The 126,552-nt window shown below is 57.0% G+C and overlaps 1 protein-coding gene across 2 annotated transcripts; it reads left to right on the top strand.

Moving 5' to 3' along the window:
• Positions 1-11,932: 11,932 nt before the first annotated feature.
• Positions 11,933-125,679, top strand: BCR (BCR activator of RhoGEF and GTPase). Of its 2 annotated transcripts, XM_069497424.1 has the most exons (23): positions 11,933-13,299; positions 72,564-72,745; positions 78,708-78,812; positions 79,069-79,254; positions 83,285-83,392; positions 86,950-87,010; positions 88,262-88,314; positions 90,059-90,199; positions 98,305-98,426; positions 99,396-99,564; positions 101,459-101,578; positions 102,380-102,455; positions 104,068-104,172; positions 104,877-104,951; positions 105,939-106,036; positions 108,066-108,197; positions 119,083-119,142; positions 120,195-120,304; positions 121,568-121,707; positions 122,763-122,897; positions 123,645-123,750; positions 124,265-124,427; positions 124,813-125,679. In XM_069497424.1, the coding sequence occupies exons 1-23, from the start codon at positions 12,015-12,017 to the stop codon at positions 124,900-124,902; spliced, it is 3,822 nt and encodes a 1,273-aa protein (XP_069353525.1). In that variant the 5' UTR covers positions 11,933-12,014; the 3' UTR covers positions 124,903-125,679. The 2 variants fall into 2 exon arrangements, with proteins under 2 accessions (XP_069353525.1, XP_069353526.1); XM_069497425.1 differs by lacking the exon at positions 108,066-108,197.
• The last annotated feature ends 873 nt before the right edge of the window (positions 125,680-126,552 follow it).

Raw genomic sequence — 126,552 nt, 5'->3', positions numbered from 1 at the left:
CTGGCGCTGTCCACAGCTCCCTCCCTTGCCCCTTCAGGCCCCAGGACATTGGGGGTGGCGGGGTATGTGGTCCTGCTGTGACCAGCCCTGAGCTCAAACCGCGCTGTCTGGTGTAGGCCCACCTCCATGCACGGTCCGGTCCTTTATGGAACTCTCCTGGTGCCAGCCGCCGAGATACACCAGCTGGTCCCTGCAGGACCCAACTGGCACAGCCACGACCTCTCTGATTTCGTTCTTTGATCTGCGAGGACAGGAAACTAAGCCCTCCAGGGACATGCAAGGGCTGCATTGTCACTCCGCCCTAAGTTGATGTAGCATCTTCTCTGTGGGAATCGCTTCAGTGTGGCTCACACCCCCTCACTTTGATACGAGGAGTCAACAGAGACATTCCTCCATCCTCAACAATGGCAGGAAATTTCTGGGGCAGAAATATTCAGGGAGAGAGTTGGGCAGAGTGTTCTGGTGCTGTGGGCCCAGGAAAGCAGATCCCTGCAGCTAGGACGCAGCGAGTGATCACGTCCAAGTGCTTCAGAAACATCTTTTCACTCTTCCCTGTTTCCCCCCGGGCCCCTGCCCTGCTCTCTGTCCGTCTGTTTATAATTCATTTGTCTTTCTCTCCTGCTGGGCACACCTTGAAGCAGGTCCTTTCCCATCAATTCCTGGCCCCACCAAGCACCCCACAGGGCCCTGTGCCCCAGCCTTCACCCCTGGTCACAGTGGAGTCTCTGCAGGAGCCAGGCCCTCTGCCTGGCCTGCCCTGCCCCTCTTCCGAGCCCAACAGCTGGGACACCCCTACTCTGGGAGGCCTTTGTGGGCACCCCCATGACTCTCACAGCACTTGTCACCCTGCGTGTGATTGACCATGTCTGGCTTTGTGTCCCACCAATCTGTGGGACCCCAAAGACCAGGTTGGTGGCCTTGTCACCTCTGCTATCCCCCCAGCACCTCCAGGAGGAAAGGCCCACAGCAGGGGCTCAGTAGACATCTCAGGGAGGCAGGAAGTTTGCTCGAGCAAGACGTGCTCCCAGCAGACACATAGCACTGTGACCCAAGATGCCCACCGCCTGGGGAGCAACCCTGCTCCTCGCTCTCCTCAGTGGCCGGAGACAGTTGGGCCTCGTCACTCACTCTCAGACTCCGGAAGTCCTGTCTGACCCCAAGACCCTCACAGGGCATCAGCCAGGGAAGGCTGTTTGAGGCCCATGTTCTGGTCTTAGGAGGAGCTCGGCAGGAGCCAGCAACAGAAAATTCCAGGGCAAAGCTGGGCAGGTCTGCGGAAGGAGCCTCATGCCCGGTAGGGACGTTCTGCACACAGGAACGGATTAGACTTGGGATGTAGAGGGCAGGGTGGGTGTTTGGTTATTTACTGCTGCATAACAAACCACCCCAAAGCTTTGTTTCCTAAAGTAACAACCATTTATCATTTCTCATGAGTCTGTGATTTGACTGTTCTGCTCCATGGTTAGTGGCCGGGGCGGTGGGATGACGGTCCCAGGACCTAAAATGGCCTCACTCATGTGACTGGCGGTTGGTGCTGGCCTCAGCCTGGGTGCTTGGCAGGGCCTCGCCATACGGCAGCTCTGGCTTCCTCACAGCATGGTGGCTGGTTTCCAAGCAGGGATGTTCCAAAAGATAAGCCCCAGTATGTAAGTGCTTGTCTGGCCTCTATTTGCATCACACTTGCTGCAATGGGACATTTTGGCCAAACGTCCCATTGGCCAAAGCTCAGAGTCAGTGTGGGAGGGGACTTCATAAGAGGGTGAGTAGCTGGAGGCCTGATGCTTTGGGGACCAATGTAGGGAACTACTTCTCCCCTTTGTCCAGATGCAAGGGGAGGGCTTTCTTGCCACGGAAGAGCTCCTTGCTCTGACCTTTGCCCATGAACTCACCGCGGAGGCGCTTCCTCAGGGAAGCCTGCTTTGGCCTCTCCAGCTGGGTAAGGTCACCCTTTAGCCTCATCCTGGTCACCCTTGAGGCATCACTGAAGTTACCATTCTCCCCTTACTGGTGGCTGTGGTGGCCCGTTCCACCACCGTGTCCCCAGCACCAGCCCACCAAGTAAGCATCCAAACGAATGAGCGACTAGTCACATGGTGCCGCCTCATGTGACATTGCTGACAACTGGTACTTTACACTTCGGTTCTCTGGGGGAAGAGGCCAGGGCTAGGCCCACCCTTGACCCCTGACCCCAGCGAGCACCACCATCAGCTCGAACCCACTTTCGGTGGAAATTCTGGCCCAGCATCCCCAAAAACAGAGGTCACCCAGGAGTGGGGTGCAGTAGCAAGAACCCCCACTCACAGGGCACTCACTCTGCCAGGCCTGTGTGCAGCGAAGTGCCCGAGGGGAAGCTCATTTAATCACAGCTGCCCTGTCCCCGCAAACAGGTAAGGAGACCCAGGTGCAGAGAGCTGAAAAGACAGGACACATGTAGGCACCTTGTCCTCTGCCCCCACCCCTGCTTGGCCTCTGACCCCAGTGGGAACCCTGCTCCAGGTGGCCCCGCCTCTGGGGCTCTGTGTTTCTCGGTCATGTGGTCCCAGTCCCCTGCCGCCCAGGATTGTACCCCGAAAAGCAGCTTATTTGCATGGCCCCAACCACACCCAGCCCTCCTCAGTGTCCCCCAGCGGAGCCCTCCCCATCACAGCCTGCTCTCCACACCTGCACGGTGAGTCCCCCCAGCCCCACTGCTGCAGGCTCCACAGAGACCAGAGCAGGGCACACTCAGCCTCCTTCGACCTCGTGCCCTGGGTGCCCCGGCCCGGGCCTCCTCCCAGCCCTGCTGCTGGGCTCTGCAGTGGAGGGGTGGACCCCAGGATCCATTTCAGCCTGGCGGATGGGATGGGGACCCCTCCCAGATGAGCATCACTCTCTGGAAGGATGTGGGACATCTTAAGCCAGGAGCTAACGTTACCTACGATCTAGGTAACTGAACATAACAATAGACAGAAGATCAGTTAAATTCACATGTTCAGGCTGGGCACAGTGGCTCACACCTATAATCCTAGCACGCTGGGAGGCCAAGGTGGGAGGATCGCTTGAGGTCAGGAGTTCGAGACCAGCCTGAGCAAGAGCAAGACCCTGTCTCTACTAAAAATAGAAAAATTAGCCAGGTGTCGTGGTGAGTGCCTGTAGTCCCAGCTACTTGGGAGACTGAGACAGGAGGATCAGTTGAGCCCAGGAGTTGGAGGTTGTAATGAGCTATGATGATGCCATGGTACTCCAGCCCGGGTGACAGAGCCAGACCCTGTCAAAAAATAAATAAATAAATTCACAGGTTCATTCCTTCACTAATTCTTACTCCTTCATGCATTCAGGCTTCCCAGAGCCCCCTTCCCAGCCTGGGCCTCTGCCTTCTCCCATGTCTTCCTCCCACAGCCCACAGGGCAGGTGCCGACGTGTCTAGGCAAAGGGTGCAAACCCTGGGGCCCCGCGGGCAGGGCTGGAATGGGAGGCAGTTCCCTCCAACTCTGGTCCTCCGAGCCGCTGAAGTCACTGGCAGGTAGACAAGGAATTCAGAGCCTATAGGGGACTTCAGAGGGGACATGGCAATCCAGGGGGCCCAGGCAGGGACAAAAGAAGGCATGGGGGAAGTGGCTTTCGGAAGAAACACTCAGCTCAGAGGGGGCCCCTCCTCTCCGGCGGGAGAACTCCTGGAGACTGGGTGGCTTCGGGCACTGCTTGAGATGAGACACCCTCCCAGCAGCTCCCAGGCTCCTCTGCCATCTGCTGTGGCCTCCCAATGTCACCTTCCATATGTCAGGCCTTCCCCTGAGGGAATGTGATGGGCAGCCGGGATGTGTGGCTGTCACACAACTCCTTCCGGGCAGTGCAGAGCCTTCCTGGCCTCCTCCCCCTCATCCAGTGCCTCCCCGGCATTCAAGGCCACCAGACGCCTTTCTGAGCTTGCGCCCCAGGTGGGAGCATGAGCAGAAACAGGCGCTGGGCTCCTGCCCCCAGGCTGCTCTCGGCAGGCTCACCCCTGTCTTCTAGGACACATGGAGGGTGGTCGGAGGCAAAGCAGGCCTGGGCTCCTTCTTTCCCTGCAGGTGGGTGGCACCCCGGGCCTGAGGGTGCTCTGGACCTCTGAGCACTGGAAGCTGCAGCCTGGACCGTCTCCCTGGCCATCCTTCAGGAACAAGCTCATCTTGTCCAGCCCCTTCACTCTCTGGGAAGGCTGGAAACAGCAGCCAGGAGACCCCTCCGGGATTCCCTGGCTGCAAGGACCCCATCAATAATTGATTGTGCAGAAGGCGGGTGGCCCCAGGCCTGGGAGGAAAGGCCCACACACCTCTCGCTCAGAACCGTGGCCAGAGGTTCCAGCGAGGACAGGTCTCTCACTCGGCAAAGCTGACCCCCAGAGACCCCTAGGCCCCACTCTGGGCTGGGGGCAGGGCTGGAGGACAGCTGTATTGATGCCCTAATTTTCTGATCTTGCCCCCAGCTCCCTGCAGCTGACAGATGACAGGCGACAGATGACAGATGACGGATGGGGGTCACGTGGCCACATCCTGCTTGAAGGGAGTCCTCATCCAGCCTCCAGCCTCCCAAGCGGGTGGGGATGGGGGTGCCCCTCCGTCTGCACAGCACCACGACTGACGGTCCTGCCGGATGGTGCGACATTCAAGACACCGATTTGGGAACTGGGCAGGCTGGGCCCCCACTTACTGCTGTGTGACTGGGTGTGTCACTGCCCCTCTCTGAGCCCCTCTCCTGCTTCTTGCTGGGGCGATGGCATGGCTGTGAGAGTGGGAAGAAGCCACACCTGTGGCCCCCAGACCTGGGCTGGGCACCTGGCGAGAGCTGGGTGGGGGGGACCTCTGAAGACTGTGGGACCCTCATGGCAGGGCCACTGTGCCCACCTGGACAGTGCCTTTGAGTGAATTAGAAAAGGGAACCCATACAGTTCTTCAGAAAGTGGAACGCAGAATTGCCCTATGACCCAGAAATTCCATTCATTGCATTCCGAGGTATAGTTCCAAAAGAATTGACGACAGGGACTCAACAAGTACATTGTTTTACTTAGTCTGGCTGCTAAAACAAAGTATCATCGTCTAGGGTGTGTGTGTGTGTGTGTGTGTGTGTGTGTGTGTCTGTCTGTTGAGACAGGGGCTTGTTCTGTCACCCAGGCTGGACTGTAGTGGTGCGATCATAGCTCACTGTAACCTTGAGAACTCCTGGCTCAAGTGATCCTCCCCCCTCAGCCTCCCCAGTAGCTGGGACCACAGGCGTGTGCCACCACACCTGGCTAAGTTTTAATTTTTTTTTTGCAGAGATGGAGGTCTCACTTTGTTTCCCAGGCTGGTCTTGAACTCCTGGCCTCAAGCAGTCCTCCTGCCTCAGCCTCCCAAAGTGCTGAGATTATAGGTGTGAGACACTGTTTTTGTTTTTTAATATAACAGCTTTATTGAGATAGAATTCAAACACTATACAATTTCAAAGGCACAATTGAATAGATTTTAGTATATTCACAAGTTTGTACCACCATCCCCACTATCTAGTTCTAGAACATTTCACAACCCCCCCAAAGAAATTCCATACGCATTAGCCGTAACTAACTCCTCAATCACCCCTCCCCGTTGCCCCAGGCAACCGCCACCTCCTTTCTGTCTCCGTGGATTATTGGCCTCTTCTGCACATTTCAGATAAATGGAATCAGACCATCTTTGGCCTCTTGTGACTGTTTCTTTCACTTAACATAATGTTTTCCAGGTTCGTCCACATTGTAGCATCTATCATCAGTACAATACTTTATTTCTATTAAAAAAAATTCTGAAACAGACTTTATTTTTTTTAGAACAGTTTTAGCTTTATAGGAAGATTGAGTGGAAAGTACAGAAGTTCCCATTCCCCCTTCCCCCACACATGCACAGCCTCCCCCACTACCAACCTCCCACACCAGAGGGGTTACAGTGGATGAACCCACACAGACTTGTCGTCATCACCCCAAGTCCACAGCTTGCATTAGGGTTCAGGCTTGGTGTTGCACATCCTATGGGTTTGGACGAACGTCTGATGACATGTATCCACCATCGCAGGATCACACGGAATAGTTTCACTGTCCCCCCACATCCTCTGTGCTCTGCCTCTCCACCCCTCCCTTCTCCCTTATCCCTGGGAACATTTTCTAAAGTGTCATATAGTTGGAGTCACCCAGTAGGAAGCCTTTCACACAGCCTTCTCTCACTTAGTAATATGAATTTAAGGTTCTTCCATGTCTTCTCATGTCTTGATAGCTCATTTTTTTTTTGTTATTTTTTTTTTTCTCTTGAGACAGAGTCTCACTCTGTTGCCGAGGCTAGAGTGCCACGGTGTCAGCCTAGCTCACAGCAACCTCAAACTCCTGGGCTCAAGTGATCCTCTTGCCTCAGCCTCCCCCGAGTAGCTGGGACTACAGGCGTGCACCACCATGCCCAGCTAATTTTTTTCTATATATATTTTCAGTTGTCCAGATAATATATTTCTATTTTTAGTAGAGACGGGATCTCGCTCTTGCTCAGGCTGGTCTTGAACTCCTGACCTCAAGCTATCCTCCTGCCTCGGCCTCCCAGAGTGCTAGGATTACACGCATGAGCCACTGTGCCCAGCCAATAGCTCATTTTTTCTTTTTTGGCACTGATTAATATTCCATTGTCTGGGTGTCCCACAGTTTCTCTCTCTTCATCCCTTTATATGACAGAATAATGTTCTGTTCTATGGATACACCACATTCTATTTATCCTTTCATCTGTTGATGGACATTGAGGTTGTTTCCATCTCTGGGGTTCTGAGGCATCAGAAGTTCTGGTTCTCTCCAGCAGAGGGGTCCCAGCCCCTCCCTCCAGTACAGGACAAGGGCAGCCTTGAGCGGGGTTTGCTGGAACCATACCCTGGGCTCTGGGAACCCCCCGGGCTGCTGCTGAAGGGGTGTGTGTGTGTTTTTGGTTTTTAAATAAATTTATGGAGCCTAAAAACCACAGTCAGAAAATGTGGGAAATTGAGGGGGAACATCACCCCAAAAAATCCCACTTCCCTGTCGTATTTTACTTTTGAGATTGAAAAGCATAACATCTACTGGGGGAGATGGAAATGTTTGTTATCTAATTGTGATGATGGTTCCAAAGTGTACACAGATGTCAAAACTCATCACATTGCACCCTTTAAATATACGCAGTCTATTGCACTTCAATTATACCTCAATAAAGTTGTAAAAAATAAAAAAATAACCAGTTATCGGGTTTTGTTTTTTTTTTTTTTTGAGACAGAGTCTCACTCTGTTGCCCGGGCTAGAGTGCCATGGTGTCAGCCTAGCTCACAGCAACCTCAAACTCCTGGGCTCAAGCAATCCTACTGCCTCAGTCTCCCGAGTAACTGGGACTACAGGCATGCGCCACCATGCCCAGCTAATTTTTCTATATATATATTTTTAGCTGTCCATATGATTTCTTTCTATTTTTTAGTAGAGACGGGGTCTCGCTCTTGCTCAGGCTGGTCTCAAACTCCTGAGTTCAAACGATCCACCCGCCTCGGCCTCCCAAGTGCTAGGATTACAGGCGTGAGCCACCGCGCCCAGCCTATCAGGTTTTTTTAATTACAAAAGATAGACACTTTCATTATGCAAAATTAAGAAAAGCATAATGATGAATAAACGTCGCCCACTGCTCGGAGACAACTATGGAGCCCCTGGTGACGTGCCCTCCACCTGCTGCACCCGGGTCAGCCTCGGGGCCATCCAGCCGCCAGCTTCTGTGGCCAAACTCCAGGGCCCACCTGACGCCAGATCCAGCCAGTGGGCACAGCAGTGTCAGCTCAGGGCTCTGCCCTCCTCACTATGTCCCCTCAGACTCCTGGGTCCCTGTTACCTCCCTGGCCAGTCCCTTCCCAGTCTCCCTGCCTCTACCTCTCTCCTAGCCCAGCCTCTGTCCTTTCCCCACCAGCCTCCAGCAGGCAGCGGAAGAGTCTCCAGCCCTGTGGCTACAAACACCAGCCATTCACTGGCGACACTTCAGTTTCTCTCTGCGGTCTTGATTGCTCCTCAGTGCAGCAGACTCACCCCTGGCCACCTGACCCCTCCCTATGGATGAGCCATGGGCACCTGAAGCCTCATGTGGGCACTCCTGCTTGTCCACGGCAGTCAGCAACCCACGGTCAGCCCTCCCTCATTCCCTACTCTCTTTCCATCTCCAAACCCCTCGAGCTCTACTTCCAGAATGGTCCTGGAATCCAACCCCTTCTCTCGGCTGCCTTGCTTCTACCTTACTCTGGGTCACCAACACCCACTGCCTGGACAGCTGTCACAGCCCCCAAATGCTCCCCTGCTCCGGCCTCTCAGCCCCCACAGATCCCAGCGAGGCACCCACCGCCTCCTGCACTGCCCAGTATAGCAGCTACCATGGCTATGTACATTCATTAAAATTAAATTCAACTAAAATTCACTTCTTCAGTTGCCCCAGCCACATGTTAGGTGCTTGGTAATCTCATGGGGCAGCTCGTGGCCGCCGTATTGGTCAGTGCAATTACATGCCCACGATACTAGAAAGTTCTATCTGACAGTGTAGACTTTGGCTTTTCCATGCATTTAGAGTAAAACCCAAGCTTCTTATAGGCCTACAGGGCCCTGCCTTACCTCTGATCTCACTTCCTGCCACCCACACTGTTCCTCAAACACACCTACAACTTTGAAGTCTCCTTGTCCTCTGTCTACCTTCCTTATCCTCAGGACCAGCTCAGGTGTCACCCCAGCCCCCACCCCCAGCATGGCACACACACCTCTGCCGTGGCCGGGCTCTGACTGCCTTATCGTTTCCTCCCCCACACACGTGTCTCTCTCCCCGGGCTGCGCACTCTCTGGGCCACACACACCTGGCTCCTCGTTCCACCAGTGCTGGCTGAGCACCCTGCTCTGGCACCTGGCAGCACCTGGGAGACATGAGGGAACCAGACAAACAGGTCTGTGTCTTTGCATAGGTTAGATGTAGCTGGGACAGACACCACCCGGGGGATTACAGAGTGTGATGTGTGTCTAGACCCCGTGTCCCTCCTCACTCCTCAGGTGCGGGGAGGTGGATGATAAGACAGCTCTGTGGGAGTGGACCAGAGGCCAGCGTGGGAGCACTTTCAGGGGAGTGTCGAGGATGGAGGAGTGTCCTTGGGGAAGCCACTATCTGGATGTGTCCTTGTGCCCAACAACAAGCCGTTTGTTATGCTAAGAGAACAGAGCCTGCAAACCCAAACTAAACAGCTTCAGAGTTTCTGAAGAGTTTGCTTACAGATAAAATATTGAAGGCAAGGCTGAGTTGGGTCTGTGAACCAGAGAAAGGGACGTCTCACTGACAGATGCAGCACCCCCTCCAAAGAGCCCCCCTTTCCGGGCATTTGATGGTATTATGGGCCCTGATAAGCTCCCAATCCCACCCTGGAAACTAAGGGGCCCAGTCAGCAAGGGAAAAAAGCAGTTTGTGCTTTTAGGATTCTTTCTGCTGGTGGCCAGGGACCGTGGTGCTGGAGGCCTGGGCAGGTTGCTGGGAGAAGGCAGCTAATATTGACCATGACCCTGTGAGGTCAGGATTTGTTATGCCCATTTTATTCTTATTTATTTATTTACCTTTGGGACAGGGCCTTGCTCTGTCCTCTAGGCTAGAGTGCAGTGGTGTGATCAGAGCTCACTGCAGCCTCGAACTCCAAGGCTCAAGTGAGCCTCTCGAGTCACTGGGACTACAAGTGCCACAACACTCGGCTAATTTTTCTACTTTTTGTAGAGATGGGGTCTCACTCTTGCTCAGGCTGGTCTCGAACTCCTGAGCTCAAGCAATCCTCCTGCTGCCTTGCCCTCCTGAAGTGCTAGGATTACAGGCGTGAGCCACCCTGCCCAGCCTATTATACCCATTTTAAAGAAAAAGCCACTTTAGATGAGACTTCTGCTCGGAATCACACTGCTGGGAATCCAGTCCCTTTCTGGCCCACCGTCCCAGAGTCGGTACCATCTGTATCTCAGTTTCCGCGCCCGCAGAATGGGCTATTTACAGCCTGCCTGGCAGAGAAGAGATCTGCGGAGGGAGACAAGACGGCAGGAGGTTGGAGAGGCCTGCAGAGGGCGGCAGTGAGCTGTGCAGCGCCCACCCTGCCTAGAAGCCGGGCCTCAGGGGCTTTCCGCAGCGCCAACGTTCCCCCAGGGCACCGACATTAACAGGCAATCTTGGAACAAACCCCACATGCCATCTACAGGGTTTTATGTTTGTCCCATCTGGGCGTTTTGCACATGGTACTCCCGACATTTTACAGATGGGGACAAAACTGAGCCTCACAAATTGGAAATTGGTAAATTGTATGATAGTTGAATTGTATCTCAATAAAGCTGTTACATTACAAAATAAAAACAGGCCAAGCACAGTGGCTCACCCTGTAAGTCCCAGCACTTTAGGAGGCTGAGGCAGGAGGCTTAATTGAGGCCAGGAGTTCAAGGCCAGCCTGGGCAATGTAGTGAGACACCGTCATAGGTCACACAGCTGGGAGTAGGGGAGACCTGAATTTAAGACAGGCTGCCTGGCCACCAGCCCTGGGGGTCTGCCCCTTCAGACTGGACACCAGGGCATCTGCTCTGGATGGCACGGGAATTGGGGGGAGAGAATGATAACGCCGTACATCCACGCAGGGACAACAGCCCTGGGAGGTGGATGTTCTTGTTCTCATGTCAAAGCCCAGGAAATCAAGGCAGAGAGGGAGAGGCAGTCAAGACTCAACCCCAGTTCTTCTGTTGCCAAATCCTGTTTCCTTTTCCCCTCACCCAGCAGCAGGCTGGTTTGGGTATTTTCATTTTTTGGCCATCGGACTCCCTACACAGTGCTCTCTGCTCTGTGGCTCAGATCTCTGGGTTTCCCTAGACAATGATAAAAGATTTTGTTTCACTACCTGCTGTGGGCTGTGCAGTCTCCCCACCCCCCCACCCCCGGGTCCGGTGGGTCATGGGGAGACTAATCAGGTAAGTTCTGAGTCAGGTAGTCCCTGGAAAAGCTATACTGGTTTCGGAGCTCAGGAGAGGCCAGGGGATAAACATATGGCTCAGGACGCAGGAAGGGAGGTGTGGGTGTTGAGTGACCTGGGGAGAAATTCCTATTTGTCATCCAGCATGTGGTGTCTCTGTGACAATCTCGCGTGGCAGTTGTTGCTTCATCACCCACCAGGGAATAACATCGCCGGAGGTCCGCTGGCACACGGGCTGCTGGCATTCGTGACCCAGCCTGGCCCTGTCCGCCGGGTCCTGGCCCGTAGCGTGCCCAGCTCTGACGTGGGGCAATGAGGAGCCAGGTGTTCCTGCAGCAGGAGCGCAGAACTGGCCAGGACCTCTGCATCGGGAAGGTCTCTCTGAGCCCGAGAGGCTCGTGTCCTTTTTATGGCGGACCCCCGGGCTGCGAGTTGGACAGTAGGGTTCGCTGCCGTCGGGGCCTCAGTTTCCCCAAGAGCACAAGGATGGAGGGAGGGCAGCGGCTCGGTGGGGGAGCGGCCTCCCGGGACCCTCGCCCGGCGCCTGCGGCGCGGCCCCTTTAAGAGGCCCGCCCGGCTCCGTCAGTCGAGCCGCGGCCACCGCCCCCCGGCCCTCCCCTTCCTGCGGCGCGGAGTGCGGGCCCGGCGGGAGCGCGGCGAGAGCGGCGGGCGAGCGCAGCGCCGGGCAGGGGCGGCCGCAGGGCTGCGGGGCGGCGCGGGAGCGGGAGGAGAGGAGCGCGCGGGCCGCGGCCACCGGCTAGCGGCGGCGGTGCCGAGCGGAGCAGCGTCCCCCGGCCGCGGAGCCCGCACACAATAGCGGCGCGCGCAGCCCCGCGCCCTCCCCCTGCGCGCCCCGCCCCCTGCGCGCGCCCGCCCCGCCCCGCGCCCCGCGCCGCCTCACCTGCCACCCGGGAGGGGGCGGGCATTGTTCGCCGCCGCCGCCGCGCGGGCCATGGGGGCCGCCGGGCGCCCCGGGCCGGGCCTGGCCAGGCCGCCGCGCCGCCGCTGAGGCGGGCCCCGCGCAGCCCGGCGGCGCAGGTGAGGCCGGCCGCGCCATGGTGGACCCGGTGGGCTTCGCGGAGGCGTGGAAGGCGCAGTTCCCGGACTCGGAGCCTCCGCGCATGGAGCTGCGCTCCGTGGGCGACATCGAGCAGGAGCTGGAGCGCTGCAAGGCCTCCATCCGGCGCCTGGAGCAGGAGGTGAACCAGGAGCGCTTCCGCATGATCTACCTGCAGACGCTGCTGGCCAAGGAGAAGAAGAGCTACGACCGGCAGCGCTGGGGCTTCCGGCGCGCCGCGCAGCCCCCCGACGGCGCCGCCGAGCCCCGCGCGCCCGCACTGCGCCCGCAGCCCGCGCCCGCCGACGGCGCCGACCCGCCGCCAGCCGAGGAGCCGGAGGCCCGGCCCGACGGAGAGGGCTCTCCCGGCAAGGCCAGGCCCGCGGTCGCCCGCAGGCCCGGGGCCGCCGCACCGGCGGACCGCGACGACCGGGGGCCGCCCACCAGCGTGGCGGCGCTCAGGTCCAACTTTGAGAGGATCCGCAAGGGCCAGGGCCAGCCCGGGGCGGCGGACGCCGAGAAGCCTTTCTACGTGAACGTCGAGTTTCACCACGAGCGCGGCCTGGTGAAGGTCAACGACAAAGAGGTGTCGGACCGGATCAGCTCCCTGGGCACCCAGGCCATGCAGATGGAGCGCAAGAAGTCCCAGCAGGGCAGCGGGCCGGGCCTGGGGGACGCGCCCAGGCCCGCTTACCGGGGGCGCGCCTCGGAGAGCAGCTGCGGCCTGGACGGCGACTACGAGGACGCCGAGTTGAACCCCCGCTTCCTGAAGGACAACCTGATCAACGCCAATGGCGGCGGCCGACCCCCTTGGCCGCCCCTGGAGTACCAGCCCTACCAGAGCATCTACGTCGGGGGCATGATGGGGGAAGGGGAGGGCAAGGGCCCCCTCCTGCGCAGCCAGAGCACCTCGGAGCAGGAGAAGCGCCTCACCTGGCCCCGCAGGTCCTACTCCCCCCGGAGCTTTGAGGACTGCGGAGGCGGCTACACCCCTGACTGCAGCTCCAACGAGAACCTCACCTCCAGCGAGGAGGACTTCTCCTCCGGCCAGTCCAGCCGCGTGTCCCCAAGCCCCACCACCTACCGCATGTTCCGGGACAAGAGCCGCTCACCCTCGCAGAACTCACAGCAGTCCTTCGACAGCAGCAGCCCCCCCACGCCGCAGTGCCATAAGCGGCACCGGCACTGCCAGGTTGTCGTTTCCGAGGCCACCATCGTGGGCGTCCGCAAGACCGGGCAGATCTGGCCCAGCGACGGGGAGGGCACCTTCCATGGAGACGCAGGTGGGTACCTCGGGCCACCTTGCCTGGGCACACCTGCACCAGGGCAGGAAACCATAAAGGGTGGGGGATATGAACGGGGAAGTTGCGGAGAGAGGAATGGGTACTTTTTGGAGTGATTTTCAAGTGCTGTTGTGGTTCAGGCTGATTCTACGCGTGGACAAACTCCATCCCCTCCTTCCTCCTGAATGCAGATGCTCAGTATTTGCAATGGGATTGGGGTGGGGGTGGGGGTGTGGAGAATGGGAGGGGGCTTGTTCCTTTGGTCCTAGAGTGCTGTGCTTGTGAAAGGACAACTGTGAGTTAGGAGGAAGATGTCCGGGGCAGTAATCTTGCCCTGTGATGTCTCCACGCTGAGCAGTGAGGATGGTGTAAAGCTGGAGTCATCTCTGCCACCTGGATCGGCTGCTTTTAGGAGAGACTGATCTGTGTCTTGGGCATTCCCCATCACCCCACCGTTCCTGTCCTGGGGGAACTCAAGGTGTGCTAGCTGCTCCCAGGCCACAGAAGTGTCAGGCTTCCTTGCTCGCTGGCAGCCCAGAGCACAAGTCACAGCAGGTGAAAATAGGAGTTAGAAGGAAGGGAGATGACAGGCAGTTTCTGACTCAGTGGGCCACAGAGAATCAACTGGGTGAAGATTTTATCCGGAGCCCAAGCAGAGCCACACCCGTTTTGAGTTCCCTGGCTTTGATGGGAGACTGCACCCTCATTACTCAACCCGCAGGCTCCTCCATGCATATTAACCCAGCCTGGTTTGCTGAGCCTCTGGCGTGCTCCTGCCTCCCTGTCTTCCCAAGGGTGAGCACCCAAAGATGCTTATTTGGGGCTCCCAATCTGTGATCAGGCCCCGGCCCTAGCATTAAACCTATGGGATTGTATACGTAACTTCTGTGCTAGCATTAGGTGTTTGGGTTGATGGGACTAGGTTTTGAGATCCAGGCACAGTTTGTGACCGGGGCAAGGAAAGGGTGGGCGGGCGTGGGGTTTGGGTGGGCTGGGGTGTGTGAGGCTGTCGGGAATCTCTTGGAGTCCTGGCCCCTGTTGGGCTGATCTGGTTTTCTGCTCCATTGATTTTGCTTTTTCCGCTGATGAAGTTGCATGTGCTTCGTTTGTCAAAATCCTCTTGAAACAAGTGAGGCTATTTTTGGCTCTGTCGAGCTGCCTTTTAGTGACCAGCACTCTGTCCTGTTTGTGTTAGGTACTTCAGTCGCTGATCTTCCCTTTGCAGCTGGGGTTGGCTGGGCTCAGCCCTGCGGCCTGGCCCGGCTATGTTCCCTGAGTCCCTCGTGCGGGGCGGAAGGCGGTAGTATTCAGAAGCCTGCTTTGCAGGCCCGTCAGCCCGTTCAGGGGCTGGAGGACTGCCCTGTGGTTCCTGGGCACCAGCCTTGTCCGGCCAGCTGTTGGCTGGACGAGCCGGCTTGAACTGGCCCTCAGCGCCATGGTGTGGGAGAATGTTATTAATAAGGAATCAAATGAGAGGTTTTCGTGGAGACCTGCAATCTGAAACGATATTCTCTTGCCGGTGGGGAATTCTGGCCTTCCAGAAAGTTGGGCCCAGCCTTCCTACCGCTCCTACAGACGTGGTCATGTTGCCCACCACGTCCTCAGGCCCGGAACACAAGTCACAGCAGGTGCAGATGGGAGTTAGAAAGCAGCGAGCACACAGGGCCACACCGGGCAGCCTCTCAGGAGATGGCTGAGGAGTCACTTACACCACTTGGACCCACTCGCAAGACTCCGAATCCTTCTCCGAACGACCCATGTTATCTCTCCCATAAGGTTTTGTTTTTTCCCTAAGACATTCTTGATGATTAAGGTTATTTAAACATCATCTAAAAGAGATTACATTTTTCTCCCTCAGACAGTTTTTGTAAAGACATGATCACTTTTTTAGAGAACTTTTAGGTGCACAGCAAAATTGAGTAGAAAATACAGAGATTTCTCACACCCTCGCTACCCCTGCGCTACCCCCGCACCCGCACAGCCACCACAGGGGCAGCGGATGAACCTGCGTTGACACATCATTGTCACCCAAAGTCACCCAAAGTCCATAGTTTGCATTTGGGTTCACTGTTGCTATTGTGCAGTGCACGGGTTTGGATCCTGTTAGGTTTTTAAACTCCGGGTTGTTTTAGCCCTGGGAGCCTTTACACTCTGGGCAGCAGCCTCCTCTGACGTTTGACCATGCGTGGCTGGCGGGGGGAAAGAGGGATCCCGTGCTGGCTCAGCCATCTGTCTCTGGCGGACTGTTTACTGATGTGCTTTAAATGGCTATGGAGCCACTGGCCTGAAAAGGAACAATGAGGAAAATCATGGGGGTGAGGGGGTGGATGTCACCCTAATGCTCCTCCCTGGCAGACTCGGTGGCCTGGATCTAATAACTTCAGGATCAATCCGTTTGGATGAGTGGGCTGTCCTGTTTCTGCGTTGAGAGCCCCTCGTGTTTAAGGGAAGGAGTTGAAACCATCACACGCCACTCTGTGCCAGGCGTGGTGACTGGGTGCTTCCTGCAGGGTCCCTCACGGGCTGCCCTCTTATAGGTAAAGACAGAACCAGGAAGTGGCAGAGCTGGGCTTCTGGGTCCCTGTGTGAATGCAGAGCCGTTCTCTCTGGGATGTGGTGGCCCTGCAGTGTTCTTCCCACTGCCCCACGTTGCCGCACTGGCCCGGGGGTCCTTCCGCTCCCTGCACCCAGGGCTCGCCCGTGGGGTGATGACAGACGGCTGTGAGCCCTGCTGTGTGCACGCCCTTCCCTTTGTACCTGCGCACCCCTCGGAAGGAGAGAGCGTGGTCCTTGCCGTCTGGGAGCTTACAAGTTAATGGGAGGGAGGGACACACATGGACGTGTTCAGAGGGGAGTGGGATCAGGGAAGCTTCTGGAAGCAGCAGGACTGGAGAAGGCCCTTGACCGATCAGCAGAAGTCCAAGGGCAGAGGATGCGGGGAGCTGAAGAGCAATGTCAGCCAAGGCTCGGAGGCACTCCCCTCTGCCCTGTGACTCTGGACTGTGTGCTTTTTTTTTTTAATGGTAAAATACATATAATATTTCCCATTTTAACCATTTTTAAGCGTACAGTTCTGTGGCATTGACTATATTCACAGAGTGGTGCAACCATCACCACCATCCATCTCTAGAACTTTTCATCTTCCCAGACTGAAACTCTGTACCCGTTAAACAGTAACTCCCCAGTCCCCTGCCCCCGGACCCCGGCAACCACCGTTCTACTTCCTGTCTCTGAGTTTGACTATTCCAGGTACCTCACATAAGTGGAATCCTACAGTATTTGTCCTTTTGTGATTGGTTTATTTCCCTGAGTATCATGTCGTCAAGGTGCCTGCGTGTCGTAGCTTGGACTGCATGTTTTTTGGAGGCAGGAATCGCTGGTTCATTTCTGGGTCTCCCCGGAGTCTGGCTCCGAGCCTTACACACAGCACATACTAGAAGATCCCTTCCTCAATTTCCTTTTCACAGCTCGTGGGGCCGCGGTTGGAAAATTGCGCTGGTCATTGGGAAGTGACTTATCAACTCTTCCTAATTTTATCCCTGTGCTTTTTTTTTTTTTTCAGCTTACTATAGGGGATACAAAAGTTCAGGTTACATACGTTGCCCATGTACCGCCTGTCCCCCCAAGTCAAAGCTCCAGGCGTGTCCATTTCCCAGACAGTGTGCATTGCACTCATCATGTAGGTATATACCCATCCCCTCCTCGCATCCCCCCCTCCCCGAGTCAGCACCTTCAAGCGTGACCATTCCTCAGACGGTGCGCAGCGCACTCATCATATAGGCATACACCCATCCCCTCCACCCCCCACCTCAGTCTGATATCCGATTTATCCCTGTACTTTAACTTTCCTTTCAGAGGACTCCGGCAAGCCCTTTCAGGACACAGAAGGCCAGACACCCAAGGTCCTTTTCTTTTTTTTTTTTAATTGGCTTAAGACATTAGCTATTTATTATTTCTCACAGTTCTCTAGTTGGCTAGGCCGTTCTGATCTAGGCTGACTTGGCTGAAACTGGGTGATCTAGGGTAGCCTCACACATTCTGTGATCGCAGGCTGATTGAACTTGGGGAGGGGGGTCTCCTGGATGTCCCGCACTTGGCTTGAGGTCCGTCAGTGCATCGTTTTTCCTGCTTTTTAAAATGATTTTTAATCGACACATAGTAAGTGTACATATTTATGGGGATACAGTGTGATAGCAATGTGTAATGATCGAAGCAGGGCATTCTAGCATATCTGTCCCTCAAACATTTATTTCTTTGTGTTGGGGGTCTGAGGAGTTCTTGATCCTGACATGCAGCCCTGTGTTCCCCTCAGCCCTTCTCCGGGTGTCAGCGGTGAGATGTGACACTCAGATCTTGTGTTTCTTTGTGGACTCTCATGTGAGCGGCAGCCCTGTGTTTTCACATTTTTATTAGTATTAACATTAAGCAGCTTAATTTGCCCTTTGGAGTCTGGATGTGTCGGCGCCAGAATGACCACCGCTTTGTTTTCCCCTTGGGTGGTTGACTGGACTGGCAGCCAGTTTGAGTGAGTAACTGGGCAGCAAAAGGTCACCCAGGGCCCGAGCTGGCTCCGTCGTCATCGCTTTAGATCAGAGCCCTGCGGACGCCTCTAGAATGAGCATGGGCGCCTCTCCGGGCACAGAGGCAGAGTGGGCAGAACTGGGTGGAGCCTGAGACCGCTGAAGTCATCAGCAGGGTGGAAATGGAGTCTAGGTCACATTTTATAAGGGTTCTCTGGTTCAGGAAGGTTGTCTTGTTTTGGGAACAGAGTGAAGCATCCTCGAACGTTTCACTGCGTAAGGAGCTGGGAGGGTCCAGGGGGAACGTGCCTCCCCCACGACTCCCTTCTGCCTAATTTGTTGCTTCTGGCTTCAGTAGCCACTTCCCTTCCTTGGTGGGGAGTCCTGTGCCCAGGAGGGCCTGTGTATGTGACTGCCACCCTCACCGGGACAGAGTCCAGGCAAGCGATGAACTCTTGCCCTCTTGGGAGAGGACACAGCGGCGAGAGAGGCCCCAGGCCGCAGCTCGCCCCCGTGGTTGACAGGGCTCTACGTCCAGCGTGGATGAACGGGCATCTCAGGAGGGCATCTCAGGAGCCTTCTCTGGTTGCCAAACAATAGGCTGCGTTTTGGCTGAGGCTGCTGCTTTTTGGATCAAGGCTCAGCGGGTGGTGGTGGATTAAACGAATTGAACCCCGCAGGAGTTCTTGACCCTGGCTGGAATGCAATTGCTGTGGCTCAAGTAGGGTTTTTTCCCTTTGAAAAATGTAGTTATTTTAATTAAAATACATTATTTACAAAACATGTTATAGGTTGCTAGTTTTATAGTGATAAAATATATATATAACAAAATGTACCATTTTATCCATTTTTAAATGTACAGTTCAGTGGCTTTAACTACATCACATTGTTGTGCAACCATCATCAGAACTGTCCATTTCCACAGCTTTTTCGTCTTCCCAAACCGAAACTCTGTACCCATCAAACTAACTCCCCATCCCCCTCACCCCCAGGCAGCCGCCACCGTTCTTCGTTTTGTCTCCGTGAATTTGCCTATTCTCGGATTTCATATGAGCGGAAACATATAATGTTTGTCTTTCTTTGTCTGGCTTATTTCACTCAATTAGGGTTTTTTGGTGTTTTTAGACAGAATCTCACTCTGTTGCCTGGGCTAGAGTGCAGTGGCATCATCATAGCTGTTGCAACTTCAAACTCCTGGGCTCAAGTGATCCTCCTGCCTCAGCTTCCCAAGTAGCTGGGACTGTAGGCACACACCACCACACCTGGCTAATCTTTCTATTTTTAGTAGAGACGAGGTCTCGCTCTTGCTCAAGCTGGTCTCGACCTCCTGGCCTCAAGTGATCCTCCGTCCTGGGCCTCCCAGAGTGCTGGGATTACAGGCGTGAGCCACTGTGCCCAGCCTCAAGTAGGGTTTTGAAGTTCCCTGGAGCAGCACTCTCATTCTTAACGCCCCATCTCTGATCCTTAACTCGTGTCCTCTCTTTAGAAAAACACCTGTTAGTGATGGTGGTATTTCCCTGGCTTTCACGCCCACAGTTTGAAGTGTCCCAGCACATTCATTTGGTGACACTGATGCCAGGTGTCAAATGCTTCAGATGTTGACACATCACTGTCCCCATCCAAAAAGTTAGGGGTTGGCCCCTGGTCATTCCTGAGGTTCTTTTCTTTGATTCTGTAATTTACACTTAAAAATTATTATTAACACAACTTTTTCCATTTCTCTCCTCTTTACCCTGGTTTATGCCTACCTTCCTTTTTCCCAAGGCCACCGCCTCTCCCTGTTCAGTCACTCAAGGGTATTTGTTGAGCATCTCCTGTGTGCTGGGCACTGGCTCCATGGGCATTTCGCTCTTGCTTTTATTCATGGATTTGTGGGAAGGCTTATCTCCACGGGCCTTGTCTTTTAAAAAACAACAAACAAAAACGAAACCTTTGTAATGTCAAAGCATCTTTTGCGTATCTTTCTCTAACAGTATGTTTGCAGCTATTTCCTGTTAATCCTGTGTCTGTCTGGCTTCCTTCTTCAGGGTGACGGGATCCTTAAAAGAAGCACAGTCTGTCCTGCCTTGCTGTCCCATGGGACGTGCCACACTCTGGGCCCTTTAACAATGTTTGATGTGACGATGATACATCTTAATCCCGCCTACTAGTGGCAGTGGGTTCGGGGGCCTAGGGATGCAGGCACCCAGCAATGAGACCTGCTGGTTATATTTCCCTCTCTGCTAAGGGCTGGTCCTGCCTAACTCAGCCTTAGAGAGCTTGCGCAGTCCTCAGCCCGGGCCCGCTAATTAGCTGTCTTGGATTCTAGCTCTCGCTGCTGCAACCTTGCAAAATGACTGTAGACGTAGCTGGTGGCTGGTGCCCAAGGGAAGAGCCGCTGGCAAGTTCATCGAAGTGCCTTGCCTGGGCCTGGGGTGGGGCGCCTGGGACATCCCACGTGTGGGATATTTAAATAGGACTTTCGTGGAGGCTGCCTCATGGGCCCTTGAAACATTCTTGTGAAGTGGCTGGGGCATGATGATTATCATAATTATATGCCCTCCACTGATTGGGTCTGAGGGGGTGTGAGACAAACCCGCCCAAGGTCAAGCCGACTGCGGAGGGCGCTGGCCTGGCTCCTCAGACTGAGCAATGATGTTAATCATGTGAGAGCAGACACAGAGTGACGCCCCAGAGCTGGAGGGGACCTCGATCAGTTGCTCGGCAAACGCGTTTTAGGCGCCTGCTGTGTCGGGCACAGACGGTGCTGAGTGCCATGACCCAGGCCTTCCAGGAGGTCATCCTCAGTCTGATGGGAAGACAGCCGTATAGACCTACGTGCCACAATAGGAGTCATCTGGTGCCAGCCTTCAGACAGGCCCCTGAAGGCCTCAGTCATCTAGGGACATCACCTCCTCTCTCTGATTTCGCAAATCTCCAGGGCAGAGATCTCCTGACTCTTGAGAGCTCTTTCTGGGGCCCTTTGCTAAGGCTCTTCCACAAGCTGTGCGGCCAGGGCCCGAGAAGACAGACCTGTTGGAAGGGCCCTGCCCGCCCGTCCACCTTTCCCATCTGATGGTCAAGGGCAGTGAACGCCGGCCTGCCGCTGGCCGTGGTCTGGAGGGAGCAGGTTCTGGGAGGTGCCCGGGGTCGAGGTCTGGCCAGGAACATGTGGTGGGGATGACAGAGATGGTCAGCCATGTGTCCAGGGAGCCAGGTGAGTGAACAGGGGGTACCAGGAAGGAGCCATGTCTAGGCAGGCCAGGAAACAGCTGAGGGGACCCTGGTAGAAGAGAGGGAGACCCCTGTAGCAGCCACAGTGGTGGGCCAGCCGGGTGGAGCCGGGAACACAGCTGCCCAAGGGCATTCTCGACTCAAGTGCTGTCAGCGGGAAAAGAGCTTTTGAAGATGATTCACTTCACTTTAAAGGCCTGAGATGCTCCCTCTTGAAAGTGCTGCTGGGGTCCAGGGGGGACCCAGAGGTCTACTGTGACCCTCGTCCGCCTCCGTTCTCTCCTGCCTCTCGTAGTCCTCCTGGGCTGAGTGGAGTTCTTACATGTTAAAGGTATTCAGTGAACAGAATGTGTCCCCCCCCAAATTCCTGTGTTGAAACTCTAACCCCCGAGGTGATGGTGTCGGGAGGTGGGGTCTTTGGAAGGTGATTAGGTCATGAAGGTGGAGCTGCCATGAATGGGATTAACACCCTTATAAAGGAGACCCCAGAGAGACCCTTGCGCTTTCTGCCACGTGAGGGAGGACACAGTGAGAAATGCCATCCGGGAGCCCGGAAGCCGGCCCTCCGCAGACACCAAACCTGCTGACACCTTGATTTTTCCCTTTAGCCTTTTCTTGGCTGGCCTGCGTGGGCAGCCAGCGTGAGGAGGCTGCGGTGACCACGGCCCCTGCTCCAGGGAGATGGGCAGGACGTCTTCCCTCGCGGGGTGGCCGCGCAGGAGCAGCGGGGACCCTGGTAGCTGAGTGTTCTGAGGCTTGAGGTGCAGGACTCAAGACCACCCCCCAGGGCTCGTCCGACCCCCCTGTAGTTGGATCGATGTGATCATCTCTGTCCACGGTCCTCTCGACAGCGCGGTGGTGCCACACGCAGCGCCGGCGTGGGCCTGGGGGAGGCGTAGGCTGGGCTGGCGGCGCCCGTGTCCACCTGTCCGCCCTGAGGCACGGGGGTGGCTGTGCTGGGCTCGGAGCCGTCATCTGACCAGTCGGAAATCCTTCCGCCCTGATTTTGTGAATCACCCTGGAGACTCTCAGCACATCACCGCGTGGGTGCTCAGCGTGGCGCGTTCCCTCAGTGGGCGTGTGCAAAAAGCTCTGTTTGTTTATGCCCAAATCTCAGAGTAAAAGATGTAACTCATTTGTGAATTTCAACTTCCGCAGTCTTTCCACTTTCTTCCTTAGGAACATGGATAAAAACTGTCCACATTTGTTTTTGGGGGTGTGGGACTCGTACCTGAAACTTACTTTACAGGTGTGCTTGATTTAAACACCGTTGCCCTCTTCAGACCTCCATGAAAGTGGAAAGATGCAGACAGCCCACCTGCCCCTCAGCAGTTGTCAGGATCCCTACTCTCTCCCTTGTTTTCTTTCTTTCTTTTTCTCTTTTTTTGGAGACAGATCTTGCTCTGTCACCCCAGGTAGAGTGCAGTGGCATCATCATAGCTCACTGCAACCTCAAACTGCTGGGCTCAAGCGATCCTCCTGCCTCAGCCTCCCGAGTAGTTGGGACTATAGGCGCGCACCACTGTGCCCGGCTCATTTTTCTATTTTTAGTAGAGATGGGGTCTCACTCTTGCTCAGGCTGGTCTCAAACTCCTGAGCTCAGCGATTCTCCTGCCTTGGCCTCCCAGAGTCCTAGGATTATTATAGGCGTGAGCGACCGCACCTGGCGTTCTCCCTCATTTTCACTGTTTTTTAAAAAAACTGTGCTAAAATATGCCACATAAAATTTACTATCTTAAGCACTTTTAAGTGTACAGTTCAGCAGTGTTCAGCATGCAGTGTTTTTTAAAAGGCAGAATTGACGGGAAAACACTGATTCATTCTTCAGGATGAGTTTGTTCCACGCTGGCGTCCCGCCAGATGTCCAGGGAGGTAGGAGGACGGTTCAGACTCAGCGCTTAGCTAGGGTGGGAGGAGCCTGGGGGCCAGGGTGAGAGCACGGACAAGTGGGTACCTAAACTCATCTTAATGGGCAGATTTCAAGGCTCTGCAGAGGGGTCAGTGCTGTGGGATATGGGGAAGGGAAACCTTCCGTCTGTCCTGTTTCTTAGGGGAAGCGGTGTGCAAGGCCAGACCTCTGTATCCATGGGGGATTGGTTCCAGGACATACCCCCTGCCGCCTACCCCCCCTGGATACCAAAATCCTTGGATACTCAAGTCCCTTATATCAAATGGTGTAGTATTTGCATATCATCTATGCACATCATCCTATGTACTTTATGTATATTTTTTAGAGACAGTGTCTTACTCTGTCACCCAGGCTGGAGTACAGTGGCACAGTCCCAGGCTCAAGCGATCCTCCCGCCTCAGCCTCCTGAATAGCTGGGACTACAGGTGTGCACCACCATGCCTGGCTAATTTTTTTATTTTTTTAGAGCTGGGGTCTTGCTGTGTTGCCCAGGCTAGTCTCAAAACTCCTGGCCTCAAGTGATCCTCCTGTCTCAGCCTCCGAAGTCACTGGGATTGCAGGCGTGAGCCACTGTGCCCAGCTCCCCCTATACTTTATCTCTAGATCACTTCTGTATAGTCACGTGCCACTTACCAATGTTTCTGTCAATGACAGGCCACATATATAAAGGTGGTCCCATGAGATTATACTATCTTATTTTTACTACATTTCTATGTTTAGATACATAAATACTTACTGTCGTGTTGCTGTCTATAATATTCAGTACATGATGTCATAGCCTAGGGGCAATAGGCCGTACCATATAGCCTAGGTGTGTGGTAGGCTGTACCTGCTAGGCTGGCGTAAGCACACTCTGTGATGTTCGTATAATGATGAAATTGCCTAATGATGAATTTCTCAGAACATATCCCTGTTGTTAAGCGACACATGTTAAGTGACACATGGACCTAATATTATGTAAATGCTATGTAAATAGTTGTTGTACTATATGGTTTTATTTGTATTACTTTTTAGTGTTAATTGTTATTTTTTTCAAGTGCTTTCCTTTCAAGGTTGGTTGAATCCATAGGTGTAGAACCCTGGGATGCAGAGAGCCGACTGTATGCTCAGAAAATAGCAGGCTCTGGTTGGAGAATTGGTGTAAAATGTGGGCAACAGGGGAGGTAAGGGTGGATAGGAGGGTTGGGGTCATCCTGTGTAGGGCTCAGAAGCCAGGCTGAGGGCATTGTGCTTTCTTTGAGGACAGTAGGGAGTTACGGAAGGTTATTGAGCAGGGGAGGGGCTGTCAAGGTGAATTTGGCAGTAGTGTGTGTGTGATGATCCAGTGGGAGCCGGGAACCTGGAGTCGGTGTCTTGAAGGGAGGTGGTTGGGAAGGGTTGGAGATGAATCTGGGGAGGGGGTGACAGAAGTGGGTAAGGCTGTTTGAGCCTGTGGGGGTGGTGCTGTGCTGGGTCTTGGGGAGAGAGGCCCAGGCCAGGACCGAGGAGGAAGGACAGAAACATGGTGGGGGTGGAGCAGGCCTGGAGGCTTTACATGTTGGGGATCACACAAGAGAGAAGTCGGGGAGTTTGTGTTGAAAGGCCAAAAGGAAGTGACCGCTAGGAGGTCGTGGTGGCAAGGGCAGAGGCCAGGCTGCAGCGGGTGAGGACAAAGCCGGAGCACTACGTGGGGACTGTTGTGTCCAGGCTTCTGGCCGTGGGGAGGAGAGAGTTTGTGTCGCCTGGAGTTTGTGATCGGGGTCCGAGTGCTCCCTGAATGTCCACCATGGGCCCGCTCCGTTCCAGATGCAGGGCCACGTCCCTGTCTGCGTGCTGAGGAGGGGACTGGTGGGCCTGGAGCCCCGGGGGGAGGGTGGTCCGAGTGGGGGGCTCTGGGGAGGTGAGCGAGGCCTATGTGGGGAGCAGTTGGAGGACCCACCCTCGTGGCCCGGAACGGCTGGTCAGGCGCCGTTAGAATTTGGCTGTCACAAACGCAGGTTGTGATTGTTAACGTGAGTGTGGTTTCCTCCTCTGTGGCATTTCTTCCGTGGCCAGATGGTGTGAGTCGCAGAGGCAGACGCTCTTCACGGGGCTCCAGAAAGGGGCGTCTGAGGAAGCATCGGAGACCGGGTCCCGGCCCGGCACGCCTGTGTCGTCAGCCCCGTGGTTGCTTATTTATCCCGCTAAGTCTGCAGTCTCAGGTTCCAGAAACTCTGGCGAGGAAGTCCCGGAAGGTTCCCGGGCTGGGGCTTGGCCCGCTGGCTGTCTGGGAGAGGCGCTTTGTTCTGCCTGCTCAGGAAGCACCGGGCTTCTCGGGAAGCGCCTGCTGCTTTGGGCTGCGCCCCCAGAAGGCCAGCCGGGGGCCTGTGCCCTAACCCCCCAGGAGATCCGAGAGGACAGTGGAAAATGATGTTTCTTTCTTTTCTCTCTCTCCTTTCTCCCTGTCCCTGAAGCACTGAACTCCCTCGTGTGTGGGAGTTAATCAGTCGTTCCTAGGGGAGGAGGGTCACTTTATGCTTATTGAGTTTTAAGACAAGGCGTGACGGGGCGTGACTGTGAACAAGACCTTGGACATCAAAGGCTGGAGCAGACTTCCCCGTGGGGACCGTCCTCACATCTGCGGGCATCACGGGGTGTGCTCAGACACCCGTGCCGGCCCACAGCAGGTGGCTTAGGACTGGTGTTCTGTCCTTGGCTGTTCCCTTTCCAGAGCCGTTTGGGTTGGAAGCTCCAAGGGGGCTTCTTCAAGGCTGGGCTGTGGTTCATTTGGAAAAGGTCTGGGGGTGTTTTCATTCGGCCAGGACCTCCTACCAGTCAGCAGGACAGCACGTGGCATTTGGGAGCCCGAGTCTTGCCCGGTGATGGTGGATGTGTCCAGGCCCTGGGAGGCTGTAGCTGCCCAGTGGTTGGTGCCACTAAGCCCAGAGCGGTTGTAGGAAATGGGGGCGTTTAGCCTGGCGGTGACCGAGGACAGTAGGTCCCCACCCTGGTTGCCCTGTGCAGTTAATAAGTTTCTCTCTCACATACACATAGCCTGTCACCCCTGGAGTCTGATTCATGAGTTTGTTTTGTTTTTTGATGTCACAGTTTCTGGGCACGGTGTAGCTGGCTCCTCCACTCAGGGTCTCCCAAGGCTGAAATCAAGGTGTTGGCCAGAGCTGCCTTCCTCTCTGGGATTCGGCTTCTCTTCCCAGCTCACTCAGGTTGTTGGCAGAAGTCACTTCCTGGCAGTTGTGGGTCCGAGGTCCCTGTTTCCTTGCTGGTGTCGGCTGGAGGACGCTCCTGGAGCCCACCCCTGTTCAGGGCAGTTCACACTTGGCTTTTGCTTTTCTCCTCCCAGGGGATCTGGGATTTTTGAAAAGCTCCTTGGACGATTTGACTCTGTAGCCAGGGTTCAGACCCTTCGACCTCTAGGAGTTCACAGACACAGGATTTGGAGAGCTGGCATATCAAGAAAGAGGTTTGTTCAGGGTCATGACTAGAAGGCTAGATTAATGCCTGGAGAGTTCAGGGAGACGGATTTCTGCTCAGTATTAAGGAAGATTTAATTTTCTTCCTGACTTTATGTATAATTACATCTAAAATGTTTTAAGATAGCTGAGATTTTGCTGTGTGGTTGAGTATCCTACTTTTGTCAGTGTATGTGTTTTCTTGTATTAATAAATATTTTGTAACTATTATTTTTAAGGGCCACATTATAATAGAGTTATGATTTAATTTATATAATTTTAATGAATTTTGGACATTTAGAGTGGTTACTGTATGTAGTTGATTATTAGAATGTTTCACTAAACATCTTTTTTTCTTAACAGCTTCATTGAGATATATAATTCCCATATAGACCCGGCGAGGTGGCTCGCTCCTGTAATCCTAGCACTCTGGGAGGCTAAGGCGGGAGGATTGCTCGAGGTCAGGAGTTTGAGATCAGCCTGAGCAAGAGCGAGACCCTGTCTCTACTAAAAAAAAAAAAAATAGAAAGAAATTATCTGGACAACTAAAAATGTATAGAAAAAATTAGCTGAGCATGGTGGCGCATGCCTGTAGTCCCAGCTACTTGGGAGGCTGAGGCAGAAGGATTGCTTATGCTCAGGAGTTTGAGGTTGCTATGAAGTAGGCTGACGCCACAGCACTCTAGCCCGGGCAAAAGGGCGAGACTCTGCCATCAAAAAAAAAAAAAATAAATAATTCCCATACAGTACAATTACATCATTAATTTCTGGTATGTTACATTAGATTAATTACATCATTATTATATATAATTAATATGAATTAACATATTGGTATATTGCATTAGTTTTAAAATTGTGGTAAAATAATATATACGAATTTGCCATTTTAACCATTAAAAACATTTTTTTAAAAATTGTGGTAAAATACACATAAAATAAAATTTACCATTTTAAGCCATTTTTTTCGTGCATAGTTGAGTGATATTAAGCACATTCACATTATTGGACAACTGTCACCACCATCCATTTCCAAAACTATTTTCAGCTTGCAAAACTGAAATTCTGTACCCATTTATACACATTAAACAATAACTCTCCATTCCCCCTCCCTCCAGCCCGTGGCAACCACCATCCTACTTTCTGTCTTTATGAATTTACTCTGGGTACTTCACATAAATGGAATCATACAGTATTTGTCTTTTGATGACTGGCTTATTTCATTTAATGTCTTCAAGATTCATCCATGTTGTAGCGTGTGTCAGGATTTCCTTTCTAAGGCTGAATAATGTTCCATTGTTTGTATATACCACATTCTTTTTATGCATCCATGTGTGGATGGGCACTTGGGACATTTTATTTTTTTATTTTTTATTTTTGAGACAGGGTCTCACTCTCTCTCCCAGGCTAGAGTGCAGTAGCATTAACATACCTCACTGCAACTTTAAACTCCCCGGCTCAGGCGATCCTCCTGTCTCAGCTTCCCAAGTAGCTGGGACTACAGGCTCAACACCACCATGCTTGGGTAATTTTTTATATTTTGTAGAGATGGGGTCTTGCTATGTTGCCCAGGCTGTTCTTAAACTCCTGGCCTCAACATTCCTCCCACCTTGGCCTCCCAAAATGCTAGGATTGCAGGCATGAACCACCGCGCCCAACCATGTTAACCATTTGTAAGTGTACGATTCCGTGGTGTTACTTACATTCAGCCAATTTTTTTTTTTATATGAGATTCCACCCATGACAGGGTAGGCATCTGTCACTGGGTTTGCCAGGTCAGAGGTGTGGGTGGTTTTAAGATTCTTGATACCTGCCGCCAAATTACCTTCCAGAATTGCGGTTCCAGTTTGCCCTTGGCTTTGAGGTTAATGGTCTACTCTCCCTTGACTTCTTTCTTGCCCTCCTTCTTTTTGCAGGATTTTACTGAGGCAGCTCCGTCAGCTGGTAGGAGGCTGAGCCGGGTGGGTTCTTATCTGAGATTAGGGTTTGCGTTAGGTCAGGGGGCCTGTCCTAGGCTGGGTGCTGCAGGAACTCCTGGTTTCTTAACGACCCTTGCAGACAGCCAGGCCTGCGTAGGGAGGGGCCCTGGGCGGGGCCACACTGAGGCCACTGGCACAGAGTCCTCTGTCAGCACCATGGTCCTTGGTAGGGCAGGAACTCGCTGTCCCCTTGTCTGCTGTGAAACTCGCTAGTTTATTGCTGTTCTGGACTGCGTGTAACTGGATCTGAAAAGCAATTTGGCTTCTCTGCCGTGAATCCTGGCAGAGGGCTCGGTCTGCCGGATAGCATTGTCCAGTGAATTCTGGCTCACGAAGTTCCTGCTTGGCTTTAAGCGAAGCTCCAAGGAAACAGAGTGTGGTAGAAAAGCGGTTTTACAAAGGAAAGAAACTTGCGTGGCAGCACATGGGCTGGGGCAGCAGGACGCTGTTGGGTTTGTGGGGACAAACACCTCCCTGCGTGTGAGGACTTGCAGCGGGTTCAGAACGTCCCGGCCAGAACTCGGCCCGGGGAGGGGCGGAGACGGCAAGGCCGTGTTTGGAGGGAGGGCAGGATGGTGCCAGGGGCTTGGAGAAGAAGGGAAAGGAATGGCCACTTCTCGATACTGACTAGTCGTCACCTGCTGTGGAGGACGTGCCGTCTTGTCGTTTCTGCTCTCGCTGCAGCTGAGAGCTGGTGGTCCGGGAGTCTGAGCCGTCCTGGCTCCTGGCTTATAGAGCAGGTTCTCACACTTGCTTTTTCTCCTGTTCTGTGTTGCCCATCTTAGCTGTGTGATTGGCTGCCGTTCTGATTGTGGTAAATCACTTAAACTCCTCGGGCCTCGGAATTCCCGGCTGTAAATGAGGAAGCTGAACAGTAGCATCTTTAAGATCCCTTTAGTTTTGTGATTCTAAATGAAATTAAGTCGTGCCGCCCAGCAAATCCTTTGGAAACCCCTGTTGTCCCGAAGTGGCCTCTCTTATAAGACCCCAGTTGTGTCTGGCTTCCTGCAGAGCCCGCGGTGGGTCGGGGTGGATTTGCTCTGCATGCAGGTTTAACGGGAACCAGGACATTTATTTGCTGGCTGCTGTGTTGTCTTTCTGCACTGCCCACTGGCCAGTCCACGAGTCAGCTGCCAAGACTGGAACAGATGTCCCACGGCCGTGCAGGTGTCACCTGGAGCAGTGTGCTGAAGTGCAGAGTGTGGGCAGCAGCGAGACCCCGCCGTCAGTGTGGGGGGGCAGAGGGCAGCGTGGGGGCATCTGCCAGGGCAGAGGCGAGGGCGTTCAGGCAGGTGGTTGGCAGCGGGAAGCCTGGTGGTGCCAGCTGGTGTCTTGCCGGCTGGAGCACGGCCCCACGTGGTCAGGAATGCTTGTGTGGAGGCCAGCACGGAGATGGGTAGGCATGTGTGTGGGGGATCACATTAGATTACTTTGGGGCCATCGTTTACCTTCATTACAGATGACTGGTCCCCGCTGCAGCCTGCTTGCCTTGTGTGGACCCCACTGGGATTGGAATCCGAGGCTCCCTTCCTGCACTGTAGACTTTTGGGGGCGTTCTCAGTGCCAGCTGGGTTGGGGGCTGTCCCAGCCTGAGTCGGCCAGCCCTGGGGGTGAGCTGGTCTGTCTGGAGCGGGTGTGAGGGCAGGAAGGACTCCGGTGCTGAACATCTGTGCCTCCGTGGGGTGTGGACGCCTCAGTGGAAGTCACTGCTTTCCTGCAGAATGTTCCACGTGGCAGGCTTGGCTCGAGATGGACCTCCCCCCACCCCGAGGGTGCCAGTGTCCCACTCTGATGGTCTTGCAGGAGAGAGAGGATCCCTCCCTTGTCTGGAACTCAGCGCTTGAGTTTGGCTTTGTGCTTTGTCAGGGGATCCCATTCACCTTCCAGAACCCAAGCCCTGCGCCGCTGCTGTGGAGAGCTGGGGGTTGCCCAGGTGAGCCGGAGCTTAGGAAGGATGAGAAGATACTGCAGCAGAGCCTGGATTTGAACTAAGGATGGTCGTTTGAGCCTCTGCTCTTAGTTCTACAATGCTGGGATTGGCCAACCTTTTCTTAAAGGGCCAGATAGTAACTAATTTTGACTTTGAAGCTCAGAGGCAAAATTGAGGCTACTTTTTGTAGGTACTTATGTAACCATTTAGAAAGTAATCATTTAAAACTGCAAAAAACCATTCTTAGATCCTGGGTCGCATGAAAGCAGGTGGCAGTGGGCTGGATTTAGCCTGTGGGCTGCAGTTGGCCAACCTGTGTTCTGCTGTGGGCTACCTCCTAACGCCTGGGGCTGACAAAATTGATGACGAAGCCACGTGTGGGCGTCTCGTGTGATCAGGACCTTGCACGAGCTTCTCTCCTGGAACCTGGGAGGCAGGTAGGGTCAGTCTTCCTGGTCCCACGAGGACTCTTTCCTCAGTGAAGTTGCTGGAGGTGGAAAAACAGAGAAGGGAGGTGGTTGCCTGGTTTCCACCTCCCTCTGCTCTGCTGTGTCCTGCTGCTTCCCAGGGCTGAACATTCATTCCCTGAAATAAGGCTGGCGACGAGTTTAATAATCCTTGACGCTGAATGGTGGGGTTCATGGGCATTTGTGATACTCTTCTCTACTTTTTATTTGTTTGAAGTTTTCCAGGATAGAAAGTTAAGAGGATAGTCATTTATTAGTCAAAGGAATTTAAAAAAACCTCTCCACGTTGAGAGAACAGGGTGTTGAAATCCTGAATCTTTCGCAAGCCCCAAGGTGAGTAAACTCTCACTCCTCTGTTTCCTAGCAACAGATGTTCTCGAGAAAGCAGTAGCCATGCCTGAGTCATTCCATCATCCGTCCGTCCGTCCATCCAACCGTCCGTCCAGCCGTCCATTCATCTATTCTTTATTCATCTGTCTTTCATCCAACCATTCATCTAACCATGGGTCCATCTGTCCATCTAACATCCAATCAGCCATCCAGCCGTCCATTCATCTATTCTTTATCTGTCATCCACCCATCCATCCACCTGTCCATCATTCATCCATCTATCCATCCATGTGACATCGAGTCGACCATCCATCCATCCATCCTCCAACCATCCATCTGTTCCTTTCAAGTTATGTAGCACCCACTGGGGTCCAAGCACGATGCTGAGGCCTTGACTCCATCTTCGACCCCAAGGAACACATAGACGTGTAACAGCTGATAGATGGGTGCTGGCAACGGAGATCAGTCCAAGCAGACCCTGAGAAGGGCCTGACTGCTGGGCTAGTGCGAGGAGGGCATCTTGGTAGGGGTGGCCCATTGGTTGGGTCTTGAATGGACTGAGATGAAGAGGAGTGTGTTAGGCCGTTGTTGGGGAGGGGGAGAGGCCTTCCGAGCAGGGGCAGCACACGGGAATGGCGGAGTGTAAAGAAGGACCCGCCTGCCGCGGGGTTCTGTAGGCTTGGAACAGGTGGCACACGGTATTGGGCCAAGAGACTGGCTGGCGGTGAGGTGGGGTGGTCCGATGTGCCCCCAGTGGGCCAGAGAGGGGTCCCACGTGGAGGATGGGGTGAGTGTGGGGTGTGTAGCTGCCGTAAGCCCTGCCCACTGCCCCCCCGACCACGTGCTCATGGATCATGGGCGCTCTCTGGACAGCTCGACCCCCAGCTGGGCAGCAGACGTCCTACCTGTGCTCACCTTTGCTTGGGCTCCCAGTCTCCCGTTGGCGAACACCTGTCCAGACATCGTGGTATTTTGTGTCTGTGTGCAAAGCAGACACGCTAGAGCCTCCGTGTTAGTGGAGCTTCATGCTTCAGTGGCCACCTCGCAAGGCTCGTGTGGGCGGCTGTCCAGAAACCCCTGTCGGGCCCTCTGGCGTTCGTGAGAATCTGGGGCCGGAACCCGCCGGCCGGTAGTGGAGCCAGAGAGGAGCAGCCCTCACCCCCAGAGCCTGGTCGTCCCACACCCCGCTGTGCCTGTCGAGGCTCCGTCTGCCGCAGGTCGAGGGCCCAGGGCGCGCACAGTGGACTGTGGGAAAGAGTCATTGGGGTTTTTTTGTTTGTTTTGGTTTTTGTGTGTGTGGTAAAATACACAAGCCATAAAATTTGGTCTCTTAATCATTTCAAATACACAGTTCAGTGGTGTTAAATACCTTCACAGTGTTGCACAACCATCACAGCCGCCCGTCTCCAGAACTTACTCATCTTGTGCAACTAACACTGGATCTGTTAACTACCAACTCCCCGTGTCCCCTTCCCAGCCCCCGGAAACCTCCCTTCTACTTTCTGTCTCTGTGGATGTGACTACGCTCGGGCCCCCGCGTGACTGGGACCACACAGCACTTGTCTCTTTCGAAGCTGGCTTATTTTACGTAGCCAAACGTCCTCAAGGTTCATCCATGTTGTAGCATATGTCAGAATTTCCTGTCTTTTTAGGACCAAGTAACATTCCATTGCACATGTAAATGCCACACGTGATTGCCTCCACCTTGGGCTATCGTGCATATTAGGAACATGGGTCTACAAATTCAATGATATTCTTTTAACATCAGATTTTTACGTTGATTTGCCCCTCCCCCACCTTCAGCTATTTGTTTTCTAGCCAACTCCCTTTCCTCTTTTTAACAGACTTCCGATTGTAGGAATTTCTGCCCATGTTGGGAAAATTTAGGGTTGAAGGTAAGAAATACATATGCACTCTTGTAAATTATCTGTTCTTTTCGAAAAATATTAAAAACTCGGAAGACATTATGATGTCACATGAGGCTGTCTGCATATGCATGCGTGGAGGTGTGATTTACAGACGGCGAAAGTCACTCTTTTTGGCGCGTGTGCGGTGAGTTGTGACAGAGTCGTGCAGCCTGATCACGATGCACAGCGAGTCCGTCACCCCAAACCTTCCCTCACCCCGTTCCTTGACGGCATCTCGCCCACTCGCAGGCCACGGCGGCCACGGACATGCTTCCTCTCCCGACGCTGTCGCCTTTTCCCGGACGTTGTGTAAAGGGAGTCGTGCGGCCTGTAGCCTTTTCGCTTCTCTCACGTAGGCAATGCGCGTGGCGTCCCTCCAAGTTGTGTGTGCTGACAGCATGTTCCTTTGTGTCACCGAGGAGTGTTTCATCCCCCGGATGGGTCGGGGCTGTCCTTTGCCTTTCTGTCCTGTTGTAACAGCTTTGCTGACATACGACGTACACAGCATATAGCTCACCCATTTGAAGTGTGCCGTTCCGCGGGGGTGCGTGTGCTCACCGCGTTGTGCAGACGTCACCACTGTCTGAGTCCAGAACATTTCGTCACCTCCCCCAGAGGAACCCGGTGCCCTGCAGTGGTCTCTCCCCATTCCCTTCTAGTCCTCTCACCCACTAATCTGCTTTCTGTCTCTGGATTGGCCTTTTCTGGGCGTTTCCTACAAATGGGATCCTACAGTAGGTGGCTTTTGGTGGACAGCATCCTTTTCTTAGGGTTTCTTACAGAAGTCCCGTCTTCCAGACCACACCGTGTCCTTGGGGTGGGGGTCGTGGACCTGCTCTCGCCCGGTCTGTCCCCAGGTCCTCCTCGAGCTCTTTACCTCCAGATTTGGGGCTCCTCCCCTCAGGGTACCAAGAAACAAAACTCCTATCTCTTCCAGGTCCCCTCCTGCCAGCAAGGCTTCCTGCCCTGTAACCAGGGTCCTGCCTGTCCTGCCCTTGGCCTCCCCCGGGGGTTTGGAGCCCGAGGTGACATGTAGACAGGAGGCTGGACCCTCCGACCTCTGAAAGGGGCCCGCCACTTTCCCATGTACTTGTCTTCCCACCGCAGGGTCCTTTGTCATCTTTTCTGCTGGAGTGTCCAGGCCCGGGAAGGGGGCTGGAGGGAGGAGAGAAGCCTTCACGGCACATGGTAAGGTCGCCTGTAGCCTGGAATCCGGACTGTGGCAGGACTGGCAGACATGCTGGCTTGACGGGGGAGAACCCGAAAGAGTGGGCTCTGATCAAAGATGGATCCCTTCCCTGTCCCTAGTCCTTGGACTGGCATCTGCTGGCAGGTGTCCCTGGGAATCGTTATGGTATTTGGAGTCTGCAGGGACACTGTTGCTCCGGACTCCAGGGCCTTAGCGGGGAGTACACTGGCTTCTGGGAAGCTTGATGCAGTTGTTGCTACGTAGACGCAGAAAACCTGCAGGCCTGCCAGGGCCTGGAATAAGTCCCCATTGGGCTTTTTGGCACCTGGGCAGCCGCCTCTGTTGCAGGGCTGCCACCGTCTCCAGTGGAAGCACAGTTCTCGTCCTGGAAGCACAGGGGGCTTCTGGAGTGAGCGCTGTAGGCTTGCCTGCTTGGTGGTGTCCCCCCACCCCCACCCCGTAAGCATCGCTCTGGGTCTCCGACACACACAGTCTCCATGGGCTGCCTGCTCTGATTCTCATGGAGAGAATTACGACTCTGTCCTTTGGTTTGTTTCCTCATTGAGGAGGAAAATAGATGCACCTGCTTTTTGGCCAAGAGCTGTGGCAGCTGCAAGCTGAGTGTTACCCGGCCAGAGTGCGAATTACATGGTCGTAAATCAGTGTCTTGTCTGCAGAGGGCTTGGGCATGTGAGGAACGGCCGGCTTTATCTCGATTGCTGGAATGGTGCCGGCCTCGAGAGGGACGAGGACTGGCAGGTGGATGAGCATTCTCTCCGATTTGGGAGGCTTTCAGGCTTCCCTGCGGAAGGCTGCTTCCGAAGGAAACTTCCTTTATTGGGTTTTGTTCTGACCCTTGAGGTCACCGCCTGGCCGTCCTTGCTTGTCTGGGTCTCGGGGCAGCCCTCCCGGAGAGGATACAGCTGACCCCCACAGCCTGCCAAGTGTCCCGCGTCCCTCTGCAGACACTCACAGCCCTGGGCATGGCCGTCCTGGGCAGGTGCGTCTAGGGCTCAGCCCGCCAGGGTGGACGCTGGCCAGGCCGTGACGGCAGCGCTGCTGGCCTGCACTCCTGCCTGGGGGTTCCAGGTGAGGCTCTGTGCAGGAGGCAGGGGCTGGGCCGAGCGTGTGGAGAGTTCTTCCTTTGAGGCACAGGGACTAAGGGCTCCCTGGAGACACACAGCCAGGTCCCAGCCTGCGCACTGTGCATTTCACTCACTCCAAGACTCCCTCGGGGGTAAGGTACACTTACACTTCCGGGTATCATTGTAGGAGGCAGAGATGAAAGATTCCACTTCAAATTATGTTGAAATCTGGGGGCAACGCTTGCCTGAGAATGGAGGAGATACGGTAAGAGTCCTCATCTGCAAAATAGAAATCTGAGCAGTCATCGGCTCGGGCCCTGCCCTGAAGATTAAACGAGACGATGTGTGCAGCAAAAGCACTTAGAACAGCGGCTGGCACGCCCTGAGCGCTTAATAACACTTTTTATTCTCATTTTATTGTTGTTATCATAGTTGCTGTTATGACAGATAGCGGGAGAGGATGTTGGCTGCTTCATCAGCTGGCTGGATGTTTGTTTTGTTTTGTTTTTTTTTTAAGGGGCCAAAGTGGAAGATGAAAAGCCACTTTTTTCCATCCAAGTTGGAAAAGCCCAGCGTGTACATTTCCAAGCAGTGATTTTTTTTTCATACGGTTTTGTTTACTTGTAGGGATAGAACCCTTCTTTTCAAATGATATTTTAGATGACACCCTAGCATCTAAAAAGATGAAACGTGGGGGTCGAGGGTCGCAAAGCCGGGCCCAGCTCAGCCCCCACCCCACCCTGGGCGCCCAGGCTCCGGGATGGGAGCTGCTGCTGCTCTTGGGGTCCCGGCATGGGATCCTCCTCCAGCCCCGGTGGCCTGTCCTGTGGCCCAGAGAACCCACGTTTCCTCTCTGCTCCGAGTGCCCTCCCAGGCCAGGGACAGGGCGGCTGCGAGGATGAGGATGCTCCTTCCGGGGACCGGCGCCCTATATCACCCTTTGTCTTAGGTGGAGCAGGCCGGGCAGGGAACCTGTCATGACTTCCGAATTCTCAGAACAGAGAGACAGAGTCGGGCCTGGGAACGACCAGTCGTTTGTGGCAGTGGGTGTGGGGTGACGTGAGGGGACTCGGGGCCTGTGTCTGTGAGTGTGTATTGTCCAAACTTGCATTTGGAAGGGGTTCAGTTAGGCAAGGCTTTGGTTTTGCTCTTTTTAAAAAAACTGTAGATAAACTATACGTGATGTGAAACGGACCACTTTAACCATTTCTGATCGTACGATCAGTGGCATCAAGCATGGTGCCAGTGTCGTGCGGCCGTCACCACTATCCATCTCCAGAGCTTCCTCATCTTCCCCAGATGAAACTCGATACCCGCTTGCAGCCAGTAAGCAGTAACTCCCCATTGCATGCCCCAGCCCCGGCAGCCACCACCCTACTGTCTGTCTCCGTGACTTTGACTACTCTGGGAACCTCACGGTGTTTGTTCTTTCATGCCTGGCTCATTTCACTGAGCATAATGTGTTCAGGGTTCATCCACACCATAGCGTGTGTTAGTATTTCCTTCCATTTTAAGGCTGAATAAAAAAAATTCCAGTGTATGTGTGTAGCACTTTTATTTTGTTGTCCATCCATCGGTCAGTAGACACTTGGCTTCTACCTTTCGGCCGTTCTGAAGATGCAGATGTGAGCGTGGGCCTACACGCCTTCACCCTCGACCCCTTGCAAACTGGTCCCTCCTGCATGGGTGCCTGGCCACCGTCCAGCCCTCCGCCTGTTCATGGGAGGAGAGCTGTTCTCTTGCAGTAACTGAGGTGAGCACAGCTTTCTGGAATGTAGCAGGTCACTGATAAAGAGGGCAGGAGTTCTTGGAAAGGAGCGTTTCTGGCCGCAAGCCCCATCCATGCCTGTTTTCTACCACCTTCTCTGCCAGGGGAGTTTGAGCCAGCTATTCCCAGGAAGTGGTGAGCCTCAGATGTCATGCAGGGGAGACGGGGGAGGTGTTTCTGGGTGATTCCGTCTGCTGATGGGTACAGACCTGGGGGCTGGCTGTCCTTGGGCAAGTCGGCGATGAAACCAGTCGATGTAGGACAGGGACCCTGCTTGCCTCCGAGTGGGAACAACTGGGCGGGTCTGGGGTCTTCCTCCACATAGCACCGGATGGCGTTGAGTCTTGGGGTGGGCCTGTGGTTGTGCACCCCTGCTCGGCCGTGCAGGAATCGGGGCCCGAGTGTGCCCGGAGGGGATGGGCCCGTGGAGGAGGGCTATGGGACCAGTTAGTCAAGGAGTTAGCCAGTGACTGAGACGCCAGGAATTTCACCTTTCCTGTAGACCTGGGTCATTTTCTAGCGTTACCACATCCCTTTCATTTTGCCATGTTTAGGAAATCTGGCTGGGCTGGCAGTGACGGAGTCCAACCGAGAAGTGTCATGGATGTAACCTTCTGCTTCCCGCGAGTGTGTGGGAGGAAGCTGTGGGCGCGTTTTAGGGAGAGGCGCCGCAAGTCCTTTCCTCTCCGGTCGGGCCTGAGTGGCCCCGATAAGCGCCGGCAGCACCAGCGTGGGGCTGTGAGGGGCCTGGCGTCAGGCGCGGGTGCTGTTTCTGCAGGACCCAGTTTACTCACAGCACCCCCTGCGCTTTTAAATCGTGCTACAACGGTGTCTTTCTTTTTCAGTTCTGTGGCTGCATTGTCCAAGAGTCATTACCGTGTTTATAACCTCAGACCCAATAATCCCAACCCTAGGGTATTTTCCTAAGGAAATCTCACTCCCCCCGCTTTCCTTTTTGATACCATTATATGAAGCTATTCATTGTATTCATAACAGTGGAAAACTGGAAACAACTGAATGTCCTGCAACACAAAAGGGCTTCCATTAGCTTGGCAGACTGTTCTGTCATCATCAGAGGGTGAGGATGAAAATGAAGTAGCCACGTGGAACATTGTCAGAAGTGGGAAAAGTGAGATACCCAAAGCTGAATGGGTTATGATTTGTATCAGCCATCTCTTGCCGTGTAACAAATCATCCCAAAACTTAGTGGCTTAAAACAACACAATTTAATCTCTTGTGACTCTGTGGGTTGGTGGGTGGTTCCCCTGCTGCTGTCACACTGCTTGCTGGCTCGGCTGCATTCAGCTGTGGGTCGGCTGAAGCTGGCACCTCAGGTGGCCTAACCTGCGGGGCTGCAGACATGGTGGGGATGCTGGAGGGCTGGGACCTCTTTGTCCTTGTGATCCACCATCCTTGCGTAGTCTAGCTTGAGCTTCTTCACTTGGAGGCTGGGCGCCAAGAGCAAAGGCAGGTGCTGCAAGGCCTCTTGAGGCCTGGGGCTGTGGACCTTGTAAACTGTCACTTCTGCCATTGTCTGTTGGTCACAGCGGGTCCCAAGGCCAGCCCAGATCCAAGGGGTGGAGAGCTGGACTCGCCTCTTGATGGGAGGGACAGCAGTGTCACATGGCCCCAGGGCATAGACACAAGCAGGCGTGATTCCCAGGGGGCCCTGGTGATGCCCCCATCAGGGGGTTTTGGTCACATAGTCACAGGACAAGGACCAGAAGTGATTGTGGGAAAATGAACCCAGACCCTTGGTCAAGGAAGTGAGGTTGTGGATGATTTCTTTAGGCTTTTGCTATTGCCATGTCATGTAGTGGGTTCAGAATGAAAATTCTCAGCATGTTATACAGTGGGCTCCTAGTTCAAGAATGTTGGGGTGGGGGGTCCTGTAAACTTGCAGGCTCAGCCGGCACAGGACCTCTGCAGTCTGGGCTTCAGGAAGAGGACATCTGAAGATAGTGACCAACGCCGGGGGCACCTTCAAGCTCTGGTGCTCTCTCACCTTGCCACCCTCGACGGAGGGTGGATGGGTTTGGGGCACAACATGAAAGGCTCCAAGCCATGGGGGTGTTGGTTGGCCACGTCTATAAGGGAGACGTGTGGCCCAGCCAGCGAGGGCCGACCGTCCTTACGTAGGATGAGGAGGCATCGTGTGAACACTGGTGTGCCTGGCGGATGGGCGGTGGGCTGGAGCTACGGCCACCTGCTTGGACAGCAGAGGCCTTGACACCTAGATCCTTCTGGAGAGAGAGCCGGACCTCTGAATCGCCTTGGCGAGAAAGGTTGGTTTCCGCAGGGAAGGTGTGAACCTGTCCTGAGCTCCGGGGAAACCTCCACCGTGCAGTGACCCTGCTCTCCTCGGAGCAGTGCTCCCCATCCCTGCCCTCCCTGCTCTCATCCTGGACTGCCACACCTCCAGGACCCCGGTGGCTGTCCCCTCAGTGTGGGTTTGTGCTCTGACCAGGCCCTTGGGCTCTGCTAGTGGCCTGCTCCAGGCAGACCTGGGCAGTGGGATCCCTTGGAGCTGGGTGAGGGTCCAGGTCTAGCTCCTGCTGCCGGCTGGCGTCTCTGAGCTTCTGTACCAGCCCACCTTGTTGGGGGGCATGTGAGGATTGCAGGAGGTGACCCAAGACAGTGTCTTGGGCACAGAAGCTGAGCTCCCTTCCCTGACCCCGTGGGTTTCAACTTCCTCCTTGATAGCCGCAGAGCTCGTAACGAGACAGTGTTATTGGGAAGCCCCACCACGTAAGGCCCCGCCTCCTCACCTCGTTGTCCCGGCTCAGCCTCGGCACAGGAGGTGCCAGGGGGGTTGGAGAGTTGGGAAGCCACCACCTCAGCCCCTGCTCGCCTCTGGGCTGACAGCGAGGAGAGGTCAGGTCTGCTCAGCAGTGTGGTGCGCAGGTGGGGCTGGTGACTGGCTGTTCGTTGCTCCCGGGATGCATCTGGGGACTGACCTCAGCCCGGGAAGTGTTGGCTCGTAACAGCCTGATGATCTCCGATCACTCAAGCCACAAGTGACTGGGTGGGCATGGTGCACCCCGGTCCTCGCAGTGAGGATCCCCCCGTCCTCACCCAGGGCAGCCTGGCCCGCCTGCACCGCTGTTGGGGGAGGGACAGTAGAGGGGGCCCCCAAAAGGGCTGTTTTTTCTGTCCTGGAAGGAGCCAGTTCCTAGGGTGAGTGGCTGTCAGCGGCTAGGATAAATCGCCTGCTGACTTGTTTCATTAAGAGGCCCCCTGCCGGGTCGCAGCCCAGCCCTGCCCAGGGAGGAAGTGGTGTTTACGGATCGGCCAGCTGGTGCAGGGTGAGGAGCTGATCCCTCGTTAGGCAGCTGAGCCGGGAGGGCCTGCTGGGTGCCAGCCCGTTCCTGCCGTGCCATTGCCGTGATGGCCGTGACGACGGATGGATGGACCGGGGCCTGGCGGCCAGGCAGTGAAAACAGGAAACCTAATCTTTTAAAAATAATCCGGGGGTGGGGGCGGTGCGGGGAGGGGAGAAAGTGAAGCAGCAAAGCCCGTAAGCCAACAGATGGCTCCCACGGGCGTGTCTTCCAGCAGGCCTGTGCTTCCCAGAGCTGAAAATGCCAGTGAGTCGGCGAAAAGCTGAGAGCCCCCACCAAAGATGCCCCAGTGGGCAGTGGGCATCTTCAGGGTCTGTCCCTCATGTTAGATGATGTTTTAGCACAAAGCCTCCCCCACCCCAGCCTCTCCCTCCTGCCTCTAAAACCATCCCCATGTGGATCCTGTCTGGCTGTGACTGTGACCCTTTCCTGCCCTTGGCCTCTGCCCCTGGCCCCCACCCAGGTCTGCCATTGTATGTGCCAGGTTCATCCAAGGGTCCTGATGGCAGCTCCCTTCTGAGAAACCCCGAGCTGGCTTTGGACTGGGATTCAAGGCCATGCCTCTCAGGCCGGCAGGTGTGCAGGGCTGTGCAACAGAACACCTCCTTCCTCCCTGCCGGTTCTGAGATTCCCTCTGCCCCACCGTACTTCCTGCACCCTGTCCCTTTGCCAACAATGTCCCCCGGACCCCACGTGTCTCCACCTGCCCAGCTCCAAGGCTACCTTGTTCATTTCCCACCAGTGACCCACCTCATGTCATTCTCTTTCCCTGACCTGCATGTAACTGTTCCCTCCTCCCCCCAACCTCTCTCGGCCCCTCATTCATGCCTCCTCCTGCCCTGGCCGGGCTCGCCTTGGTCCTTGTATGTGCATCTCTTCCCAGGCTGTAGATCCTGGAGAATGAGCCATCCTGTTATCTCTGCTTCTTGCTCAGAAGACACAGTCCCGTGTGGCCGCAGAGGGGGCGGGGCTCTTCTGCCACCTGCTCTTGGAGGCTGCCTGGGCACACGGCTCCCTCAAGAGCTCCAGGTCCAGCAGAGCATGCAGGGGTCCAGCTGTGCCCCCAGCTCTCATAGGTGCTTAAACCACTTCACCCCTTGCATGGGGACCAGAGTGATCTGCCTCCTGCTGTTGAATGTGCTTCTGAAAGGAGGAGGGTTACGTGAGGTTTTACGAATACCTATAGTCCACGAGGTCGAGTCGGTGCTGTAGCGACAGCCGCGTGTTGGGTTCTGGGTGGTGTGTGGGGAAAATGACCTCCCTTGGGGTAGCCGGGTCCAGATGGCAGGGAATCTCCTCCGTGCCTGCTGGCTCTGGCTGCCACTCTAGCTGGGTCATTTGGCTCAGTGGCTCTGACTGTCTTGGAGGCAGCATTTGCTTCTAGGCCAAGTTCAGGTGTGAAGTGCTGAGAATACGGGGATCCCTGAGCCCACCACCCAGGCTCGATCTGCCGGGAAAGCTGCAAGCGTCTGAGGCCGGAGGCTGCCAGGGGAGGGTGCTGCTCCTTCTGCATCCACTTGGAAGCTCTTCTCACTTCTCACTGTCTGCTTCGTGTTTTATTCACACGCTTTACAGCAAGCTTCTGGGATATGATGAAAACCGGCTGTGGATATTGATGTTGGGTCTAAGACCCCCCTGCCGGCTCGGCAAGGATCCTCTCTGGACCTAGGTGTTCCCATCTGTAAGATGGGTCAGTAACCTCAACAATCACTGCTTCCTGGAATTGTTGGCGTTCCAGAGAGCAGCCAGTTTGCACGGTGGGCTTCCAGGGAGATTTGTTTCATTCTGTGGTTCTGCACGTTTCGGATAAGGGCTTAGATTTGCTTTCTCTTTATCAGACTGTCCCTGGGAACCGGCAGGCGGAGTCTTTCTGCTGAGGTAGCCTCATGGTGTCTTGGAAGCCCGTCTGTTAGAACCTGCCAGTTGGTGGTGGGGCAGAGTCTGCAGAGGGTTTGGCTTCCGTGGGTTGAGTCTCTCACTCTAAGGGGCCCACGGTACCTTGTAATTACCTCCTGGTTCCAGCCTTCCTGGCCGCGCACTAGAATTGCTTCAGTGCTAACACTTCCTTCTACCCAGGGCAGGAGTAATTGGTTTCTATGATTTGCTCCCTCTTTTATAAATTAAAGGACGGTGACGCAGATGGAAAACGACCTGCTCACACCCCAGAGTGAGGTTTCAGGCTTCTGAGGCTCATGGTTGAGATTGAGCCACCCCAGGGAGAGTGGAGGCATCTTTGCTTCACAGGGAAGCCATAGGAGACCGTGTCCCAGCACCCCGGGGTTCTCTGTCCCCACCCAGTCCTCTGCTGCTTCCTCCCCACCCCCCTTCCCCAGGTCCAGCGAGAGGGGAGATGTCTTCACAGCAGGGGTCCTAGATGATGAATTTGGAGCAAGGGGCTGCGGGTTTCCATAGGGTCTCAGGGGAAGGGGGAGCAGGTAGGGGTGTCTGATTTCCGGGGTCCTTATTTCTCAGGACTCAGGCCAGATCCTCAATCAGTGGCAAAAGCAATTTTTGTTTTCCTGGTTGGGTTCACAGGAGTTTCTGTGTGTCCCCTCTTTTTTTCATGGGACAGTTTCTGGGGGGCAGGGGGCGGGGTTGTCCTTGTTTATAAAAAGTGACAGTCCTCCACGTGTTACCTTACCCGTCACTACGTCCGCTAGAGCAGGCTCCGAGGCTTGCAGCCACTGTGTGCTTTGCTGGCTTCCACAGCCCCAGCACCTAGAACAATGCCGGGCACGTAGCAGTAGGTGCTTGGTGAATGTTTGCAAAGTGAACAGAGGACAGATCTGCCCTCCGCATTGTGGGCCCCCTGCCAGGCGCAGTAAGGCATGGAAATAAGTCTGATACCGGCTAAGTTTCCAGTCTAAGTGGGAAGGTGGGACACAGTTGGTGAAGCTTAAAATGAAAAGTGACAGTTCAGAATGTAGTGGTAGAGAAGGTTGATACGATTGTCAAATAAATTGCACAAAAGCTAGGTGCTATGAACGTTCAGAGCGGGGGAAATTGTTCCAGGGTGAGGGCAGGGCAGTGCAGGTTTTGTGGAGGAGGCTAAGGGAGGGTGGGGTTTGGTGAAGGGCAAAAGGACTAAGGAGAGGTGGCCTGGGAGGGGGAGGGTGGCAGGAAGGTTTGGGGGCTGTGACCAGGAGCATGCTCAGAACAGACCAGAAAGGCCAAAGCCAGGTTGTCTGGGCCTGTAACATTGGGCTCTAGAGCCCGAGTGTTTCCCTCGAGCCTTTGGAACCTTCACGTGCTTCCCTGGATGAGATTCCTGTTTCGTCCTCTGGCTCTGGTCTGTCTGAGTCCCTGGGTGGCGTCTCTCCTGCTTCTGATAGAGAATGACAAGCCTAGTCTGTTCGGGCTGCTGTAACACACCGTGGACCGGGCGGCCTCTAAACAGCACAGATTGATTGCTTACAGTTCTGGAGTCCGGAAAGTCTAACTAAGGTCAAGGTGCTGGCAGATTCGGTGTCTGGGTGGGCCCTCTGCTTCATAGATGGCACCTTCTTGCTGTTTCTTCACATGGTAGGAGGGGCAGAGACACTCTCTTGGGCTCTTATAAGGGCTCTGATCCCACTAATGGGGGCTCAGCCCTCACGACCTCATCACTTTCCAACAGCCCCCACCTCTTAGTGCTGTTGCTGGGGATTAGGTTTTAATGTAGGAATTTCTGGGGAGACACAACATTCACTCTGTAGCACAAGAGGTGACACCATGGAGTGGGTGAAGGGTGACCACCTAGCCATGTGACAAGGGCTTGACTAAGGGAGTTGGGGTGTGGGTGTGTGCACGCGTGAGCATCTGTGTGTGCAGCATGCAGAGACATACATGCGTGTATGTCTGAGTGTGCACACGTGTATGCATGTGAGTGCTTGTGCCTACCTGTGCGTGCCACACTCTGAGGCTGGGCTTTGGGCTGTCTGCACTTTTTTCAGTATCTCTTAGATGGGAGTGCCAGCTCCCTCCTCGGTGCCTCTCAGAAGATGAGATGACAGCACGTCAAGGCCCTCTGCCTGCAGTTGCTCCCTCCCTTCCCTGTCGTGCCAGCCACACCCGGAAGGAGGACTCAGGGAGGAGGGCCGAGGCCGGGAGGGCCTGGCTCTGTGGGGTCTGCGACGCCCTCAGTTCCAGCTGGTGAGGGGCCAGGCAAGTCTCCCACCCGCCCAGAGCACAGTGAGATTCGGGTTCTATTTCTAGGCTCCGACTGCCATGTGGTTCTCACCCACCCTCCCGGCACAGGTGGCCGGGGCCCTGCTCTCCTTCCCCGTAACAGGAGCCCTTTGCTGACCTCTTGCTCCCTCTCTCCACCCAGCGAGCCCTGACCCAGGCCCTGCCTTCCCCCAAGGAGCCGCCTCTTCCTGCCTTTCCCATGGGCATAGGCCCTGGTGCTGGGACCCCGGGTGCCACACACAGGCAGAGACAGGAGAGCCCTTATCTCAGCCGCCGGCTGGAGGGCCAGTTTATCTCTCCTTTCCACATGGTCTGCAGGAAGCTGGTGCTGAAACGGCAGATGCAAGGACTGACTCCACAACAGGAAGACAGGCCTGGGCACAGGTCCCTTGGCATCGCCTGTGGCTGCTGTGGAGCCGTCACTCCACCGTCCTGGGCCAGGGCCCTCCTGTCCTGAGTGGCTGCCCAAGTTGGTTTTTTGGACTGGCATTTGTACTTTTGACTCAGTTAAGTATTCTCAGAGGTCTTTGCAGACTGTGCCATTGGGCGTGGGAGCAGGACCTGCCCGTGGCCCGAGGTCCCGGTGGGAGTGGGTGCGTCTCTCTAACTGGCCCCACTGGGCGGTGCCTCGCGGTAGATGGCGGTTCTTCTCAAGCTCAGCTCTCGCTCGCGCCTCCAGGAGGGTCAGACCATCCCATTGCTCCGAGACACCTTGTGAGTGAGGCAGCCGCGTTCTCCCAGGAGGAGGGCACACGGCTTGAAGCAGAGCCCACTCCCCACTTGCTGCTCACCACGATGCTGCCAGTCTGCCCGGACACCCTGGCTTCCTCCACGGAGGAAGAAATCCCTCTAAAATCTGGACAGAGCAGCCCTCAGCAGGGCTGGAGCTGAGTGTTCTCCGAGATGTCTCCACTCCCCTCAGACACAGGCTGGAGGACAGCCACGGAGACCCCACCCTGGGGGCCGTTGGCCTGGCTGCTTCGGGGAGGGTGTGCCCAGGCAGGAGGCGGCCCGGCCTGCCTGCAGTGGAACTGAGGCTCGTGCACTCCATTTCACAGAAGGTGCAGTCTAGTGTTGGAGGCAGGAGGATCCGAACTCACTTGACTGGTCTGTTGTGCCCTTTCTACATGCCTTGGGTTCCCTCTTCCATTTAAATACAGAGGAGAACACCTGGGCCCAAGGAGCCTCGACCAAAGACATCATCCGAGCCCAGAGCGGCATGCGTTGTGATTATTTTGGAACTTCCTCTCTGTCCACCTGGGCTCACTCACTGGGTGGACCCTACCCTATTTCTCAGAGCCCACCCAAGGCAGGTTGACCAGGCCAGGTGGAGGGCACGGGCTTTGCCAAGGCCAAGACCTCTCTGGCTGGAGACGGGACTGTGGGGCCCATCCTCCAGGCTGTCACCTGGGGACACAGAGGATGTGGCTTGAGCTCCCACTGTCCCAGTCTGCACTGGCAGCTGCTCAGGACTTTGGTTTGGGGGAAGTCCCTGTGGGTCTGGAGGTGGCCGGGGTGACCCAGGGCTTGTTGCCCGCTGTCTGGTTGGTATCCCACCGACACCATGGCTTATTTGTAGTGTGCTTCAGTAGGTAGGGTGACGGGTAGAGTCACAGGGCTAAGAGGTCCATGGTAAGGCATTCCAGGTCCCTGTGCTCATCTTGCATCCGGCGCTCCTGTGGGTGGAAGGCAGAGTCACCCGAGGCTCCTGCCTTTTCTGGCCTTTGCTATCCAGCCAGGAAGCCTGGGAGCCAAACTCAGTGTTCATTTGGCCTGGTCTGCGCATCCCAGGGGCCAGAAACAAGCTCTGGGCCTTCGTTTTTGTTTTCTTCCCAATGGTCTTATTTTTTACACTGTTTGATTTCTTAAGCCTTCCTCAGATCCTTTTGGAAACAGCGGGTAAAAACCCACACAAACAAACTCCGCTGGGCCTGGCGCCCTCCTGTGCCCACATCCTGCGCTCCTTCCTCAGGACCTGCTGGACTGGGTGGCCCCTTGGGTGGGGCGGGGCAGGGTGGGGTGGGGCGTTGCCTGGGAAACGGTGCAAACCTTCTCCTGGGTCTCCGTAAATGATTCATTTCCTGCAAGTGTCCTGTGCTGTTTCCAGCAGAATCCGTGTTATGTATGAATCAAGATCCTGGCTGACATTTTCTGCCACGACTGATGTGAGCTTTCCCTTCGGAAACATCCTTCCCACAGGCCCCCGAGTGATCCTTTCATACTTACTGACGCTGCGTGTGCATGTGTGTGTGTGTGTGCGTGGTTATGAGCTGCCACACGCCGAGGAAGCCAAGGATATTCTTTCATCATACGCCATGTTACCTGTGCTGATGGGTTCTTGGCAGCGCTCCAGTGCCTGGGCAGAGAGGAAGAGAGAGGTTCCTAAGCTGCAGGATGATGTCTAGGTCGATGGTGACTGCAAGAAACAGCCAAGTTCGGAAAGATGAGGAGAGGATGACGGTTGAGGCCTCTCCCTGTCGTTTAGAACAGGGGTTGGCGAACTGCAGCTCAGTCCTGCCCACTGCCTGTTTCATAAGCAAAGTTTTGTAGGAAACACAGCCTTCTCATTGCCTTGTGTATGACCTGTGGCTGCTTTCGTGCCATCGTGGCAAGGTTGAGTAGCTGAGACAGATACCACATGGCTCGCAAAGCTGGAGATACTTACCATCTGGCTCTGTGCAGGGAAAGTTTGCTGACCCCTGATTTAGGATAAAACACCGTGGAGAGACCCTAGAATAGCAGTCATGTGTAGAAAGAGCCTCCTCTCCTCCAGCTGTTTTATCTCTGCAGCTGGGCTCACCATGGATGAGACAGGTCCCCTCGGCTGCACCTGGGAGGGGCCGGAAGTCTTGTGATTTGGATTTGGGGGCAGACTGAAGTGAGACTGGGTTCAGAGACCAGGCCCAGGACTGAGTGTTTGCCAGGGGTGATCTGGAGCCTTCTGGGACAGGATCCTTTTAAACAGGTGAACATAGCTCACCTTGACCTTTTTAAAAAAAATTCCTTCAAAGCCAAAAACTATGCAAATACTCTGCTGCCTGAGCAAGCTTGAATGATTGAAAGGGTAGAAAATAGGGCCTCTCGGAAAGTATTTGAGGAGGTGGATTTTTGTACCCCGGAGAAGCAAGCTGACAAGTGCCACTTGGTTACCACTGGGCACTTTGCTATTGTGTTCAATCTCAGAACAGCCCTGCCAAGTGGCTCCCGGTTCCCCAGTTACCAGGGAGGCTCTCGCACGAATTGCTCAGCCCAGAATCGGGGAGGGGGCCGTTCGTGGGGAGCATGCTGCCCCGTGGCCCAGCCCTCTGCACAGAGCAGGGGGAAGTTAGCCAGAATCGCAGCCGTCCTGTGGGACGTAAGGAAGCACATCTTGACTGTAAGCATGGTTAAACACTGGGATTAGCTGTCAGGGTAGTGTGAGAAATTCCCATCTGGGGAGAGCTTTGGAAATGAGAAACTGTCTTCAAGTCTGTTTTCAGCTGCATGGTTACAGCGCGCTGGCCTCAGTGGCCTCTGGAAGGCAGCCTTTCTGATTCAGCAGTTCTCTCCTCTGTCAGCAGCAAACCTGTTGCTGGTTCAGATCGCAATAATGCTCAGCCCTTTTAGAACTTCTAACACCTTGAATTATTGGGGATTTGTTTTCCAGGGTGGTTCTTACACGTAGGAAATCTTCTAGAAGGCTGAGCCATCTTAAGTGTTCCTCGTGCCTGTTGTACCGTAGCTCTGTCTGCCTCAGGTTACTTTCAGCTCCAGGGCTCCTTTTCCTGCAGGCCTTGGTCAGTACCATGAATCGTTAGGGGTGTGGGGGTCAGGGTGGGTGGGTGCCAGCAGGTTTCAAGGGGTGGGCTCATTTCATCTAAGTTGCCAAATTTATGTGCGCAGATTTTGCAATATTTCCATAGTAGCCTTTTAATGTCTCTGAAATCAATAATCACATCCCCTCTTTCATTCTTAATGTTGATAATTTGTGTCTTTTTTGGTTTGCTTGTTAGTCTGGCTAGAAGTATCAATTTTATTGATTTTATTTTTCCCCAAAGAATCAGCTTTTGTTTCCAATGATTTTTCTCTATTTCTGTGTTTCCAATTTTATTGTTTTCTGCCCTTTGTTATTTCCTTTTGTCAGGTTTATTTTGCTCTCCTTTTTAAAAATTTTTAAGGTGGAATCTTAAATTACTGACTTGAGACCTTTCTTTTTCTCTATTATAAGCATTTGATACTGTACATTTACCTCCAAGCATTGCTTTAGCTGTATCCTACAAATTTCGATTAATTGTATTTTTATTTCAGTCATTGCAAACCATTTTTTAATTTCCCTTGAGACTTCCTATTTGATTTATGGATCATTTAGTAGTGTTTAATAGTACTGTTTAGTTGTTTAATTTCTAAATATTTGGAGATTCTTTTTCAGGTGTCATTCTGTTAATGATTTTTAGCCAGATACATGTATTCATTTCCTTACTGCTGCTGTAATAAATTACCACAAACTCAGTGGCTTAAAACAACAAAACTTGACTATCTCACATTCTGAAGGTCAGAAGTTCAAAACGGGTCTTAAGGGCTAAGTCTTCATTTTCCTTCATCTGAGATGGTCTTTATTTTGCCTTCATTCCTAAAGGATGTTTTCACTGGATATAACATGTTGAGTTGACAGATCTTTTCTTTTAGCACTTTGAAATGTGTCATCCTCTTCTGGCTGCCATAGTTTCTGATGGAAAATCTACAGTCATTTGAATCCTTGTTCCCCTGTATGAAAAAACAACAAACAATAATGTTGTTTTTCTCGGACTGCTTTGAAGACTTTTTTCTTTACCTTTGGTTTTCAGCACTCTGATTATGATATTTCTGGCTGTGGTTTTGTTTATTCCTGTTTGGGTTTCACTGCATTTCTTGGATCTGTAAATGTATGTTTTCCTTTAAATTTGGGAAATATTCAGCTATTCTATCTTCAGATACTTCTTCTGCTTCAGTGTCCCTCTCTTCTCTTTCTGGGACTCCTATGACATGAGATTACACCTGTTGATGTTGTTCCATAGATTGTTGAGATCCTTCTATTCCATTTTTCTCCACTCTTTTTTCTCTGTATTGTTTAGATTAGATAGTTTCTGTTGATCTATCTTTAAGTTCACTGACTTCATTTTCATCTCCTTTCTATTATTAAACTCCTCCAGGGAATTTTTTGTTTTTTGGTTCTAAAATTTCTCCTTCTTTTTTTATAGCTTCTATTTTCTGGCTAAGAACTCCTGTCTTTCCATTTGTTTTAAGAGTGTTTGCTCTTACTTCTTGGAGCATGGTTATAATAGCTACTTTAAAGTTTTATTTTGATAATGCAAACATTTGGGTCATCTTGGGGTTGATATTGGTTGATTGCTTTTTCCCTTAACAGTAGTTTAGGTTGCCTGATTTTTTTGTCAAGTAATGTTGGATTGTGTCCTGAACATTTTGGATATTATGAGACTCTGGGTACTGTTTAAATATTCTGGAGATGTTGATTGATTTGTTTATACAGGCAGTCAACCCAGTTACAATCAATTGGCGCATCCAGGTTCATTTTCTGTGCTCTGTGGTTCCAACATCCACCCTGTTTTGCACCACCCCGGGCTCAGTTTGAAACCTGGGGAGTAGTCTCTGCTGTAATTCAGGTCCCATATCTGTGCTATGCTGATTCTAAGTGATTTCACACACATGCAGATTAGGGGTGAGCCCAGGGTTTCATACATAGATTGAAAGGATCCTTTTTCCAGCACCCTCCTCTCCATGATCTTCCTTACACTCTCTGTGTCCTCAGGTTCCCCCTCCCAGGTGTTCTGACTAGAAGCTGGGGCTCTGGCCTTCCCGCTCTGTCACCAGAGTTCCACCCTGAGGATCCACTTCCACTGTGCCGGGACCAGGGGCTCCACTCCGTGGAGGTCACTGCCGCGTATATAGGGTGGGGAATGGATGCCTCATTTTTGCGGGTGTTCACCTGGATCGAGGTGAGTGAAACCAAAAAAGCCACATCCTTTACAGGATCCCCTCCTTGGTTCTCTGACTAGAGAGGGCAAGCTTTTCTGTTGGTTTGGGTTTTTTTTTTTTTCTCCCTCCCGTCTATACCTATTAGTGGTTTTGGGCTGCTCTAGTGCCAGTCTGGGAGGTAAAAACCCCAAAAAAATGCAAAACCAGAGAAGTCACTGCCAAGTACCTGGGTGTCTCTCAAGGTTTGGGATCCCTGCTCAGTCCTGCTCTTTTCTTCCTTTTCAAGCCCCATGGTGGCTATTTCATTTGTTTTATCCAGAATTTCTAGTTGTGGTTCATGGGAAAGGGTAGAGTATGCTTTCTCCATCTTGCCTGGGATTGGAAGTTCGAGCTTCTATCTTTATTTTTTAAATTAAAAAAAAAAAAAAAAAAAATTTCCCCCAGAGGCAGGGTCTCACTCTGTCACTGGCTGGAGTGCAGTGGTGTCATCACAGCTCACTGCAGCCCAAACTCCTGGGCTCAAGTGATCCTCCTGCCTCAGCCTCTTGAGTAGCTGGAATTATAGACGCGTGCCACAACACCTGGGTTATTTTTTAATTTTTTTTGTAGAGTCAGGGTCTCCCTATGTTGCCCAGGCTGGTCTCCAACTGCTGGCCTCAAGTGATCTTCCCATCTCGGCCTCCCACAGTTTTGGGATTACAGGCGTGAGCCACCACACCTGGCATTAGATGGGGAAAAAAGATCTCAAGCCAACAGAAAAGCTTGCTCTCTCTAGCCAGAGGACCAGGGAGGGGGATCCTGTAGACTGAACTCTTTTTTGGCTTTACCCACCTTGATCCAGGTGAACACCCGCAAAAATGAGGCATTCATTCCCCTCCCCCTGAGCTTCTACCTTTAAATGTCCTTCTCTCTGTGTGTGGTGGTGCTCCCTGGGGTGGACCTCTGTCCTTAGACAGCATTGTGAGGGTGGTGGCCGGCGCTGGACACCTCAGCCTTGTGCAGCAACTTTCCTGAGGCCCCTCCTGAGACCCCTGACGCCGACACTTGCCCTGCGGACTCAGGCTTGGCCTTGCTGGTGTGTTTTCCCAGACAGGGCACCTGTGTGCCTTCCACTGGTTTATTCAGCGGTGTCCAGTGGTTTGCCCGGACTTTCCTGCTCTGCTCCAGGCCCTTCTGTCGACTTCCATTGCCTGACCTAATGGTCTTTCCGGGGTAGACACAGCCATCTGCACGTTCACTGAAGGTCCCACCGGCATTTCCAGGGGCAGAAAGGCGTCAGGCCACGAGTGCATGAAGACCTTTGGAAACATCCAGAGGATCCCAGAAATCGCCTCCCCTCCTGCCTGTCCCACATGCCAGGCCTGCCTTCCCACCAGCCGGCTCCCAGCCCCACACCCAGCTGTCGCTTCCTAGAGCACCCATGCTGTGCAGTTGTTAGGGACACATAGTGCTCCATCAGGGAATGTGCCCTCGGGGGCCACAGGTGGAGTGGAGAGCGCAGCACCCGGAACTGTCATGGGGGGGAGTCTCACCCTCATCCTGCATCCAGTGGATCATGGCTCCCCTCTGTGGCTTTTTTCTCCCTTTGCCAAATGGAAGTAATTGTAGAAACCTTGTAGGACCGTGTTCTGATTAGTAGTAACAGCCTGGCATGTGGTAGGTGCTTGGGAAATGGAAGCTGCCCTTGTTTTCTAATGGGAAAGGGGGAATTTTGTCATTGAGACGGTTCCCCTGCTCTGCCACCACATAGGGGCACACCGTGGCGCCCTTCTGAGAGTGGACCATTAGCCAGGCAGGGACGTGCTGAGGAGGGAGGATTGCTTAAGCCCAGGGGTTCGAGGCTGCAGTGAGCTGTGATCACGCTACTGCTCTACAGCCCAAGTGACAGAGCAAGATCTTGTCTCTAAGAAAAGAAAAACTAAAATTTAATAGAAATAAAAAAATAAAAGTGGACCAGTAGCACGTGCTGGGCGGAGCCTGTGGAGCCGGGCTGCCTTGTGCCGTGGCTGGGCTGTGCCCACCACCTAGGCCTCCTTCTCCCCTCCGCCTGTGTGGAGCAGGCGTGGAATCCAGCAGGAATGTGCAGTTCGACCTTCCCCGGATACTTGGGCACCATCTGGCCGGGCTCACGGAGCAAATGGGCCTGGGAGTTATGTCCCCACCCAAGCCCACTCCCACTCTTACACCCGTTTTCAGAGGGAGAGTCTGGCTCCTGTTTGGAGCCGCAGGTTGTGGCGGATAGAGGGAGTCCCTTGGGCAAAGGTGCCACATCGTTTGGGCCCTGCCCTGTCTGTCCCCTCCAGCTTCCTGGCCCAGGGGCTTGCTCTTGTAGTAACTCGCGCCTTAGCGTTATTCCCTGATTTTATAATCAGTGGTTGGAAACCGGGAGACCCAGCGCTTGGCCAAGGACAAGGCCTGCTGGGTTGAAAGCTCCAGGCCTGGGTGGGGTGATGGATGCAGGACCCTGAGTGCTCTGGGCAGCACATCCCGGATCCTGCACTTACACGCAGCTCAGCACCTGGCCCCTTGTAGGACTCAGGGGGTGCCGCTGGCCCGCTGAGTCCTCTTTTTATTGACGAGAAGCCTGGGGCCCAGAGAGATAAGTAACACGCCAGGGTCACCCAGCTGGGCAGTGGCGGGGCTGGGTTTGCGTCAGGGTCTGCGCTGCCCAGCTGGGAGTCTGCTGCTCCAGCACCAGCAGCTCGGGCACTGCCAGTGCAGGGTTGAGGGCCCCGTGGGCCGTAGGCTTGCCAGAGGGGGTGCCTGGCCCTCTGTGGGGGTGTGTGCACCTGGGTGGGTCGGGGACAGGGCCCAAAACGCCAGTCTTCCCTTACCTGCCCAGCACCGCCATGGGGTTCCCCATCTGGAAGGGCGGGAGCCTGGGGACAGGCAGGGCCTATCACAGATCCACGTTCTAGCCCAGCTCAGCCTCTCGCTAGCTCTGTGTCCGTCTCTGTGGCAGGCCAGCGAGCCCACCTGCTGCACCCGTGAGCGTGAGCATGGGTGGTCCCCTCCCGCCTCATTCTGCTGGTGCGAGGGCAGGACCAGGGACCGAGCGCTGCGGTGTCGCATGGTGGCAGGGAGGCCTTATTAACAAACCCTCTGCAGCGTAGGTCAGAAGGCCTGGTGCGGGCAGGGGGGGCATCAGTTTGGCAAAGGCGTGCTGGGAAGCTGGTTTGGGCTCCTTTGGGTGGAAACACATGTCACACCCGTGTGCACACATGTGTGACGTGTATACTCACATGCCCCAGAACACAGTACATGCATAGGCACACGTGTGGAGACAGTTTTCCACAAGGTGGGGGATCATGTCGAGGGAAGAAAAGCTGCTCAGATGGCTGCATCCTGGACTTGGATGGAAGTATCCTTCTGGACAGCTGGGATCCTGCGGGAGGGGAGACCTCTCTGGGGCTCCTCTGCACCTGCTGTTGTTTCCTGGGACCCCTTGACATCTCCAAGCAGAGCCCCAAGCAGATCAGAGTGTCCGCCTCGGAGCCCCTGTGGCCTGAGGGCCTGTGGCTGCGTCTCCTGCTTGGATGCTCCGTTCTTGGAACGAGCCTCCCGAGCAGCCGGTGCAGGCTCCGGGCTCTGGCAGCGTCTCCACGCCATTCCCACCGGCCTTTCTTCTGGCAGAAGCAGCCTGCGTTGCTTTTCTGCCCGGTGGTGACAGGCTGTTCTTGTTTGGAAACAAAGACACCATCACTGCTCTTTTGCTCCCCCCACTGCCCCCTTTGCCAAACCACGAGGCCCGTGTTCAGTGGCGTGTGTAAAGCGCCCAGCCCCATGTGTGCACCTGGTACACGCCTGGCCCTCGGGCCCTCCTGGTTTTCAGGAAGAGCGGGTGACTTCAGCTGCCCCGGGAGACGTGCCAGCGCTGCCCTCGGGGAATCGGCCGTGCAGCCAGGGACACGGGTGTGGGAGGCTGTCCCGATGGCCACTGACCAAAAGCATGGCCTGCAGTTTGCATGAGTCAGAAATGTGCTCAACCCGGACACCCCACAGATGGGTTGTGCCCGGGGCCAAGTCCTCCGGGGGTGTCAGCTGCGGGTGGGGTGAGCGTTTTCTTTCTGCAGGTGCCGTTACGCTCACGTGCAGCTGGACTCTCTGAAGCCCGCAGATGGAGATGTTACTGTGTGTCCCGTCAGCTAACTAGGGAGGGAATTGCTTTGAGCCTCCTGGCTTCCGGCACCGCCACGTGTGTGGTCTGAGTCTGCTGCCCTGTCCTCTGTCAGCGCTGAGTCTGAGGGGTTGCTGGCTACACGTGTGAGGTTGTGTACTTTATGTATGAATGAATGAGTGAATGACAGGGTCTTGCCCTGTTGCCCCAGCTAGAGTGCAGTGACGTCATCATAGCTTACTGTAACCTCAAACTCCTGGGCTCCAGCGATCCTCCTTCTTCAGCCCCCCCAGGAGCTGGGACTACAGGTGGGCTTTTTTATTTTTTGTAGAGACGGGGTCTTGCTGTGTTGCCCAGGCTGGTCTTGAACTCCTGGCCTCAAGTGATCCTCAAGCAAACACCTCGGCCTCCCGAAGTGCTGAGACTGTAGGTGTGAGCCACTGCGCCCAGCCCATTTACTTATTTATTTATTTAGATCTGCACCCTAGGGTGGCCCCATGCATTGAATTGTGTGTTCTACGAATGGTCCCTGGGTTTGGGTGGTCAGTAGCCCGAGGAGGGACCCGACTCGGGCCTGTCCTGTGGAGCTTATGAGAAGGTGCCCTGGCACCTGGATGCATGCTGTGGCGTGCATGCAGTGTCACAGAGGCTCTCGCACCAGTGAGTGGAAGAAAGAACCTGGGAGAATGTCCCCCTGGCAGGGGGAGGCATGGTCTGGCTAAGTCACAGGGGGGCTGGGGGTGCCACGGTGTGGCCTGTGAGGAACTGGTAGGACCCAGAGACCCAGGGAGGCCGTCCGCATGGGGGGTGTGAGCCGAGGCCCAGAGTGGGCGGCAAGCCACGGTGTACACACGGGGGCACTGGGGGGGCCATAGCTACAAAGGGAGAAAGGAGAAGGCCGCCACTGTGAGCGTGAGCGCCTGGCCCCAGCGGTGAGACCAGGGCCCGCCCCGGTGCTGGTTGGATTTTGGGGCCCGGGCACCTGGGGACGCAGAGGGAGGCAGCTTGTGTGGACACAGCCCAGCCACGCTCGGAGGAGCCAGTCGGCCAGGATCAGAGGCTCCTCCCCCAGCTCCGCACAGCACGTTGGCTCTCACACTCTGGACTTGCCAGCCGCAGTGAGGGCGAGAGCCAGGGTGGGCTTGGGACCAGGACCGGTTCTTATTTCCCCCTTCTCCAGGCTTTGGACTCCCTGGAAAGCAGCCGTGCCGCTGCCCTGCCCTCTAGGGCGGAGTCCTGGGTGTGACAGCATGTAGTGCCTCCCTGGTTGAGGGAGCTGCCCCACCAGGTAGCAAGGACATAAATGTCCAGGCACACGTGTTCCAAGGCATAAGGAGGGGCCACGGAGAGCAGGGGACGTGTTTATGCCACGGTGAGTCACGGGAACCTGGAAACTTGGAACGTGGTTGCGTGCGTGTCAGATTTTTCAGGGATGAGTGTCTTGCTGTGTTCGGGCCGCTGTGACAAAAATACCATAAACTGGGTGGCTTAAACAGCAAACATTCATGTCTCACGGTGCTGGAGGCGGGAAGTCTGAGACCAAGGTGCTGGCAGATTCGGGGTCTGCTGAGGGCCCACTTCCTGGCTCACCGATGGCCGTCTTCTCACTGTGTCCCCACAGTGGAAAGGATGAGGGTCTCTCTGGGGTCTCCAAAGGGTGGTAACCCTTTTTCTGTAGGTTCCAGCATCACGACCTAATCACCTCCCAAAGGCCCCACCTCCAAGCACCATCGCATTACGGGTTAGCAGTTAGCGTTCAACGTGTGAATCGGAGGGAGACACAGACATTCAGCCTGGAGCACCAGGGACACCTCAGAGTCCCCTCCCCCCACCCCCAGAGCTGAGGGGCCTTGCAGGTGGGGGCTGGCTCTTCTGCTGGGACCGGTGGCTAGAGGCCTGGCTTGTCACCCCAGCCCTGAGGCCTCTGGATGCCACCTTCCTACACGCCAGCCAGCCAGAGAGCTACTTTCTGTCCCCTGGAGAAGAGCTGCTCTCCTAAGACAGGTTCCTCGAGCCCCTGGCGGCCAGTCCCACGTGACTCTGAGCATCTCGTGGCGTCTCCTCTGCACCCTCATCTCCCCCGCCACACAGGGACACATCGTGGCTGAGCAGTGTCGGGTGCCAGGGGATGTCTGTCTGCACTGCTGCCGCACGTGGCCTCTTTAGAAGGGGCTTGTCCTCACCCTCCAGCCAAGAGCAGAGCACACCTGAGTCAGGATTCAGGCAAGAACGGCAACACACACCTGCACAGCCAAGACACAAGGCACTTAACACGGGGAGGGACCGTGTGGGCCTGGCCAAGAGCCCTGGGTGTAAAAGCGGGTCTGGGCTCCCTTTGCGAGGACCAGCGGGAGCCCACGCCGGTTAGATGCCTGCTGTGCCGGGCACTGGCCTGCCTGTGGCATTGCTCCTTTGCAGGGGCTGGCAGTGCCCACTCTGCACGGCAACCTCAGACAGCAGGCCGGGGCCCAGCTTGTAATCGAGGAGCAAGAATCAGCCTTGTTCTTCGGGCCTGTCTGGGAAGCCTGAGCTCAAGTCCTTTGCCATCAGCAGTACGCGAGCGAGGCGCCAGCTCTACGCCGGCCCTGACAGTGGGTGGCAGTGGGATCGGGAGCGTTGGACAGGGTGACCTGGTTGAGCCGGCTGTTACTCTACCACCTGAGGATTTTCTGGGAGAAGTGCCAGGCTCGGACCTTTCCGGATACCTCGTGGGTTCTTAAGGGAAGGGCTTCCCTGCTGTGTCTCCGCCTGACAGTCCAGGGCTACCAGCGGTGTGCAGCGGTCCCTGCTGCCCTGTCTGTGTGTTGTGTCTGCGGAGGGCTCACTTTTCCCAGAAAGGGCTTTCCGAATGGAGCACGGCCTCAGCAGCACCTGCTCGCCCCGCTGGGTCGGCTGGTGGCCAGGTGGGAGCCCTGAGTGGGCGTCTGGCAGCTGTGCCCAGCGGGCAGCCCAGGCGCGTGAGTCCCGCCTCCTCCAGCAGGCCCCCGGCCCCTAGGGGGAGGAGGGGAGGAGCTGGGCCTGGTTCCCGGGCAGCCTGGCTGCCCGAGAGTGACAGGTGGGGCCCGGAGCAGGTTGTCACACCCTCGGTGTCACACCCTCAGTGACAACTGGGATTATCGCCTTGGGTGGTAATTCCCACATGACAGTTTCGAGTTTCAGGTCAAGAGCCGGGTCCCCTGTCTCCTCTTGCATCTGGACAGAGAGCTCCTCGGGGCTGCTTTTCTGACTCATTCCTCAGCTGTTCTCGGTGGCCTGCAGTCTAGGGGCCCAGGGGAGTCAGGAAAGCCCTGCTCCGGCAGAAGAGAAATGTGGAAACACCTCACGCTGGTAAGACACAGGCAGCAGCCTTCGAGATGGGCCATGCCAGGGTCATCCTCTGGCCCACGGTGGCCTGAGACCCAACAGGGGCCGTGGGCCCTGAGGACACTTGGGCTCTGTCACACGTCCTGAAGTGGAGCCCTCAGCCTCACGCCGCTTGCTCCAAAAGTCAGGCAAGAGGAAGGTCACGCAGTTTTCTGGAAAGGCGCAGGGAGTGTACCAGTAAATGTCGCAGGATGAAGCATGTGAAGAGCCCAGGCTTCTGGTAATTACAATTAGTGATGCTTCTGTCCCGAGCCTCTGTGCTTCCTCCTTCTGGCGGGGGAGCCGTGGTCAGCGCGTCACCAGCACGTGGGCGGAGAGTGTCATTATCCCCATTTCATTGGTGGGAACACTGAGAGGTGAAACAAGCCTCTGCGGGGCCCGGGCCCTCTGGTCATCCCGGTTTGTTTGCGTCTTTCTTTTTTAGGGGGATGATTGAGGAAGGCCCTGCAGGTTGGGTGGGGGAAGCTGGGGACAGGGGGAGTTATATTTCTTTTGCCAAATACTTGTTTAAGTACAGAATGGGAGGGTTCCTGGCTGTGTAGTTCATGTGCACAGATTTTCCAGAGGAAAATCCATTTGGGCCTGGGCTTGGAGACCCTGGCATCTCCCAGTCTGTTCCTCAGCTTTTTCACATCTGTCCACATCTGGTACATCTTCAGTTCTGGTGCAGAATAGAAAATGTCACCCCCCGCCCCAGCACACACCTAGTGCAGCCCAGAATGCCTGCAGTTGGAGATCCTGCTTTGCACCTTCAGAGCCGTGGGGCTCAGGGTATGTTGCTTACACCTCAGAACTTTCAACCTTCCTCTGTAAAAGGAGCCACTAATGGCCCCTGCAGAGGCCTGAGGATTTGAGGCAGTGCCCCTGGCCTGTACCTGCTGGGCTTTGTTCCTCTGGTGGTCTCAGGGCCCAACTCAGGCTGGCATCCTGGGTGCCTCCCCCTGTGCATCTACAGTCCTGTGAACCTCCCAGGAGCTCCATAGGTTGGGTGACCCAGGATGAGGCTGGGGGTGGAAATTGCAGACCAGCCCTCAGGACTGGCCCAGAGCTACACCCACCCAGGGCAGGTGGGAACACGGGGCCTTCTGCTGGGAGTGGGTGGGTCTCTGACTATCCACTGACCCGTGTCCTGGACCTTGGAGTCATTTGTGGGCCCAGTGTTGGGCTCTGGCTTCTGGTCCTGCCCAGCTTGTCACTTAGTGCCTCAGTTTCCTTATCTGCATGTAAACTCACCTTTCAGAGATTGGATGAAGGGAGTAAAGGAAGGCCCCTTCTCAGGCCCTGTGGTCAGGGAAGAAGAGTCTGGAGGTACAGGGGCTTCACTCAGGGAGGAGCCCTCCCACCCTTCCTGCCCTGCCCTTGGCGGCGGGTAGGGGTTGGGTGCGTGGCTGGCTCTACCGTGCCAGGCATTCAGAAAGTAACTGGGTTTCTATAATTAATTAATTAATTAATTTTCTTCCTTCTTTTTTTTTGAGAGAGTCTTGCTCTGTCACCCAGGCTGGAGTTGCAGTGGCATCATCATAGCTCACTGCAGCCTCCAACTCCTGGCCTCCCAAGCAGCTGGGACTACAGGTGCATGCCACCACACTCAGCTAATTTTTCTATTTTTGTAGAGATGGGGTTTCACTCTTGCCCCGGGCTGAACTTGGGCAAGAATTGATTGCTTAGGGCCAGTCTTGAACTCCTGGCCTCAAGCAATCCTCCCACCCTGGCCTCCCAAAGTGCTAGAATCATAGGTCTGAGCCACCATGCCTGGCTTCCCTCTCTCTCTCTCTCTCTCTCTCTCTTCTCTCCTTTCCTTTCCTTTCCTTTCCTTTCATTTCCTTTCTTTCCCTCCCTCCCTGCCTACCTCCCTCCCTTTCTTCCTTCATTTTTGGTTACAGATCGCTTTTTTAATGTTGGAGTCAGAGTTATAAGTGTGCCTGTCACCCAGACAGTGTTCATTGTACCCATTAGGTAGGATTTTGCCCATCCCCTCCCCCCCATCGATTTCTATCGAGTTATACTTCCCTCTGTGCACATGTGTGCTCATCCATTAGTTCTAATTTAATAGCGAGTACCTGTGGTGTTTGTTTTTCTATTCTTTAGATACTTCATTTAGGGTAATCTCCAGTTCAATCCATATTGTTGCAAAAGGCCTTAAGTCATCCTTCTTCATGACTGAGTAGTACTCCGTGGTATACATATACCACATTTTATTAATCCACTCATGAATTGATGGGCATTTGGGTTGATTCCACATCTTTGCAATTGTGAATTGTGCTGCAGTAAACAATTGCGTTCAGGTGTCTTTTTGATAAAATGACTTTTTTTCCTTTGGGTTTGGGTAAATACTCAGTGGTAGGATTGCTGGATCAAATGGTTAGTTCTTTGAGGACTCTCCATACTGTTTTCCATAGAAGTTGTACTAATTTGCAATCCCACCAACAGTGTATAAGCATTCCTTTCTCTCTGCATCCACACCAGCATCTATTGTTTTTGGGCTTTTTAATAAAAGCCATTCTAACTGGGATAAGGTGATACCTCAATGTGGTTTTAATGTGCATTTCCCTGATGATTAGTGACGTTAAGCATTTTTTCATATGTTTATTGGCCATTTGTCTATCTTCTTTTGAAAAGCTTCTGTTCATGTCTTTTGCCCCCTTTTTAATGGGGTTGTTTGATTTTTTTTTTCTTTCTGATTTGCTTGAGTTCTTTGTAGATTCTGTTATTAGCCCTTTATCAAATGTATAGCTTGCAAACATTTTCTCCCATTCTGTAGGTTGTCTATTTTGCTCTGTTGATTATTTTCTTTGCTGTGCAGAAGCTTTTAAATTTAATCAAGTCCCATTTACTTATTGATATTTTTGTTGTTGCTGTGATTGCCATTGGAGTCTTTTTCATAAAGTCTTTGCCCCTCGGCTGATATCTGGAAATCTTTCTTTTCTTTTCTTTCTTTCTTTTCTCTCTCTCTCTCTCTCTCTCTTTCTTTCTTTCTCTCGAGACAGAGTCTTGCTATGTTACCCAGGCTGGTCTTGAACACGTGGGCCTAAGCAATCCTCCCGCCTCAGCCTCCTGAGTAGCTGGGACTACAGCTGGGTTTCTGTAATTTCTGATTTGTACAATCAAAAGATACACCGATCTCGTCTGATGTATTCTCTAGTAGGAGAGCCTGGGGTAAAGCTGCAATAATGTAGCTTCTGAGTGAGTGCAACACTGATGAGAGAGCCCAAGAGGGCAGGGATATGTTCAGCGGCTGCAGGGTGCAAGGCCCTGGGCTGGCCTGCTGCTCTGACCTCGTGGGGCTCAGGGTCTGCTCTTCCCCTCTCTCCACCACTCTGAGTCCAGGATGTCAGGATGTAGCAGTGACGTGGGCGCTGCTGAGCCTGGGCAACTCCTGGCAGCCTCAGCTAGCTGGCCAGAGCCCTGGCCCCATGAGCAGGTGAATAATTGTGTCTAAGCACCACGATGACTGCATGTATTAGTCTGCTAGGGCTGCGTAACAAAGAACCACAAACCATGTGGCTCAAATCATAGAAATTTATCCTTTCTGGAGACTAGAATTAAGAGATGGAGGTGTTGGCAGGGCTGGAGGGAGAATCTGTTCTTTGGCTTGTAGATGGCTGTATTCCTGTTCACGTGGTGGTCTCACCATACGCCAGTCTCCAAACTTCACCCCTTTTTAAAGGACACAGTTGTCATGGATTAGGGCCCACCCTAATGACCTCATTTTATCTTGGTAAAGACCCCATTTTCAAATAAGTATTGGGAGTTAGGACTTCAGCATCTGAATTTGGGAGGGAACACAATTCAACCTATAGCACTGAATTTCTTTTCTTTTTATCTTTTGTTTTTAATTTCAAGACATGGCTGATTATTAGTTTGTGCGTGTGTGTGGTAAAATATGCGTAACAAAATTTTCTGTTTTAACCATTTTCGAGCATATAGTTCAGTGGCATTAGTACATTCACATAATTGTATGACTGTCACCACCATCCGTCTCCAGAACTTTTTCATCTTCCCCAAATTAAAACTCTGTACCCGTTGAGTCCTAACTCCCTGTCCCCCCACCCAACCACCGGCAGCCACCTCTGCTTCCTGGCTCTATGAATTTGACGGCTCTAAGAGCGTCACACAACTGGAATCAAACAGCATTTGTTTTGTTTTGTTTTGTTTTTTTAAGATAGAGTCTCACTCTGTTGCCTGGACTAGAGTGCCGTGGCATCAGCCTAGCTCACAGCAACCTCAAACTCCTGGGCTCAAGCAATCCTTCTGCCTCAGCCTCCCAAGTAGCTGGGACTACAGGCATGCGCCACCATGCCCGGCTAATTTTTTCTATATATATTTTTAGTTGTCCAGATAATTTCTTTCCGCTTTTTTGGTAGAGACAGGGTCTCGCTCTTGCTCAAGCTGGTCTCGAACTCCTGAGCTCAAATGATCCACCCGCCTCGGCCTCCCAGAGTGCTGGGATTACAGGCATGAGCCACCACGCCCGGCCAACATTTGTTTTTTCTGACTGGCTTATTTGACATCATGTCCTCAGGGTTCATCCATGTTGTCTCATGTGTCAGAATTTCCTTCCTTTTTGAGGCTGAATAATGCTCCGTGGCACATACGTAGCACATCCTGGTCATCCATCCACCCGTCCACGGACACTGGGGTTGCCACCACCTCTGGGCCATCGCGGATGGCGCTGCTGTGCACGAGGGTGACCGCGTACCTCCTCTCCTGCCCCACGCCAGACCTAGAAACCAAGCTGGCACCAGGCAGATGAAGAAGAGAAAAGCGTGCACGTTTTATTAGTTTTACACGTACACGGGGATCTTTGCAAAACAGTGAAGTCTGAGGAAGTGGCCAAAGCAAGAAGCCTGTATACTTTTTAAGACAAAGAACAATAAATTTGAGAAGAAATGACAGGACAAAGGACATCTGACCAGGGGCAGTAATTCTAGGGGCGTCACTAGGAGGTATATGGGTGGGTGTAAAACTAGCGGGAGGTCAGAGTTGCCTCAGCGAGTGTTTTTATTCAGGTCACTCGCAGCCCCAGGACCCAGTCTGTGGTGACAAGGGCTATTTTCTTGCCCTGGCACGGGGAGGGTGCCCCTCCCAGAGGAATCTCCATGGCTTGCTGAGTGCCGGAGGAAGCAGGTCGCCTGGCCCTTTCTGAGAGTGCAATTTCTCCAGTATCATCAACTTGAAATTATCAATACATCAAATTGGCGTGTTTGGGGACAGCACGTCCTTCCCTCCTTCCCAGCCTTTCTACAGCTGAGTTGACCTGACTCCCTCCCTGAGCGTCTTTGCAGCCCCTCTGCTGGTCGGAGGCTCGGCTGAGCTTGCTCTAACTCTCCCGGACCTTGCACCTGCAGAGCCCTTCCCGGCCCTCCCAGGGGCTGGGCCATCTCTGCCCTCCGACTCTGGCACCCTCATCCAGGCCATAGCTGCATCTGCCTTAGTGTCCTGCGGCTGCCGTAACAAATTACCCCGAACTCAGTGGCTTACAGCAACAAACAGTTACTCTGCCGTGTTTCTGGAGTCGGAAGTCTAAACAAAATCAAGGTGTCCATAGGGCCATGGTCTCTCTGAAGGCCCTGGCAGGGGTTGGGGGGCTCTTTCCCTGCCTCTCACAGCTGCTGTTGGCCTCCTGGGGTTTGTGGCAGCGTCACTCTCATCTCTGCCTCTGCCTTCACGTGGCCTTCCCCTCTGTCTGTGTCTTCTGTCTCTTGTCACTAGATTTAGGGTCCGTAGGTAGGATATCCTGATACAAGAAGAAATACAGGCCGGGTATGGTGGCTCATGCCTGTAATAGTAGCACTCTGGGAGGCCAAGGCGGGAGGATCACCTGAGGCCAGGAGTTCAAGACCAGCCTGAGTAAGACCAGGAGCCCATCTTTACTGAAAATAGAAAAATTAGCTGGGCATGGTGGTGTGCGCCTGTAATCCCAGCTACTCAGGAGGCAAGAGAGTCGGTTGAGCCCAGGGGTTTGAGGTTGCTGTGAGCCAGGCTGATGCCACTGCACTCTAGCCCAGGTGACAGAGCGAGACTCTCTGTCTTAAGACCTCTGGGATTCTGGCACAGAGCTCTTAAAATCCTGGTAATTTCCTGAGTGATGGGAGCATTTTTTGTTATTCATAACAAGCCCCTTTCAGCTAGACCTGAGCTGATGCTAATGAGGTGGTTCCTGGTTGGCCCAGAGATAGCCTGGGATGGGGCTGGTTGCCAGAGGAACCAGCCCTGTGATTAGAGGGTTGCAACTTTCAGCTCCACCCCCGACCTCTGGGAAGGGGAGAGGGGCTGGAGGGAGATGGAACCGATCACATGACCAGTGATTTAATTAGTCGTGCCTACCTGATGGGACCTCGTAAAAATTCTAAACAGCCAGGTCAGATCCTGAGTTCTGTGAGCCATTCTAGCAAATTACTGAACCCGAGGAGGGGGCTGTGGGAGCCTCCTGGTTCTACCTGCCGGTTGGTCAGAAGTGCAGGTGGCCCAGACTTTGGGTTTGCGTTGGAGGTGGGGGCAGTCTGGTGGGACTGAGCCCTTCATGTGGCGGGGGGGGGGGGGGGGGGGGGAGGTGTCTGATGCTCGTTCTGGGTAATTAGTGTCGGAATGGAGTTAAACTGTAGGACACCCAGGTGGTGTCCAGAGAGTGGGAGAATTGCCTGGTGTGAGGAGGAAACGCACACCCTTGGCGTCAGGCATGTCCTGAGGGAGTGAGACACGCCGTAGTGGCAGTCATCACGCAGTCCAGGCCAACTCATCTCAAGGTCTTGAATTTCATTTCATCTGTAAAGACCCTTTTTCCAAATAAGGTCCCAGTCGCAGGTTCCAGGATTAGGGCGCAGACATGTGGCTTTGGGGACCACTATTCAACCCGCCACGGTGAACTCCAGTCCTTGGTGTTCTGGGTGGGAGCCAGTGTCTGGCCCTCTCACCGAGACAGTCCTTGCTGCCCCGCCTGGGTCTGTCCCTTCCCCTTCCTACATGTGTTCTGGTACCGGCTGCCTCGTGTTTCCGTGGCCTTGTCACAGTCTCTGTGATGCACACGTCTCATGACTCCTGGGATTCCGCCTGCTCCAGAGGGCGGGGCCGGGTGTGCGGCGCTCACCTCTGCCTCCCCGGCACCGTGCCCGGCTGAACGTTAGGGCTAAACTGGCAGGGCCTCTCCAAGAATCTTTTGGAACCCTGTTGTCCCAAAAAGTCCAGGTGGTTCTAAGGAATAATAATCATATTATTATTATTATTATGGCCGAGGGCTGCTGCCCATTCCCAGCTGGGCTTCCAGCCTCTGTCTGCCCCGCCCCTGCCCCTCCCAGCCTGAGGCCAGAGCATCAGATTATCTTTCCTCCCTGGAATGTCTGGGAGCTTTAGGCTTAGGTGGATCCTTGGAGGCTGAAGATCCTTTAACAGTGTTCCGGGTGCTGGTTTGGTGGGGGAGGGGCGTGTCTGGCCACACTGGGGTACACTCAGCTGGTGGAGGAAGACGGTCTGTCTTTAGTGCCCAAAGAATCACCAGCAAAATTGGCCTGGTGGCTCCGAGTCTGTAACTGACTGCTGGAGCCTAGAGCCTAAGCGGGCAGAGCCAGGAGGGCTGGTGTGTGGACTGGCCTGTCTCCTCCGAGAAAGCACATTCAGGGTGTCCAGGGCTTCCCGGGGAGCCAAGGCGTCAGGCTGGGAGTGGGGCGGGCTCAGGCCCTCCCGACGGGCATTGTCCTCCCGGCTCTCTCTGTGGCATATGCTGATTCATGACTGTGACCTCTCCCTGCCCGGGCAGCTGGGGCTTTCTGTTCTCGGGTGCTGGCCTGGTGATGTCACTGTTGGGGTTGCAGCTTGAGGTCTGGGAGGCCCCGGGATCCTGGGGTGCTCTCTGTGCCCGTCCCTCTCCCACAGCACCGAGGGCTCCAGTGGCAGGCCTCTCGCCAGGGTGCAGTGGCTAAGTGGGTTGGGGGCTTCTTGGTTATAAAGAATTTTGACCCACCTGATGTAGATGTAAGAAGGGCCAGCTGCCAGCCTGGCAGAGGAGGAGAAAGTAGAAAAACCACCAGAACCAACCACATAGCTCAGAAAGTACAGTGGCCGCTCACTGCCTGTGGGTGGCCTGCGGTTAGGGTGCCAGGCTGTACAGATGTCCATCCGGGATGCCCTTGGTCCTGCGGAGACAGCTGGATTATGTTCCAGGTTCCCTGTTTAAGAGAGGAAAACAGATCAGGTTGTTTTTTTTTTTTTTAATTGAGGTAAAATTCACATAACATAAAATTAACCATTTTAAAGTGGCTTTTAATACATTCTCAGTGTTGTGCAACCACTACCTCTGCTCAGTTCCAAAACACTTTCGTCACCCTGAAAAGAAACCCCGTACCCGTTAAGCAGTGGCCAGTTTACTTTCTGTTTTTGTGGATTGACCAGTTCTGGATGTTTCCTGTCAAACGGAATCCTACAATACGTGGCCCTTTGTTGCTGGCTTATTTCCCTAAGCATAGTGTTTTCAGGGCTTATCCACGTTGCAGCACATGTGAGAACGTCGTTCCTTTTCATAGCTGAGTAATACTCCATTGCACGGACATACCGCGTTTTGTTTATCCCTTCATCCACTGGTGGGCACTTGGGTTGTTTCCACCTTTTGGCTATTGTGAATAATGCTTCTGTGAGCATCCTGGTGTACATTTTTGTTTGAACACCAGTTTTCAGTTCTTTTATATACCTAGGAGAGGAATTGCTACGTCACGTGGTTATCAGAGCCACCTTTTGGAAATGTCATCTCTTGGGAAGATGTTTGGAGAGCGACCCGTAGGCAGGTCACACAGGTGGCCCTGGGCGCAGTCAAGCTCTGCCTGGTTCTTGCTCTGAAACTCGGTTTCTGTATCTGAACAATAGCGCCCTGGAAGTTCTTGACCACTAAGGTGTCAATTCAAGGAGAAGATGTGTGTGTTTTCAGCACCCTGTGTGGCCCAGAGGAAGTGCCCGGTAAAGGGTAGTAGGTAATTTTTGCCCTATTGCTTCGAAGATTGAAGTCTTTAATGCTGTTTGAGGAACTTAGCTCCCCGAAGCTCCAAGTGTATTCCCCGACTGTATGGGAGGTTCTGCTACGTAATGAAGGAGCCAGCCTCACATGAGGAGCCCCTCCCACCAGTGTGCGGCCGCTCCCGAGGGAGGGGACTGCTCTGGGCACACAGGGCAGGGGCAGGAGGCACCAGGCTGTGGGTGAGCACAGGGTGCAGAGCCGGCTCTGTGGGCCCCTGGGTGAGACCTGGACTTCTCTGTCCCAGCCTCCGTTTTCTGAGCCTCTCCCAGAAGATGATGCCTGCCTGGCAGGACCCTCCAAAGGACAGGAGCTGCTGTCTGTCGAAGTAGCCAGCGCCATGCTGTTGGGGCTTGCCTGGGACCCAGGAGAGGGTGCAGATCCGACAGGAGGGCAGGAGCCAGGGGGAAGGAGGGGACTCGATGCCTGTCTCCATGGAACCCTCCGACACAGCTGGCCGAGCCACCAGGTGTTCGATCTGCTTTTACCTTTGTATATAAATACGGCCCAGTGTTTGGCCGCCAGCGTAAACACCATGCAGACCACCCTGCCGGTGGTCTCCCTGCACCACTGAGCTCCTATCTCCCCCACCCACGTTCCTCCAGGTGCTCCTTCTCCCTGTCCCTTTGACCCCAGTGCCTGGTGACCAGACTCTCTCCCCTGGCCCCTCACCACTGTCCCGTAGTCTGTTGTGGGTGGGGAGGGCCGAGAGCAAGACCTTTGTCCCTCCCAAGTCCTTGCCCCCATCGCACCCTAAGTGCATTGGCCACAGGGGGGACAGGAACTGGGTTCCTGGAGCCCCAAACCTCTCGTGGCAGCGAGGCCACTGAAGGAGGATCTAGGCCCCTCCAGGCACCCTGCTCGGTGGCATTTCCCGGAGCCCACTGTTCTGCCTTGGGTCTCTATGAACTGGGCTATTCTAGGTACTTCGTCTGAGTCTAATGATAACAGTATTTGTGTTTTCCTGTGACCGGCTTATTTCACTTAGCACAGTGTCCTCAGGGTTCTTCCGTGTTGTAGCTTGTGTCGGAGTTTCCTTCCCGTTTAAGGCCGAACAATATTCCGTCCTATGGATCTGCCACGTTTTGCTCGTCCGTTCATCCACCAGTGGACATCGGGCTGTTGCCACCTCCTGGCTATTGTGAATTAGGCTGTTATGAGCACAGATGTGCAGGTATCTCTTGAAGTCCCTGCTTTCAGTTCTTCTGGGTATCTATGTAGGAGCAGAATTGCTGGGTCACGTGGTAATTCTATGTTTAATTTTTTGAAAGATTTTTTTTTTTTTGAAGCCAGTGTGGTCCTTGAGGCTCAGGAAGGGGATGTGGCCTGGGCCACCCACCTGGGCCTGGGGGCTAACTGGGACCCACCTGGGAGTTATCCTTTTTTTTTTCTTTCTCTCTCTTTTTTTTTTTTTTTGGCTAACCTTTTTTTCTTTGATCGAAGAGTAGATTTGGAGAGCGCTGGGGTTGGGCTGCTAAGCAAACTGCCAGGAGAGGAGAGGGATTCCAATTTCACTGTGCACATCCGTTCTCCGCACTGAGCAGGTGGTTGTCTGCAGCGCTCTGGGCCGGGATGGGCCTTGCTTCCCTGCCTGGGATCCCAAGCCTCTGCCTTCTACTTTCTAGTGTTCCATTTCTGCTCTGGGCAGAGCTTTGTAGGAAAGGCAGGGCTCAGTCCCGCCAAAGGTGACGAGGCCCAGAGAGGGGTTTTTCCACCGGGTGTTCCTGGCAGAAGGGGCAGAGAGTGAGGCCTTCCGGTTGCCACTGGTTTTTGGGAGATGGTGACTTTTAAAATCCCCACATAAAATATCGCATGTTCTCATGGTGGGAGCTAAATAACATGTACACTTGGAAGCAGAGTGTGGAAAGATGGAGCGTGGAGACTCGGGGGATGGGAGTGGGTGACGGTAGGGTCCTTGGTGGGTTCAGTGGGTGCTTGGAGGGCACAGTGTGCAGTTGCTCCAGTGAAGGATGCATGGAAGGTTCTGGCTTCAGCACAGTGCGATATTACCAGTGTAGCAAAATTGCACTTGTACCCCACGAATGTATAGAAATAAAAAAAATTTTTAAAGTAAAATACCCTATCAATAATCTTTTTGTCGGTTCAATGCCGAAACTGTAATATTTTGAATGGATTGAGTTAAATAAAATACTAAAATTTTTTTAATCCTCAAATAATGCTCTTTATGCTCGAGAGGAGGGGCCTTGTGTGGTGTGGGGACCTCAGGTGTGAAAACTGCCCTGTGAGAAGACGGGTCCCCGGGTGCTGGTCAGGACAGGGGATGAGCAGGCCGGAGGGGGCAGTGGGTCTGGATTAGAGGGGCCTGGGTGGCCGGGACAGTGGCGGAAGCCCGCAGATGGAATGCGGCCGGGGAGGACGGGCCATCTGGAGTCCAGGCATAAAAGCGTCAGCCACACAGACGTTGGTTTGAGTTCTGTGCAGAGCAGGGAGACAGCTGGGGTTTCCATCTTCCGGGTGTCTGAGTGTGGAAACAAAGTCGACGGTCCCACTGTACACTGGCGGAGAAACACTCGCCGGGCACTCGATCCCCGCGGCGGGTCTCAGCCCGGACGTTGCTAAGCCAGCGCGTTGCATGGTTTCTCTGGAGTGAGCCCGTGGACCCCGAGTCCAAGCCTGAAGTTCTTGCTGGGTTGATTAACTGCTCAGTGTGGATTTGACCTTGGATGTGAGCCAGTGCAGTCTCGGCATGGAGATCAGGTGGCAGCCCTTGGATAAAAGATCCTCCCCTTCGATGAAGGTTGCTTAAAAGATCGTCATTAGACAAAAAGCAAGCCCGTGGAGCGGTTCTTAGAACCGTCAGTGCATGCCGACGACTCTGAGCTGATGGGAAAGCCAGGTCCAGAGGGGCCGTGCGGTGGGGACCCAGGTTGAAGAAGTTGCGGGAGGTGGGGTTCGGGGTAGAGGAGGGATGGTGGAGCCTTCCTTGAGGACTATTAGTGATATCTCAGAGCTAGCGGGTCTTTACTGATTGTCTATTCCACACGCCTGATTTTAAAGTCAAGAAGGCTGAGGCATGGATGGCTTCCAGTGACCCTCAGTGACTCTCACAGACAGGGGGCAGCGGGGGAGGCCCAGAGCCCCCTTTCTGAGAAATTGTACCAGGGCTCTTCCCAGAGCCAGCCCACTTCCCTGGCCCAAGGGCTGGCTGGCCTGAGCATTGAAAACCAACACAGTGATCTTGGTACCTGGAGCCCCCTCACTGTCCCATGGATTAGAGAGATCAAGGTCCTCTGTACAGCTTATTGGGGTCTCAGGAGGAGCCCCCACCTCAGCTGCTGCTCTCAGCCCAGAACCAGCCTCTGGGGGGGGCCCTCCTGTGCACGCACATAGGCAGAATCCGGCCTGGCCTTTACGGTCAGCAGTTGTGTGCAGACACCTGGGACAGACCGTGGGTGACCGTGGCAACAGGCATAGTGCTGGACACCGGCTGGGGTAGCTCAGAGGGTCTCGGCCCCAACGACCTGCTGGAGTCCTCCAGGAAGCCCCTACAGCCACCAGGGCCCAGGCTGCCCCCGGAGCTTGGGATTCATTTGGTCTGTGTCAGGCCGGGCTACATTACGTTGTCAAAGCTCCCGGGTCATGCTGACGTGCAGTGAGGGCTGGGACACCTGTTAGAGGGCGCAGGTCCTATTAGACACAGAAGCGGAGAACCCAGGGGAGGCGGAGGCAGAGGTGTGCGAGGAAGCTGGGACTTCGGCCAGCTGCGGGCACCTGCGGCCAGTAGCAGGTCGCTCTGCCTGCGAGGCTCCTCCTGGCTGCCCGTGTGGAAAGAACTGAAAACAGTCCCCCTCTGGGGCTGCTCTGGAGGCCCGAGGGCGGCCCTGTGCCCACCTGGCCTAGGTGTGTTTGGTGGCGGTTGTAAACTCACGAACCTCTGGCGGTAACATTTGGGCAGGGCTGCTCACAGGTGAGTCATGGTGAAAGTAACGTGGCCCAATCAGGCTGGCCTCTCAGAAATCCCGTGGGCCACCAAGGCACCCTTTGGAAGGAGAGGAGAAGGGGTCCTCATGTGAGACCATGGAGGCCCTGCAGGTGGCTGTGGCCTTGGAAACACCTGCTGGGCTTTGCCATTCAGCCTGGGAGCAAGGGAGTCTTTAGGTGCCTTTGGGAGGAATGTGTTACTGTCTGTAACTAGATAGTCCCAAAGACAGGGAGGCTCTTGTAGGATAAGCCACTGTGACCTCGTGGGGGTACTCAGATTGGGGTAACACTGGTCTGGGATTTGGGCAGACCGGCTAGGAGGTGGGCTGAGTCAGCCAGAGGGTGGGCTGGGCCTGGGGAGGGCTGTAGCCCCTTTCCTTGGGCTGGGACTGGCAGACCACGGTGGGACGTGCTGCTCGAGGCGGCCAGGACATGCACCCCAGCCGGCATGCTGGCCTGTGCTGCTCAGCCCATCATGTCCCCGCCAGCAAGTATACAAGGACTGTCCCTGACAACAAGACACTAGCATTTGGGGTCAACCTTTTTATAATGGCCCAGACTGCCATGTAGGTACGGGGGAAAAAAACAACTGTTTTTCTCTGCACTCACGCTCAACACTATGTGACCCAGTGTGGAGGGTTTTTCCCACACCAATAATTCTCCAGTTTTCTGCAGACACCAGCTGGGTGTCCTACAGTTTCAACTCAGTTCTGACGCTGTTAACCTGGCGTTAGCGTCAGATCCCATAGGTTAAGGGCTCGGTCCCGCAAGACTGCCCCTGACTTCAGATGCCACTCACAGGTCCTGGTGTTTACCAGCTGTGAACTGGGGGGTCCCACCGTCCCCTCCTTGAGTTGGACCGTTTGCTAGAGTGGCTCGCAGAACTCAGGAACACGGCTTACTCACAGGGTCAGCATCTTTTTATGAAAGGATGCAACTCAGGAGCCATCGGAACAGGTGCCCGGGGTGAGGGCTGCAGGGAGGGGCACGGAGCGACGGGCTCTCGCCCATGCAGTGAGCCCCCCTGCTCAGCAGCCCAGCGGCTCTGCCAGCCCTGTCCTCTGGGGGTTTCTTAGAGGCTTCGTGATGCAGGCGTGATTGATTGTACCATTGGCCCCTGGTGATCAGCTCGACCTTCAGAGGTTGAGGTTGGGCATAGGACCGAAAGTCCCAACCCTCTAAAGACACAGTTGGTCCCCCTGGCAACCAGCCCCACCCTGAGGCTGCTCAGGAGCCCGCAGCCGCCTGTCCTGTCGCCTGTCGTTTCATTAGCATACAGGGACACGTTATGGCTTTGGAGGTTCTAAGGGCTTTAGGAGCCTCGTGCCAGGAAGGTGTGGGGGAGGGGTGCACAGACCAAATATATATTTCAAGTATATGTCATACCTCCCACCAGAGGCAGACATCCCCCAGACAGCATTCCAGAGCCTAGTTTCATTGTGCGGAGGGTGAGCTGATGTTCACACCCCCTCTTTCCTGTGGTCTTTGGCTGGTCGGTCGTGAAGGTGATGTCATCATACCCAAGGTCCCTGGAGTTGCCTGTGGGTGACAGAGATGGTGCCATCCTGGGGCTTGCTGGGACAGGCGGGGTGTGGACACTGCTGGGCAGACCCTCTGGCCCCTTCTCTGTCTCTAACACTGGCTGCTTGTTCGCACACACAGATGCCACGTTCGGCACGCCGCCTGGGTACGGCTGTGCCGCGGACCGGGCAGAGGAGCAGCGCCGGCACCAGGATGGGCTGCCCTACATCGACGACTCGCCCTCCTCCTCACCCCACCTCAGCAGCAAGGGCAGGGGCAGCCGGGATGCGCTGGCCTCGGGAGCCCCGGAGTCCGCCAAAGCGGTGAGTCCGCGTGGTACCCCTGCCACCTGTGGCAGGTGGGCCAGGTGAGGCTCCCTGAAGCCCGGCCACTTGCTCAGGGGCACGTAGCAGGCACAGGCTGGAGCAGCGGATGATTTGCAAGTTGGGTGGGTCACTGAAGACTCCTTCCTTGCCCCTCCGTCTGGCGCACGTAGGCAGCCTGCTGGATGCATTAAGCAGGGAAACCGTGAAATGCTCTGTAGACCGAGCGTGGACGACCATGCAGGCTGAATGTAGTCTGGAGACTGAGGTCGCGTGGCTGGTGAGCAGTGGCACATTCAGTAGGTGCTGTGCCCTGCACTCCTAGGCCCGTGGACCGGCTCCCCCCTCACGTGGGAACGTAGCCCTGGGGTGGCCACAGGCTGAGTGTGCTGTCCCCACAGAAGTGGCCAAGCCTGGTAGAGTCCTGAGGCTCTCAGCGGTACTTTGGGGCTCAGATGTGCACCCCTGCCACTGGGGCAAGGGCCCCACTTTGCCTCCTAGGTTCCTTCCTTCTCTGGCTGAGAAGATCGCTGTCCCAGGGTGGTTGCTCCGTCTGTCTTTTCGGCTCCTTTTTGGTCCCTGGTGACAGATAACCTTCCCCCTTCTGCATGGCCCTGGGTTTAAAAATGAGAGTGAGAGGGTGTGTGCTCTCCCCATTGCCGTAGGGGAGCACTGGGAGTGTGTCTCTTCACTGAGTTGCTTTTCTCTGGGGCTTATTTATGCTTTTGTGATTTCTAAAGGCCTAGGTGGTGGGCAGGCTTCTCGTTCTGAAAGGTGAGGCTGGGCGGGGAAGCCGGTGGGGAACACGCGCCTGCTCCATGGGGCACACGCGTGCTGCTGCCTTGTGCAGCCTCTGACCCCACGGCCAGCGTCACCGTCTTACAGATGGGGAAACCGAGGTTCAGAGAGGTGAAGTAACTTGCTCGGGGCCACACAGCCACGAGGTCCGAAGCCTTCCTGATGCCTCGGTTGACAGGCTTTCCCTCAGCTGCCTCGCCTTTCCTGGCACAGCCCCTCTCTCGCTGCTTCCCGAGTGCAGTTTGGTTCAAAGAAGGGTCCTCACTGTCCCAAACAAGGAGGCCGAGTCCTGAACTCGGGACGGGGCGTCCTGTCCCCTCCATTGCCCCTCAGGGCCATCCTCACCCAGCTAGTCCTTGACGCCCCGAGAGGAAGCGGATCTGCCCACCCTGCCCAGGCCCCTGTCCAGGGCTGGGGGCTTCTCAGCACCCAGCTCAGAGGCTCCTCTGCTGTGGAGCCGTCCAGATCTGGTCCCCTGACCGCTGCTCCCTCCTTCGGCCACGGGAGCCCATAGACATTTCTCACGTGACACATGGCAGGAGGGTGCACATCTGTGCTGGCTGGTTCTGGAGTGTAATCCCAAGCGCACCACCAGGCCCAGAGCTGGGCCTGAAGAGGAGGGAGTTTGATTGGAGGAGGGCTGCGCGGTTCCATTCCGGAAGCCCTCTGGTTAGGCTCTCTTGCCTGGGTTTGGAGCCTGGGGGCAGGGGCCCTTCGCTGCCCTGGTGACAGGCACAGCCTTGACTTTCTGGTTTCCCTGCCAGCCGTGCAACGAGCCGTGCAAACGTCTTTCGTTTTTGATCTCTGGTTTGAAGAAGACATGGCTGTTGCTTTCTGGGACACCCAGGAATGTGGGTCTTGAGGCCAGAGGCACCCTGATCCTGACCGACCGGCAGGAATAGGGTGTCAGCCTGCTCACCCCTGTCCTGCCCTCCTGGCCAGGCACGACACCCCCGCCTTCAACCCCTCCTTTGGTCCCTGCCAGCAAGCTTGAGTCTTGCGGGCCACGGTGCCATCGGGAGAACCTTCGTGGGAATTCGGTGGCAACTCAGGCTCAGCGGACTCCTGGGTTACGGGTCTTCCCTGTGAACACGCTCCCCCAGGACAGGTAGGGGTTGGGCAGAAGCCAGGCAGCCCCTTGCCTGGGGCGCTGCGGGGGGCAGTTGCACAGGTTGGCCTACTGGGACAGCGTGTGCCAACTGAGGACAGGCACAGGAATCCCACTGCCTGCCCTGCGTGCGGGGCCTTCCCGTCTGGAGAACTGGTCACCCAGGGTTTGCTGCAACAGACCCCCAGCACGTGTCCCTGCGCAGAGGCCGGGACGTTGCCCTCTGCATGCCACGAGGGGCCAGGCCCTTGGCGCGCTTGCCAGCTGGGCCCCAGGGCAGTGTCAGCCCTTTGCTGATGGAGACACTGTGCTCGCCCAGAGCTGGGCAGGGTCTTCTCTGCAGCGGCCGTGCTGGCCACGCACTCCCAGCGGGGAGCAGCCCACCCCTTGCGGTCCAGGGTGCTGCACCCTGATCGCCAGGGGGCTCCCCCGTCGGGGACCAGGAGGAGGGGCTCAGCTCTGTCCTGCAGCTCAGGTCCAGCCCCAGCCCTTGGCTCATCTGCGGGCCTGGCAGGTGGCTGACACCAGTTTTGTTCACCGGCGTCCCTCTGCCGGTTTTTCCTGCCTGGTGGTCATAAGGCCAGTTTTTTTTTATGGGTTCTTTGATGGCCTTTTTCTAGGCTCAGGCTTCGTGGTGTTTGCCCCTCCCAGGTAGCAGGAGGAGGACTCTCCTTCCATGTTGCCGCCACCTTTTTCCACTTGCCCTTTGCTAAACTCCGGCTTCCTCCTGCCTGCGTGGCCCTGACTGCGTCCACTCGCAGGTGCGCTCGGGTGTCATAAATGGCCCTGGTCCCGCCAGCCCTTGGCTCTCTGCTGTTTTCTGCTCCTTCCCTCCCCACCCTCTTTTTTACGAGATGGAGTTGGCTGGTTTGCAGGTGGTCCCTTTTTGATGCCACCAGCACCATTCCGGACTCTAGAAGGTTCTTAGTCTAGTGGGGAGAGAGATGCCTTCGTCCTGTTTTCTCTCCACCCTGGCCCGTTCCCTGGGCCAGATGTTCCCCTGGGCAGCCCCACCCCTCAGGGCAGGGCGAGCTGGACTCACGCCGTCCTGCCTGCGCTGTTTTTCCTCCCGGCCGTCCAAACCTGTGGGAGGAATGAGACATGGCGCTCCCACCCGCGGGCACCGGCTGTCGTGCTGGGCGGGGCCGTCACGGGCCCCCTGTTGCTCACAGTAGCAAGATTGTTCCCAGAACACGCGCAGGCCTCCGTGGGTGGCTGCCGCTGCCGGAGAGGCCTGCTGTTCCTGTCACCTCTTCCCCTGCGTGCAATGGGGAGCAGTGCCCGGACACCTGCGGGAGCAGCGGCTGTTTCCCCAAGATTCCGCCATCCATGCCAGGCAGAGAGGCGGTGTCATGAGCTCCCCACTCTGTGTCTGAGCGCCGTGGGCCGGGGACTTTCTGAACGTCGGTAGCACTTCAGGGCCCTGCAGTGGGCCCAGCCGACAGTCGTGGGTTCCCAGAAACCGCGTGTCTCCAGATGAGGGTACGGAGACCCCGAAGGAGCCCTCAGAGCTCCGTAAAGATTTGGCCAAATCTGGCACCGAGCCAGGTCTTAGAGATCCACTCGATGATTTGTTTGTTAAATGAATCTTGTTGAGTACTTGGGTGTTCTGGGCACTGTGCTGGGCACAGGAAGTTTCAAGTTCAGGCACAGCCCTGCCCTGAAGGCTCCCGCCTGTGGGGCCGCGGCCAGCCTGCCCTCTGGGGAAGGGTGTGCGTGGGACCTGGGTGTCCTTTCCCTGGAGCTGCTCTGCTCTCAGCCCTGGTCTTGATGGCTGTCCCTACACCGCGCTGTGCATGCACACACATGCCTGTGCATGCTCACAGCTCATGCGCACACTCACACAGGTGCTGCAGGAAGGGTTTTTAGATGGTCCCAGTGGGCAAGCAAGGGTGTGGCACGATCCACAGCGGGGTGAGGCGGGGGGGTTGGGCTCCCTCCCCCAGTTTACCCGCCGGCAGCCGAGGTGCAAAGCTAGAGAGGGCATTTGCCAGAGACCAAGGGCAGGCCGGGTGCTGGGTCCTCTGTTGGACCTGCCGTCTGTCCCGTGAAGTGGGCCTGGGAAGTGGAGGGTCGGCAGGGTTGGGGGCACTGAGGGGCCGTGCTGGGGTCCTGATTCCCAACTCTGCAGAGACACCGGGAGGCCTGGCCCGAGTCAGATCCTCCCACTCAGCAGTTTTTTGTTTTTTGTTTTTTTTTTTTTGAGACAGAGTCTCGCTCTGTTGCCCGGGCTAGAGTGAGTGCCGTGGCGTCAGCCTAGCTCACAGCAACCTCAAACTCCTGGGCTCAAGCGATCCTACTGCCTCAGCCTCCCGAGTAGCTGGGACTACAGACATGTGCCACCATGCCCGGCTAATTTTTTCTATATATATTTTTAGTTGGCCAGATCATTTCTTTCTATTTTTAGTAGAGACGAGGTCTCGCTCTTGCTCAGGCTGGTCTCGAACTCCTGACCTCGAGCGATCCACCCGCCTCAGCCTCCCAGAGTGCTAGGATTACAGGCGTGAGCCACCGCTCCCGGCCCACTCAGCAGTTTTCACTTGGGGTGATTCGGCTCTCAGGGAATGCGTGTCACACCCGGGGGAGCAGAGCATTACTGCCACTTGGTCGGTAGAGGCAGCGTCCTGCAAGGCACAAGACCATCCCCCAACCCCAACAGGGAATCCCCCAGCCCCGCATGTCCGCAGGGCCAGGGCAAGGAGCCCGCCCCACGTCCGTGATTCTCCCCGAGTGGTTTGGGAAAGTGGTGGCAGGGGCCACGCTCTGGTTCCACGCCCGGGGCTGGGCAGCCAGAGGGCCATAGGCAGGGCTGTGACGTCACCTTCGGTGGAGGCAGAGCCCTCCCCACGCTGGCACCGCCCTCTGGCCACAGGTGGGGCCTTTGCCCAGGGCAGGCAGAGGGAGCACAGAGGTGGGGCCCAGAACAGGGAACCTCTGCCGCTGCTGGTGGCCCCAGAGCGAGGGTGGTCTTTATTGCCTGTGGTGGCGTCACCTGTGTTGGTTTGCTGGGGCCGCGGTGACAAAGCTCCACAAACCCAGGGCTTAAACAGCACAAGTTTATTTTTCTCACAGTGCTAGAGGCCAGAGGTCCGAGATCAGGGTGTCAGCGGGGTTGTCTCCCGGGCTTGTCTTTCCCTGAGAGTCTGTGTCCTGAGTTCTTTAAGAACCAAGCATAGAGGATGGGGCCGACCCCAGTGACTTCGTTTTAACTTGGCCACCTCTGTAAAGCCCGGGTCTCCGAATACAGCAGCGGGTCTCTGAATACAGCAGCGTGCTGAGGAGCTGGGGTTAGGGCCTCACCCTGCGACCTTGGGGGCCTCGTAAGCAGGATTAGCGTGAGGTCTCCCAGCGGTGTGGGCTCTGTCCCCTCGTCAACACCCAGCAGTGTGTCACCTCTGTCTTTTGGAGGCAGAGGCAGCGGAGCTTCACCAGACTTTTAGGCGGGACGATGATGGGAAGGGGGACTTGGTCGTAGCCACCCGTAAGAGGGTCCCTGCCAGCAGAGTCGGGGTCTAGAAAGCAGGACTGGGGGACGAAGGCCGTGAGCCCCGGGCACGGGGTTGCCCTTGGGCAGGTGTGTCTGGGTGAGGGCGTGGAGGGGGCGGAGCTGTGCACGGGCAGTCCAAGGGTCAGGTGGCAACAGCAGCAGAGACGGCAGGCGAGGAGGGCACCAGGTGAGCGGTGGGGAGGGCAGCCTGGGAGGCAGCAGGAGCCGGGGTGGCCATGTTCTGGGCTCCGGTGCCCCTTAGGGTCAGAGTCTCGTTTTCCTTCCTTGACGGGGCCGGGGCAGCCGCTCCTCGGTTGCAGGCAGGTGTGGGAGAGGCTCGCCCAGCCTGCTCAGCACTGGACCTCCCGTCTCCCAGACCCTCCACCCACGAATTTGCGGGGACCACGAGCGAGTGGCTGAGTGTGTGCCAAGACACCGCCCCAGCCCGTGCCTGCCTGTTAACGCCATGCGGAGCAGAGGTGGGCAGGCTGGCCTTCCTCCCCGCGAGGGCCCACTTGAGCGTCCCCCCCTGCCCGCTGCAGTCTGACTTCTGTCTGTGTCTCCTGCAGAGCGAACTGGACGTGGAAAAGGGCTTGGAGATGCGGAAATGGGTCCTGTCTGGAATCCTGGCTAGCGAGGAGACCTACCTGAGCCACCTGGAGGCGCTGCTGTTGGTGAGGAGGGTGTGGGGGGAGGATGCTGGGGGGCCTCACTCACCAGTCCCAGGTCAGCTGTCGCAGCCTGGGGACAGCTCACTCTCCCTGGAGTGGACGCCGACAGAAAACTCGGCTGCCAAACCAAGCTGGTTCTAAAATTTCATTTTTTGTGGGCTTTAAAAATAAAAGGGTATGTGTCACATAACCACGGTTTTCTGTGGTCGCACCACGCACCTGACGAACGGTGGGCCCTCTCCCCCCTGCCCTCTTCCAGCCCATGAAGCCTTTGAAAGCCGCCGCCACCACCTCCCAGCCCGTGCTGACGAGTCAGCAGATCGAGACCATCTTCTTCAAAGTGCCTGAGCTCTACGAGATCCACAAGGAGTTCTACGACGGGCTCTTCCCCCGCGTGCAGCAGTGGAGCCACCAGCAGCGGGTGGGCGACCTCTTCCAGAAGCTGGTGAGTGGCCGGGAGCAGGTGCACGGCAGCCGCCTGGGACTGGGGCGTGCTGGGAGCTGGTGGCCGGGGACCAGGCCCGCCCCGCCACCTGCAGGCGTGTGTTGCCGAGGAGACTCCAAGGCGATGGCCGCACGTCAGCGGTGGGTGTGTCTCAGTGCCTGCGATGATGATGATGATGATGATGATGCCGCCGCCGAAGGGCAGGTTGCCCGAGGGGAGAGGCCCAGGGGAGCGTGCCCGCCCGGCTCAAGGCCAGCCAGTGGGGCTTCCCTCTCTCCCCTGACACTGGTCACGTCACTGAGTGCTCCTGGCTCTGGTCAGTTTTACTCAAGATCACAGACTCCAGGCTGGTCCAGCAGCTGCCCCCTCAAGGGCCCCTGGGGATCAAAATGCTGCCACGGCCCAGGAGACAGTGGGACCTGGACACGGGGTAGAGGAGACTGGGCGGCAAGATTGCCTCGAGAGGCAGGCACAGGCGGGCACAGAGCAGGGCTTCGTTCTCTGTCATTTCATTTTTCTAGTTATTGGAACTAAAGGCCTTGAATCACTTGGAGATTTTTTTTTTTTTTTTTTGAGACAGAGTCTCCCTTTGTCGCCCAGGCTAGAGTGCCGTGGAGTCATAGTAGCTCACAGCAACCTCAGACTCCAGGACTCAAGCGATCCTCCTGCCTCAGCCTCCCAGTAGTTGGGACTACAGGCACCACCACGCCCGGCTTATTTTTCTGTTTTTGGTAGAGACGGGGTCTCACTCTTGCTGAGGCTGGTCTGGAACTCCTGAGCTCAAGTGATCCTCCCACTTTGGGAGAATTTTGTTTAAAAATGTCATAGGAAGGGGAGACTTGGGCAGTAAAAATCAAAGTAGTGGGACATTGTCCTCAGGTACTGAGAGGGCCCTGGCAGAGAGAAATGGTAAAAGCAGGACATCCGTGTGGCCGTGGCTCCTGCGCGTTTAACGCTAGGGACTTTCATGGTGACACCCAGCTGTGGTGACACCCGGCTGTGCTGACTCTGGCCTGGCCTTGGTCGGGGCCTGGGTGTTCTGCTCCAGGCGCGGCTTCCCCATGGGCAGCCCCTCCCTGCGCCGCCCTGGGCTGCAGACCCCCGGACTCCAGGCGGGGCTGAGGCGGGAGGAATACATGGGGCCCTTTTTCTGTTCAGATCCTTGCCCCCTGGGGCCTCTTTCCGCATGGCCACAGAGCAGGGGGCTGTATTTTGCTGTGGGTGTCTCTCCACCGTCTTCAGAGCCCCCCCATCTCCCCCCGTGCGTGTCAACAGTTGAAGCCTAGTGGACCTGCCTCGCCCGCAGCCCCCCTAAGAAACAGAGAGGTGTGTTGTGGGGAAAAGAAAAAAACCACATCCAGAGCTCTTCCCCAAAGAACATTCTGAAATCTCTTGGAAACTTTTTTTTTTTTTTTTTTTAATTTAATCGTCTGATGCTCACTGGAATTTAAGTTTGGAAAGTTTCCTCTGGTTTCTCTGGTGTCCTTGAGCTACCTTCGTGCATCACATGCTGCAGCAGGAAGATGGGGAGAGAGGCTGGGTGGGGCTGGGAAGTCGTTCCCCGTAACCGTGTGCCGAGTGCTCACGTGCGCACCCTGGGCTGAGTCCCGGGACTCCCCGAGGACAGATAGGCTCCGTGTCTGCCCCAGACCAGCTCCGTAGGTCTGTCAGCCTGGCGGTGTGGCCCCTGGAGGCTCCCCAGCCGGGAGAGTCTTAGGACCAAAGGAGCTCGCAGCACCCTGCCCTGCCCTGCCCTGCCCTGCCCTGCCCTGCCCGCCTTCCGCGCCTCTTCCCAAGCCAGGAACTCGTGAGCTACGTCCAGTGCTGCAGAAAGCCTGGCCCAAATCAGCTTTATCAGCTCTCCTGTAGGGCTGCAGGGGCTCACTCCACTACCCGGGGTGGTGTTTCTGGCTGAAATTTTTTATCAGCTCTGATTTTTTTCCCCCCTAATCATTTGAAACTTACAGCAGAGTTGCAGGCATAGCACAGAGAACTCAGATACACTGTGTGACGTTTTGCCACCTTTACTTGATTCTATACACGCACACACTTCTCACCCCCCCCCACCCCTGCCCCTCCACTTCGTTGTGTGTTTGGTAAGAATAGAGCATTCTCTGCTGTACCCCACAGTAAATTTGTCAAATTCGGGAAATTTCACATTCCTGTTTCTTTCGCAGCCTGCATATGTTTCCCCCAAGTTAAGGATGGGTCCCTAGAGCTGTTTCCGTTCTCTGGTTCAGGGTCCAGTCTGAGATCCTGTTACATGCTTGCTTGTCGCATGTCCTTAGTGTCCTTCAATCTGTAGAAGTTCCGTGGACTCTGCTTGTCTTCCGTGACCTGGACGTTTCTTCAAGGGCACAGGTTCGGGTTTGTTTTCTCGGGTTCTGCGTTCCTGGTGAGAAGCAGGACCGCAGCAGCGGGGCCCTGTCGCTGTCCATGCGGCAGGTCAGAGGGCACGTGGGCTCCGTTCGTGCCGTAACCGACGCAGCTCGGTTTTTGATTAGCTGGAAACGTGGAAATGAATTGCGCGGAACTCCGCACAAGGCACCGGGAAGATGGGGGCTCCTGGGGCAGGATGGAGGAGGAGGAGTCGTCAGAGGGGACCTCCCCCGAGACCCCTGGACTCTGCCCGGCCGGCACCGCTCCCATCCTGACCGCGATCTCTAAGGCAGCCCCGTGGCTCGTCACCCTCCGACCCCGCCCTGCTTGTAACCATCTGCCGTGACATGACGTGCGTGTGTTCACTTATTTATTTATCAGCTTCTCTCCTGTTGGAACCCCGGCCGCACAGAGCAGCGCAGCGTCTGAATTATTCACGGCTGCGGTGACAGGGCCTCAGGCAGGGCCTTAGTGTTGCAGGGAGGCACTCAGTGGCCAGCAAAGCAGGGAGGAGGGAAGGAAGGAAGAACAGTGGGTCTCGTCAGCGCACCGAGGAGGCAGAGCCTAGAATTCGAGGATGCAGGGACTGATCTGGCGTGGTCGGGGAGGCAGGACTCTTTCCCCATGTGCCCCGAGTCCCCTTGTGCAGCCACTACAGGGACGGGGCCAGAAGACCACACAGTGCCAAGTGTGCCTGGTTTACCCAACGTCTGTGGAAACATAAAATTCAATATAAATGCAAATGCTTGTGGAAATAAAATTTAGGTTTGACAGAGAACAAACGCCAGGCGCAGTGGCTGCCTTAGGCTTCCAGCTCCCAGTTGGCTGCACTGGGGGTCTCCCGCCCCGGCCTGCGGGTCTCCTGGGTCTGCTCCTACCTGCCCCAGGGCTCGCTTTGCCGGTCCCTGGTGAGGGCTGGTTTCCCCCTTGCTGCTTCTAAAGACGATGGGGGCCCAGGGTCGCACACGCACAGAAGCTGTCGCTCAGCTGAGCGAGTGAGCAGGAGGCTAAGTGAAGAGACCCTCTATTAATGCCTTTGGTTTAATAAAAGACAAACAAAATGTGTCTCACCTTACAGCCACAGGTCTTCCACCTGCCAGGTGTGTAGCACGACACCTGGGCATCCCTGCCAGGTCTAGGACGGGCCTGTGCCCGGGCAGCGGGAGGGCCCTTCTGCGAGGGCTGCCGGGCTTCGTGTTCCCTGCGTGTCTGAAGGGATCGGACACGAGCAGAGGTGCATAGCTACCACAGGCTGCGGGTGCTGACCTCCACATTCAGGGTGGTTTTCTGCAGCCAGAACAAGGTGTTGCTCAGTCCCACCTGTGTAGAGACCCTTGTCCGGATTCACTGACAACCTCGAACTTTACCTGCCACTCATGGCACCATTTAAGCGGGTGGGGTGGGAGGAATAAGTAGCTGACAGGGAGCTGCTACCTGCCCAGGGCGTGAGTCACGGCTCAGGATGTCATTTTGGGAGCAGGAGGGGTGCTCGCTGCGTGGGGCAGGAGAGCAGGTGGGAGGGAGGGTGTGGAAGAGCTGGGGTCTCTGCAGCCTGCACACCGTCTGCTGTGCCTGGCGCCTGTCCCTCAGAAAGACAGCGAGCAGCACCTGTCCCACACCTGTCCCACACTCTCTTCCTTCCTCCCTGCAGGCCAGCCAGCTGGGTGTGTACCGGGCCTTCGTGGACAACTACGGGGTTGCCATGGAAACAGCCGAGAAGTGCTGTCAGGCCAATGCTCAGTTTGCAGAAATCTCTGAGGTAAGGCGGTGAGGCTGTTTGGACAGGTGCGCCGCCAACTCTCACCCACACCCCGCCACCTCCCAAGATGGGCCGTGGGCTGGCGCTTTGGAGCCTGACCTGGGAGAACAAAGTGCACCAAATGCAGGGCGGCTTGTGGTCCTGGGCTCTGTTTCCAGATTCCACTGGGTTTGCTCCGATCAGCCCTGTGCCGGGGACACTGTTGTACCCAGACAGGAGCGGGAAACACAGAGCACCCTGCCTCCCCGAGGGCCAGGGCCCGGTCCCAGGGGTCAGCTGCGTTCCTCAGACGCTGTCCTGCACCGTCTGTCTGCAGGGAAGAGCGTCCATAGTTCTGCCATTAAGAGGTCTCACCACGGCAGTCCCAAGGCTGACCTTGCACCTGTCACTGGAAACTGGGCAAGGGGTGTGCTGCCCCTGTCCTTTGCTAGCCTGCCAGCGCCCCTGAGAACTGGGAGCAAGGGCTGCTCGTGCCTCTGCTCTGTAGACCCCGTGGGGAGCAGAGCCCCAGGTCGGAGCTGCACTGCCCAGGCCCGGGTCTGAGGGGCCGCTGTCTCCCTGCCCCAGTTTATCCCTAGGAGGCTGAAACCTCAAATGGTGTTAATATCCGGGGCCTCGAAAGAGCCCCTCAGATACAGAGAGGATGAGTGGGCCGTCCACCGGGTGGTGGCCAAGCCAGGACCAGAACCCGGCAGCACCCCTGGGTCTGTGTTTCTCCAGGCAGCGGTTATTCCTGCCCTCCCCCGTCCTCTATGTGACAATAACAATTGTGTGGCATTTTCCTCTTTGGGGGCCTGTAGAGGCTCTTGCCTTTGATGACTCCTGCTGGCTGTAGCTCTTGCCGTTCCCCCAGCCAGCAAGGACTCCCGGTGCACAGCCCTCTGTGTGAGAAACACAGTGTTAGAAAAAAACAGGCCAGGAGCAGTGGCTCGCACCTGTAACCCTAGCACTTTGGGAGGCTGACCCCAGAGGATCACTTTAAGCCAAGAGTTTGAGACCAGCCTAGGAAATAGCAAGACCCTAACTCCCTAAATTTTAAATTTAAAAATTTAAAAATTCCAGGCATGGTGGCGTGCTCCTGTAGTCCCAGCTACTTGGGAGGCCGAGGTGGGAGGATCGTTTGAGCCCAGAGTTGGAGGCTGCAGTGAGCTGTGGTGATACCACTTCACTCTAGCCTGGACAACAAAGTGAGACCCTGTCTCAAAAAAAAGAAAAAAAAAAAAAAAAAGAGAGAAACAGGAACTAGAAATACAGAGTGAGTCTCGTCTCTCTTTCTGGGACACAACCCTGGGCTGTCACAGTTGGGCTTTGTTCCTGAGGCCTTGTGCCATTTCATCATTTATCGCAGGGGAGCAGGCAGGGTGCCGGGGTGATATCGCGTGTTGCCCTGTCCTCCGGAGCCGGTGGGGCGCCCCGCTCCACGCCAGGTGCTGCTGGTAACAGGATCTGCAGGTGCCTGGGGCTCCCGGCCCACCTGCCATCCTCCCCCCGAACACTCGGTCCTGTCTCTTCTTTCCCCCTTTTGTCAATTAGCAAACCCCCACCACGCCCCTGACAGCTGGAACGGTGGCACAGAATTCCAAGTGATCTTGACAAATTAGTGACCAAACCTAATCCGTTAAGAGCAGGTTACAATTAAGTGGCCAAGTTCAAGTCCACCCAGACAGGTTTCTGCAGAGGAGGGAACAGTGGTGGGTGCCATGCCAGGGGGTCTCGTGGTCCTTCCAGCCACACCCAGGTGGGAAGCTGAGCCCATGCCGGGACGTGGGGTGGCAGCTCCGCCGGAAGCTGGCCGTCTGCGAAGCTTTGCGGCGCTTGTACTGTGGGGGCAACACCCACGTTGGTTCTTCATCCATGTTTCAAAAAAGACCGGAGGAATCGGAGGTGCCCAAGATCAAGCTGCGGGGAGAGGAAGCAGCAGGCTGCGTGGAGGCTTGGGGGCTGCGTTGTGGGGGGCCGGTGCTCAGGCGAGGGGGCTTGAGGATCACCCTCAAGTACAGGAGGGTGGAGAAGTGACCCTTATCTTCCCCAGGACAGTCCCCAGGTAGGTGCGAGGCAGCATCCGGTTAGATTGGTATTGCCCAAGCAGGGTTCCGTGGAACACCAGCTCCCCAGACAGTAGACAGTAGGGGTTACATGAAAAGGGCTTCTGGAATCACGCTGGTTTGGGAAATGTGGAGTTAAACCAAACTCACGAGTTTCCTGAAGGCAGATACCCTCGTGCATCGCCCTGCCCTGCGTTGCCTGTCCAGGAGCACGTTGCATGTGGGCGCCTCCCAGGCTCCCGTGAGCGGGGCACCTGGTTGGCAGTCTTTTGTTGGGCTCTCCACCCCCTCACGCCCAGTGGGAAGTGCTGAGTCAGACGTACGGAGCAGCGATCCCTGCGAGGGCTGTTTCCAGGGAAGGTACCAAAGTGCATGGCGGGGTTTGGCCCCAGTGAGCGTGGAAGCACTGTCTTTGGTCTTGAGAGGTTTCCCACGGCACGAGAGGTTGATCTGCAGAGTGGCCTTGGAGCCCCTTCCCCGTCCGTCTCTGCTGTTTGTGCTTTTTTTTTTTTTTTTTTTTTTGACAGAGTCTCACTCTTCACTGGTGTCATCATAGTTCACTGCAACCTCCAACTCCTGGGCTCAAGCGATCCTCCTGCCTCAGCCTCCCGAGTAGCTGGGACTATAGGCAGGCATCACCACACTGGGCTAATTTTTCCAGTTTTCGTAGACACGGCATCTTCCCTCTTGCTAAGGCTGGTCTTGAACTCCGGGGCTCAAGCCCAGCCCTGTTGTGCTTTTTGCTCAGAAGCCTCGTTTAGGGATTGATCGAACCTCATTCCCAGGGAGGATGTCGGGCACATGGACGTCTCTTACCTTCCTTTCTTTTTGTACCTTGGACCAAATCAGTGATGCCTTCAAGGCAGTTGTGTTGTAACATGGCCAATCCGCTAAAGAGCCCTGCCCTCACCCTGGGGATCTTAGTGCCTTGTTTTCTCAGCCTGTAGGTTTGCAAATGGGGAGAGGGTGGGTGGAGGCGGAATCTCCAAAAAAAAGTGAATGCTCTTCCCAACCACCAGTCCCCAGCACACTGTCCCATCACCCCAAGAAGGTGCTGTGCATTTAGGACGTACATCACCATTTGCAGGATTCTCTATGTCAGAGGTCCTCAGCCAGGAGCTGTTTTGTCCCCAAGGAACTCTTGCCATTGCCTAGAGATGTTTTTGATTGTCACAACAGCAGGAAGGTGGGGGTGTTACTGCACCTGTAGGTAGAGGCCGGGGGTGCTGGTCAGCGTCCTGCAGTGCACCAGGACAGCCCAAAATGTCAGCAGTACTACGGCTGAGAACCCCTGTGCAGAGTGGACTGTAGCATCTAGGGCAGCCCGTGCGCCCCGCTTGCCCGTGGGTCCCTGCGCACCCTGCGATTTCATTCACCGGCCCAGAGCACATCTGCGGTTCTTTGCAATGAGAGAAGGGTGGGGTTTCTACTGAAAGTTCCTGACCGTGGAACTTTCTACCACGTCAGAGCTGCTTCAGCCGTCCGTGCAAACACGTGCTTTTCTCTCTGCAGAACCTGAGAGCCAGAAGCAACAAGGATGCCAAGGATCCGACGACCAAGAACTCTCTGGAAAGTGAGTCCTCCATGCCCAGGCCTCTCTGTGTCCTCGTGGGGGTGACCACTGCAGCAGAGGGGACGTTGCTAGAAAAGCAGACACAGTGACCAGCTGGGTCACCCCTGGTGCCTTCCCTGTCGCAGACTTCAAATGTCAAGAGTGGGGATGAAGAAAGAGCAGCTCGGGGCAGAGCGGGGGAGGACACAGTCGGGACCACCAACGGGAGCACCCAGGTGCTGCCAGGCACGGCCCTTTGGGGGCGATTTTCTTTTCAGTTTCTGTAGATGACAAGTATAGCACACAAGATAACCCAGGTAGAGCATGGGTTCTAAGTGGCTGGGCAGGTAGTGAATCCAGAGTTGCTGGGAAAGCGGTATCAGGAATTACGAGCCAGTTCTTCTGCCAGTTGTCAGGATGGTGAGAGTACTCACACTCAGAGAGAACAGCAGGCCGGGCACCGCAGCTCTTGCCTGTGATCCCAGCTACTCGGGAGGCTGAGGCAGCAGGACCACTTGAGCCCAGGAGTTTGAGGCTGCTGTGAGCTGTGATCGCACCACTGCACTCCAGCCTGGGTGACAGAGCGAGAAAAAAAAACAAAAAAACCCCTGCAGATGTAGCTCCCGTCCTGGGAGTGTCAGCGTGCCCTGGGCCTCAGTTTCCTACCTATGAGATGAGGATAGCCGTGTGTGCCTGCTCTGGTTGTGGGAGTCTCGTGAAGAGACGTACCTGGCAGTGTCAGAACACACCTGAGCGTCCGTGCCTGTGGTGGGCCACGCTCACTGTCCTCTCAGAGAAGCACAGGTGGCCAAGGCTGGCCGGGGATGCCACTACGTCAGGGGCGCTGCTGCCATGTCGGGGGGCTGCTCCCACCGTAGCAGGACCCCTGTGCTGCTGGAGTCCGGGTGTCCCCAAGTAGCTTCCCAGAGCACCTGTCAAACCAAGAGCTGTGTCAGCAACTGAGTCAGTTCCCGTCCTTCGCAGAGTCAGGCCCCCAGAGTGTCCCAGGCTGGACACTGACCGCGGTGTGGTCCCCTGTGTACCCCCTGGGCTGGGGCAGGTCAGCCCTGCAGGCTCTGGGCTGCGCACTCGATGTCCTGGACTTAATGCTCAAAGCTTCCTGGGCAGGTGCTCTGGGCTTGCGCACAGGGGAGGTGGGGCCTGTGGAAATTGGGGTGGCCCCATCTCCCCTCACCCTTGGACTGAGGGCAGGTGGGTGAGTAGTCCGCTTTCTCTGTGTGTGGCCATCTCTCACCCGGCCTCTCTCCGCAGCTCTGCTCTACAAGCCTGTGGACCGGGTGACGAGGAGCACGCTTGTCCTTCACGTGAGTCACAGCGCCCCGTGGCATCCCAGGGCGCGGCAGCCAGCTCCCTGGTGGTCTGGGCACTCGCCCAGCCAGGCCCTTATCGCCTGGGGTCCTTGGCTTCTCCTCTCCTGGGGTTGACACTGTCACTTTGCCCACTATCACCTGCTACCTCCCCCGAGTTCTCTGCCACACACCTTTATTGAGGATGCAGAAATGAGGTGCTGCCGCCATCTGGGGCCTCACCGGCTGTGGTGCAGGGAACATGGCAGGCTCTCCAGGTGTCCCCCTCTGCTGTCCCACCTGCTTTCCAGGTGCAGGCACGGCAGGGCACCCAGGAGGGAGCATCCTGTCCCATGAGGGCTGGGGCTTACAGCGGGGAGGCTCTAGGCCAGCCGCAGTGCCGAGGCCCAGGGTGGGCAGGCTGGGGGCACCCACAGCAGGAGTGTTCCAGGGGCCGCTGCTCAGACCAGCGCCTGCCAGCCCGGGAGAGGGTGTGGCGGGGAGACCTTGCCTCAGTGGGGAGGCACTAAAGGGTCCCTGACACTGAGAAACAGAACCAGGAAACAAAATAGCCCCTGGTGCTACTGCCTGGGAGACCCTGTTAATGTACGTTTACAAATTGTCCATGAAATTTTTTTTTTTTAATTTACAACCAATTCACTGAAGTGGGTGAAGTTTCTGTCCCTTTCTGGCTCCCTCGTCACAAAGGAGCCCACCGCTGGGATTCCTTATGCTCATGCGACACACATGAGCATCTTTTAATCACGCAGGTGTCACACGCTACATATCACTCCACACTTGGCTTTTTCTTTTCCACTTAGTAGCATATTGTGGAGATTGTTCCACTGAGTGGACGGTTCATGATTTCTTACCTTGCTCTGATGGAGAGTTTGTGGACAGTGGGAAGTGAGATTTGCGGTTTAGAGGGCTCTGGCTCGGTGGCCCGTCATACTCTGGGGGACACAGCAGTCTGCCGCCCGCTGTGACTTGTCCAGGTGTCAGGTGTGCAGGGCTGAGCATGGCGACAGGGACACGGGAGCTGCCGTGGGGGTGGGGGTGGGGCTGGCCTGTGACGGCCAGCCCAGGTGCTTCCTCCAAGCTTGTTTCATCTCTCAGGGTCTCTTTGCAGACAGGATCTGGGATCCCAGGGGGTTTTGTTTCTCTGAACCAGGGGAGAGTTGACACTGAACACGAATTACTTGCATTCCTAGTGGAGAAGGAGTCGGTGTCCCCTGTGGGCTCAGAAGAGCCTTAGGCGCGAACCTAAAGGAGAAAGAGCCAGGGCTTTCTCCTTTCCTTGTACAGACCAGTGGTTTAGACCGGGACCGATTCTGCCCCGGGGACCCAAGGTGACACCCACAGACATTTTTGGCTGTCACAGCTGCAGCCAGAGGGGTGCTACTGGCATCTAACGTAGAGGCCACGATGCTAAATTCCCTCCAGTGCACAGGATGCTTCCCCCGCCCCTAGCGGAGAATGATCTGGCCCGAAAAATCAACAGTGTGGGGGCAAGAAGCCCACCCTCGGCCCTGCAGCAGGAGCTCGTGGCCGCATGCACACAGCGTGGGTTTGTCCGAGCGCCGTTTGGAGCTGGCGTCTGGGGTGCTGCTCCTGTGAGCACTGTCTGCAAAGCCCAGGCCCCAGCGAGAGAGGCGAGTGGCACTTGGGGATCTCTAGGTTTCGCCCCAGTGTCTGCGCTTGGCCCGCCGTGGCCGCTGCGGGCCATGCCGCCCCTGCCTAACTGCAGTCTCCCCCGCGGCAGGACTTGCTGAAGCACACCCCATGCAGCCACCCCGACCACTCCCTGCTGCAGGACGCCCTCCGCATCTCGCAGAACTTCCTCTCCAGCATCAACGAGGAGATCACGCCCCGCCGGCAGTCCATGACGGTGAAGAAGGGAGAGGTGAGCGTGGCCGGGGCACGAAGGGCGCCCTCGGTCTGAGACCCGGAGCCCCTCCTGGTCCCCAGCAGACTGTCCCCGCACGGCTCAGCCCAACACAGGAAATACGTTTCCTGGCGGGGTACAGCCCAATCCCGTGTGCAAGGCTCTGGGGTGAAGCTGCAGGGGTGACCCCCGAGTGCCCCACGCCCTCCAGGCAGTGTCTGTCACTGTGCTTCACTCGGCTGCCTCTTTGCTTTTCTCTCTTGGCGGGTTATGTCCAGGGCACCCCTGTGTTCCCCCACATTCTGGCCAGCTTGGCGTCTCCAGCCGAGGAGACTGGCGTTTTATCTGCCTGGAATCCTCCTCCTCCTCCTCCCGAGTGCCCTGTCATTATAAAACAGTTAACCTTGAGCCTGGTGCGGTGGCTCACGCCTGTAATTCTAGCATTCTTGGAGGCCAAGGCAGGAGGATCATTTGAGGCCAGGGGTCCAAGACCAGCCTGGGCAAGAGTGAAACCCCATCTCTACAAAAAATAGAAAAATTAGCCGGGCATGGTGGTGTGAGACTGTAGTCCCAGCTGCTCGGGAGGCTGAGGCAAGAGGATCGCTTGAGCCCAGGAGTTTGAGTCTGCAGTGAGCTATGATGAGGCCGTTGCACTCTAGCCTGGGCAACAGAGCAAGACCCTGTCTCAAAAAAAAAAAAAAAAAAAAAAAAAAGGCCTGAAGCCTCTTGATCTCACGCAGGCATGGGAGGCGTCTGGCCCAGGGAAGACACAGGCGGGGCATGAACCCGACTGTGGTTTCCTCTGAGAACCACTTCCTCTTCTTTCTTCTGGTTCGTGTGCCGGGTGGTCAGCACTGTGTGGAGGGCGCTATGCCAAGGTCACAGGCCCTGTCCTCCACCTGCCACTTGCAGAACAGTGCTCGGAGCGCCCAGAGTCGGACTAGGCTTGAGTAGGAGTGAGGGATGGCCAGGTTCCTCCTGGTGGGCCTGGCCCCGGAAGGGCGTGGAGGACGAGGGACCACTGACTGCCTGGAGCTTCTCCTCTCTGGGCCCGTTTCTTGTCTTTGGAGCAGGGTGGGAACAGAGCCCCACCTCACTGGCTGCCTGGGCACTCGAAAGGGCCCGATGAGTGGCAAGAGCCCCTCACCTGGCAGTCCTGGCCATCCGCGGCATCTGAGCTCATCGGAGGCAAAAGCAGGTCCCCAGCACATCCCTAGGGAGACATCAGGCAGGGCGGGGCCTGGGGGAGGTGGGGATTGGAGCTTGTTTTTTGGAGCAACAGCTGGGCCCTGCCCCTCGTTCTCTCCTCGGCTCGGGGCCACCGTGGGCAGCCCCCTCACATCCGAGAGGGTGTTGGGTTTGCTTCTGCTGAGCCTCCAGGCTCCTGCCGGGCTCCTGCTGGGCTCCCCTCCCTCCTGGGACACCTGCTCCTTCCCTTCTGCCGACTGTTCTTTTACGAGCGTGCTGGCCCCTGGGAAACAGGCGTGGACGTCCTTTCTCCCTGTGGCCTTTCGCGTGGTGCAGTCTGCTCACCTTGGCTCCGACTGCCACTTAGGACGCCTGGAGAGAAACGCCTTCGTGCCGTTCCGGTCGTTAGCGTCCGCTGCCTTAGGGAATGGAGGGAGACGGGATGTTGCGGGGAGGTGGCGGCCAGGCCCTCGTTCCTCCGTCTGTGCCCATCGCTTCCCTCCGTGCTCGCCACAGCCAGGGTCTCGGGGCGACCGAGCAGGAAGTGTTTAGGGGCCGGCGTTTCACAGGGACAGGGAGCTTTGCGCCCTGGCCAGCGTCTGGCCTGGAGGAGGGGCGCTGCTCATCGAGGAGGGGTCACTTGGGTACCTCAGCTGCAAAACGGGGAGGAGGACTTGCGACCTCTGAAAGGTCACCGTGAGCCCGACCCGCACCCCATCATTCAGAGCTCCCCATCCAGGGCACGTTAAGGGAGGTGGCTCGACGGTGGCTGAGCCAGGATGGCAGACACGTGCTCCACCCCGGCCGTCGCTGGGCAGACGTGGGTAGCCAGGCACGCCAAGCCTGGGCATCCTCAGAGCTCCTTCCGGCCGCCCGGCCGAGCTGCCGACCCCGGTGGGGTAGGAAGGATACCAGGGGCCATGCCCCATCGCTACCTGGTCTTGCCGATTTGGGGACACCTTTTTCTTCCCTGAGTATCTGTGGCCAGTAACTCGGGGCCCACGGCCGCTCCAGGTGTGAGGCTGAGAGGGCTGCACAACCCTCGAGGGACTGTGTGGAAGTGAGGGGCGGTGCCCTCCCCACGTGGCGCCATCTGTGTTGGAGGTGGCGGGAGAGTGTCCTCCCTGTCACCAGCAAGGAAAGAATCCGCAGCTCCCACCCCTGGCGGGCAGCGGGCGCCGCAGGCTGCAGAGAGAATTTGCAGCGGGGAGGCCGGAGCTGCGCCTCTCTGGTTTGTGCCAGTGAGCGTCAGATTCCCGCAGGAGAGGACCTGGCCTCTGAGTGCTCACGCGGACCCTGTGGGGTCAGGGGCGTTCACCTTTCCACAGGTGAGGAAACGGCAGCACAGAGAGGTTGAGTGTCTTGCCCACGGTCACACAGCCACTAAGTAGCTAAGCCAGGTGAGGCCAGGTGTCCCCTGGCCACCTGTTGCACCGCAGGCTTTGGTTCCCTTTCCCCCTGGGAACCAACAGGACTTGTCCACCCTGGAGTGGAGTCTCGAGGAAGAGGATGTGCCCCTCTCAGCTCAGCACGCTACCCGAGGCTTAGGCGCTGGGTGGCGCCCGGGCCCCTGCTCCTGCTGGGAGCTGCCAAGGGGTCGGGCTCTGTTTCTAGCTTCCCGGGCGGTTTGGCAGTGAGAGGCCCCGGTGCGAGCCCTGCGGTGTCTCCTGTAATCGCAGCATCTTCTCACCAAGTCCCGCAGCTGCGAGGCTGTGCTCTTTGAGGAAGAGGGACTTTGGGCAGCAGCACAGGTGGTTCCCTGGCCTGAACAGTGGCCAGCAGGTGCTTGGACTTCCCAGCGTCCTGGCCCCGGCACATCTCAGGGCTGGGAGCAGCAGGCGTCACCCAGGAGGACGTCCCCCTGAGCCTCCCTGGAAACATCAGAATCGAAGCGTCCTGCGGGCACCTTTTCCTTCCCGGCCCGAGTCCTGTGGCTGGTGGTCGGTGGGTGCCCATTTGCTTGGCTGAATTAATGTCACGGATAACCGGATCCCCACCGTGGGGTCATTTCCCCCGGGGTTGCCTGTCTGTCTGCCCTGAGCCCTGCACCGTGTGCCGCTCAGCCTCCCCCCAGCTCAGCCTCCGAAGCACGTGGGATGATCTGGTTTGGATGTTTTGTTTCCCAAGAGCCAGCCAGGCACTGGCCTCCAATCCCGTCCTCCACCGGGGATCCCAGAGGCCCCTTGTGGAGGACGAGCTCGGGGAGTGGTTCGATAAGGAGCTTCAGGGAGGCCTGGGGGCAGCGTGACTGGGACAGGCTGCGGCTGAGAGGTGGTGGGGCTTGGGCACAGCAGAGCTGGGACCTCTGGGCTGATGATAAAAGAGTTGCAGAACAGCTGGAGGGGACTCTGCAAAGTTTGCAAGTGCTGCGGAAAGGCAGGTGCCTGGCCCAGGGGTGAAGGCGGGAGGGGCGAGGTCCTCAGCGGGGACACAGAGTGGCAGCCACTGCTCACCTCTGAGCACCAGCTTGCTCGCCTGTGGGATGGGGGTGGGCCTGCAGCTCTCTGAGTCCTTGGGAGGAAGCCGGAACGGCAGGCACCTCGCGGGAAGGCAAAAGGCGGGAAGCTCCGAGGGCCCGAGGTGCCTGAGTCGAGGCCAGTCTTGGCCCTTTGTAAACATCTGCAAGCGGTTGGGTTCTCAGCTCTCTGTGCCAGGTTCTGGTTCCCTCTGGGAATGGGGGGATATTGCTCACTCCTTCGGCGGTTTCTTCCCCGTGAAGTGGCGGAGTGGTGGCTACACAGGACGGCCCTGCGGAGTGAGATGAGCTGCTCGGGGTGACGCTCTAGGTGCTCGGCCAGCATTAGCGTCTGCCACTGTCACTATTGCTGTAAACCGGCAGAGTGCTTCCTGGGCCCTGTCCTACCCCCGGCGGGTTCCCGTCCCTTCTGGGCCATCCCCAGTGAGGGACTGTCTTGTGACATGTCTCTCCAGGGTGTGGGAAACCGTCTGGGCCAGGATTGGCCAGGAGAGGCTTTCTTGGGGCCCAGGTAGTGGAGGTTTGCTCTGCAGGGCGGCCGGTTAGCCAAGTGCCGGGAGCCAGAGGACAGAGAGGGGGAGGAAGGGACAGGAGGCAGGATGGGCAGGACCCTGGGCCTCGTGCTTGCCTGCAGGTGTCCCTCAGCCTGGCTGGGGTCCCTCGTTGCTCCCGGCCCACCTGCTGAACCTCTGGAGCCCACCAGGTCCCTGCACAGCCAGTGCCACTGACGGGCAGTGTCAGCCAGGTCACCGGCACTCGGCCAGCTCTCCGGGGGCGAGATAGTGAGGGCTGGGGCTGCCGGCCTCCTCCGGGGCCCCCTTCGGCCAGCAGCTGATGCCCCTACCTTGGTCTCGCCTCACCCCCTTCCTTCTCGGCTTCCTCTCCTCTCGGCCCCCACCTGGGCCTCCTCTGAGATGGTTCCTGTCCCCCGTCAAGGCCCTGCTGATCTGTGTGTGATCAAGCTGCAGTAGCTGAGGAGGTCGCCCAGCATGCCCTGGAGCCTGGTCTCCGGCTTCCCAGCACGCTAGTTCTGGCTGCTGCAGCAAAGCCCCCCCACTGGGAGCTTGAACTACAGACGCTTCTCCTGGGGACTGGAGGTCTGAGGTCAGGTGCCAGCACGGGCAGGTCCCGGGGAGAGCCCCGTTGCTGGTACGCAGACGCCACCTTCTCACTGTGTCCTCACGCGACCCGTCTTCCGTGTATGTACTTAGAATAAGATCTCTCTCCCTCTTACAGGGACACTGGACCATCACGACGGCCCCGCCCTCCTGACCCCATCTAAACCTCATTATCTCCCAAAGGCCCCACCTCCGAATACCGAACACCATCCCACTAGGCGTTAGGGCTTCGTGAATTCTGGGGGGACACAGACATTCGGCCCATAGCAGTACCCTTCTCCCAGCTTGGTCTTCCTGGGAAGGCTGTGCTTGCGGAGGGGGTGGGGGTTGCCATGGTGACAACTGAAGGAGGCGCCGGCCTGGGGGAAGAGCCCAGAGGAAGGAGACCCCTTTCTCGGCCCCCGCGGCCTGGGCTGCCCCTCCTTGGAGGGTTGCGGACGCATGATGCAACCTCCTAGGGCCCTGGTGGGTTTCCTGTCGTAGAAACGGGGGTGACGGTGCCTCCCTCCTCGAGTCCCCGTGAGGAGCGGTTGGCGTGATGTGTGGGAGGCTCTGAAGGTGGCACCCGACCCTCGAGGACGGGTTCCGGTAGCCCCGTACGAGGGCCTTTAGGTACACTCTTTCGTTTAACGCTCTCAACAATGCCACCAACTTGTCCTTTCCGTTGCCGTCTCGGTTTTAAGGGAACTGAGGCTCAGAGACTCGGAGCAGCGGAGCCGCGGTGTCGTCAGGGAGAAAGGAGGGCGGCTGCGGGCAGCGAGGGTGCAGGGGGGCCCTGGCCGCCCTGGCTCCCGAGGGCGGTGATATCAGTCATTCAAGAAGGCAGCCGGTGTCCCTTCCAGCTGGCGTTTCCCGCCTGGGGAAGCTCCCAAAGGCAGTGTTGTCCTGCCCTCCGCGCCTCCCTCCGATGCCTGGCCCCGCAGCACACACGGGGCACACCCTACCCAGGGACACGTGCCCGGGTGGGGCTGCCTGCATGGACACACGCGACATACGCTCACACTGGAACGGACACCCACACGGAGACACGAGACGCATGGAGACACCCAACAGAGGGTGGGAACTCCAGGGGGCTGCTCTTCGAGTCTGCCCCTCAGCACCTCCGAAGCACGGTGCTGTCCCCGTCCTGGGGTCCAGGAAGGCCCCAGCCCTGTCCGTCCTGCAGCCCCACCTGGTGTTTGCTCCTCGAGAGACACTATCACAGGGACACTCCCCCAACCGTGGGAGCTTACACTGTCTTTAGGACGCTGTGGGGACCCAGCCCCGCGCTCGCTGTGTCCCCTGGAGGACCCGACCGGGTGGGTCAGTTGGAAGTTGGGGCTGGTTGAGGGTCCTGCCACGGGGGATGGGTGTCTGGGCGTTTCTGGCCCACATGAGCCACTTCTGAGCTGAGCATAGGGCGCCCTCTGCTGGTGATGGCACGAAGCTCAGCCCGTTTGTACGGAGAGAGGGCTGCCCTCCCGCCATATCCCTGCCCCTCTCGGAAGGTCCCTTCGACCTCTCCTGCTCGTCCTGGAGACCCTCTGCTGTGTCCCTGGCAAGGGGGCAGCCTGTGGTCATTCCCCGAGGACCTCAGCGTCCCGGGACCCTCTCCAGACTGGTCACCACTGTGGACCCAGCAGTGGGACGTGCCCGGGGTCTCTGGGGTCGGCCCCCCAGCACAGCACGAACAGACGTTTCTCCAGGTGCACACACCTTGCTTCCTGTGGCTCCCGTCACCAGGCAGCCATCTGCCCCCGGCAGGCAGGGCGTGGGCAGGTGCCGATGAGTCATGGCCTTGGCGTGCCAGCAGCCTGCTTGCCCTTCCACTTATGGGCACCGATGGCCCCCACGTAAGTCATAGCTCCCCCCGCCAGGGCTGTCACGAGCTGAGCTACCTACAGTGGTGACGTGCGGCCTCCACCCAGGGAGCGCCAGGGGCCTGGCCCAGGCTGTACTTGCTTCTGGGGGGCTCTGCTGCCTCTGGCCCCTGCAGCGTGTGGGAGAGTTCAGGGAGGCAGGGGCTCCCTAGCAGAACCTCGGGCTGCGGGCAGCAGCAGAGCCAGGCACCTGCCCTGGCCCCTGGGCCCAGCCTGGCTCCTGCAGAGCACGGGGCGTCTGTGTGTCGAGATGGGCACAGGTGCGCTTCCTGCTGGGGAGACGCTGGGTTTTCACGCGCTCCGTTGTGTGCCCCCAACCTGCAGACCCTTCCTGCCTCCATAGCTCGGCGCGGGGGTCGCCCTCCCCGGGAAGCCTTCCCTGAGGCCAGGGGGCGGGTGTGTGTTGCCACTTGCTCTCTGTGCTGCCTGGACAGATGGCGACCTCTCCGGGGCTCAGCTTTCTCGTCTGTGAAGTGGGCGTGAGGACCTGCCCACAGCGTGTGTGGGGTCATGTCAGATAATTCAGGGGATGTGCCTGGGGAGGGCTGGCGATGACAGCCTTTCGTCCTGGCCCCTTGTGCCTGGCACAGAGCCCAACCCGTATGAGGCACCAAGCACCGTGTGTTGGGTGAATTAGTGGTTTACCCCGACGTTCCCATTCAGCAGCCCCTCGAGCTGTGTGAACAAGAAGGGCCGGGCCGTTGCTTGACTTTTCAGGTGGGAGGCGGAAAGGCCCACGGCGTGCTGAGAGCTCGTGCCGCCCATCCCCCATCTGTCTGTTCCCCACAACCCCCCGCTCCCGAGCTCTATTTTGCCTCTGCTCTCAGGCCACGCGTGTCCAGGCAGGTGTCAGAGGTGTGACCCCTACGCAGGGCTCCCACCTGTCCTGTCCTGTCTAGTCAGGAGGACCAGGGATTCCAGACATGGGGCCCCCAACTTCCTGGCGTCCTCAGAACCAGGCCCGGCCCTTGTCACAACCCGAGGACAGTCCTTTCTCACAGCGCCCCTGGGCCCGTCTCCTCCCTGCTGATCCGGAACGGGAAGCCCTTCCCACCGCAGGGCCTGTGCCTGTGACGGTCCCTCCTTGGGGACACCCCTCCCTGGTGTGGCTGGCTTGTCTGGAGTTGCCACCCCAGAGAGGCACTGGCCCCTGTTAAAGGGGGTTCTCCGGTCACTGGTCTTCCCTGCAGCCTGTTTGCTCGGCTGTGTGCCCCTCCCCTGCCCTTGCCCGCCCGCAACCCACCCACCCTCTCCCCAGGCGGAGCACCCTGGAAAGGGCACATAAGCCCTAGTGTCATCAGGCCAGTGAGATGGACAGAACACTCTGGAAAATGGGTCTGAGGGTTGGAAGTGGAGAGAGTGAAATCTCCTCCGGGGTGAGGGGAGAATGTCTCCAGGGCCACCTGCTGCTGGGCCAGGAGGGCCCCGTGCGCCCCCCGCCCAGGCTGGCGCTGACCCGAGCCCCCCACCCCGCGCCCGCAGCACCGGCAGCTGCTGAAGGACAGCTTCATGGTGGAGCTGGTGGAGGGCGCCCGCAAGCTGCGCCACGTCTTCCTCTTCACCGACCTGCTGCTCTGCACCAAGCTCAAGAAGCAGAGCGGAGGGTGAGTAGACGCCGCGGCCCCCGTCCCCTGCCCTGTCCCCCCGACGCTCCAGGACGGGAGGGCCTCTCTGGGGACCATGGGGTCGCCCGGGAGCGGTCAGTAACAATGTGGCCGGCCCCTCTCTTTACATTCCATTTCTACCACCTGGGCACGATGCCAGGTTCAAGGTCAAAAGTTGTCAATAACAATCTGCAGACGTCGTGGGGCATCGTGGTGACCCGGCTTTGAGTCTTGTTAGTGAAGGTGCATGACATCACGCACCATTGCAGGAAGGTCACGCTGGGACCTATCTGGGAAGAATGGGTGGCAGGTCAGGGGGCTGCAGGGGCTCATGCAGGACGGTCCCCCCCTGCCTTTGGCAGGCATGGCTGGGTGGCGGCTTCTAGGCTGGTCTCAGCACAGGGCTGCAGACACCCCCACCGCCCAAGGATCTGTCTCACCCAGGTCGCACCAGGTTGGATTGGAGCAGAGAGGGTCACACTGGGAAGGACCACAATGGGACTCTTTCCCATATGCTGCCGTGGCCCTGCTGGGTGGGTTGAATCAGTCAGCTCAGAAGAGAGCCTCAGTTTCCCCATCTGTCAGGCAAGGGGATTATACCAGCTAGATCTGCAGCCCCTTAAACTCTGCAGCCCCAGAGGTAGATTTCAGTCTCGTCCTTTCAATGGGCAGCCTCGGTGAGCTCACACGTGAGCTGCTGACTTGAGGGTCAGCGCAGGATACGGTGGATCCGGGCTCCTCAGATGCCTTAGGGCCCAGGGTCACTGTTTGGAGTATCTGTTCCCCAGAGTCACTGAGACCAGGGCCGCCAGTGTCTGCCGATGGCCTCAGTCTGCGTGAAACTCAAGCTGGGTTTTAGGTCAGGTGAACCGTGCGTGGCCACGGACTTGGGCTCCCTGGTTTCGAAAGCAGTGACATTAGTTAGCCAGCGAAGGTGGTCAGTGTGTCAACGTTCTCCTTTTCCCCCAGCAAAACCCAGCAGTACGACTGCAAATGGTACATCCCGCTCACGGATCTCAGCTTCCAGATGGTGGACGAGTCAGAGGCGGCACCCAACATCCCGCTGGTGCCGGACGAGGAGCTGGATGCCTTGAAGATCAAGATCTCCCAGATCAAGAGTGACATCCAACGAGAGAAGGTTCAGGGCTGGGGGCAGCGGGGGCAGCAGCCTGGGGGCCGGCGGGTACTCTCTTCACCAGACATCTCGACCCCACATCTGGTCTCTGGGACCCCTGAGGGCTCTCAGCTCTTGGAGGGCTGCGCATCTGGTCACAGCTGGGCGCCCATTTGTTCTGGGAGCCCCCAGCTCAGTGGGGCTCTAGTAGCAGAGCAGCCGGCGGCCCTGCGCTCGCGGGAAATGAAGGGGGCGGGGCATGGTGTGCACAGTGCGCCCTTCACGGGATACTTGTCATGCCTGGCAGACAGCCTGATGCCTAGTTGTCTAACCCATGACCAGGGGTCCCTCCCAGGGGACACTTGCTCATACTGGCAGATGCCCTGTGCCTCTTGCCTGACCCGTGTCCAGTTCACGCCCGACTGATGGTCACTCTGGTGCTGTGAGCCCGACCTCGTGTCTCACCCGCGTCCCGGGGAAAACCTGGCCTTGGGCAGCCCCTGGTCCTGCGGAAGGTGCTCAGTGGGAAACGAGTTCGGAGATTTTTACTTACAGATCCCGGGCTGGGAGGGTGCCACGTTTGGGAGGGCAGCCCTCCGTCCCCGGTCACTCGAGGCAGGAATGAAGAATCACGCAGAGAAGTGCGTAGCAATCAGCAGTATTAATATAAGGGAATAGCGTGGGTCACTTTAAGTCCTCGGGAAAATGCCTGAACGGTCCTTTAAAAGGAAACATCAGGAAATTGGGAAGCGCCGTCTGCTAGCAGGGAGAGATACCTCTGCGTCCTCGTCTCCGGCCACCGGCTGGCGTGCTTGTGCCCAGGCAGCGACCTTTGCTGGGTGGTTCCGTTAACACGGGTGAAGTACCCAGTCACCGGAAGGGAGGTCGCAGCCAGACTGGGGAGAGCCTACAGCGGCCCGGAACGTGGGGCTGGGGGACGTGCCCGGCTGTCCCCCTTGAAACTGTCCTGATGGAAGCACCACCCCTCCAGGGGTTCTGGACTTCAGGCCCTTGGTTCTTTCCAGAAGGGTCTAGGAGACTATGAAAATGGTGAGGGATGAGTCTCTCGTGTCTAGGGTTACCTGGCCCAGGGGAGGTGCCATGCGGTGGCCACAGATGAGGTGGGTCCCTAGAAGGTTGGGCTTCAGTCCAGGGTTGCCTGGCTGGCATGGACACAGCAGGGCAGGGTGTCACCTTGGCCCTCACCCACCTGCCCAGCTTGCTGCCCCCAAACCCAGCATGGGTAGGAGCTCGCAGGGGGCCCCAAGACCAGGGTGAGTGTCTAGTTTGTTCATCTAGGCGGGACTGTGGCCTCCGTGGCAGGGTGTCCCCAAGCAGAGGAGCCAGAGCCATGTCCGCAGGGGCAGGTGAGGCCTGTTGACAGCCACTGCTGCATGGGGACAGGGCCCTGCTTGGTGACAGTTCAGTTTTCTCCTCTCCAGGGGCGGTGGCTTCAGGGGGATCCACACAGCTCGGGGCAGGGAGGGTTTTCCTGTCCGGGTCCTGATGATGTCCGTCTGGCTCTGCCGGGACCCCACAGACACTCCCAGGGGCCTGATGATTGGATTAGATGGGGGGCGTGAGGCCCTCTAGGTCACAGTAGCCCCCTGGACATTGTCAGAGTTTGTAAAAATTGAAGGCAAGGACGTTTGTGAAGGTTTCTTCTCTCCGTCCTCACGAGAGGAATAACCTCATTCCTCAAGACGGGTTTACTGAGCACGTCCCGCAGCTTGTGCCAGGCCTGAGCCCTCTGAAAAGGCCACCAGCAGCAGCTGCCCGATGCTGGGCGGTGCTGAGGGGACAGACGGGACTCCCACCCTCCGCGGGCCGGGCGTGGGGGGCGGTGGGGACGGACCGAGTGGGAGCAGGTTGTGCCAGGCCCAGGACGGAAAGATGAGGCCGTGGCCTTTCCCTGCAGAGAGCGAACAAGGGCAGCAAGGCCACCGAGAGGCTGAAGAAGAAGCTGTCTGAGCAGGAGTCGCTGCTGCTGCTCATGTCCCCCAGCATGGCCTTCCGGGTGCACAGCCGCAACGGCAAGGTGAGCATCCGCCACGCCACTCCCGCGCTCCCAGCGCCCCTGACCGCCCAACCACGGCCCCTTTTCTTTCAAGACCACCCTTGTCCAGCGTGGCACAGGCAGGCACACGTGTCCCCCTGGTGCTTTGGGCTGTAGCCTGCAGGTTGAGTGGCAGCTGGCTTAGCTCCTACAGCGGGGGAGGGGCAGGGTGTCCTTGGAGGGTGGCCTCAGAGGTTTGTGCAGACCCAGCCCTCGGTACAGGGAGGCTGTCTGGGGGCCTCAAGGGCCAGAGACGCACCTTTTCTCCTGGGTCTGGCTCCTGGTGCCGTCTCTGGCCTGGGCCTCTCCCTGCCTGGGCACGAGATGCCCCTGTCACTGCAGAATGGTTTGTCCTCTGGCGCCTGGCCGGGAGAGGTGGCCGGTGGGCTCTGCAGCATCCTGGTCTCTGGGTCGGCACGGGGGGGCTCGCGGGTCGGAGGCAGTAGGTCAGGTCAAACTCAGCTCTCCATGGCGATTTCACCTGGTGACCTCCTCCCCGTCCCTAAGCTCTCTGCCCCCTCTGCCTGCGTCACACCCTGGCGCAGGCAGTTCAGATGGGGGCTTATGCCAGAGGTAGGTGTGCACAGGTGCTATGGCCCAAGGCCCAGCTGGCAAGAAGGACAGAGAGTGCCGGAAACAACTCGCCAGGCCATGAGCACACCCCGCCACTGGGCTCCAGCCGGCTGACAGTAGTGGGGTGCCCTGCGGTGCCCTGAGACCGCCGGGTGCTCGCCTAGCCGAGCGGAGATAACTGGGTCGTGCTGTCCTTCTCGCCCACCCTAGAGCTACACGTTCCTGATCTCCTCCGACTACGAGCGTGCCGAGTGGAGGGAGAACATCCGGGAGCAGCAGAAGAAGTGTGAGTGGCCTCTGCCCCCGAGGACATGGGCTTTGGAACGTCAGTGCCAGACGGGCATCTCCTGCGGTTTTTTTTTTTTTTGTTTTTGTTTTGTTTTTTTTTTTTTGAGACAGAGTCTCACTCTGTTGCCCAGGCTAGAGTGAGTGCCGTGGCGTCAGCCTAGCTCACAGCAACCTCAAACTCCTGAGCTCAAGGGATCCTCCTGCCTCAGCCTCCCGAGTAGCTGGGACTACAGGCATGCACCACCACGCCCGGCTAATTTTTTCTATATATATTTTTAGCTGTCCATATAATTTCTTTCTATTTTTAGTAGAGATGGGGTCTCGCTCTTGCTCAGGCTGGTCTCGAACTCCTGAGCTCAAACGATCCGCCCACCTCGGCCTCCCAGAGTGCTAGGATTACAGGCGTGAGCCACCGCGCCCAGCCACTCCTGCGGTTTTAAACCTTTTTTTTTTTTGAGGGGCTTTATCCAAGTGACAGGTTCCATGAGCCCTGATTCAGAAAATAAGTTGTAGCCGTCCCGATAGGTCTCCAGCCCTCTATTCCCCCACCTGTACCCCCATCCCCTGCGAATTCATCCCCCCTCTGCCCTCTGATCTCCCCTGGGAAGCCCCCCAGGCCTTTCCGGCACCCACCACTGCCCCATCCGTCTGGCCCCCCAGCTGCCCCCGTGTGGTGGGCACTGCCTGCTGCCGGGACAGGATGCCCCCTCCCCTCCCGGGCAGCCCACTCCCCTCTGCGCTCTCCTGCCTTCTCAGGGCCCCCCTGGCGGTTCAGGGGAGGGAGGGCAGACCCCGTTTCCTCCTCAGCACCCCGGCAGTGTGGGTTGGGATTCACGAGCCACCCTTGCTGGGACTGGTTCCCACTGACCTCTGTGTGCCGCCGACCCTCTTCTGCGGGAGCCTGGCCGAGCACTGAGTCCCGGGTGGCCTGGGCCTCCCACAGCCGTGGGCCGTCTGCTGCCAGAGCAGCATCTCTGGGTCACGTGTTGCACACGGACGCTGGGCGGGGGGCTCTGCTTGCCTCTGACCCACCCTGAGCTCCCGTCCCTGCGGGTTCATCGTTGGCACCTGTGCGGAGCCACATCTCGGCCCTCAGTGCCACCATGGCCTGCAGGGCAAGGGGCTCCGGCAGCCCTGGCGGTGCTCGCGTCCCAGGGTTTTCTGTCATAACAGGGGGACCCAAACTGTTTCCAGGGTGGCAGCCTCTGTTCCTTGCTCAGCAAATTGTGCCCAGGAATAAACCCCCTTTCTCACCTAGTGGAGAAACAGCGTTAGCAGAGTGGGGGTCGGAGCCACGCTGGTGTCCATCTGGGGAGACCCCACGGGGAGGTGCACCCGGGCCACCCTCTCATTCCCAGACCTGCCTCGTGGCTGTGCTTGGGTGGCGTGTGACGTGTGTTTGCGAGCGTCACGCTAAGATTCCTCCGGGCCTGGGCTCTCAGGGCCACGCCTCAGCCTGCTGCTAGACCAGCACCGCACCTGGGGACCCGTCACCCGCTCCTGAGCCACCCAGCGCCCGGCCCCGCCGTGCCCGCTCCCCAGGGCGTGGTGGGGGTCAGCGACAGCGGAGCAGACTGGCAGTCAGGGCACCTCCTCTTCCCCGGTCGCAGGTTTCAAAAGCTTCTCCCTGACGTCCGTGGAGCTGCAAATGCTGACCAACTCGTGCGTGAAGCTGCAGACGGTTCACAACATTCCACTGACCATCAACAAAGAAGGTGGGGCCGCCCTCGGCACGCCGCGCTGCCGGGAAGGGGGTGGCCCGCAGGCCGGGGGGCCACTTTCTGCCCCGCCGTTAGAGCTGCCCTTGGGACTGGTGGGCTTTGGTTGAGAAGGCGGATGTGTCCTTGTTAGGGCCTCTTGTCTGCCCCGAGGAGTGCACGGGGCGGGCTAGGAGCAGTCTCTCCCTGGGCAGCTGCCACTAGGTGGTTGAGGAGACACACGGCTCTGTCCCTAGTGATGAGGCCTGCGACAGGCGCTCCTGAGACCCTCTGTGCCGTGGATCCGGCCCCAATCCCGTCCTCCCGGCCCTGCTTTCATCCAGCTACTTGCCGGCCCACACTGTTGGTCAGGCTGAGTTGTGCATTCACGGTTGCACACGTGCACGCGTGCTCAGCCACACACACGGGTGCATATGCACCCCATGCACGTCCCACGTCACCGCGACACCCTCTCCTGCCCTTGGAACCTTGGTACACTCTGTCGTGGTCTCTGGTTTGCTTGTGCTGTGAACCCCACCAGATGCTAAGATCCTTGAGACGCACAGCGGGTGCGTTTTTGGCCGAGACGCAGCTGCGCCAGTGCTGGGCGGTCAGCAGCCCGGCGGTGTCCACGGGGTGGCTGTTTTTGAAGTAGAGCCAGGCTGCCACCTGCCTCCCTCTCCCGGGAGGACAGAAGCTCACCTCTTTGGTCTCTTGTGTAGATGATGAATCTCCTGGGCTCTACGGGTTCCTGAATGTCATCGTCCACTCAGCCACTGGATTTAAGCAGAGTTCAAGTAAGTGACCGGCTGGGGAAGGGAGGTGGCGGGGGCTGAGCCGGAGTCTCCACCAGGAAGCGCTGATCGGGCAGGGTGTGGGGAGCCAGGGAAGTTCGACAGTCGGGGGCTGCTGGCACACAGTCGGGGGCTGCTGGCACGGGCTGGCGCGGACTGATGCCCTCCGGATGTGGGATTGTTTTCCCCCTTTTCCCCGTGCCCTTCTCGGATCCTGCAGGCTGGCGGGCCGCCCCCTGCAGGCAGGCCATGTCATCGCAGGGGTTGGAGTTTGATGGAAAACGCGGCTCCGGTCGCCGTGGGGGCCCCAGGGATAATACTCTTTTCCTCCTTCCTCTCTAAGGGGTGAGGGGTCTCCTCGATGCTCAAGCTGTGGGAACGGTGAAGTCTGGTTACACCAATTATACTGTAGATGACAATTCTAGAAAAGACAGAAAGCCGATTAGTGATTGTTGGGGGCTATGGGTGGGAGCGAGGACTGCCTGCACATGAGCCCAAAGGAGCCTTTGAGGGGAGGGCAGTGTCCTGAAACGACTGCGGTGCGTGTTTGCACTAGTGTTTAAATTTACTAAACATCCCCAGACTGTACACTTGCAGATGAGTAGTTTGGCATTTAGCTGATGCTCCGTGAAGCCGTAACCCACGGCTGCTGCCCTGGACCCCATCTCTGGCTGCCTCGTAGGTGGTGGGTTTCCTGGGTTCCACCCAGACCTTCCGCCCCCACGGCCCCGCCTCCCTGTGCTGTCTGTTGCCAACACAGGTGACACCTGGGGTCCCGGCTTTTCTCACCTGGCCTCCTGTTACCTTCCCACCTGTCTCCTCAGTGTCCCATACTCTAAGCTTTGCACCCCCAAAACAAACCTGTCATTTACAGCCCCAAACTTGTCCTTCTTATCTTATGTCCTGCCTTGGTGAGGGGCACCACCATCCACACACACCCCCCGGGTGATGTGGGAAAGTGCAGTCACACCCCGCGTCCCCTTCCCACAGATCTGTACTGCACCCTGGAGGTGGACTCCTTTGGCTATTTTGTGAATAAAGCAAAGACGCGCGTCTACAGGGACACGGCGGAGCCCAACTGGAACGAGGTGAGGCGTCTGCTTCCAGCAGCACCGGATGTTTTCATGGAAAGAGCCCACACCTCCAGGGCCTCCCTGAGGGCTTCCCCCAGGGCGACACTGCCAGCATTCCAGGAATCTCCTGGGGGTGGGGGTGACTGGCCAAGAGATTTTATCTCTGTGTTCCTGAGAATCTCACCCACCCACCCGGCATCGGAAAGACTCAAAAGACTCAGCCTATTACTGGAGAAGTGTTTGGAAAGAGACTTAAAAGGGCTTGTTGTCCTGCCTTTGTTAGCACTTTGTGTTTACTTGGTAGGTTTCCATAGTGTTTTTCCGCAGAAGTTGGGCTTAGCTGGCTGTGACCCTCTCAGTTTCCAGAAGCCGGGGGCTCTGCTTGTGGGGCTGGGGTTGGGGGGGTGGGGGTGGGAGGGGCCTCGCTGGTCTGAAGGGGCCTGTTTGCTCCTCTCTGGCTGCTGGATTTGTAGTTTGTCCCTCCCTTTTCCCCACCTTGGAGAGCTGTTGTGTAAGTCCCTTAACCATCTGGCCCTGAGCCTTCAGGACTGGGGGGATTATTGCAGAGAGGCCAGTGTTGATTACGTCCCCAGATCCATGAGAGATGCCATGTCCCAGCTTCTGCAGAGGAAGAAACCAAGTCATGAGGCCGGTGGGGCCAGCAGTGGGGCTGGAACTCAGCTTGCCTCTCTCGGCGTCCACTACTCCTTAGTCATTAGACTGGCTGCCTGAGAAATAATCTGGTCTGTGGAGCTCCGGCATCCCTGCAGAAAGGGCCGAGTGACAGCTGTGATGAGTGGGGATCAGAGCCTCATGGGATCCATGAAAGAAGGTTTTACAGAGAGCAAGGGGGCCGTGACCCAGCAGAGGCACTGAGGGAGGGGTTCTAGGCGGTTTGCAGCCAGTCGGATGCCAGTCGAAGCTGCAGGGAGGCGTGAAGGTGTGAGGGCTTTGATGGCAGAGGTCACCTGGCACCACCTTGCTGTGCACGGTCCTGGCAGGCGCACCCCCCACCCCCACTGGGGTTCAGAAATAGCTGCTGCCTTTTCTTCCCCTCACCCCCCTCCCTTTCCCCACCGAGAACCCATGCGTGAAGGCATCCCGAGGCGGAGCAGGAAGTTCACACCACACCCACGGCAGGTGGCTTGAAAGCCTGGGGGAGCATTCCTTCCCGCAAGTCCCCCCTCCTGTACCAACCCCAACGATCACTTCTTTTTTTTCCTTTTAAATAGAATTTTTTTAGAGCAGTTTAGGGTCATAGCAAAATTGAGCAGAAAAGACAGAGACTTCCCATTTACCCCTTCCGCCCCGCCAATGTTGACAGCCCGCACCAGAGTGAGACATTTGTTACAGTTGAGGCGTCATTATCACCCAGAGCCCGTAGGGGACACTGGGGTTCATTCTTGGTGCTGCAGATTTTAAGGGTTTTGATGAAGGTGTGATGACGTGTATCCACCATCACAGTATCCTACGGGAAGTTTCACTGCCGTAAACATGAACCCCCATCGACACGTCATTATCACCCAGAATCCATTAGAACATCTGCATTTTTTTTTTTTTTTTTTTTCTTAGAGACAGGGTCTTGCTCTGCCACCCAGGCTGGAGTGCAGTGGCACAATCATAGCTCACTGTAACCTCGAACTCCTGGGCTCAAGTGATCCTCCTGCCTCAGCCTCCCAAAGTGCTGGGACTACAGGCATGCGCCACTTCGCCCAACCAAATACCTGCATTTTTAACAAGCACCCCTGGTGATGCAGGTGGTGTAGGGACCACGGTTTGAGATGCTGGGGTAGGTTTGAGAGGCCTTCAGGGCTTCTGGAAGCATCTAGGGCAGGCCACAGCATGGTGACAGGTGCCCACAGGGAATGCTCCTGAGGGTCCGAGCTGAGTGAGGAGGGTCTCCAGGTGAGGGTCCTTCTCGGGCAGGAAGGGCCCCGTTTGTGGGGAGCCACAGCTGAGGCCCCTCCGGCTGTAGTGCTGCCCACCACGCGCTTGGACCCGTTTGTTCACACGCGACTCTCCTGCTTCTTTGTCGGGGCGGCAGGAGTTTGAGATAGAGCTGGAAGGCTCGCAGACCCTGAGGATCCTGTGCTACGAGAAGTGCTACAACAAAACCAAGATCAGCAAGGAGGACGGCGAGAGCACAGACAGGCTCATGGGCAAGGGCCAGATCCAGGTGAGGCTGCCCTCCCCTCCGCCCTCTCCCGTCCTCTCCTGTCCTGCACTCGGGGACGCCCGCGTGGCCTGGCGCCCGCGGCGGGTGGGCAACTGCGGCTCTGAAACACCCACTGTGGGAGACCTGGGCTGATGCCCTCACGGGGCCAGACGGACTGCCCCTCTGTCTGTCTGTCTGTCTGTCTGTTGTGTCCTATCCCATCCCCAGCTTGTTCTTCCAGCTGAGGCCTCGGTTCTTTCGTGGCCCTGGGAGAACCCACAGGTGGAACAGCTCTGTGGTGCTGTGAGCTGAAATTGGCAGTTCCTGGGCCACCTCTTCTTGGAAAAGCAAAATGGTCCCAGTGTCTGCCCACCTGACATCCCCTTTCTGGGTCCAGCCCCAGTTTGTAGGGTGGACCCCCTATCCCTGACCAGGCTGCGTTCCCCTCCCAGGGCTGGCGTAGAAGCCGCTGGGTGTGCAGGAGGATGTATCCGTACAGGGCTAGGAAGTGGTCCCTGGGTTGTCGAGGAGAACCGCCGGCCCCCGTTCTTGGGAAGGTTACTCAGCCCTGGGGCTCAGCGCCAGTTGTCAGACAGGACCCGGTGCCCCTGCCTGTTTCTCACGGTCCCAGCTACGCAGTTCCCAGGGTGGCTGGGAGAAGGCCCTGGTACCGCCCTCCTTACAGCGCATCTCGTTAGACACAGCCAAGCCGGCGCCTTGCCCCCTTCCACCTTCGTGTGCGGCCTCTGGGGGAGGGGGTTTGACATTGCAGGTGCCCCTGGGACCACAGGGCTCACCGAGAAGCCCCACCTCCCTCCCTAAGGGCAGGAAGTAAAAATCCTCTTCTGGTGAAACACTGAGGAAGGAAGGAAGGAGGAGGGTGATTTCCGTGAATACTTTGTCATCTTTGCCGTGAGGGCCCACATGGTCCTCATTCAGACCAACAAGTCCTTGTGAGTGCGACTTCTGCCCCCGCCGAGGCCCTGGCTGGCCAGGTTCCCGGGCCATGTGCTGCTGCCGGGTCTCCACACTGGGACCCCCGAGGGGACCTAGTGCTCGGGGCTGCCTGAGACCCCACTCCCCAGACCCTTGAGACCAGGTCTGAGAGCAAAAATGCTCCCGTTGTGCGTGCCTGAAATCCCGGCTACTCGGGAGACTGAGGCAGGAGGATCGCCTAAGTCCAGGAGTTCGAGAACAGCCTGGACAGCGTAGCACAACCCCACCTGTCAAAAAAAAAAAAAAAAAAAAAAGTTTTTTTTTTTTTAAATGCTCTTGGCTGTGCTGTTCTTGCCCCACAACATGGGTCTCGTTCACCCTCCCAGCCTCTGTGTGGAATCTCATGGTGTGAGGCTTCCACGCAGACGGGCTGCTCCGCCCCGGATGGCGCATCCTGGTGCTGGTCTCCTTTGAGAACCGAAGTTCTTTAGCATCTGTCGAGTGACAGCCGTAGTCTGGGTGATGGTCACAGCTCAGGCCCTTTTGTGCACCTGCGTTCTCATTGGGTCCTCCCCACAGATCTCTGAGAGAGCTCATTTGACACCAAGGAGACCTTCCCTAACCTGCTCAAGGTCCCTGGGTACCCAGGGAGGTGGAGGGAGCAGAGTGCAGAGCCGGCCACACTCCCTGTGCACCCCCTTCCCGCCTCCCTCCCCGGGACCTGTATCTGCCCCATTCCTCACCCGCACCCCAGGCCCTGGGCCCGCCCCCACCCACATCCTGCACAGACTCGCTGCCCAGCGACTCTTTCTCAGCTCATCAAACCAGGTAAAAGGAGGTTCATATTCCACCAGCCTTTGGCTCAGATCATTGAATCTGCAGCCACTGGAGTCCTGGCAGTGGCTGGATTTGAACCCTGGCCTCTGAGTCCTGGCTCCGGGTGACTGTGGGGGTCTCAGTGGAAAAGAGAAAAGAAGCCCTCGTTTGAAATCCCTTGCCACAGTGCGACTGGGTACAAACACAGTATTTTTTGATGCACACAACTCATGCTTTACTCTCGGATGGTTGGGGTCCTGCTGGGCGCCCTGCCTTACCCTGGGGAAGGGGAGGGCAGCGTCAGAGAAACCACAGTGGGGCGGTAGTTAGAGGGTAAAAGCAGATTTCATTCAGGACGATTGCAATAGAGGAAAAGGGACCTCAGCACAGAACTGGGCTCCATTCCGAGGACCACGTGGACAAGTGGGGATTTATAGCCAACCAGCAGGGCGGGGTCGGTGGGTAGAAAGGGACAGAGAGGAAGCGTCGGGCGTGAGGGGAGTTTGGGCTCCGCTGAACTAACAGGGTTCTGGGGGGGCCGGGTGAGCAGACGGCACCTGGGGGATGAGGGATTCATACCGAGGGTGGGGGGTTCTGGCTGGCCTGACTCAGGGTTCTTGCTAAAATTGAGCTCTGAAGGACAAGCCCAAGGATGGGGCCCAGTGGGAAGAGCCAGAGGAGACCGGATAGAGTTTGGTCAGGGAGAGAGTCCCCAGCACGCGGCAGGTGACCCTGGCCAGTCACTGCCCCACTGTCTGTGCTTGTTTCCTCACCTGCAATTCGGGGCAAGGCCGCGGTACCTCGAGAGTTCAGTGACCTGTCAGTTCGCTGCTATTATTTTATTTTATTTTATTTTTTAGTCAGAGTCTCGCTCTGTTGCCCAGGCCACAGTGCCGTGGCATCAGCGTAGCTCACAGCAACCTCAAACTCCTGGGCTCAAGTGTTCCTGCCTCAGCCTCCCGAGTAGCTGGGACTACAGGCATGTGCCACCATGCCTGGCTAATTTTTTCTATATATTTTTAGTTGTCCAGCTAATTTCTTTCTATTTTTAGTAGAGATGGGGTCTCGCTCTTGCTCAGGCTGGTCTTGAACTCCTGACTTTGAGCGATCCTCCCAGAGTGCTAGGATTACAGGCGTGAGCCACCTCGCCCGGCCGCTATTATTATTATTGTCACTGTCGTTAGGAGGCAGTGGAGGAGGCGCGATCCTGCTCTGCCCTGGTCACTGAGCTGGGGGGGGACAGGAGAGTGGGACACGTGGCCCCTGGTCTTCCTTCAACGGGAAGGGATCCGAGCACCGTGCCGGGTGGAGGGTGTGCGTGACTCAGGCCGAGTAGGTGGCAGCCGGCCTGGCCCCTGGAGCTCCAGGCTCTGGGCGGCAGGGGCTTGTTTGCGAGATCCGAGGAGGAAGGAAATCGGAGGAGGGCCGGTGATGCCAGTGACGCCCTGCAACCCCAGCCTGGTCTCTGTCTCCCCCGTGGCCGTTTTCTGCCAGAGATACCTGGGAGAGGGCGTACCTGAGAGGGCGTACCTGACTCGCCCAGTCCGGCCTCTTTGAGTCCAAACTTTTCCCAGTAACGCCAGGTGCCTTCCGTGCTGTGCCGTGCGGGGAGGGGGTGCCCGCTCTCTGCATCCTGCTGCTGGGGTCCCCTCACCCCATGCACTTTGACTCAGAAGTTGAGTGGACAGACCTTTCCGTGAGGCGAGGCAGGTGCTGTCCAGGTGGGGAAGGCACGGCCCCCAGGAGTGTCCACGAGGCAGGAAGAAGTCCAGACCCAGCCGGGCGGGCAGAGGCTCCAGGCAGGCCCCGGAGCTCTTCTGAGGGGAGGGCCGGGGATGGAGATCGAGTTAACAGCAAAGCCACCCACACACTCCTGTGGGCAGGAGGAGTCAGAATATTCTGGGGTTGAGGTCTTGGCTCGGTCTGGTTTTCACTCCCCTACACGATGCCGATGAGTGTTGGGTTCAGGACCCACCGGCCTGAGTCTCAGATTTCAGCTCCTGCTCTTCAGACGAGTGTCCCGGCTGAGTTGCCAGGTCCCCGCTCCCCTTCTGCACAGGCCGGAAAGGCAGAGGAGCAACAGACGGCATGGACGCAGCCGTGGGGGTGCTGCTGTCTGGGAAAGAGTCACCAACAGTATGGCTCTGAGCCTTCGCGTGTGGGCAGGTACAAAGGACTCAGGCGAGGGTCTTTCCGAGCCAGCCCTGAGCCTCAGTGAGCCGTGTGAGCAAGCGAGGCCGTCCCAGTCCATCCTCAGACACCCCCCCCCCCCCCCCCCCCCGTGATGGGGGCCTCCTGCATGCTGTGCCCTGGGGGCCCCAAGAACAAGAACGACCTCTGTCCCCAGGCTTCACAATCCAGAGCAGGGAGACCTGAAAGGAAGGATGCTACAGGTGTGCTGAGAGCCCGGCCGGCCCTGCCCCAGGGGCAGCTGGTGGCTTGGATGGCGTGATTATTGGAGGGTGCGGTTGGGAGACAGAGAAGCCTTCTCAGGGAGAACACGGAGTCTGTGTCTTCAGGGAGGGATTTTTTGAGCTTTAAGCATTAACATCCTGTGCTTCAAGCCCAGCAGGGGACAGGAGTCGTGGGAATGCACAGGGCACACAGCGAGGTTGGAGGGCTGGCAGAGCAGTTCCGTCTGCAGCCTGGCTCAGTGCGCCCGGGACAGGGACGGGCCCTGAAGGCACTGTCCGAGTGCCCCAGCACATCCTGGGCCAGCTGTCGTTTCCTTCTCTCCTCCATTTGCAGATTCTCTAGGTTGCTAAATCTCCTTAGCCCTGTTTCTTCTCCTTAGGGGTAACTTTGTAGCGATCCATAGAGCTCGGTCCACTCTCGTCTCTCCCGTGTGCACCGTTCTTCCTGACCTGTCTTGTGTCTTGCCGGGCTCCGACTACGTCCCAACTCAGGCATTAGAGTTGGTTTTTGTTATTGCTGTTCATGTTTTACGTGAGCCGTGGGGGTGAGATTCGGGCCGAGGGTCTCTGGCATGGTCTTGGCTTTATCTGGAGCTGCACTCAGGCAGGCAGAGCAGGCTTTCCCAGGTTTGTGGGAACCTGGCCAGACACGAGCCATCGGGTCCGACGGGGCCCCTCCTGGGGGAGCCCTGCAGCCGCTCCCCACCCCCCACCTCGAGGGGAGGCCCACCCACTCGTGGCAGTCTCCCTGAGGGACCACCTGCTCCGCGACGGTTATGCCCCAGGAGCTCACGGAAGTGCTGGCAACAGCCGGGTGGATGCGGAGGTGACACCCAGGTGGGTGGGTGCACCCGGGTGCACAGCGGCACTGACCCTGCCAGCTCGGGTGCCCACCAGCCGGGGAATGGGTAAGCGGAAGGTGGCGGAGCCGTACAGTGGACTATCACTCGGCCTTCAAAAGGAGGGAAATTCTGACACACGCTACAACACGGATGAACCCCTGTGACATTCTGCTCAGGGAAATAAGCCAGTCCCAGAAGACAAATACTGTGTGAGTTCACTTCCATGAGGGATTGAAAGTAGTGAAATTCATAGGGACAGAAAGTAGGTAAGAGGTTGCGGGGGCTGGGGGCTACTGTTTACTGGGCTGGAGTTTCCGTTTGGGCTGACGAAGACGGCCGGAGATGGCCGGGGGTGATGGGCCACAGCGGTGAGTGTGCTTGGTGCCCCGGAACTGTGCACTTAGAAGTGGTTACAGTGGAAAATTTTTTATGTATATTTTACCGCAACTTTTTAAAACATTAAAGAAAATAAAACTGCCCACAGGGTGCAGGGACGGACGTGGGAGTCCTAACTCAGCAAAATCGCTCCCCGCCCCTGGTGAAGGCCCCAACCACCAGAGGGCGCACTCTGCCCCCAGCCCCGGCCACTCCGCAGAGCCTCAGCACTCTCACCTGTAAGAGGACAGACAGGCTCAAGGCAGTTCCCTGTGCCTGTGACTGGTGCTCACTTTGTACCAATACACATTTTACTATGTGTATTAAGTAACTTATAGATGTATCTTTTTTTTTTTTTTTTTTAAGAGACGGGCTCTCTGTCTCCCAGGCTGGAGTGCAGTGATGCAGTCGTAGCTCACTGCAGCCTCGAGCTCCTGGGCTCAAGCGATCCTCCCACCTCAGCCTCCCAAGTAGCTGGGACTACGGGTGTGTGCCACCACACCTGGCTAGTTTTTAAAAATTTTTTGTAGAGGCTGGTCTAGAACTCCTGGCCTCAGGCGATCCTCCCACCTCAGCCTCCCAAAGTGCTGAGATTACAGGCATGAGCCACCGCACTCAGCCTGCTTTCTGTCTTATGTATGTATGTCTGGATACGGAGGTACCACGGAGAATGAAACGGACAAAGCTTACGTTCCAGCAGGGAAGACAGCCATCAGCCAAAATAAAGAGCCGTCGGGTGGGAAGGGGAGGAGGTGTGGTTTGCAGCCGGGTGGTCGGGCGAGGCGGATGCTGCTGTTAGTATAAAGGCACAGGGGGGCCCTGCCTGTGCTGCCGGATTATCTCAGGGCCGGGTATGTCCTGTCCACACGGCATTCACTGGGCCTGGGGTCTCAGGTGTGCCTGGGGGGTGGGGGCATTCTTAGGTGAATGAGACATGCATGGCTCCTGTCACAGAGACACAAGTGGGAGAGAAACTTACGTAGCCTCTTAAACACAGACTTGGGGGGCATGCCCCAGGGGGTCTCTTGCACCAGGAACATAAAATCAGTGATGTTTATTTTTAGCTAACATTTGGGAAAGATTTTAAGCTGTAAACACCACGAGAATGTAAACACACATGAGCAAATCCTTCTTGTACAGATTTCCCAGGATTTGTCCCGAGAAAACATGCCACTGCCAGTGGCTCAGCGGAGGGACGGTGACGGCAAGGCCCCCTGGCTCTATCATGGGCCAGTTTTGGACCCTATATCTTTTCTGATTTAACTTGCACAGCATAAAATGCATCCATTTTAAGTGTAAAGTTTAATACTTTCTTAGTAAATTCACGGAGTTGTACTACTTTTACCAGCAATCCAGTTTAGAATATTTCTGGCACCCCAAAACAATTTCCTCTTTCCCATTTACAGCCACTCCATAATCTTATTCCCAGACCCAGGCTGATCTGCTTTTTGTCTCTAAGAGGTTTGCCCATTCTTCACATTCTGTAAAAATTTCTGTAAAAATAGAATCATACCAGACTGATCTTTTGACTGCTTTCTTCCAGTTAGCACAGTATTATTGAGGGTCGTCCACACTGTAGCATGATCAGTACTTTGTTCCTTTTCATGGCTGTATAATACTCCATTGCATGCATATGCCACATTTTTGTTTTTCCATTTGCCAGTTGACAGGCACTTGGGTTGTTTCCAGTTCAGGGCTGTTATGGCTGATGCAGCTGTGAACACGTGCTTGCCACCAGGCTTTGTGTGGGCCTGGTGTGTTTTCATTCTGCTTGGGTAGACACCCAGTGCGATTGCTGGCTTGTATGGCAAGTTGACATTTTGGGGAACTGCCGTTTTTCCAGAGTGGCTGCCCCGTTTTATATCCGCAGCGGCTGTGAGAGAGCTCCTGTTCTCCACATCGTCACCAGCGCCCGTTGTAGTCTACCCTAAGAGGGCGTGTTCCTCGATCTTTTTAAGTGATGCTGGAGACTGGTTGGGAGCAGAGAAGAGCAGCAAAGAGTTAAAGATGGGATAAGCTTGGCACAGGCCTGTAGTCCCAGCTACTCGGGAAGCTGAGGCAGAAGGATCGCTTGAGGCCAGGAGTTCAAGGTTGCAGTGAGTTGTGACTGTGCCACTGCACTCCAGCCTGGGCAGCATAGCTAGACCCTGTCTTTAAAAAAACGTTCAAGAGACCAGGCCATGGTGAAAGACCACCGTGAGAGCCACAGGGGTTCTCTGCTGGTATCTGGGAAGACCCACTCCCGGAAGTAGTTGCAGTGCAGAAGCACAGAGCTCAGACAGGAGCAGCTGGGGACACCCTGCTGCCCCATCCAGGGTGGTGACGGTGGACATGGAGGAAGCTGTTGTCTGTAAGGAGGTGAGTGAGGAGGGAACAAGCATTTCCTCCTTTGGGCAATTTAGTCATACCCGCCTCCACGCCAGCCAGGCGTGGGCGAGAGGATGCCCTGTGGCCGTCCATCGGTGGTGACTCATCTGGCCGCACCAGCTACAGAGCTAGCAAGGCAGCACTTGGTCCTCCGCAAACCACCATGCGAAGAGGTCACTGATGCTTCGGGGCTGTGCTCAACGCCTGTCCCAGCTGGGCTTGGGCCTCCCCGGGATGGGCGTGTGGGGCAGTTTTCTAGGAGGACCTCCAGGCCCCCGTGCACCAGGCCCACCCACCTCAGTTGATCTTCCGAGGCCCCCACCATGCCCCCCCCAGGAGATGAGCCCTAACCCTAACCCAGACCCCCCCCACCCCCCACCCCCAGGCCACTGGCCCCCATCAGAGCAGCAGGCACATTCCTCAGCGAGCCCTGGCGACCCCCGACACATCCGGACTGCTTCAGCGTTTCCCTTGACTGCCATTTCCCCCTCCGTCATCTGTTTTTCCAAACCCCCGTCCCTTGCTTGTTTACTTCTCTGGTGCTTTAAATAATTGCACGAGAGAGCAGCCAGCCTTGAGCGCTGTTTGGGGCTTCAGGCACCGGCTTCATCATGGCACTATTCTTTGTGCTGCTTCCGCTCTGCCGAGCACACTCTGTTCTTGGGGTGGCGCCAGCCACGGGACAGCCTTTCCCACTGGAGCCACCGGCGGGGACCGCCATGAGGGCTGGGTGTCTCGTGGCTGACACCCCGGTCGTTTTCAGTCACTGGGAGCTGCAGAGAGGGGCCCGGTGAAGAGCCGGCCTGGGCACGTCGGGGCCAAGTGGGGTGGGCGCTGGACGCCAATGCCCGGGAGTGGACGAGGGCTGGGGCTGGAGTCGGGCTCCTCGTCACTCGGCCGGCTTGCTCTGGGAGGGCAGGGGCCATGTGGGGTGCTCTCTGCCCTGGGCCCGTTGGAGGCAGTGTGTGCCATTTGGGGGGTCCCTGCTGGGAGTGGCGCAGGCCCTGGGACAGCCTCCAGAGCACCTCAGCGCGAGGCAGACTGACCAGTCACACGCCTTACTCAGCGTCTCCAAACTCAGGCCACAGGAAACCAGCCACTCCAGAAGGAAGCTCAGCTTTTCTGGGCTTAAGAGGAGACGGAGACACGTTGGAATTCCCGTAACCAATAGGCGCGGGGGCGGGGGGGTTTCCCATACACAGACAAAAAAGTGGAACCCGGGGGTAATGGGAAACTTTGACCTTGGCCAGCCAGACGCGGGGCGTGGCTTCCCTCTCCAACTGCTGCTTAAAAGGCCGAGGAGGCCGGGCGCTCCCCACCGTACTCCCATCCAGCCTCTACCGGCCTCTCTGCCTCTGCCGGCATGCGAGACTCAGCCCCCGCCGCCATGCAGGGCCTCCTTCGGTACTTCCACCCCAGCCGGGCGTGCCGGAGCCGGGTGGCCTCGGCCGAAAAGCACCTGTGTGCCCGTGGCACTGCCCTGTGGACTCACATGCGACACCTGATGTGCAGGGGCAAGGTGGGCCGGCACGTGGGCTGGTGGGGCGGGGGTGGGTAGGTCTCTGCCACCCGGATGTCTCCGGCGGCACTTCTTTCCGTCCCTCTGCCGCCCTGGACTCTGGGCTGCTTGTCGGCTGCTTTTGCCAGTTCTGGGTTTTCACGGGGGGGAGGCGCCCAGTGGTCGCCATTCTTGGGGGGTGGTTGGATGTCTCCTGCCCAACCTGCCTCTGGGTTTCCGTTCTTCAAAGCTCGCAGTGGTGGGGTAAACTCTCCCTTTCCTTGGGAGGAGGAGGAGGAAGCACACTCTGTCCCCTTCTGTGGGCAGCAGGTGCACAGCCCCGTCTCCTCCATCCGCGCCTGGTCTGGCCAGAGCCGGGAAGGGCCTGTGTCATCCCCTCCTGCCTCTGCCTGGGGCTCACTCTGGGGACTGCGCCACCCGGGAGATGGCTTTTTTTGAGTGGTTTGTGCCTGACTGGTGCCTGCTCTCGGACCCTGCTTCTCAGGGTGGGGTCCCTGCAGCCCAGAGTGTGGCTCTGGAAACCTCCTGGGCCAGACACAGAATGAGGACTTGTGACCACACAGCCCCTGCCACCCTTTGCTTTTCTGTGTCATCCTGGCCGTACGTTCCAGATGCTTGGGAAGCGTTAACCAGTAGGGCCTAGAAGGGGAGGTTGGGGGGCTCCCCGCAGGAGTGCTCATGAGGTGTGGTCCCTGCTCCGAAGCGAGGGATGGATACCAAGGCCGGATGTGATGCGTGCCACACTGTCCGGTGTCAGATGGTGGCTCCCTGACCTGGCTTCACGCCAGAATCCCCTGGGGAAGTTTCTAGTGGTGCAAATCTCAGGACCCACCCAGATGTATTTGTAACAAGATCCCCCAAGGTGCTGCCTGTTCACCCAGCACAGCCAGTGGTCTTGGCCGCGTGCAGGAACCGCTGATGGAGAGCGTGTGCCCGCCAAAGAGGGGGAGACCGAGCCTCCGCAGCCGGGGGCACGTGGCTTGGCCATGAAGGGTTGGATGTTTTTAGCAGCCCAGACTGTGTCTGGCTGACACTGAACAGAAAGGTCCTGCAGCCCAGCTGCTGGGACGGCGCTCTGTGGGGTGGATGTTCCAGGGGCTTCCTCCTGGCGCCCTCACCAGCTGTGTGATGTAGGGCTTGGCTGTGGGTCCTTCCGGGCCTGACTTGAAGCCCTAGTACCAGCCTGGCCTGGAGGCTTCTCCTGCCACAGGCCAATGCATGGCGCCTGGAGAGAAGACAGTGTCCACGATTCCCCACGCAGCAGCTCCTGCCCCTGAGAAGCTGCTACTGAACTCGGGTCCTAGACTGACCGCTTACCCTCCACTGAGTTTTGTTTTGTAGCCCCCCTGTGGCGACAGGGAGCAGGACAGAGAAAGGCTGACAGCCGGACTTCGGCTCCCACCTGGAGAAGACGGAGGGAGGAGGGGTGCGGGGCCCCAGGCAGCAAAGGTTGGGGAGCCATGGTGCCCTGAGGTTCCAGGGGTTTCTAGCAGGTCTTCTCCTTACTCTGGACTCTCGGGCTGTGGATGGAGGTGCCGGCCACAGCCAGGCTCTGCTGCCGACGTACACGTGGAGAAGCAGCAGGTGTTGGCTCCTGCCCAGTGGGGCCTCTGCTAATCGTGAGTCTTTGCTTTCAGTTGGAGCCCCAGGCCCTGCAGGACAGAGACTGGCAACGCACCGTCATCGCCATGAACGGGGTATGTGCCCCCGGGGGGCCCTCTGGGCACCTGCGTCCCCCAGCGGGTCAGGGCGGCCGCTGTTCCCTCTGAAACAGTCAGAAGGCGGCTAAGCCTGAGCTGGTCTCTGAGAGCCAGTCTCTGGCTGGACGAGGGAGGGCTCCCTGCACGGCAGAGTCGCTGTGCACAGGAAGGAATCTTCCATTTGGTGGTTGGAGTGCAGTCCTCGGCCAGGCCCTGAGACTCCCTCCTTGAGCAGAGATCTCATGGCACCGCCAGGACGGGTAGGGTCTCAACCCAGGCTCTGGGGACTGCCCATAGGGACAGAGACCCCTGATTTGTCTTCAGCTATCCCAAGAAAGGTTTAGAGCTTTTAAAAAAAAATCATAACCACACACCAAAAAAGGCCTGGGCAGACAGGATAAAATGTTAACGATAATTTTTGGCTTTGTGTTGTGTTATTCTCTGTATGTTCTCTCTGCTTAATTTTTATTTATTTTTTATTTTTATTATTTATTTATTTATTATTTATTTTTGAGACAGAGTCTCACTCTGTTGCCCAGGCTAGAGTGCCGTGGCGTCTGCCCCGCTCACAGCAACCTCAAACGCCTGGGTTCAAGCAATCCAACTGCCTCATCCTCCCAAGTAGCTGGGACTACAGGCATGTGCCACCATGCCCGGCTAATTTTTTCTATATATATATTTTTTAGCTGTCCAAATCATTTCTTTCTATTTTTAGTAGAGACAGGGTCTCACTCTTGCTCAGGCTGGTCTCGAACTCCTGACCTCAAGCGATCCTCCCGCCTCGGCCTCCCAGAGTGCTTCTCCGCTTAATTTTTAAATTGCCATTAAGAAAGAAAGAGCAGCAACAGGGATTGTAGGAGGACGTTCTGCAGAAGCAGGTCCTTAAACCACCCTGTCCTTACCTGGCTCTTGCCGAGGGGCAGCCCCTCCTCACGCTGGGACCGCGACCCGCTTCCCCTGGGGGTGGACAGAGTTGCCAGGGGCCCCTGGGACCTTGGGCGGTGCGGACCAGGAGGGTGAGAGGGCTGTGCCCCTTCTTCCCACTGCAGATCGAGGTGAAACTCTCTGTCAAGTTCACCAGCAGGGAGTTCAGCCTGAAGAGAATGCCTTCCCGAAAACAGACGGGGGTCTTCGGGGTCAAGATTGCCGTGGTCACCAAGTGAGTGGCGAGGGGCTTGGGTGCGTGTACCGAGGGTACCTGTCCCTCCACGTGTTTCTGCAGGAAAGAGCAGGCGCGGTTCCCTCCTGTCTGTGCAAGGTCGCTGCACGGGGAGGCCGGGCCCGGGGACGCTTGGTGTGCCTGGCACCTCCCGTGCGTGCTGCAACACCAGCTCAGGAAAGCCCTCGCCCCCGTCCTTGGGAGCAGCGGGCCGGCTCCTGCACGACTCCGGGAACTGCCCCAGTGCAGGGTTTTCTTCCCTTGCTTGGAACTTGTCATGGTCCCAGGTTCCTGTTGAAGAATTGTAACCCCTGCCCCTTTGTCACAAGTCAGTTGCCAGGAGAAGCCTGTGTGCAGTTTGAGGGCAGTTCTCTTGGACACAGGCCACTTCCTCCCAGAACTCATTTGCTTCCCCAGGATAGAACTGAGCCAAGCCCCTGACCTCGCTGGTCATCTGGGCCGGTGGGGACTACGTCAGTCGTTGCCTGGACGCCTGCTTGTGTGTAAACACCTCTCCCTGCCCCCAGCTGCACCCCGGCCCCCTCCGCAGCGCTCTGGGAAGGCTCCAGGCACCAGCAGAGAGGGCCCGTTGGCAGCTACCCCGCCTGAGCACAGGCGGATTAGGGTGGTTTGGGAAAGAGCTTTGAGGTGCTCCTAAATCCAGTTGCAAAGGCCTCAAACAGCACTGTCGTCTGTCTTCGAAGTATTCTTAGTCCAGGGTCCTACACGGAGGTGTTGGAATTACCCGTTGCCAAGACTCGAGAAGGAAAGCAGTAGACTCAGCCCGCGCAGTCGCACACTCAGCGGATGTGTGTGCGGGCCCGGTGGGGCGGTCAGGGGAGTCACTTCTCGCACGGCAAGCGGGTGCAGGGCCAGGACGGGGCCCATCTCCCGACTCAGAGATGCCGTCCAGGACATTGTGTGGCCGCTTGTCAACCCAAGGCCTGGGATCTTTTAAATGCCCTTCCTGTGGCCGGCTGCTCTTAGAGAAGCCTCCAGACCTTGCCCCAAAGATCAGGGGTGACTTGCAGGGTGTCTGGCTGCTTTGGCCTCTTCGGTAGCCCCGATGAGATCCACGCGGTGATAACTGCGAGTGCGAAGAAGGGAGGGGACACATGTTCAAGGCTCTGTGCACAGCCCCAAACCCGGGCACCCTTGTCACCGTCGTCATCCCGCCTCCAGGTGTACAGCCAGGTGGCAGGTCCCCCGTGCGGCAGCCTGGGCGGGGCTGCCAGGGCACTGAGGACGCTCCCCCCCCCACAGGAGAGAGAGGTCCAAAGTGCCCTACATCGTGCGCCAGTGCGTGGAGGAGATCGAGCGCCGCGGCATGGAGGAGGTGGGCATCTACCGCGTGTCCGGCGTGGCCACGGACATCCAGGCGCTGAAGGCGGCCTTCGACGTCAGTGAGTGTCAGCCGGGGCAGTGTGGGGCGGCGGGTGGGCGGGGGTGTCCGTGCTGAGACTCTCGGAGCGCCCTGCGTGGCCCGGCCCTGTCCTACCGTTCTCTGGGCCTTTTCTATAGTTACTGATTTATTATTTGAAAAAATGAGAAGACAGAGTCGTGGGAGGAGCTTCTGCAGAGGCCAGTCCTTAAACCATCCTAGCCACAAGCGCCGCTTGCTAGGTCGGACCAGGGACTTCTGTGGGACCTCGGCCTGCCCGTCGTGGGGGTGGACAAGAGGTGTCAAAGTTCAGGGGTCAGTGCAGTTTGAGCACTGGCCAGCTTGAGAATTCGGGGGGGGAAGGGCACTGACGTGACCCAGCTCCTGGGGTGCCACAGCGTCCCCACCTCCGTCTCACCAGCCCTCACACGCTGCGCAGGAGGTAGAACTGCCCCAGATGGCAGGGTAGGGCTCCAAGACACCATCGGGTCCTTGCCCAACATCCTCAGAGTGACAGGTGGCAGAACCAGGACTTTGTGCCTGCAGACCCTTCCACGGGGCACACACCACCCGCCCTGACCAGGACCCCCGGGTGGGCCCTGCTGTGGTTCTCGTTCCCTCTGGGCAACCAGAGCGGACCAGGCCTGTGACACGGAGGACCACTGGCCTCCTGAGCCCAGAGGAAGGCACCAGTTTAGACACCGAGACAGCTCAGCTAATCCCGGTGCCTTCCTGCTTTCAGAAGACACTGGCACCAGAGCAGTTGCCACATACGGGACAGAGCCACCTGATTCCCAGCCTGGCGCCATGTCCCGCCCCACTGGCCGCCCCCGGCCAGCGCATCTGGCTCTGCCGCCAGGCTGCTCCTGGCCGAACAGGGGAGAGGTGTGGGGGTGCACACGCCTCCCCATCAGCCCTGCACAGGTGCAGAACTGCGTGTAGATGTTTGGGAGGAGTAAGATGAGCCACTCAAAGGGGAGGGACCCACAGAGCCATCCGCGTGGCAAGGACAGTGCGATAGCCAAGGCAGGGACTGCAGAAGCCCCTGCTCAGCGTCCATTTCCACGCTCTTCCCAGATAACAAGGACGTGTCGGTGATGATGAGCGAGATGGACGTGAACGCCATTGCTGGCACGCTGAAGCTCTACTTCCGCGAGCTGCCCGAGCCCCTCTTCACCGACGAGTTCTACCCCAGCTTCGCCGAGGGCATCGGTGAGCGTCTCCCGCCTCCACTCCTGTCCTCTGCCGCCCTTGGAGGGGAGCCCTGCCCCTCTGCCGGGGTCCGGGTTCCAGCCCAGCCCCGGCAAGCTGCCGCGTGTGACGCGGGGATGAGAACTGAGCCCACCTGCGAGGCCTTGCCCGTCCCCAGAGGGCTGCCCGCTGTCCCTGTCCTGCACGCAGACCGAGAGGGTGAAGCCCGCGGCTCTAAGCCCAGGTCCTGGCCTCTCAAGTGTAGGGTGAAACCCAGCCCAACCCCAGGTCAGCCTGGAGGGTGATGTCCAAGGGGGCGCTGGCGTAGGTGGCAGCTGCAGCCTCCGTGTCACCCTTAGGGTGAGTCTGCCTGCTGCTCCTGAAGTCCCTCCCCCACTCCTGCCCCTCACTCCACCTGCCTGGTTCGTGAGGGGCTTCTCCTGCCTTGGGGTCTTCCGAGGGGGCGGTGGTAGACGGAACCGCTGAGTCAGCCCCGAGGGCAGCTCTGCCCGCCAGCACTCACTCTCACGGTGCCCCCTGCTGCTGGTCCCCAGGTGCCATTGAGCAGAGGCGTTCAGGCAGCTCACCCCACACAGGCACCCATTACAGGTTCCCCGCCGGGGGCCAGGCTGCTGTGTCAGCGGGGATGATGACAGGCTTGGGCTGGCCGGCGCCTGTGACATGGTGCCGGCTGCTCTGTCCAGCCGCCCTCGGGAGGTCTTCAGCCCGTTCCTGTGACTCTGAGGAGTAACCCCGCACCTTCTGCAGCTCTTTCAGACCCCGTTGCAAAGGAGAGCTGCATGCTCAACCTGCTGCTGTCCCTGCCAGAAGCCAACCTGCTCACCTTCCTCTTCCTTCTGGACCATCTGAAAAGGTAGCCCTGGCTCTTCCGCAGGGGCCTGGGGCTCCAGGACCCCAGGCAGCAGGGTGCCCCGCTGGCCCCAGCCAGACTCCCCTGCACCCAGGGCCTTTTCTCCCCGGCCCTGTCTGTAGTTACTGCCTCCCGGGGACCAGTGCCACCGCCACCCCCGTCCCTCCCCCGTCTGCCACCTTCCTTTCCCTGCATTGTGGCCTTGAGCAAAGAGCAGGGGCCTCACCACGGCCAGCAGTGCAGTTGGCCTCCCCTCCTGCGCCCCAGCCCAGGTCATGGCGCGGAGCTGACCCAGGGCCTGCCGGCCTCGAGTGCTCCTTATCCTGGGCCGCTCGGACCAGAAGAACCTGGGGTAGAGTCTGCTTCCAGCACAGCCAGGGTCGAGGTCCCTCCCTCCCCGGGTGGCTGTGCTGTGGAGCCTGCCGCCACGTTCCCCAGGACTCCAGGGCAGCCCGGCCCCAATGCCTCTGTCCCAGAGGTGGTGCTGAAACAGCACCCTCTGCTTCGGCCCCTGCAGGGTGGCAGAAAAGGAGGCAGTGAACAAGATGTCCCTGCACAACCTGGCCACGGTCTTCGGCCCCACGTTGCTGCGGCCGTCGGAGAAGGAGAGCAAGCTCCCTGCCAACCCCAGCCAGCCCATCGCCATGACCGACAGCTGGTCCCTGGAGGTCATGTCCCAGGTACGGGAGACAGGCTCTAGCCCACGCCACGCTGGCCTGACAGGTGGCCTCTGCCTTCCCCACCCTGAGCCCTGCCAGTCTTCCTACCTGCATAGTACGGGGCAGCCGCTGAGAGAGAGGGACTTGCCTAGGCCTACACGGCTGGATGGGGCAGGGAGGGCCCAGGCCACCTGGTGGTCCTGCTGGAGCCCCCAGCCTAGGGCTTAAAACAGCCCCAAGTCATGCCTCGTTGGGACCCCACCTCCCGGCAGGATCTCCTGTAGGGGCTCATGTCACCAGCAGGGGCCCTCAGCAACCCGAGCTGGACTTGGGCACTTGGGCCAGGAAGGCCTCCCCACCTGCGGCCGTGAGCAGCGCTCTGAGCCCCGTTCCTCCTCCCGGGCAGGTCCAGGTGCTGCTGTACTTCCTGCAACTAGAGGCCATCCCCGCCCCAGACAGCAAGAGACAGAGCATCTTGTTCTCCACCGAAGTCTAAAGGCCCAACTCCATCTCCAAGAGGCTGGCAGAACAGCTGGAAACCTCTGGCTAAACGGGCCCTCCGTCGAGCGGGAGCCGAACCTTCTTGAGGTGTAACGGGGCCTTCCCCGAGAGCCGGGCCGTCTGCCGAGAGACAGCTACCCCAAGCGGAAGGCCCGTGGCCTGCGCGGATCCCAGGCCTGGCCTCAGACTGTGGCTTTCCACACTGCCACCAGAGGGCGCCCCAGGCCGGCGCGTCTGCGCATGCGGGCCCGGCCCCGGGGCACGGGGTTGAGAGAGTGATTTTTATGAACCTAACTTATCAGAGTTTAAAAGATTTCTACTGGATCACGTGTCAAGATGCACCGTCTCCGGGGAGAAGGGAACACGACCACATTCCCTCCCTGTTGTGTCTTGAATAAACGCTGCTGCTGCTTCACACCGTGGGGGCCACCGCCCTGTCCCTGTGTGGGTGGGGGCTCGTCGCTCCCCGACTTGGAGGCCCGACTCCGTTTATAACAGGGTTGGAGAAGCTAAGTCGACACTGTATAGCGTTTTGACTCCATTCACTGCTGTCTTCTTTTTCTTTCTAGAAGGATCTGTGTGCAGAAATGGGTCTGCTTCTGGCTCGTTCCGTTGCTCTGTTGTTGCTGTTGATGCGCGGACACCGCGGGGGGCGGGGAGGGGCCTGGGCTGCGCACTTTAGGTTTGTTCTCCAGGGACAGTGACCGCAGCCGCGCTCTCCTGTTTGGCTTCCACAGGCCTTGACCCCTCTGCCCCCCTCTGCCCCCCTCTGCCCCCCGAGGCCCTCCCCTCCCCAGGCGCCCGCACGATCCTTCCTCTCCTCGCCCTCGCTCAGCGGACTCGCTCCACTTTTATAGAAGTTTCCTCTTGGCGGCGGCAACTTGCTGACGGCTTGTTTCAAAAACTTTGATCCCAAATAGCCTTTTGATACTTGAATATTTTTAAGTTTTATATACATAGTTTCTAATTTTTTTCCTAACAGATTCAGATACCTAATAAGATATTAGAATGTACTCCGAGGACAGTCCGTGTCCCGGCAGCGTTTCGTCTTCCTCTGCGCGCCAGCTCTGTTGTCGCCAGGAGTCGTTTCTGAAGCCTCCGGAGCATCGGGAACGTGGGGGGTCAGGAACAGGCCCGGCACAGGGGTGGGGGGCTCCCGCCCAGGGCAGACCCAGGGACAGGACCCCCCCACCCCCACGCGGGACCCAGGGCGCGCCCTGCAGTCCCTCCTGACCACCCAGCTTAGATAAAAGGGAACCAGGGAGGCCGCCAAGTATTCCGAAGCAACAAACCCATGAACATTTGCATCACTTTTTTAAAACGAGGGAGAGGCGGGGACAGGGAGAAAGAAGAAGGAAACAGCTCTGGGGCACAGCAGAGTCCCGCGCTGGCCTTGCAGGAGGAGAGGGTGAAGCTGAGCAGAGAGGGAGGCGTGGCTGGACTCAGGAAAACGTGTGTGGGTTGTCTGGTGACAGCACCAGTACCCAGCATCCCTCGATCCTTCCCGAGGCGCGGTGTTGGGGGCTCACGCACGTGTCCATGGGCAGCTCCTAGAGCCTGGGGTACACAGGGGAGCGTGGCAGCTGGGGGCCATGCGCCCCCACTCTCCCTCTGCTCCTGGACCTGCTGAGGCAGGGAACGGAAA

Source organism: Eulemur rufifrons, chromosome 21 (assembly GCF_041146395.1).
Source record: "Eulemur rufifrons isolate Redbay chromosome 21, OSU_ERuf_1, whole genome shotgun sequence".
In the NCBI taxonomy this organism is placed as follows: domain Eukaryota; kingdom Metazoa; phylum Chordata; class Mammalia; order Primates; family Lemuridae; genus Eulemur; species Eulemur rufifrons.
This window is presented reverse-complemented; position numbering and strand designations above follow the sequence as displayed.

Excerpts from the sequence above, each read along its gene's own strand:
- BCR (XM_069497424.1), top strand. The coding sequence starts at position 12,015 with ATGGTGGACCCGGTGGGCTTCGCGGAGGCGTGGAAGGCGCAGTTCCCG. Across the intron at positions 99,565-101,458 it reads GTGACATCCAACGAGAGAAG|AGAGCGAACAAGGGCAGCAA; the intron begins GTTCAGGGCTGG and ends CTTTCCCTGCAG. Across the intron at positions 124,428-124,812 it reads CCCTGGAGGTCATGTCCCAG|GTCCAGGTGCTGCTGTACTT; the intron begins GTACGGGAGACA and ends CCTCCCGGGCAG.